General features: G+C 35.1%; 13 protein-coding genes, 2 non-coding genes and 1 pseudogene across 19 annotated transcripts; 11 read left to right on the forward strand and 5 right to left on the reverse strand.

Annotated features, from left to right (window-relative positions):
- The first annotated feature begins 2802 nt into the window (after positions 1 to 2802).
- On the forward strand, positions 2803 to 6235 carry LOC145598095 (stachyose synthase-like). The gene is made up of 4 exons (XM_081654401.1): positions 2803 to 4520; positions 4611 to 4788; positions 4974 to 5341; positions 5533 to 6235. Exons 1-4 carry the CDS (start codon positions 3024 to 3026, stop codon positions 6097 to 6099), a joined length of 2610 nt encoding a protein of 869 aa, XP_081510527.1. The 5' UTR covers positions 2803 to 3023; the 3' UTR covers positions 6100 to 6235.
- A 1906-nt stretch (positions 6236 to 8141) lies between these two features.
- TRNAN-GUU (transfer RNA asparagine (anticodon GUU)) lies at positions 8142 to 8215 on the forward strand. The gene has a single exon. It is a non-coding gene; the product is annotated as a tRNA-Asn (tRNA).
- Positions 8216 to 8268: 53 nt separating this feature from the next.
- Positions 8269 to 16896, forward strand: LOC145598755 (dihydroorotase, mitochondrial-like). 2 transcript variants are annotated; one of them, XM_081655146.1, is made up of 10 exons: positions 8269 to 8426; positions 8976 to 9038; positions 9713 to 9858; positions 9948 to 10129; positions 14086 to 14222; positions 14757 to 14922; positions 15058 to 15174; positions 15388 to 15548; positions 16360 to 16555; positions 16632 to 16896. In XM_081655146.1, the coding sequence occupies exons 2-9, from the start codon at positions 9009 to 9011 to the stop codon at positions 16549 to 16551; spliced, it is 1131 nt and encodes a 376-aa protein (XP_081511272.1). In that variant the 5' UTR covers positions 8269 to 8426; positions 8976 to 9008; the 3' UTR covers positions 16552 to 16555; positions 16632 to 16896. The 2 variants fall into 2 exon arrangements, with proteins under 2 accessions (XP_081511272.1, XP_081511271.1); XM_081655145.1 differs by having other exon boundaries at positions 16360 to 16896.
- A 2181-nt stretch (positions 16897 to 19077) lies between these two features.
- LOC145597274 (stachyose synthase-like) lies at positions 19078 to 22059 on the reverse strand (annotated as a pseudogene).
- Positions 22060 to 43304: 21245 nt separating this feature from the next.
- On the forward strand, positions 43305 to 45609 carry LOC145598199 (uncharacterized). Its single transcript, XM_081654519.1, has 3 exons — positions 43305 to 44056; positions 44463 to 44612; positions 44809 to 45609. The coding sequence occupies exons 1-3, from the start codon at positions 43488 to 43490 to the stop codon at positions 45299 to 45301; spliced, it is 1212 nt and encodes a 403-aa protein (XP_081510645.1). The 5' UTR covers positions 43305 to 43487; the 3' UTR covers positions 45302 to 45609.
- LOC145598198 (uncharacterized) lies at positions 43836 to 55522 on the reverse strand. Of its 2 annotated transcripts, XR_014103510.1 has the most exons (19): positions 55194 to 55522; positions 54796 to 54866; positions 53769 to 53847; positions 52795 to 52877; positions 52641 to 52692; positions 52261 to 52305; positions 52126 to 52164; positions 51918 to 52003; positions 51711 to 51777; positions 51025 to 51104; positions 50873 to 50937; positions 49905 to 49962; positions 49141 to 49416; positions 48853 to 49026; positions 48569 to 48766; positions 47852 to 47917; positions 46994 to 47078; positions 44918 to 45025; positions 43836 to 43989 (listed from the first exon to the last, which is right to left on the reverse strand). XR_014103510.1 is itself a non-coding variant. In XM_081654518.1 (16 exons), the coding sequence occupies exons 1-16, from the start codon at positions 55432 to 55434 to the stop codon at positions 47852 to 47854; spliced, it is 1680 nt and encodes a 559-aa protein (XP_081510644.1). In that variant the 5' UTR covers positions 55435 to 55521; the 3' UTR covers positions 47830 to 47851. The 2 variants fall into 2 exon arrangements, 1 of the variants encoding a protein (XP_081510644.1); XM_081654518.1 differs by lacking the exons at positions 43836 to 43989; positions 44918 to 45025; positions 46994 to 47078 and having other exon boundaries at positions 47830 to 47917; positions 55194 to 55521.
- A 119-nt stretch (positions 55523 to 55641) lies between these two features.
- Positions 55642 to 59507, reverse strand: LOC145598200 (transcription factor bHLH160-like). The gene is made up of 3 exons (XM_081654520.1): positions 58499 to 59507; positions 56911 to 57270; positions 55642 to 56564 (listed from the first exon to the last, which is right to left on the reverse strand). Exons 1-3 carry the CDS (start codon positions 59039 to 59041, stop codon positions 56493 to 56495), a joined length of 975 nt encoding a protein of 324 aa, XP_081510646.1. The 5' UTR covers positions 59042 to 59507; the 3' UTR covers positions 55642 to 56492.
- A 1431-nt stretch (positions 59508 to 60938) lies between these two features.
- Positions 60939 to 68408, forward strand: LOC145598202 (KH domain-containing protein At4g18375-like). The gene is made up of 8 exons (XM_081654523.1): positions 60939 to 61109; positions 61706 to 62304; positions 62881 to 63360; positions 65837 to 66082; positions 66165 to 66440; positions 66877 to 66926; positions 67031 to 67127; positions 67917 to 68408. Exons 2-8 carry the CDS (start codon positions 61720 to 61722, stop codon positions 68046 to 68048), a joined length of 1866 nt encoding a protein of 621 aa, XP_081510649.1. The 5' UTR covers positions 60939 to 61109; positions 61706 to 61719; the 3' UTR covers positions 68049 to 68408.
- Positions 68409 to 71753: 3345 nt separating this feature from the next.
- On the forward strand, positions 71754 to 71969 carry LOC145599990 (small nucleolar RNA U3). Its single transcript, XR_014104229.1, has one exon. It is a non-coding gene; the product is annotated as a small nucleolar RNA U3 (small nucleolar RNA).
- A 6367-nt stretch (positions 71970 to 78336) lies between these two features.
- Positions 78337 to 81881, forward strand: LOC145598934 (protein S-acyltransferase 18-like). Its single transcript, XM_081655336.1, has 10 exons — positions 78337 to 78413; positions 78664 to 78765; positions 78902 to 79043; positions 79176 to 79289; positions 79398 to 79844; positions 79931 to 80002; positions 80149 to 80280; positions 80362 to 80442; positions 81046 to 81207; positions 81324 to 81881. Exons 3-10 carry the CDS (start codon positions 78996 to 78998, stop codon positions 81801 to 81803), a joined length of 1536 nt encoding a protein of 511 aa, XP_081511462.1. The 5' UTR covers positions 78337 to 78413; positions 78664 to 78765; positions 78902 to 78995; the 3' UTR covers positions 81804 to 81881.
- Positions 81882 to 83499: 1618 nt separating this feature from the next.
- LOC145597884 (beta-ketoacyl-[acyl-carrier-protein] synthase III, chloroplastic-like) lies at positions 83500 to 89294 on the forward strand. Its single transcript, XM_081654156.1, has 9 exons — positions 83500 to 83654; positions 83751 to 83902; positions 85252 to 85400; positions 85742 to 85878; positions 86608 to 86713; positions 86798 to 86916; positions 87936 to 88000; positions 88209 to 88431; positions 88608 to 89294. The coding sequence occupies exons 1-9, from the start codon at positions 83652 to 83654 to the stop codon at positions 88827 to 88829; spliced, it is 1176 nt and encodes a 391-aa protein (XP_081510282.1). The 5' UTR covers positions 83500 to 83651; the 3' UTR covers positions 88830 to 89294.
- A 2943-nt stretch (positions 89295 to 92237) lies between these two features.
- On the forward strand, positions 92238 to 95694 carry LOC145598701 (uncharacterized). Of its 2 annotated transcripts, none has more exons than XM_081655081.1 (4): positions 92238 to 92457; positions 92691 to 93570; positions 94904 to 95060; positions 95146 to 95694. In XM_081655081.1, the coding sequence occupies exons 2-4, from the start codon at positions 93021 to 93023 to the stop codon at positions 95204 to 95206; spliced, it is 768 nt and encodes a 255-aa protein (XP_081511207.1). In that variant the 5' UTR covers positions 92238 to 92457; positions 92691 to 93020; the 3' UTR covers positions 95207 to 95694. The 2 variants fall into 2 exon arrangements, with proteins under 2 accessions (XP_081511207.1, XP_081511208.1); XM_081655082.1 differs by having other exon boundaries at positions 92256 to 92457; positions 94919 to 95060.
- A 4173-nt stretch (positions 95695 to 99867) lies between these two features.
- Positions 99868 to 102882, forward strand: LOC145598760 (putative glycerol-3-phosphate acyltransferase 3). The gene is made up of 2 exons (XM_081655151.1): positions 99868 to 100612; positions 101912 to 102882. Exons 1-2 carry the CDS (start codon positions 99869 to 99871, stop codon positions 102776 to 102778), a joined length of 1611 nt encoding a protein of 536 aa, XP_081511277.1. The 5' UTR covers position 99868; the 3' UTR covers positions 102779 to 102882.
- Positions 102883 to 104562: 1680 nt separating this feature from the next.
- LOC145598207 (putative pre-mRNA-splicing factor ATP-dependent RNA helicase DEAH2) lies at positions 104563 to 108993 on the forward strand. Its single transcript, XM_081654529.1, has 7 exons — positions 104563 to 105034; positions 105755 to 105957; positions 106050 to 107134; positions 107579 to 107704; positions 107802 to 108040; positions 108302 to 108420; positions 108540 to 108993. The coding sequence occupies exons 1-7, from the start codon at positions 104741 to 104743 to the stop codon at positions 108664 to 108666; spliced, it is 2193 nt and encodes a 730-aa protein (XP_081510655.1). The 5' UTR covers positions 104563 to 104740; the 3' UTR covers positions 108667 to 108993.
- Positions 108994 to 110037: 1044 nt separating this feature from the next.
- LOC145597275 (putative pentatricopeptide repeat-containing protein At2g01510) lies at positions 110038 to 111381 on the reverse strand. The gene has a single exon (XM_081653411.1). It carries the CDS (start codon positions 111379 to 111381, stop codon positions 110038 to 110040), a length of 1344 nt encoding a protein of 447 aa, XP_081509537.1.
- A 1112-nt stretch (positions 111382 to 112493) lies between these two features.
- Positions 112494 to 117567, reverse strand: LOC145598208 (long chain acyl-CoA synthetase 1-like). 2 transcript variants are annotated; one of them, XM_081654530.1, is made up of 20 exons: positions 117441 to 117567; positions 116744 to 116915; positions 116397 to 116460; positions 116192 to 116281; positions 116025 to 116081; positions 115869 to 115917; positions 115703 to 115779; positions 115554 to 115593; positions 115363 to 115457; positions 115078 to 115245; positions 114879 to 114989; positions 114635 to 114722; positions 114489 to 114555; positions 114317 to 114392; positions 113994 to 114111; positions 113627 to 113872; positions 113397 to 113536; positions 113079 to 113261; positions 112864 to 112983; positions 112494 to 112765 (listed from the first exon to the last, which is right to left on the reverse strand). In XM_081654530.1, the coding sequence occupies exons 2-20, from the start codon at positions 116893 to 116895 to the stop codon at positions 112718 to 112720; spliced, it is 1989 nt and encodes a 662-aa protein (XP_081510656.1). In that variant the 5' UTR covers positions 116896 to 116915; positions 117441 to 117567; the 3' UTR covers positions 112494 to 112717. The 2 variants fall into 2 exon arrangements, with proteins under 2 accessions (XP_081510656.1, XP_081510657.1); XM_081654531.1 differs by having other exon boundaries at positions 117395 to 117512.
- Between the last annotated feature and the right edge of the window lie 24753 nt (positions 117568 to 142320).

A 142320-nucleotide genomic window follows, 5' to 3' on the forward strand; every position in this document is an offset into this window, starting at 1 on the left:
CTACCACTTAACGTGCAGTGCATGCGGCTTCTGTCAAGATGAGGGGTAAGGGAAAACCCATAATTTCAGCGGGGCTAACAGAAAATGTTTAGTTTGGTAGGTAAATTATTGACCAAATTTGCCAAAATATTTGTTAAGATTATTGATGAAAGAATACATCATTAATTTTTGTCACATTTTAACTACTTTTTTCATAAGAAGAATAAACCCCCTTTTATTTTCTTGTTTTTGTTTTATGTTGTTTTCTTGCCGTCCTAATTAAGATTAGATTAGATACTTAAGAAAATAGTATTAAAACATACGTGTCTAGTAATTCAAGTGAGATGTGCTTTCTCAAAAAAAATAAAAAATAAAAAATAAATAATAATAATAATAATAATAATAATAATAATAATAATAATAATAATAAAATCAAGTGAGATGTGAGAACATTCATTCCCGTACATATGATAAAATATAATGTTACTTAAATTAATATTTCCAAACATTTTAGTACAATAAGTAGTATTTACATAGAGCACAATCACATGTATGGGATTGTAATTAGTGGTGACATTACTGTCTTGTAATTGTAGTAGTTGCTCCTCATCACATTTTCAATACTAAATGTTTTTGTTGCTCCTTATTATCACATTTTCAGTATGTACAATATTGTACATAGAGTCACAGATGAGGCATCCATTGTAATTATGACATTTATGGGTCAATACTCAATTGCATTGATTAAGTAATATATCTACTTGTTACTTTAAAAAAAGTTACTATATATAATTCTTTTGTGAGAGTGAGGAATATAATAGTCAAGTGCTTAGAATTCTCTTTCAATAGATTATGGGATCAATTGTCTTCATCTGTGCCCTTATGGCTCTCTAAATACCAAAAAAAAAAAAAAAAAAAAAAAAAAAAAAAAAAAAAAAAAAAAAAAAACTTCTATCGTTTTTATAAAAAAAAATTTATATTGATTTATTTAAATCTCTACAACACACATTATCTTGAAGGTAGGTGTCATCATCAATTGCATTGACATCTAATAAAATATCCACCATCCACTTTATATACTTTCACCATTTTCATAATTAATACTCCCGTTTTGCTTCATGCATCTTAATGGTCATTTTCAATCTTAAACTTTTATAAATATAATTTACAAGAGTAAACTTTAGTAAAATAATTAAAATTATGAGAGGAGTATATACCAAGATGAATTTTATAATACCCTACAAAAATTTGTAAAGTCATTGTAGTATTCAATGATCGAAAACACACCTCTTACCTTTGTATGATCAACTAATCAAACATAAATTTCTGTATTAGTCAATATAGTTAGCTACTAATTTGATCATAAATTATCGATGTACGTAGTTAACTACTAATTTTATCATAAATTGAACGATAGATGTATTGGATTTAAAGAAAAGATTGAAAACTCAAAACTCACAACAATAATGGATAAACATAAATCATATTACTATTGCCATTTTTATTATGAAAAGTTGTCTACATCGTACATTAAAAAGAAAACGTGTACAAAATCACTAACTAGCTTAGCCAATATTAGCATTATCGAAAACTATCTAACTCTTGGCGGCATGAATAGTTTTTTGTCTTCTCATGCAAGTAAGTTAATTATCCCTACGTATTTGAATCTTGGGAAGGTAATTTTAATTACTTGCTAATCTCTTTTAATTGTTTATATTATTAATTAGTTTATTACTATAATTTTTTCATTCATGCATGTCAATTGACAAGTGTCTTTCTTTCACATCAAAAGATCTAGTCTTCCGCATATTCTCATGTTTTTGCCTTATATTCCATATTGATAAGAAACCCAGAAATCTCAGAAGAAAACAGAGAGAATATTGAAGAGAAGAAGAAGTAGATTAAAGAGGAAATTTTATTATGAAAAACTCTGATGAAAAATAGATACAGGGGAAGCTATTAATACATAATTAATGAATGAAAGAATGAGCTGGCAGAACTCTAACTAACTGCCAGTGTGGCAAAACAAATCTGAGATCATGCATTTGTCATGATCTCAATACATATGTTGTAAACATCTATCCATGCATGGACACGATGATTGACATAGGCATACTTTCTCCAATTTCTTAAAATTGCAACAATTTGATATTTCATATTTACGTTATTAACGGATCACTTTGACCATTTTCATCAACATCTTGTTATCTATTAATAAAACAAATAAAAATTGTTAGTATGAAATTATAATTTGAGGATAATCTTGTGTCCAAAAAATAATGAGGATAATCAAGTAACATGCATACTCATAGTACGTATTTTATACTAAAAAAGAGTACGCCGTAATATGGAGTATATATAATAGGGAGCGACATACTTTATATCAGTATATACTTCGTTCATATATGATACATACGTCAAACTATATACTATTGCAATTCAAAGAAAAAAACTACAATCTTATATACTTCATAATTTCATATATGTCAGTCCAAATACATGATAACATCACAGTAGTATTACGAGTAAAGAAAAATATGAATTGTGAATTTGTGATGATGCCACAGTACCTTGCACCCCTGATTCATTTGAATCATGTCACATCTATAGAATTTTCCTACAAAAAAGAACCAATTAAAAACTAAAGTATTGAACCAATTTCTCTGAATAAATAAATATGATCTAGAATTTACTTATTCTTCGAATCCAATTAATTTGAGTTAAATATCCCATTATTTTCCAGAAATGGGTCCTACACAATATCACCTATTTATACATTGCATTAGCTTCTCACTTAATCAGCACAGAATTTCAATTCATTGTTTCTGTCTCTTCCAATTTTCCCTCTTATTTGTTACTTCACAAATTCTTGCTTACCAGCTCAAATTTTACAGTAATTGAATATAAATACAATTATACTTCAAATTAACCCATTTTCAAGCCTATTATTTCTCCGCATTATAAAAGAACGGATAATACATAATTCCCACAATTTTATATATTCCTCTGTTTTCCCCTGTTTTCCTCTGTTTTTCTCATCATTTATGGCTCCCCCAAATAACCCAATTGTACCAAAATTAAGCCTAACAAGAGCTGATTCTTTAGATCAATATTTCAGTTTATCTGATGATGGAAAATTCAGTGTAAAAGGTGTAACCTTGCTGTCTGAAATTCCTCACAATGTCTCCTTCACTGAGTTCAACTCAATCTGTAACTACTCTGAATCAGATGCTCCTTTTCCTCTCCTTCAACGTGTACAATCCACCTCTCATCGAGGCGGGTTCTTCGGGTTTGAAGTCGAAGAACCCGCCGATAGGGTGGTAAACTCCCTAGGAAAATTTCATGACAGAAGTTTCCTAAGCATATTTAGGTTCAAGACATGGTGGTCTACTCAATGGGTAGGAAAATGTGGGTCTGACTTACAAATGGAGACTCAATGGGTGTTACTCGAAGTACCCGAGGTTAAGGCATTTGCTCTCATTGTGCCCTTAATTGAGGGTGGTTTTAGGGCTGCCCTTAACCCTGGGGATGATGGTCATGTAATGCTTTGTGCCGAGAGCGGTTCGAGTAAGGTTAGGGAGTCAACCTTTAAGGCCATAGCTTATGTTCATGTTTGTGACAACCCTTATAATTTAATGAAAGAGGCTTTTAGTGCTATAAGGGTACACCTTAACACATTTAGGGTCTTAGAAGAGAAGGGTACCCCTAGTATTTTGGACAAGTTTGGTTGGTGTACTTGGGATGCTTTTTACTTGTCTGTTGAGCCTAAGGGTGTGTTTCATGGAGTGGATGAGTTTTCTAAAGCCGGGCTTTCGGTTCGGTTTTTGATCATTGATGATGGGTGGCAAAGTGTTAATTGTGATGAGGATGATGACTTACATGAAGATAGGAAGAGTCTTGTTCTTGGTGGGGAGCAAATGACTGCAAGACTTCATAGGTTTGAAGAAGGTGAAAAGTTTAGGAAATACAAAGGTGGTTTGTTGTTAGGGCCTAATTCTCCACCTTACAATCCTATGAAGCCTAAAATGATCATCTCGAAAGCTATCGAAATCGAGCACGCTGGGAAGGATCTTAAGAGGGCTATTCAATCAGGTGACACTGATTTGTCTACCCTTGAGGACAAGATTCAAATGTTGAAGCAAGAGCTAGATGAGTTGATGGGAGGAGAAAACGAAAACGAACACGAAAATGAAGCAAGTGATCATAATAGTAGTAGTGATGAAGTTGAGGAATATGGTATGAAGGCTTTTACTAAGGATCTTAGGACTAAGTTTAAGGGATTGGATGATATTTGGGTATGGCATGCTCTTTGTGGTGCTTGGGGTGGTGTTCGGCCTGAAACAACACATCTTAATGCAAGTGCAGTACCTTGTAAACTGTCACCTAGTTTAGCAGGAACAATGGATGATCTTGCTGTTGATAAAATTGTTGAAGGTGGAATTGGACTAGTTCATCCTGATCAAGCTGCTGAACTATATGATTCTATGCATTCCTACCTTGCTAGTGCTGGAATTACTGGTGTTAAAGTTGATGTTATTCAGGTAACTATTTTACTAATTATACCTCCGTTTCATAATGTTCTTAACATTTTACTTTTTAATGTTTGTTAATTTGCTTTGATATTTTTGTAGACACTTGAATATGTATGTGAGGAATTTGGAGGTAGAGTAGAGCTAGCAAAGAAATATTATGATGGACTGTCCAAATCTTTGGAGAAGAACTTCAATGGCACCAACCTTTTATCTAGCATGGAGCAATGCAATGACTTCCTATTGCTTGGAACCAAACAAATATCCATGGGAAGAGTCGGTATGAACATTATGGCTTCGTCTTTAATTTTCATCTAATTAAATCTCCTTATCCGACCTCAAATGAACTTATTAAAATTTATTTGAACTTATTGACGCTTATCATGAAATTATTATATTTCCTGAAACATATCCTAGTGATTCTTTTATTTGTACTAAGTTGGTTGTTGAAAACATCGAAAATAGGTGATGATTTTTGGTTCCAAGATCCAAATGGAGACCCAAATGGGGTGTTTTGGCTACAAGGTGTACATATGATTCATTGCTCATATAATAGCTTATGGATGGGTCAGATATTCCACCCTGATTGGGACATGTTCCAAAGTGATCACGTCTGTGCTAAGTTCCATGCTGGCTCTCGAGCCATCTGTGGTGGACCGATCTATGTTAGCGACTCACTAGGAGGTCATGACTTTGATCTCCTTAAGAAGTTGGTTCATCCTGATGGAACCATCCCCAAATGTCAACACTTTGCTCTGCCAACTAGGGATGTTCTGTTCAAGAACCCTCTCTTTGATCAAGAATCTATTCTTAAAATATGGAACTTCAATAAGGTATAACATGTTCTTTTTTCTTATATTTGGGTAATTCGGGTTGTACTGTGTAAGGTATGAGTCCGTTTTGTCAGGTCTAGTCACATAAAATCACACCAGTTTCATATTAAAGGTTACACTATTTTTTTTGTACGATTGACCTTAAGATTTTGGGCTAACTCGGGCGTGTTTTTAACTTTTTATGTATGAAGTATGGAGCTGTTATTGGAGCATTTAACTGCCAAGGAGCAGGGTGGGACAGGCAAGAAAGAAGGATAAAGGGGTACAAGGAATGTTACAAAACTATGGAAGGTTCAGTACATGTGAAGGATATAGAATGGGACCAAACATTGGAAGGTCTAGAAATGGGTTTTGCTGAAGAGTATGTTGTGTACCTCAACCAAGCAGATTCACTACACTTGGTGACACTCGAATCCGACCCAATCCATGTCGTGTTGGACCCATCATCTTTCGAAATTTTCAGCTTTGTCCCGGTTAAGGTGCTAGGACAAAATGTCAAGTTCGCGCCAATTGGTCTAACCAACATGTTCAATAGTGGAGGAACGATCCAAGAACTCGAGTTCATGGACTCGGGTGCTAGGATGAAGATCAAAGGAGGAGGGTGTTTGTTGGCCTATTCAAATGTGGAGCCAAAGAATTGCATTGTGAATGGTGAGGAAGTGGCATTTGAATGGTCTAATGATCAGAACAAGTTGGTGTTTGATTTGTCATGGATTGAAGAGACTGATGGTGTTTCTGAAGTCATTGTTCAATATTGAAAAAAAATGTATTAATAATTCTTTAAATTTTGCTTCTTTTTAGTTTTTGGAATTTGGTTTTACTACGTATTTATTAATGTTTCATGAGTGAATATTGTAAGTTTTGATATTTAATTTGTGAGAAAAAAAATATATGGAGACGGAATATTTGTATCATATATTTTGATATTGCAAATTTACCTATTATTGATTGATCTTAATACAAGTATCATGTTTTGATTTTGGTTTGAAACTTTATCCAATTTCAATTTGTATCACTCCAAAGTCCAAATAAACCCTTAAATGTTGAATGTCAATATAAAAAAACTATTACAACTTTCAAGGCCAAAATTATTTTTCCCTAAAATGCTTGAAATTTCCAAATGGATACGTGCGTGTAGCAATATTCTTCAAATAATAGTACTTCGTATTAATTAGGATTAGAACTTGCAATGAAAAGATTGTTTAGATGTTATATTGTGCTCTTCTACTTCCTATTTTCAAAATTGAATGTCAAGTCACGTCAATAATGTAATTTGAACTAGTAATGTGACACTAACATAAAATGTGAATTTGTGATCTAAATTATTTCCGAAAAGATAATACTTTAATAATTCTTGTCGAAATATACTTGTATGTTCCGAGAGGGATCTACCGCTAGAATCTTCAGGAACCCCAACAATCTTTTAAAAGCACTCAAAGAGTCAAAGCCTTAACTTGAGGATGCCATTGAACCATACTGCCATTAATATATAATGTCTTTGTGCTAAAGGGAGATCCATGATAGAAAGTGTATAAAAATGTTTAATGGACCATGGAGGGTCATATCATATGTTAACAGAAGAAGACTCTGGAACTTGCTAGCTTACAACCATTAGCCGTTTCCCATACTCTTTTAAGCCAACGCCAACAACTTTGATAAAAGTATGGTTATAAACTTTGTGCAAGTAATATATTGTTATTATATATGCAAGTTGTGGCATCCTATCCTTAGACCTCAACTTTAAGTATATTAACCGATATTTCAAGAAAGTTCAAAAGATTATAATATTATTTTATATTTCTATTCTATACCTGGTTTAATTATCTGTACACTTATTTAGATTAGATTATAAAAGAGTGTTTTTTTTAGAACCATATCCAAACCCATAACACCATAAAGCATAATTTCCGAATATACTAACCAATTTACTCTCAACTTCTCAAGTCCATTGTGATGAAAGCGACCTAATTAGCCAATACATAAGACGTACCTTTCTTGCATCCTCTCTTTAAGGCTTATTAGAAGATAACATGTGGATAAACCTTGTAACTACCATTTCAACATCTAATTAACTAAACAAGTACCTTGGATTCCTAGCTAAAAGGACATTAGGCATAGTTGTCAAATAGTAGATTAATCCAACACACTGACTTTTAAGAAGTGGTCATTTACATGAAGAAAAATTATAACGTGTTAATTTCCAATTAGCAAGCAATGGTTTCTATGATGCTTATACTAAATTTGACTTTTCTTTCAATTAACAAGATAATGGTCGGTTTAATATGGCCTACTACTACTCTTGCTAAATGACGTAAAGAAATGAACAAAATAAAGGTCTTGGACCGACCATATATCCACAACTTCTAACTAACTTAACCGTTTCACTAGAAGCAATATCTTAACTAACTAAACCTAAAATTTTGAAATAAATCGTTTTATTTGACTCAACAATTATTAATTAGTGTCAATATATATAGTCCTTTTCCAACTATATGATGCAAAATACTTGAATAAAAACCGTATTACATCATTATATTACAAATGTACACTTTATAACCCCGTATGAATATTGCATAGAGTATTTTAGGCTGCCTTATACAAATACTGAGCAATACGATGACGAGTACTGTATTAGACAACTATAACACACTTCTTTTTGTCATATAAAGTTTTCGATTTTTTCCCCTAATAAACCATACTATTTTTTGTAAAAATGTCACTGGATTATTTTTTTTGTATTTTAACTTTGATTAACATATAGTGAATTTATATACTTACCAGTGTACATGTATACCAATAAGCTGGAATAGCTCAGTTGGTTAGAGCGTGTGGCTGTTAACCACAAGGTCGGAGGTTCGACCCCTCCTTCTAGCGTTTCAAACTTTTTTTTTTATTCTTTTTTTTTTCCCCCTCAACCACATTAAACCCTTAATTTTGGCAGTGTTCTCTCTGGTTCTTCTCTCTAATTCAACCTACACTTATTACATTCTTCTTCAGGCTTTAATCGTTTTGGAGATTCCCCTGTTACAGAACACAGATTCAGCAACTAATAGCTATTCTCAATTACAATTTCAGCAACTAAAAGGTTAACTTTTTAATCCCCCCCCCCCCCCCCCCCCCCCCCCCTTTTTTTTTGTAATTATGATTTAATTTCATTTACAAACGAACAAATTTTGTATTTTTCTTGATTATAATTAGTAGAAACCTCAGTTTTCTTAGTTAGGGTACTGGGTTTTTTGGATAATTTAATTTCTGAAAAAAGTTGTCACCTTTACTGATTTTTACTTTATTTTTATTTTATTTTATCTAATTATGTCTGTATACATTGATAGTTGAATGTGTAATTTGAACAACAAATGTGACAACTAAATCCGGATGTAATTAGTGTTATGTTACATTGTTTTTGAGATGAAAGTGTTTGAAAAGAATTTGAGATAATGGAGGTTATTGTTATATCAGTCTTGAATTTACAAATGGCATTTACATTGGATTATCTTATACGAATTGCTAGTTAATTTTGCTTGATAAGTTCATTTGACCTTTAGATTTTATTCAGAATGTAATGAAATTTCTTACAGTAAAGATTCTGAACTTGTTTAGCTAATCTACTCTTTCTGGTGATGTGGGATTTTAGGTTGTATGCAGTGCTCTTTGCTGGCGTAACCAGATGATAAACGCGTCAACCTTATCATACAATGTAAGCATTATAGTTAAGTGAGTTCCTGTATTTTGTTTACTGTGTAATTGATGTTCTCGAGAAGAATACTGTGTACTTAAATGAAGTATTATAATTAACTTTGTAGAAACATTTTGTGCTGTTGATTGATTTACTTAGGAACTTAGCTGTTTTCCATTCAACAATATATTATCAATCTATCTGTCACCCTATACTGTATCGGGAATTAAACTGGATGGTTATACTATGCGTCTATCTTCTGGAATCTTGGTGTTGTTTGAAGACTAATTCAGAAAGTTGTGAAAGCTGGATGAACAAAACCTTTGATAATTTGCTATTCATCGGTCAGAGTGTCATAACTTTCATGTAATTGAAAGAAAGCATTCCAGCATTCCAAAACCAGTACTTAGGCTGTAATCATATAATAGAGTAAAAATTATTGGCAGGCCAGCTGCGAAAGCTCTTAAATTCATGTTCTTTTTCTTGTGTCATAATGTCAATGTCTAATGATCACTGCTGCTTCATATGTGGTAAAACATGTCAGTGCTTGTCTTAATTAAATTTGTCAAAGGGATGCATGTTCTTATTCATTGAGTCCTCACCTATCCAGCATCTTATTATTGATCTTGATAATCTTGTCCTCATTGGGTTCTAAATTTATTGCTGCCAAATCTTATAAATCTTTGTTCTGTTAGGTATCAAAATTGCCTATTCCCAGGGCTAAAAGGTTTAACAAAATAAATGTTAAAGCAGTAAAGATGGAACTGACTCTGACACGCCCTGATGATTGGCATCTTCATCTCCGTGATGGAGATCTTCTTGCCGCGGTTGCTCCGTATAGGTAAGTCTTAAGAAGAAGTATAATTTTTTTTGTATGTGTCATACTTCTGAGGATTGTTGTGAAGTGTGCTGTATCCTTTTGTAATTCAGTGCAAGACATTTTGGAAGGGCAATTGTTATGCCTAATCTAAGGCCTCCTGTTACTACTACAGCTGCTGCTGTTGCTTATCGAGAGTCTATTATGGATGTACTTCCCGCTGGCAGCGACTTCAATCCTCTCATGACACTGTATTTGACTGATAAAACCAGCCCTAATGAGATCAAGCTTGCCAGTAAGTCCAGATTTTTAATTTTGAGCTTTAAAATGTTGTTCAGATTGCAACTCCCCAAAATCCTATAGCTGATTGTGATTTGTATTTGTGTAGTGCAAAAGAAACTTGTGTCAGAAACTCAGAATATGCCTGTGTGTGTAGTTGCTTTACTTCATTTTTTTTTTGGGGGGGGGGGGGGGGACACCAGCTACAAATTTAATCAAAGTCTTTTAGCAGAACCTTTTTCTAGTTTGCATAAATGTTTTCCCCCTTATTCAGTGTCTTCACCACTGCGGCCATGCTGGCCTGATGTTGCGGGCGCTGGCATGCTGCTGCTGCTTCCCAAGCCATGCTGCCAATCAAGGCACGCCATGGCCTAACCAAGTGGCATGGACATAAGGCATGGGAGTGAGGACAAGGCATAAAAAAACACTTAATATTGGCAATTAAGGATAGCTTCTTGGCTAGCCTTTAGGGAAAGGCAATACAACACAAGGCCGAGGCAAGCAACACAAAGCCAAATCAAGGCAACACCTGGCATCTTAAGACATGATAACGAGGGGTGGACGAAGGCATGATGAGATGGTTCAAAGAACCAAGTAGGCCTCTAGGAAGTGACTCGATGCATAACCTTCTCAGGTCCAAAATTATTCTTACGAGGCCATATTTGAAGGCTAATACACAAAAATGAATTAGAGATTTTGGGACCTAGTGTTGAAAACACAATTGATGGTAGAGGCATTTGGGATCATATTATGTTGTATGGAACTATATAAAGCCACTAATCAGTTACATAAAGGCCCATTCATAGTTATCTTCAGTTAATGAAGAGAGGTGTGTACATCATTGGTAAAGTGGATGGTTCTAAACATTCAAATAGACTCCCAGGGTCTTGTGGGGTTTATGAGAAGCACCCCAGCCTGTTTTCTTTACGGGTCCAAAAAAGTTGAAAATTGTCAAAAAAAATGAAGGCTATAATTCACGCTTTTGGACCAATTTTGAGAACTTTTTCAAAATTAAACTGAAAGTGTGGGGTGTTCCCTAGAGTCATAAAAGTTGGTTTGAAACCATAAAAAACCCTACTAATAGGTCTTTAAAGTTCCAAAAATGAGTTTGCTCCAATTATATGGCAATTTTGGATATTTGTTGTGTTGTCAGTCAAGACCTGTAAGAAATGGTTCCAATCACCAACATGACATCCCAGGTCCTATTGAGTTGTCAGGAATTGTTCGATAGGTTAACAAACCCAAGGCTGCCCACCCATTCATACTTACTATTAGTTACTATTAAGCTGTAAATTTAATCAAAGAAGTGGTTTTGTGTATAGACGTTTTCTAGTTTGGCATAATATGTTTTTTCCCCTTGTTTACTTTCTTCGTCGCTGCCATGCACATGCTGAGCCAAGGCACACCTAGGCGAGTAGGAGCTCTAGCTGCCACACTAAGGCATGGGGAGTCAAGGCAGGCCATGGGCGTGGGGAGTCAAGGCACACCATGGCCTGTGCAAAGGGTATGGGAATGACGACAAGGCATAAAATATATCTATTTTTGGCAATTAAAGGTACCGTCTTAGTTTGCCTTAGGGCAAAGGGCAAACCAAGACAATGAAAGACATCTTAAGGCATGATAATGAGGGGTAGGGCAATGCATAATGAGATGGTTTTGGGCACCGAGAGGCCTTTTGGGAACCTCATAAAACATCTTGATGCATAAGCTTGTGCGGTCCAAAAATGTTATTTAGAGCAATACATGAAAACGAGCAATGTTTTAAGATTATAGGTTTCCAATGTCAAAAACTCAAGTGATGGTATGGGAGACATTCATGGTATTGATGGCAATATAAGGTTGTTTGAAATCATATGCGACCACTAGTAGGTCACATAAAAGCTCATGATATCCTTGAGTTAATAAAGGGAAGCATGTATGTAATTGGCTTATTTAACAATTTAAAGGCAAAGTGAATGGTTCCAACTTCCAACCACCGAAATGGCCTCCTTGGGTCTCGTGGGATCTCTGAAAAGCAACCCAAACCCTTTCCTTTTCGGACTCAAAAAAGTTGAAAATTGTCCAAAAATAAAGGCAATAAGAGGTGATTGCATGGAGTGTCCCCTGAATTTCTAAAAGTTGGTTTGAAACCACAAGAGATCTACTAATAGGGCTGTTATATGGCTATTTTAAAATTTGTTACATTTAGAAGTCAAAGAGCTAGGAGTAATGCTTCCAATAACCAACTTGGCAATATGGGGCCTTATTAAGGTGTCATGAATCCTTAGATTATCAAAACCTAAAGCCACCCATTCATTACCTATCATTATATAGTTGACTAGATCCTTTTTTTTTTTTTTTTTTTTTTTTTTTTTTTTTTTTTTTTGTATAATCTTTTTCTGGTTTGGCATAAATGATTTTCCCCCTTGTTTAGTATTTTCTTCGTGTAGCCTAGGCGATGCTGCTTCCTATGCCATAGCATGCAAAGGCATTGGGGTTTGGCTGTTTGGGTGTTGCTGCCAAGTTAAGGCACATCATGATCTAGGCAAAGGATATGAGCACAAGGACAAGGTATATAAAAAAAAAAAAGGAAATTTTGCAAAAAACCACTTTTTAAATCTTGTTTTTTGCAAATAACCACCTTTTAAAAATAATGTTGCAAAATACCACCAATTTTAAAAATTTTGTTGCAAATTACCACTTTTTTAGCCAAATATCAATTGTTTTACATTGAATTGGTGGTAAGTTGCAACAAAATTTTTAAAATTGGTGGTTTTTTGCAACATTTTTTTTAAAAGGTGGTTAAATGCAAAAAACAAGATTTAAAAGGTGGTTTTTTGCAAAATTTCCAAAAAAAAAACCACTTTTTGGCTATTGTGTATAACGTCTTGGCTTGGCAAGGCAAGACCGCAAGACAACACAAGGCCAAAGCAAGGTAAAAAAGACATTTTAGGACATGATAATTACAAGGATAGGCTGGATGAGATGGTTTCGGGCACTAAGTAGGCCTTCTGGAGCCCTTTGGGGCCCTAGGATGCATTATGTTGCATGTTCTTCAGAGACCAAATTTTAAGGGGTATACACGAAGCATGACTAATTTCAAAGATTTATCAAGTGATGGTAGGGGAGGAATATGGGGTCATATGATGTTATTTAGAACCATATAAAAGGCCCGTAGTAGACTAGTAGCCTTGAGTTAATGAAGGAAGGGGTGTACGTATTCGGCTAGATTAACAGTTTAAAGGCAAAGTGGATGATTCTGACACCCAAATAGCCTCATGGTGTCTCATGGGTTCCATGGAAAGCAACTCGGCTTCTGTCCTTGGCGGATTTTGAAAAGTAAAAAATTACCAAAATTGAAGGCTTTAATCCACACTTTTTGTCTATAGTTGGTGAATATTTTCCAAAATTGTAAGGGGTGTATGGGGTGCCTCATGAGGTTATAAAAGGTTGTTTGGAACTATAAAAGGCCTGCCAATAGGTTTATAAAATCCCAAAAACGAGTCTGCTTCAAATATATGGCTATGTTGAAAATTTGTTACACTGGTAGTCAAGAGTGGTGAAAGATGGTAACCTTGTCATATGGGGGTCTTAATTAGGTGTTGGGTTTCCTTCATTTGGTTATCAAACCTAAAGCCACCCGTTCATTACTTACCACTATGTTGTTGTTGCATGCATTACATGAGGTTATCTTGTTCACTCAGTACTCTCTATGGCTTTTCATTCCCTTGCCATATTGTCACGGTTTAAGTATTGATTGGAATCTAACACATATGCCATATATTCATTGTTCTCTCATTTCATTCACTGTTCTCATTTTATGATAGAGCATTGCTGGTTTACTGAATTGGGTTCTTGGTATAGAGTCATGGGAGTCTATGATTGTGTTTTTGCAATTACTGTTACTATCCTTAGCAAGAGTCTTCGACAAGATACTCTTATCTTTGAATGTAATTCTGTTTTTTGATTACCTGTGGCTGATTCCTTTAACAGGAGAAAGTGAGGTGGTTTATGCTGTAAAACTGTACCCTGCTGGCGCAACAACTAATTCACAGGATGGTGTCACTGATCTGTTTGGAAAGTGTTTGCCGGTGCTCCAAGAGATGGCTGAGCAAAATATGCCTCTGTTGGTAAGTTTTCTTTTATAAAATACAAAGTCTACTAAACTAATTTGGTGGAGAGAAACAAATTTCTCCATTCCATTGGAAATTTCTAATTTTGTCTTAATGAACTGGTAAGAGAAAAGAATTCTAATGTTAAAACTTATAAAACAAAAATACCTTTAAATTGTTTCCTCTCTCTTCATAATGCCACATCAAGCTATGGAGTCCATAATGACAAACAGATGAGATATGCTGGTAGTTTTTTGGTGGCTAAACTTGATTTCTCATTTGGACTTCAGTGACATCTAAGATTTTTCCCTTTTTTTTTTTTTTTTTTTTTGGTGTGGGGGGGGGGGGGGGGGTGGACTTGAATTGTAGGTGGGTGGCTTGGCATATCATTGACCATTAACCATCCTGGAACTTTCTGATGCTACTTGATTAACCAAATTATGCTTTAATGGTACAACAATGAATAACTCTATGACAGTTTATCATCTCTTTAACTTTGCTCATGTGAAAATGTAGAATCTGTCCTTTATTAACTATGGCAATTCGTATTAGGTCCATGGAGAGGTTACAGATCCTGACATAGATATATTTGACCGTGAAAAAGTTTTTATCGAGACGGTTTTAAGACCTTTAATTCAGAAACTACCGCATTTAAAAGTTGTAATGGAGCATATCACTACGGCAGATGCTGTGAAGTTTATTGAATCATGCAATACAGGTAGGAATATTGTTTTGTTTCTTTTAACAATGTCTATCTCTTAGGTATTTTTGTCAGTTTTTCAATTTAATTTAATTTAATTTTCTTTCAGCTGCAATTTGATTTGCCACTATCTTGTTCCATTATGCTAATCAGGAACTGTCGCAGCTACCGTGACCCCACAGCACATCATTCTGAATAGAAACTCCCTCTTCCAAGGAGGGTTGCAGCCGCATAACTATTGTCTTCCAGTGCTCAAAAGAGAAATCCATAGTATGTATTGTTTCATTTGCACTATAAACATCCATATTTCCTATATACTATGTATGTGAAAGAATTTAGGCTGATTATTTACCTTAATATGCTCCAACTATAGAAGAAGATACTGTGAAATGTGCTCAGTGGTGTCTTGACATGAGTTTTTGTCCTTTTTTTTTTTCTTTGCTATCTGCATGGTCTGATTGTACCTTGCAATTGCTAATGCAGGGCAGACAATTCTTTCAGCAGTAACCAGTGGGAGTAAGCAATATTTTCTTGGGACTGATAGTGCTCCTCATGAGAAGCAAAAGAAAGAGAGTTCCTGTGGATGTGCTGGAATATTTAATTCCCCTGTTGCTCTATCTCTATATGCCAAGGTCTTTGAAGAGGTATAGCTCATACCATAATTTATTCTATTTATCGCTTCAAGTTTTTTGTTTGTTTTTTTTACTTGATGGGCTTAAGCTAAATACTTCTATGATTTTAAGTTCAAATGTTTAGCTCGTCTTGTGCATGTGGAAAGTAATAAGGTGCATCCAACCTGAACTAACCTAATCTAAGCGTGTAGATTTTATATAACATAAACTCAGTACAGGTGCTTCAGTGCTTGAGAAAATGTTTAAGATGAGAGAAAAGAAGATTGAAGGCAAGGGGAAGTGGAGGCCTAGAGAGGATTTGATGGTCAACCTTAAGAGTATACTGCAATTAAGAATTTATATAACTGATTGTCCACTTTTTACCAATTTTCAAGCTCTATCGTCGGCTTAACAATGAATATTGAATACATTCTCTCTTCCGCTGGATTTCCTTTTCTTTCCAGCATAAGAGAAAAATAAAATGCCGGGCCTTAATTAAGAACTAATCCTACAGCATTCAGTATTGCAGTGTAATTTCAGATCAGGTCAATGTGTTTAGTACTTGTGGGCAAGTGTAATATGGTGGCGCAAAAGTTTATGATTTTCACTTGCCTTTAGCCTTTTTAGGTACACGTTATAGATGTATTATCCAAATATATCATCTTCCTCTAGCAAAGAATGCAAACAATCATTTAACACCTTATATAATCTATCGGTAATTGCGTGTCCATTCTGGGGTCATCTCGAACTGGAAGCACAATAATGTGGAAATTGTTTACTCTTTTGTATGTATTTTGATTAGCAATTGCTGGAAGTTAATTTGCTGCTTCATTTATCTTTTCAGGCAGGTGCCCTTGACAAATTAGAGGCATTTACAAGCTTCAATGGACCTGATTTTTACGGTCTTCCAAGGAATACATCGAAGATCAAGTTGAAAAAAGAACCATGGAAAGTCCCCGACCATATCCCTTTCTCTTCCGGAGAAATTATCCCTATGTTTGCCGGACAAATGCTTGACTGGAAGCCATCTTATTGACACAGTATGATCCCTCATCTATCTTAAACTTCTAGTACTTTTTGTTTCAATTTTCCCAGTCATAATATATGTTCGCTTAGTCCTTCAAAAACTTCAGGCTTCTGAATGTGTACTACGGCTGCTGTAATCTGATATGTATGGGCAGTCTTGTAAGAGTTCCCTTGCCCCTTTCATGAGAAATAAGAAATGACCCAAAATAGAGACTTCTCTGTTTTAGTCGATCTTAGGACAAAGATTACGAAGAACTTTAAAGTTTGATTCATATTTGTAATCTGAGAACAGTGTAACCTGATTTTATTCAAGCTATATTCATTTGAGAAGGGTGTTTTTCATCTTTCTTTCTCATTTTTTACCCTTCTATTTTACTGATAGCTTTATTTGTTGTTCTTGTACAGATCAAACTTGTGATTGTTTTCGTTTTTGCGTAAACTCTCCCATTTGTGGTTGTATTCATCCTGATGCATTGTTTGCTGCCTGAGATTTCCCTAAACTAGTTTATGTAGCTGAGTTTACATGAATTGTTTTACAACTTACTACTTGCATCCGACCGGGTTGCTCAATCATACCCAATTACCCACTCCATCTCAATGAGTAAATTGACTTAAATCAGTACTATTGTTCTATGATATATATATAAAAATATTTAAAAAATAATAAATAAATAAATAAATAAACTTTTATTTTCTTCTCTAATAACACTTCAAAGTTCAAACAGACGAAGAATGGCCTTAGCAAGCCATTTCAGCTTAAGCCCATGAATATCCGATGTTTATCTTCATTATATTCCATTTATTTTCTTATGGTCAAGATTATTTTTTTTTTTGTTTTGTTTATGTTCCACTTTAATCAAACACATTACCCAACTCGATTCGATATACCTTTTAAAAAATCAAGTAGTTACACTAATCTTAGTTAATTAAACACATTAATCAACTTGATTGATCTCATCCTACTTCCTAATGGTTTTTTTTTTTTTTTTTTTTTTTTTTTTTTGGGATTTTGGAATGGATAGAAAAGTTAGTTTTACTTTGATTCGAAAATTGAGATAGTAATTGTGATTTTGTGGGATTCTCAACAACCCTCGTAAGGAAAAATCTAAAATAAATACATATTTATCCTAATAAATACATACAAGTACATATTTTATCCTAAAATCCTAATTACATTCAAACTTGCAAAATAAATAACCAACCCCTCATAATTCTTCAATGCTTATATAAGAGTTAAGAATTTCCCATCTGATCAATACGAAAAAGCTCAGAATCTAACATACAAACTACCAAGAAACACAAGATGGAAGAAGAAGCAACAACAACAATGTTTCATAAAACATCAGAGATTACAGAGATCCTCGACTCCATTGATATAAAGTTCAACAGCTTCAAGAATTTCGACATCACTTCCGTCCCTCCCATTGATCACCGCTTCATCTTAAACTCGCGGCCGCCATTGGACCGACAATTCTTGTATGCTTCAAGAAGAGTAGTCAAAGAACACGTCCAACTAATGCGTAGGATTAAGCAAGAGCGAGACGTGCTCGAAAAAACCCTCTCGAAGTCGATCTTTGTAAGGTCTTATGAGAGTAGATTAGATTTGATGAGGGCAGTTATCCTCGGCTTACCGAGTAGTCCTTACGCCTACAGCTTGTTTATCTTCGATATATACTTCCCTAAAGATTACCCTTCGAAACCTCCGCAAATCTTTCAACACCATAATCCAAACCTCCTCGATTGGAACCCTACTTTGGTGTCTAACCATGATAGCAAAAACATTGGTTCGAAGCTTTTGTGGGACCCGGAAACGTCGAATATTTGCAATGTACTAGAGTGTATTCAAGGGTTTCAGTTAAGGTTCACCAAGATTTATGACAAAGACGACGAGAAAGATTTCATGTTAACACACAAGACCATGCTTAGCATCCTTAGGTCACCTCCTAAAGGGTTCGGAGATTTCGTAAAAGGGTATTTTCGGAAATACTCTCATGCAATCTCGATGAATTTGAAGCTGAAAGGAAATTTGAGTGAGTCTCAAATGAAGACTGACTTGTTCTTTGAGATGATCGAAGCATTTGAAGGTAATGGTTCGTACTGTAAACATCTTGTTTATAAGGTCGAAAGGGTAGTTTCACACGAATCGCAGGCTTCGTCTTCACAGCAAAAGATGATCAAAGGTGAAGCAGCTATGGGTGTATTGTTTAAACGTGCATTATCGAAGACTAATGGCTTGATTATGCATTGGTTGCACGACGATTATTCTGATGTACGTCTTGGTTAGGATCGTATTTTGTAATATTAGCGAATTAGATCTTAAATGCAGTGTGTATAGGATGAATTTTTTTGTTTTACTAGTAAACACCATGATTTTCAACTATGGAGCCTTGTTGCAAACTTGCAATGTTATATTCGTTATTATCATTTATGATTCGATCCCTTCTGTTTCCTTTTATCTTCGATCCTAAGGAAAATAAAGTATTTAATTTGCATTACATCAATCTTTTGATTAACAATGGCAAATAAGTTCACCTCGTACAAAATTGTATAAGCTGAAAGCACAATATTATTATCGTATACAAAATCATAAACTAAATCGAAAATTGAACAATCACAATAGAGACACCCCCAGTTTCATCCGCCCAAGGCACATCAAATTCAATCTTGATATGGTCAGTCCACATGAATGTCACTTCATCACCATTCACCATACATTTATTTGGAGACTTATTTGTATAGGCCAAGAAAGATCCTCTTCCTTTTATCTTCATCCAAACAACACCCTCTTCTTTGTATACCAATTCCTGAATTGTCCCTCCACTGTTGTACATATTAGTCAGACCAAAAGGGGCAAATTTGACATTTCCAATAATGTCCTTGATTGGTACAAAACTATAAAGCTCAAAAGAAGATGGTTTAAGGCCAAGATGAATGGGATCAGAGTCATGGTTCATTAAAATTATGGAGTTTCCTTGGTTAAGATAGACTGCATATTCTTTAGCATAGCCCATTTCTAGTGCTTCCAACTTTTGATTCCATTCTATTTCATTAACATGAACTGAACCTTCTATAGCCTTGTAATGTTGCTTGTAGCCCTTGAACCTTCGCTCTTTCCGATCCCAACCCGATCCTCGGCAATTGAATGCTCCAATCACTCCTCCATACTGTCTCAAAGCAAATTATGATTAGAAAGTATAAGGAAACAAATATATAAGGACTGTTTCTATTGTACACCCGGGTGCATGTACTTGCATATAGCATGTGGCATAAGGTAATAAAAATAATGGAACTGAAAAGTCTTAGTTACCTTGTTAAGGTTCCAAATTTTAAGGACAATATTGTCGTCGAAAAGAGGACTCTTGAACAAGCAATCTCTGGTGGGAAGGGCAAAATGCTGGCATATAGGGATAGTACCATCAAGGTGAGCAAGTTTCTTAAGGAGATCAAAGTCATGGCATCCAAGAGAATCGCTCACATATATGGGTCCTCCGCAAATGGCCCGTGAGACAGCATGAAAACTAGCACAAACATGATCACTCGTAAACATATCCCAATCAGGATGAATAATCTGACCCATCCATAAGCTGTTGTAGGAGCAATGGACCATATGTAACCCCTGTAACCATAGCTCTCCCTCTGGGTCGCCGTATGGATCTTTTCCCCAAAAGTCATCAGCTGAAAAAGAACATTTTGTGATGTTAATCTCAGACTGGAACACCAGGCCATAGCTAAAATATTCGAAATCAGGATGCGCCTAGGAAAAATAGGCCAGATTGATGTTAATCTCCCATAACAATAGTTATAAGCACAAGTTACTTTTCTGATGAAAGCTTACCAACTCTACCCATTGCTATCTGCTTAGTTCCAAGGAAAAAGAAGTCATTGCATTGTTGCATGCTTGAGAGTATGTTGATGCCACTGAAGTTCTTCTTCATTGATTCGTTAGCCCTTTATAGTAACGCTTAGCAAGCTCAACCCGACCTCCATAATCCTCACACAAGTATTCAAGGGTCTGTCTCCCATACATGAGTATAATGATTAGTAATGAGTTATATTCGATTCAACTAAATTCCAAAGTTGAGAGTTGATTTCATATCACATCAAGTCAAATTGCATCAGTTCATCATATTTTAGAAATATTATAACGTTGTCAAACATCACCTTTGTTTATAGTTCTTATACCCCAAGCACTAGTAAATTTAACAAAATTTTCAAATAATAATAGTAAAAAAAAAAAATGATATTGGTGGTCGATCTAATTATATGATATCTAAATTTTAGGAAACAAAAAAGAAAAAGTAAAATTCAGATCACATAAAATTTGAAACAGTTCAAATCAGATAAAAAAACAGCTCGCCTTGATAGAATGTAAAGAATATACGAGTACTAAATGGAAACATAGAAAGATTTTTACTTACATTAATAACATCCACTTTAACTCCTGAAATTCCTGCACTGGCTAAGTATGTGTGCATAGAATCAAAGAATGCAGTAGCTTGATCAGGATGGACAAGTCCAATTCCTCCTTTGGCTAGCTGAACTGAAGCAGCATCCTCCATCACCCCATCAAGCCCAGGGGAGATCCTAATTTGCATTACCTTGGAGTCAAGATGGGTAGCTTCTGGCCTAACACCGCCCCAAGCACCACAAAGTGCATGCCATACCCAAATGTCATCCAATTCCTTAAACGTAGTCCTAAGATCTTTAGTAAAAGCCTTCATACCATAATGTCCATCATGTATGCTGGTATTATCTTCCTCAGCTTTATCTTCGAGCATCTCCTGCAATTCCTGCTTCAGTTTCTCTATTTTAACATTCAGCCATGGTAAATCTGCAAGCATCATAGAATTAAAAGCCTTCTTCCTAGCTATCTCGGTCTCCCTGATCTCAATGCTTTTAGCGATTATCAACTTTGGTCTCATGGGATCAAAAGATGCAAAAGCATTGGTAGAAACTAAAGATCCGGCCTCTTGAAAGAAGATGATTTCACTAGGGTAGAACCACTCTCAGCACAGATCATGACATGCCCATGATCCCCTGAGTGAAGGGCGGATCTAAAGCTACCCTCAATTAAGGGCACAATGACAACATATGACTTAATCTCAGGAACTTCGAAGAGAACCCATTGAGTCTCCATTTCTAAATCTGACCCATTAGTTCCCACCCATTGGGAACACCACCATGCTTTGAACCTAAATATGCTAAGAAAATTCCTGTCAGTAAAACTACCTATTGAGTTCATCACTCTATCAGAAGGCTCCTTTACTTGAAAGCCCAAGAAACCTCCCCTGTAGGAAATGGACTCGACAAACCGAAGTAAGGCAGGAGGTGCATCAGAATCAGAGGGTTTACAGAGAGCTGAGTATTCAGTGAAAAAGACATTGGTTGGGATGTCTGAAAGCAAACTCACACCTTTCACTCTAAATTTCCTGTCATCTGATAAATCAAAAATATTTTCTGAACGATAGGGTGTAAGGACATCAGGATGTAGCAGGACATGATCATCTGGCTGGCTCATCATTACAAGAAAAAACTAAAAAGCACAGCTCAAAATTGTAGAAGCAAAATTATAAATTTCCACTTTTTTAACTCAGACAGAAGCAAGAATCCAGGAGTAAACAATAGCACCAAAATTAATTAGAACAAATACTGCAAACTATTATAACCAGTAACAAAACCTCTTAGAGCATGAAACTATTACAAAGTGCAATGAATCGTTTGAAACTTACGGTGTAAATCTTGTAGCTGGTTGAGGTGATGCAATATTAACATATGATAAAATTTACCGTGTACTTTGAATATAATTTATAGAAGATGAGGGGAGAGAGTTGGCGATCTTGGCAGCATAAACAAATTTTAAAATGACATGACCTACTCAACTGAACGTCTACTATTTTGTGGGAATAATACATTTCCCCCCTTGTCATTAGAGACATGGTTGGAGCTTGAAGGTCTAACTACTCTAATAAATCCTAAAACAAATGTCGTTGACATATAGAACGTGATAATCATGAAGAAAATACTTGTATATCCCCAAAAGATACTCATCACCGTGTAAGGCATGTAATTAAATATGCAACATTACAATTTGTTGGCTATATAAGGGCAATTGGGCAAAAGGCATCCAATACAATTAATAATTTAATTTCCTAATGAAGCATGATATGTTAACTTGGCCACTTCCAAGAGGAGGCCTGTTAAACTGGAGTAATTGGTCCTCCTGTAGGCTTTGCAAAATTTAATTGGGCACTTCCCTCCTCATCAGAAACCAAAAATAACAATTAAACATTTCATCATGCATAAGAATGATATGTTAACTTGGCCACTTCAGAGAAGAGGCCTATTAAACTGAGAAATGGCTCCTCCTATAAAACTAATTTGGGCACTAACCTCGTCAAAAGAAACGTGAAAGACAATTGATTAAGTCTTCCATCAAGCATATGTCACTTGACAAACAATTACATTTAGAGAGGAAGAAAATGTCCTACAGAAAGTCAATGTGACTAATCATAAATGAAGCATGAAGGAAATAGGCAAAGCAAAGTAGTTGCTAGATATAAAAATAAGTGTGGTTTGTTGCTGATATAAGCTCCACTAAATGATAATTTTCGAAGGTTAAAATGTGTGCTATTGCTACTAGGTGCTATACAACACAACCTAAAATAGTACTCCGTAACACTTAGTATGAATCCTGCTCTAATACTCCGTCTGTCCCTTACATTGTCCATGGTGCAAAAATTAAAGGGACAGAGGGAGGTAAAAACTAGACAAAAGAGTTCCTGACAATTGAATCACACAATCACACCCATAATCTTCAACCACAAGTTCATGTAAGATAATAACATACACATGATCAGGCTCAATCTAAAATTGCAAGGAATGCTTCAGACAAAGTCCATAATCTCAATTTGCTAAGAATTCACAACACAAAAGCCACATATAACCTGAATTTGCATATCACAATAACCACGATCTCAGTTTTTTAAGCACACACAACACAAAATCCACATATAATCTCTATATTCTAAGCATGCATAACACACTAGGATCATACACTCACACCTATATCTAAATGCAATCCTCACACCAAAATAGTAAATTTAGCGCATTAAGCTCGATCTCAACACACACCATGACTTCCAAAAATTAAAGGGCAATAAGCCAACATTAAAGACCATGGTTTTGGCAACATGTTCTAAAATCCCTACATTTTAAGCCCCTAAACATGCATCAAAAGGTAAAATGATACAAGGAAGAAATGACACGAACAATGAACAATTCGAAATATAACACACACAAAAGAAAAAAATGATCTTTACCCTAAACATATTTTGTAACCAAAATGAATTAAAGATCCAATTTTGTAAACAAAATTAATCTGGGAAAAATATAATTGAAATTAAAAGAGGGTCAATTAAACAAGATAAAGGAAAGAGGAGACAAATTGCGAGTTTGTGCGTGAATCTAACAATTAACAAAACCCTTAAAGAGATGATCTTCTCTGGTATTGAAATGTCAGATTCACGGACAAACATGAAATATGATTCCTCTGTTTCGCTGACCACCATCAATCGGGAATTTGGGAGGAGAGAGCAAATTTTGTGTGTTTTGCGGCTTGCGTGAGATAAACCCTATTTTCTGATTTTCCCGGTTTAATACTCCCAAACTTCAACTAAACTTTAAAAAATCCTTTCTTCTTTTTTAATTGTGGAGCAATTTTAGAGGGACGGAACACGGAAGGGTATATGTCTATGATAATTAACATATTATGGGTCTTTTGGCAAAAATTCTACCCTCTTCAATGACCAATCCCCTCGATTGATGAGCGGTCCCCAAAAAATAAGTTGGAAAAGGGAATGAGTGTTACCGGCTTCTGTCTAAAAACAATACACAAAAATAAAATCTAAAATTTTGAAAGAAAAATTTTGCATAAGTGGTTAGTAAACTCTTTTAAGGTCTTGAATAACGACATTAAATATTTTAAGCAATTTTGTAACATTAGGGTTTTAGCAAGTAGTGTGAAGATGGTTGAGTTGCAAAATATGTTGTTGCTAATTCACATGTTAATGTGTACATAAGTTTGTATTCGCGAGAAAAGTTTAAGTAAGAATATTTACTTTTTTTATTCCCTTGCATATTAGCCTATTAGGGTTTAGGATGTTTGGTGTCAAAAGATAAAACCTAAGCCCTTATTTGAATCCCGTGATGCCCACTAGGAGAAAGAAATAGATATTAACTCTATCAAATGTGTAGCACATAATTGAAGTTGAAAGTTGATGCATAATGATCACAAAGTGTGGGCAAAGCCAAATTGCCATGAATAATCCAAATTTTACAAATATATGATGCCAACTTGTCAAGCAAGTTGTCTTAATGATGTACAGAAGAGAAATATAATTAAAAGACGTTATTTTTAGTGCAGTGAAGAAATATCTGATGACATCTATTTTGCTTTCATGTATTTTAACTATGCACTTGCATTGTGTTGTTTTAGTTATCGTGCATGTACTGTGACGTAGTGTTACTAACGTGCATGTTCTTGGTCTGATTTGAAATTTTAAAAAATGATCTAATTCGAACAAAATACTTATATTTCCATTTTATTATTCTAATCTTGCAAATTAGAAAATTCATCGCCGATTTATTTAAATTATTGTACTTATTGAAATTTCTAATAATTGTAATAATAGTGAACACCCTTGATCATCCACTTATGTGAACCTACATGCATATTTCCGAAACCTCTTGCATCCTGAATGAAAAATAATGAATAAGGTCGTAAGCACATTATGACACTAATTCTTCCAAATATTTTGAAGGCGATAATATGCATTATATAATAATTTGCTTCCAACTCACAAATATAAATAATGTATGCATAGTGACACAGACTGACAGTCTAATAGTATATCATCTACATGTTAATGTCGAAAGATGAGCACATTTTGCTACTTTGTTACAATAAATATACGAAGTATAAACTAAAATAATTGCTGACACCATATTTGTGTTGGAGAGCATAAGCAAATTGCTGCATATATATATGTAACATTAATTAATAAAAGTGGTATAAACTATAAAGAAGTGCAAATTGCCATGCTTTGGATAAGATATTTATCCTAATTAATTAGATAGAAATGAGATCTATATAATAGCACATGAAAAAGGGATTCATTAGCTAGCTCTAATTAGCAATTAACGCAACCTTAGCATGCTAAAAAATGCTAATTAGCAAAAATCATTAGTGTCATGTGACCACCTCATTAACACATGAGACTCGCATACATAATCCAACTTAATTAGTAAACCAAACATATGCCACGTCTCATAGCTAAGATGTCCTCGTCACTCCACTTTGCTCCATAAAGTACCTTCTTGCATAATCATGCTTAAGGAATTCTCTAATTCAAGATACACTGTACAGTTTATAATTGTACATTAACTATAAAATTACATGCGAAGTATAAGTTTATGACTACTGGGATAGATGCATGGATCGGAGTTAGATTAAAGTGTAGCTAGTACGTGAAAAGCTACAATTTTGAAATCTCTACATTAAATAATATTTGAACTTGTGAAATCTCTTTTCAGTCGATGAAAAAAAATGGAAAAAAAAAAAAGAGGTGTGAAATGTGAGATTAATTGATTAGTTATTTTCCATAGATGAAGAGCATGTTTCAAATTGCAAAAAAAAGGATGAAAAAGAACATGGGTGACAACTTCTTGTTTGAGAATAATCACATGAAGAACATGGCTTTCCAACGATATACATATGATTTGATCATTCTTCTTTGGTCCACATTATTAATTAAAGATTTGATCTTTCAAGAAACTTCATCGAATCCCCCTTTTAAATTTTGCAATAATATTGTTTAATTTGTTGGTGTATTAATGTATTATCTTTTAATTTTGTCCCATAAACGGCTACCATTAAAAAACATTAACTTTTTGCCGCATAATTTGTGGAGCCCTCTTTGTTCATTCTATGTTTCATTTTCTTTATTTTTAATTAAAGGTGGTTGTGTTGTGTAATCCTTTCGCTTAGTTATCACTTAACACTTCGTCACCTTAATTAATAATTTAATTCTATTATGATGATCAGTAAAAAAAAGTGATGTCTATCTCAATTAATTCTCTTACTTTCAAAATATCGAACTAGCAAAAGATGCATGTATAAATTTTTAAGGCTTACAAAGCTAGCTTAGGGCAGTGTTGTAGGCCGCGATTACTAGCTAAATACTTATTTAGTTATTTATCAATTATGTTGAACTTAATGACACTGAGTCTTAGTACAATTACTACAATACAACTACATTATTACATTATATTACATAAATACATAATCTTTTAATTACGGTGAAGAATCTAAAAAACAATTGATAGATGAAGACAAATATTTCATATTTCTTTAATAGTCAAAAGGTCCATGCATATAACAACATTAGTCCAACCATGTTGCTAAAGAAAACATTCCTCCAAATATGGTACGTAACAATATGAGGCAAGACTTTTTATTTTCATGTTTGTTGGTGTTTTAACCTCAACTTACATATATTAAATAATTTTGGCATTATAATTTTACAACTAGCTAGTACGATGAAGATGAAATTATAGCACGCAAGCAGTATATATAACATGTGGTTCAAACATTTATTTATTTGAAGATTTTAGAACATATACCGAATTAATCCTTATTAGTATTTTATTTATAGATTTCGATCAAACTAAGGAAAAAGATTGATGATAGCACAGTGATGAAGCCGATGAGAAGATGACAAGAGCAACGACCTTAATATCGATCGACTTTGATTATCTAACAAACAAGATGTATGTAGAACAGTAGAACACTATATACTTCGTATATGCATGTCATATTATAAGGTATATACTCCCACATTTCGGGGTGATTAGTCATAATAATTAAGACATCAAATTAAAGAATTTATAAATAATTATTGGCTTCATAGTTAATACAACAAATTAAAGCACTAACTATGTGGCAAATTAAAACAATTGTATGCATGATATAAATAACAAAATCAAGCCTACCTTAAAAGAGGGATCCATGTGCACAGCCGTCATCCTATAGGTATCATGTTTTGGTTCATTCATATATAGCTTCCTAATTAATATCATATCTAAAATTAAACTACCAATTAACTTCAAACAAATTAATTAACTAAGATGTATATTGATAAATTACCAACCATGGGATGGTAGGCAGGGTGCATAGCACATTTCTAGCTAGTTCTACCCACTTTTTTTCCCTCCTAATTCGCCAATACAAATCTTATTATGGAATAATCTAGCTGTATATATATGAAACTCATATATAGCCGTTTGTTTCTAATGAAAGTATAGAATATGGACCATGCACATGAAATTTTTTACATTGGAGTAGTAGCTGTGAAGTTTGTTATTGTTTGCTCATATATATGAATAGTCGTATTCATATAATGTGCAACACTATAAGTCTATGTACAAGTGCCTCATCCATCATCCAATGAATTCAAAATCATGCCAGTACATTATTCGTTTTCTTAACTTTTACGAGTAATAATATAATTATACAAATGTGGCCTATAAAGACTAAAATTTTCTCTTTGATTTATATACTCTTGTTAAGTAAATTATTGTAGTCATTGTATACAATTATCTCGAAACCTATCTACCTGGTTACCATCGTACTAATAATAATTTTGCATGCTTATATTATAGATGAATATTATTATTATATTCATGCATGTGAATGCATGTTCTTCGGCTCAAAAACTTCAGAAGATGGAGGTCGAATGAATGAGACTTGAAGCAACATACTTGTACAACATACAGGTTCATAGTTTTGGAACAAAGATTCAAATACAAGTAATCTTCTTTATACTAAAAAACAAGCCGCTCAACAAAAGTCGGGATACTCAATATAATCACCTATGTTTTGACACGAATCTGCCAAATGTTTCACGTATTTTTAGCCTGAAATTAAGATTTAGATTCTCCATTATTTGTACTAGAGTTTTTTTAATTTTAATATTATTTTTTGAATCAACATACATGCATATGGAATTCTACTTTAATAGTACTATCATTATATGATTATTGTAAATTAATCTTAGTAATAACTTTACCAAATACGAAGTACTACGATGGGATATTACGAATTTCATATACAGTTGCATGAAGACATGAAGTATAAAGATTTCCAAGTTTTATGAAATCTAATGAATCAAACATGTGTTTTTCCTTCTTTATTAAAATTTCAATTCTTATGGATATAAATACTTGCTAGGTTTATCTATATAGATATTTAACGCTCTCTTAAATTTTCAGTGTATAAACCTCACAATTTTTAATATTGAATTTGAAATATGCATCGGAAAATCTATTATAAATTGCATTAACATGATATGTACTATGTAGTATTCATTACATGTTCAATTACTCCGTATAATGGTTATCATATTCATATCAATAAACATTTGTTACATTAACTAACGATAAATTTTGATTTCTTTTAAATAGAAAAATTAGTGGCTAATGGAATGCAACGAAGGCAGTTTAAGTAGGTATGAATTTATAATTATGAAAAAAAAAAATATTTTGGTGTATGTATGCGTGGAATACTCTGAACCAGACAGAAGAAACTAAAGAAAGACATGAATAATTGGGCATGGATTTTCGAAGAAACAAACATCTTAAAAAAATTATACCTAAGTACAACAGATTCATCAATACTTTTGTCAGAATATCATCTATCACCAAATCCCTCTTATCCAAACACAACCCAACAAAAATTAAATAATTTCAATTATAGAATTTGTATGACGTATGCATATTAAATATAATGGTTTAATCTTTGACAATTAAAAATTGTTTTAAGAGGTTTCCTGATTGGAAACATGCAAAGAATTGGTACAACCCATCACTAATACCAATTTTTTATGTAGTTTCATAAAGTATGGTGCCTAATTATATGCCATAACTTGTTGAGCTGGATAACGGATCTAAATTATACCTCTTTTATATTCTTTTTATTTGCATCGTTTTGACATTTGTACTATTCGTTTATTCATAAAATCTATTTTTCTTTATTATTTCTCTATATTTATTTTTCATTGAAATATATATACTAGTTATTACATGGGCTCATGAGATAGATTCGTCTCAATGTATACTTTCGTAATAATTACTTCCATAATATTAATGTTAAAAAGTAAAAAATTATTATTCCTGAATTTGCATTAAAAATTAAACAAAGTAGAAGTTTAAATTTCACAAGTTAATAATAATAATAATAATAATAATTTTATTATTATTATTATTATTATTTTCTTTTCTATAGATTTGAAGTTATTAAGATCCTAAAATGCAAAATACAATGAATTTGGAGAAGGGAAAAGGAATAATACAGGGTGTTTTGATGAGATTAGAGGTTACTAATTGCAAAAAACATTAAAAGGAAGAAAAGGTTAGGATTTGGGGGAGGCGTGGTGCATGGCTTAAGGATGGTTAGAGGCTTAAGAAGATAGTGGTGGTGCTGAATTCATATCATGTGGAACCATGTGCTTTAGAGTAGGAGAACATGCCCAAAAGCAAATCTTATAAATATAAGTAAAATAAAAAGTTCATTAATTTTATAAAAATAAATATAATTATCAAAAATATGTGTACACATGGCTTATTTTGATTGATTTATCCTATAGTGTTGGAGACGTACCAATGAAATTTGTCATTTTAGTAGGCCCCCCATACTTTTGGCTTAAGTTAATCAAATGATATAATCCCATGTTTATCCTTAATTGCCAAACAACTCATCTCCACCCCTTCAATTTCATGACTTATATAAAGGTCCCTTTGTTTGCTCACATTGTAATATATTAGCTTGCTCTCAAGAAACCCATCTATCAAAATACATTCTTCTCATCAATTTCTTAATCTCATATTATACACAATATTTTTTTTTAACCTATAGTTTATTACAAGCTACTAATTTTATCCATAATGGGAGCTCCTCCAAATCTTTTCTTTGATTCTTTAAAGTTTAAAACCATGGTTTTAGAGAATAAGGGAGGAGATCTAACAAGTAGAAATAATAACTCATCAAATAATGATAATGATGATGGGTTTTTGTGTACTACTACTACTCAAAGAGCAAATGTACAAAGGCAAACAAAAAGGAAACAAAGGCGTTCAAGGAAATTTGGAAGGGTATTGATGAAGAGAAGATCCAATTTCGACGAAAATGGGATTGAAAGAAAGGTTCAAACCCTACAAAGGTTGGTTCCTACCCACGAGCCGTCATCATGTGAACAAGGGTTGGATGGATTATTTAGAGATACAGCTTCATACATTATTTCCTTGCAAATGAGGGTTAGGGTCATGCAAGTTATGGTTGATGTTTTGGAAAATTCTCAAAATCATCATGAGTAAAGATTTCATATCATTATTATAAATTCTTTTTTGCTTGTAAAGCTTGACATACACATTCTTTACAACTTGGCTTTTTAATTATTTCTTCTTCTTCTTACTCTTTAAATTTCTCTTGTTAATTTCTTCTTATCCTAAACGTACAATCCTTGTTATAGAATCTGGCGTAGGATAAATTGAGGCCAGAGCTTTAATTAAGCTAGTTTATTATTCTGTATTAATGAACAGGAGGTCTTAATTAGGTACATTATTAGGAGATTATAGGTCATAATCTCAGTGTTTTTATCTTTTTTCTTCTTATTATTATTTTTTGGAAATATTATTGTGTGCAAGGTGACTTAAGAGATGGACCCAGTAAATGATTGATTACTGGAATTTGATACTGATGAATTCGTCTGATTCATATTTATAAAGATATGATTCAAATTTTATTGATTGATTGAAATTATTTCTTTATTTTGTAATTGATCTGCTGAGTTTTGCATGGTTTTATTTAATTGTCTTATTAGTTTGGTCTAACTCGGCCTCTCAGGTTGATGCATACCAGATCATACCATGTTGAAGTGTTGTTAAAAAAAAAAAAAAAAAGTCTAAATTTAATCCTTTGGAAGATTAATACTTGTATATAATTCTCGTAAAATTATTAGTGGGCAACATAATCACACAAGAAAGATGTAAATGAAGATTTACCAAATTTACATAACCTTCTTATAACCTGTAATTATATATATATAGGTCATATTCGGCACCAACTTTATTTATTTCTAACTACCATCTCTGACAACAACTTTTCAACTTCTTATCATATGGAGTAAATTCATATAGAGTTTTGAATCGAAATAAATTGTAAAAATAGAGCTCAGTAAAATAAAATCGTAGTTATCTCTTTTTTTTTTTTTTCTTCGCCAATCACTAAATTTTGGGTGACTAATTCAACCTATAAAAGTGGAGTAATCATATAGCTCAAGTGCTCAACTAGCTAAGCAAAACGGCAGTGCTCATCATGATCGAGTGCTTACATTTTACCAAATACTATGACAACTTTTATTTACAGCCATCAAGTAATATAACAACTTATTTTACCAAGTAGTCTTGGGTGTAGTAAAAAATTATGACCAAATTATCTTCGACCCCAAATTTAAAAATGAGCATTCAAAACTTTACATATTACAAATAAATATACAGACATACAATACTTCTGTTAAATACGGGTATGGGCCGCATCCGTCATGGGAGAGTGCAAGTCCACCACTTTACAAGACCAAGGAGGTTCCACCTCAAAACCATATGGCAATGAGGGGAGTAGCCCCTTAGCCTTATATTGTGGTGGTAACTCTTGAATTCTTTCAATGTGGGATTTCGTAACCACTACACTCCCCCTTTAGTGTTTAGTGTGGGACAAGAAGAATGCTCACATGTGGGTTGTTTATGGGCTCAACAACTTCATATGGTATAATAGGGTACATACATACGTACGCATGCATCTACTCGATCATCTAGTACAGTTGTACAAGTATACACTTAGACGCAAGAAATATCATGATAGCTAAAATTAGCATACTTTTTAACACTTTTATGAAATTACTACATATGCTACTATTTAGAAATTACATGAGATTTTTTATGGCAAATGAATAAAATGAGATAAATGGAATAAGAATTGAATATTTGAATTCAATGTTTTTCCGAGTGTATTACTGTAATAAGATCCTCCGCAAGGGAAAGATGTACTCCGTATCTCAAGTCTTGATTACCACTCATGTGACTTTAATTATGAAGCTCGTTTGGTTACACAACATATTATATGCCCCTAGTTAACTGCTGTACTATATACTCATGTCTATGTAGGTTTGTGTTGCAGATGATCAAAAAGTGGGCCGAACCAAACTTGTAAAGTTCTTCTCGTGATACTGGTCTGGCCCAATAATTAGGCCCAATAAATGCTGAGCAGCTAATGTATTGGGCCTTTCGGCCTGTGTTAGTGTGTTACTCGTACTCCATTTCTGTTATTAAGAAAATCAGGTCGGTAGTGATGGGTTGATGGGTGCATCATTGACTTAAGAAGTAAAGAATGATTATATATAATCCATAAACATCCTATTCCCAATGAAATTGATTTTGAATTCTAGTTTTGAATACACCACACCTACTCTTTAATACATTCACTTAGGCGTTGGACCGCAATATGGATGGATTCTTTAGACCGCCGTATGGATGGATTTAGATTTGTAGTTTTGCCGTTTATATATGTACTTTAAGACATAAATCTATCTCAATTTTTACGTACCACCCACTAACTTAGTTGACATTATTCACATAAAATTTGTTTTTTTAAACTAATCTTCTTAAGGCTTAATACGGAGAAGTTCGTTTTTACCTCTAACTAAGATCTCTATTACAGGCCCCAATTATAATCCGTTTGCTTAATACGATTGCGGTTCCTAGCATGCATTGTACGTACGTTCAATATAGTAATTTACTCGTAGTAATGGATTTTCAATTTTTCATCGAATCCGTAATTAAATTTGTCACAATGTGATGTGCAGTGCGTTAATTAAGCAAATGTGTATATATATTTTCCTAATTTAATAATCCACCTTGTCACAATATTATAAACTTATAATAATCGTGATCTCATCCTAAAGACAAAGGCATTTACATATTAACATATACATGGGTTTTTACTTGTTTTATTTAATTATTTATGTATAGATTTTTGTTCTTAGTTGTATATTAAAATTATGTCCCCATAACATCCGACTTGGATGTTAAAGAAATGTCTGGTGCATGTGCTACCAATTGTTATAACGAAATAAAGAAAGATCTAATTGATGACTCATTAACATTAATTAATGTTAATTAGTATAGAAAGGATCGTTTAACCAAGACCATATTGTACGTTAACTTTAACATTTATTGTATAGTCAAATATAAAACTAAGTCAATCTTCTAGAATACGAGAATTGTCATCTAGTCTTGTCGTATTGTTTTCGTTGTTATCTAATCTTTGATTAAGGATGATCCACCTTTAATCCTTACTTCATTGCCAAATTCAATGTATTTATCATACTCTTGATCTCTATTTAGATTGAATTGTAATATAATAAGTTTGAATTACATTAACAAATATCAATGAAATCCCATCAATTTTAACTATAGTACAGAGATAAAAAAATTTTAAAAAATGAACAAAAAGAAATGTTTTATCTCACCTTAAATTAGTCAAAAATGGTAGTATAAGAAAAATTAGTCTAGTTGTAGAGTTCAGTTCACAAAAAACACCTAAGAAAGATTTCATACTAAAATCATACTCCGTATCAATTGGTGATAGTAATTAGAATAATCCTTTAATTTTATAAAGTGATACCATCTCTTCTCTTTATGGGATTTCAATAAGTTAAGATCGACCATTAAAAAAAATGTAAAAAAAAGTTTAAGATACAACTAGCTACCACATATATTAATCTTCTATGAATTGAATTGTCCGAAATTTTAATTCTGTTTATAAAGCAACACGTTTTAACTCACAAATGAATTATTATCCTAATATAATGCCGTGAAAGATTATTACTTATTTTCCTAATATAATGTTGTGAAAGATTATTACGTAAAAACTAAGTTATTTGATATTTACAGTGGAGTTATGATATGTGACATAAGGGATGATAATGTTAGGCTATGTTATGTCCAAAAAAACGTAGCAGAAATAAAAAAAAGTGGGAAATGGCAATCAAATTATTGACGGGGCCGCTAATGGTGGAGGACTATCAGCTACATCTACTTCGATTAGACAGGTGTTGTGAACCCGCCTGCCCCACACAAAACCTAACTGATAGCTCCCTCTAATTTTTATTTTTATTTTTATTTTTTATTATTTTTTTTTTCAAACTGAATCATGAAACAACATAGAATAATGTCAATTTAGAGAAGAAGATTAGAGTGAATGATTTTTTATGTGTTGTATTACGATATTTACAGTATATGTATACAACCTAGGAGAAGAGATTCGGGCTTAATATCGGCCCATTAGCTATACATATAATATGGCCTAACAAATAATTAGTTATGATACGGAATTAATAGGTTGGTTCAATTGTAATTATAGGATGTTCAAGATGCACTACTATAATTTCCTTACAAAGTTGATTAATTATGCAAGCTAATCTGACCTATACATAATTTGCTGATTTGTGCACTCAAAGTTGGTTCAATTCTTTGCATGCACTAGGCCATGTATCTTTGTAATGAGCTCGTACTATGTACTGCAAGGGTCTCCTTCCATGCAAATGTGCAAGCAAAGCTTATGAAAAATTCTTATATGCATTCAATAATTCGGATGTATAGTTTACTAATAATGTTTGGTTATACATACAAGTATACAGTATATTGCCAAATGCAATAGGTCTTATGAACGATAAACTAGTTTTGTGTAGATATATATTGTACTATTCACATCATGATTTAAGAAAGAACTCAAATATAGACGCGTTGCATAAATTAAAAAAACAATTAAGATGAGTCATTTATCGTATTAACTATTTGTTTTTTCCTCTTGTCGTATTAAAATAATACGGTCAATTTCATTGGTATTGCAGCACTTATATATTATTTAAATAGTCCAATAAGTCAAATCGATATTAGTAGTTTGGATCCATTCTCAAAACTGAGTTATAATATTCATTTTTTTTATTCTATCTAATAATTATCTATCACCCCTTTTGCAATTTGCAACCAAAAAGAATCAATAATCGGGAGCTAAGACAAGGTTCATTAAATGACGATTGGTACAAGCAACCTACTTTGTTGCGTCTCAAATCAGTCGAGATAGACAAGCAATGACCATATATAATAGGCTAATAGCTAATAGTGTCAATAATTATTCATATACATCATATCATATAAAAGTATTGACATTACATGTATTTATTGTAGGTACGTGTAGGAAGTGTAGTATTTCGTGAAGAAAGTTATAAATTAAAGGTTGTGATGTAGTCAAGATTTAAATTCTTATTATATTATGAGTAGTATCTTCCGAAATTTTATCAAATACAAGTACATTATTATTTAATTGACCTACAGTATGATCATAACATAGAATAACATATTTAAATGTTTAAATTAAATACTCCATCCGTCCCTAAATTACATTCCTCTTTCTAGCATTTATTCCTCACATAATAGAGAGAAAGAGTAATGTAATTTAGGGACGGAGGGAGTACACTATAAGGTCATTAGCATTAATGATTGGATTATCCAAACTTCAATTACCTTTTTATTATATAAGAATTTAATGTTTTTAATGTTAATGTACTTCGTAATACGGTATATATATGTTGAGTACAAATAGATACAAAATCAATATGTCAAAATATTTTACAAGAATGATGAAAAAGTATTATTTTAATCGAAAACTATAGAGAGAAGACGACTCTTCACAAGAGAACAAAAGAGCTTTTAAATTTATTAATGTGAGCAGTGCAATTTGTGTCCCATTTGGTGCTCCCAAACGTAAACTAGAAGCAAATGCTTATCAATCCACTAGAGTGTTCCAGTCAAGCTAGTAATCTAAACACAATTAAATTATTTCAAGACTTCTATTACGTTGTATTCCCTCTATCCCATATTGCTTGTTTATACTCCGTATTATGTACAAATATTAGCATCTTATACAATCGATTGTTAGATGTACATTTTTTAATTTTATATCATTTTATATAGTGTATCTTAATACTTAAAAGAGTTAAAGCTATGCTTTATTATAAGTTTATAAGTATCAATATAATTTAATATGGGACGAAAAAGAAAAGGCATTGATTCAAACACAAATAATTGCCCTAGCTAACAATTTTCATCCTACTGATCAAAAGAAAAGGCTATCTATATAAGTTGACTTAACAATTGACATTTTAATCTATAGTACTCCACTACTTGCTACTCCGTTATAATAAAAGAGAAGCTCTGTTATAATAAAAGATTACAACCCAATGAAGTTAATTAGGATTAAAGGTCTCATAATACTCCTTCTGTCCCAAACTAATCTAACTACTGAGTATGTTTTATGTATTTGATAAAATTAGCTGATAATCTAAAATGGAAAATGTATACTAGGTTAGGGTACTATGGTTAGGGTAAAATTGGGATAGTATATATGGATGTAAGTTTTTAACTTGACAACTTGTCATAAGGTCATTTTCCAACTATTTAGATATTTGAAAATGAAACACAATAGATTCATTAAATTAGGTATTTCCAGCAAATAACCATAATAATGAATTTATAAAGTCAACCATCTAACTAGTCAACTCAACTCATATTTTTTTCCAAGCAAGACCTATGTCTTATGTCTTGCATTGCTTAGTCATCTCCTAGATTAGACGAGTCACCAATTTTAAATCAAGCAATTAATGATATTAGTAAATGTGACTTAATAATGCCATACAAGTAGGAGTGTAGGACTAATGTTAGACAATGAGAGATAATACAATGAGATGTTGTCACATAGAACAAGCTCATGTTAGAGAAGATCATTTTGCCCTACAAACAACTTAATTAAACAGCTTCTTCTTCCCACCACAAAAAAAAAAAAAAAAAAAAAAAAAAAAGTATGAAATACGCACGTGCCAGTTAGATGATAAAGAGGAATAAGAATCGTAGGATGAAACACGTGGAGGGACAAGATGGGTTTTGTGGGGCTCGAAGTAAAAAAGACACGTGGGAGATAATGAAGGGATAAAACAAGACCTGTTTTTTATTGAATTGGTATCGAATCGCGATGCGATGGCGACACGGCCCGTAGGTGAAGGGTGAAGGGTGGCGTGGCTCATTTCGTTTCACATAATCTTAAGTCATCAACGCATCATTCCTTATTCGCCTTCTCTTAGATACATCTACTTATTTTTAATTTACTTGCTAATCTATGATTATAAAATTTTAATTTGTCATATAGCTTTAAATAACTATAATCAACATCTAAAGGTGATATATATACTGATATTACATATTGATGTACTCCAAATTATACAAAATTCCAAATTAAATGGCAAACTATACTATATCATGTAGTTTTGGACGGTTTACGACTAATCCAAACTTAACACTATCTGTAACAAGTTTTTATATCTGACCAACAGATAGCACAACTATCATGATTCATGATATGTATATAACTTCTTCATATGTGTTTTTCTCTAATAATGTATTTTTTTCATATAATGATAGATAGGTTTGTGTAATAATATAGTTTTAGGTGATCCAAGTTCAGCACATTGGATACATTTCCCTGGCCTTCTAATAGTTTCCAATATTAAGCTAAAATTAGTCCGTGGCAGGTTCACTCCCTGAGTCCCTGAATAAGGTTATAATTATATAACACAACCCACGAAATATAACATCTCAACATTAGAATAATCTACCCTTTTTTGCTTTATAAAAAACCAATTACACTACAATAGATGTAAAATATTCTACTTTAGAGGAGTTTATTAGGTTCATATATAATAACTAACACAACTTTATTAATTCACAACTACTATAATAAGCTCAGATAAATCAAAATTAAGCTACACGCACCCTATTCATTAGTCATTAATCACAATCAATCGGTCCCTTTAACATTATATATATGATGCCTTCATTGGATAAAAATCCACCAAGAAAGTTACTCAAGGTGTTATTTGCTTTGATGAATACAATTCATCATGAAATCAACTTTATCATTACATAAATCTATTGATTAGTTTTACTTTAGTGGTACTCCGTATTATTATAACATATATTCCTTTTAATTGAGAGGAAATAATTAATACAATAATCCTGATCCTATCCATATTAAAGATAAAAAAGATTACCATTAATTACCATAGATTTGATGCTAATCCCAATAACTAATAAAATGCTAACCTAAAGTAATACGAAATTCTTTATCAAAAAAGCTAGCGATCCTCCACGGCTGGCCTGGCCCCCATGCCAATGCCATGCATTCGTCGGTTGATCATGCATGATATATTGCATGATAATTGCCACATGATTTATAAGTTGATATAAATTTAATTATTTAGTTGAATTGGGATCAATTAATTTGTACATTTTAATTAAAGACATTATCCCTTTAATTTACACATAAATAATTTCATGATAAGTATATTCCGTAATTATTAATAATAAGGTGATAAAAAGAAAACAATACAGAGTTTAACATTTCGTACATATTACAATATAAATAATTATCTTAATAAGGTGTACAAAAAGTTTCCTAGAGCACACACTAGCTAGCTAGCATTTATTATGCCAAAACAAAAGAATATGAATTAAATTAATTTTAGCTAGCATGGCCTTGTACTAGAAGTATCATTATACACGCAACATAATACTTCGTACCGAATTATGTAAAGATTTATATATATCGTGTTGTTGAATTATTTGAATAAATCAAATGATGCAATCAAATGCAACATTATTCATAAGGCTGGCAATCCCTGACCCGACCCGATAACCCGAACGAACCCGACCCGAAGTTACTGAGAGAAACCCGAACCCGACCCGATTCGAACACGAATGACCCGAATTCGACCCGATTTGACCAAAATTTCATATTTCGTAATAATATTAAGTTTTACACTATTTTTTTTATTGTTTCTAAGCAAAACCCAAAATCAACCCGAAATCTGACCCGAACCCGACCCACTGACCCGAATTGCCACCCCTAATTATTCATGTATCTACATTTTGCAAAGTGTATTTTATGTGTCATGGTTAATTTACAATTGATTGTTATAATTTTTCTAGTTTTTAAGTTGATCTTTAAACCTCATAAAATTTCACAAATATTACAAAAAAATTTGAAAAAATATCTATGCATGTATTTAATAATCACAAAATGTTATTTTATGTTTTGCTTAATCACAAAAATACCTTATCATTTAGATATAGGAAACTAGCCTGCATTCGAAGATGAATAAGGAGAAAGGGTTATAGTGAAAATAACTTATAATTATTCTCTTATACAGGAGCTTATAAAATAATCAATCTTGTTCTAATCAGTCTACGCTACTATGCATAAGAATGATTTTGTGACACAATGAAACGTCAACTAAATCATAGAATAATAATTAGAGGTACAATGTGATGACAATACTAAAATTTTAAAATCTCTGCCTTGAAAAAAGACGATCCTAATTCTCAAAGAATATATTACTCGATGATCGTACTTATATTATCTTCTTCTTATGTGATTCCGGTATACATTATGTGAATTGCCACTTGTCGGAATTAGAAATGTATGTACGTACTACGTAGTATAAAGTACAAAATTACATTATACTCCGTAGATAGATATAGAACATGCATGCTAAAGGAAGAAGATGGAATATAAGATGATGGAATAAAAAGGCAAAATTATAGGCGGAGAGAGAGGAGAACAACGAAAGATCTTTAAAAGAGGCACGTAAATTACCTCAGCACGTAATCATTTTCATCAGGCCTGAAATTTTTACACTATGTCACACGTGCAGAAGCTTTGCAAGAAATATATGTGAAATTAAAACCTTTGTAATTATTATTTTCTCTACTTTATTTTTCTTTTTGGGTAAAAAAGGTTGGATGTCCACAAAAGAAACACAGCTATCCTCCATTATTGTCATCTTCTTTTATGCATTTGCAAATTTAACCTTTCTTTTTGTTTTCCTACATAATTTAATTTCTCTTTTATGTAATATAATGTTTGTTTGCCATAATTTAATTTTAGGGTTAGGTTCAAAGCAATTGAGCCATTTATTATTGTCTCTATTTAGCATATGGCATCATTTTTTGTACAAAACCTTAGTTTTTCCACTTGGAATCTATTTTGATCCATTTGTCTCTTCTTTTTTTCCAACTAAAAACAGTAAGATAAGTTATTGAAGCTTATAAAAATTGGTATTGGAATGTATACACCAAAGATACTCCATTTTGTTGTTACACTTGCCTTTTAATTTTGCTACTCCGTAATATAAAACTTTCGATCATCACGTTTCTATATTTTGATTGCAAACAACTTTTCTCCATAATAATGGAAATACTTTCACTTTCTTCAGTCTCTCTGTTCATTTTTAGTTTTTTTTTATATATGTTATCTTTTTTATCATTCGTGTCAACCTCTTAGTTCAAAAAACTAAAGAATTGAACCGATACTAAATTTTCTTAGTGTTCGAATCAATTATGATAACGATATATATATATGATATATACCAGGTCACTTAATATGTACTTGTTATGAAATGACTAGCTCTTATTATCTTATACACGCTTCATTCAATTCATTGGTCTGGTTGAACATATAATAAGTTATCTAACACTAATTTAATTAATACATTATCAAATTTACCGTGCGTTTTCAATATTTTTGTTCAACATCCTAATTTATTGCATCCTTACAATATCAAATGTTTCTTTATGTAGAATACTTAATATGTATGTAAATTAACGTTAATCACCTATGAAAGTAGCTTATTTAATTTCTTGACGTGCATAAATTGTTAAAACCACCTACATTTTGAATAAGAGGGAACACCTTAAACAATTGATACTTTAACCTCACTTTATTGCAGAGTAATAATTTTGTTATGTAATTGGCCGAAATTCCCAATAACATATTTATTGAGCTATCAATTCATGAAAATCCACCCCCACTATTTTATTCTTTCCTAATGTCTTTCTAGGGATCGGTGAGAAAAGAATCTGGCCTTCTAGAAAAGCAAAGGGAGAAAAATAAAGCAAAGGATTTTGGAGGATCATGCATGTCATGCATATTGTCTAGCTATTTGTCTTAGTAAAGCCTTTATTTAATTTTTTGCATGGGTTTATGTATGTAAAATACTTTGGATTTTAAAGTGCTTTAATGCATTTTTGTGCTCGATCGATCGGTGCATAAAAGTGTACCTCTTGCCAATAAAGTTATAAAGCTAGTACTTGTTCTCACTCAAAGTTACGTAGCACATACTCCATAGTACAATAGAGTGAACCCGTACATTGACACAAGATACATTCAATTTACTTGTATAAATAAAGAAAGATAAATATGTTCGTAGAATGACATGACATGACTCGACAATATACAATAAACAAGTAAAACTTGTCTTTAGCAAGCAAGCACGATATATATATAGCTAATGGAGTAAACTATCCGTGAGTGAGTTAGGTCTAATTAAGTAGTCTTACATATCAGAACACATTCTATTCAATATCATTATTACACATAATCCAAAGAAACAATAATGTGTGTTATTAGTACAAGCTAAAGAAATCTAAGAGCGCATTGGGCATTTAAAAATTTGAAATTTGAAAAGAAAAGGGTAAACGAACACTAAACAAATTAAGTGGATAGCATAGCATAGCATAATTGGAGGATTCACATTGACATGCACACGAACGAAGCTTCTTCCTTTTCTTTCAAGCGGCGTATCCTCAATTCCATTATTCATGTCATGCCATTTGCCTTTCATCCCCCACATAGCTCAAATCCCAATTCACACTTTATTTTATTTATTTAATTACATTATTTTTATTTTTTTAAATAACAAATAAAAAAAAAGGGATGGTCAAACCTTAAACAGTATTAAAACGGCGACTTCGCCAGCATCTTCCTTCGACCAAACTCTCTTTGCATTTAATACCAACCAAGCCACGTCTTTGTCCGTACTCTACTTGACTGACACGTGTCCGTTTTTTAAATATCTTTTCTTCAAGATTTTTCACTAATCACAATACGTCATTCTACAAGTAATACAAGTATTATTTTCACCTTAATATATTATATTATAATTACATTAATAAGTTCAAGTGAAAATGTTGTAATTCATCACTCTTATAAACCAAAGTCTTTAATGTTTTTTACATACCAAAAAAAAGGAGGAAAAAAAATCTAAATTTTACCATAAATTTTGTTTAAACGGTCGAAAATCCTTTACAGTTTTAAAATTTTTTAGAAACGATATTAAATTATACTTATCGATTGATGCTTTGTATTCAGATTTCGAAAGTGAAGGTATTAAACTTATAAAAAAAAAACATAGCACTATATGTCTATATTATTATGTAGAGAATGGTTGTATATATATAAATGGTCCATGTATTAATTAATGTATGGGCTAATATAATTTCAAATTGGATATATTTAAGCCATACATTATAAAAATCTTTTAGCTAGCTACCTAGCTAGGGTGTCCTTCAAACCTAGCACCAATATATAGCCAATAAATATATAACCTACTTCTTACTAGAGTAATAGAACTAGTACACCATTTTTTTTTTTAACTTTTTTGTATATTTAATTTGATATTGATTTTGTACCCATTTTCACTTTTTCAATCCATCCTAAAACCAAAATCTCCCTACTCTTTTTTTCTCTCTCTTTTCCTCAATCCTCTTTGATTTTCACCTCTTTCTCTCTCTTCTCTAATTTAAGGTGGTAGCTAGAGAGAGAATCATTTTAGGTAAAAATTCAAAGCTACAAACTTTGAAAATTTTCTCTCTTTTTTTTTCAAAAAAATGGAGATGAAGAAAGCAGTAAAGATGGAAGCTTTGATGAACAACAACAATAATAGTAGTAGTAATTACCATTTAAGTGAAAATCATCATTCATCTTCATCAACAACAACATCATTAGCCAATTCAAGCTGTTTTGAGAGTTATGATTCACTTGATTATCATCATAATCATCAAAACAAGATGAGTTGTTCTTCTTCATCATCAACTACAACAGGGTTTATGGAATTGTTAGGTATGCAAGATATGATTCAAAATATAAACCCTTCTTCTTTGTATGATATGATGATGATCAATGGTTTTGATGGGACTTCACAAAATCAAGTCTTTTCTACTTCAATGGAACCTCCTGCACCTGATCCCACCCTTCCTTCTTCTACTACTACTGTTCCTCCTCCTACTTCTTCTTCCATTGTTGTTAATCCAGAATCTTCTGAGGTTGTCAATAATAATAGTAATAGTAATAATAATGTTCCGACGACTCCGAATTCGTCTTCGATTTCTTCTGCATCAAATGAAGAACACCAACAAGATGATGGTGAAGATGAACTTGAACAAAAGGCTAAGAAACAGTAAGTTTTTTTTTTTTTTTTTTTTTTTTTTTTTTTTTTTTTTTGAGATTTTTAGATAAACCCATTTGAAAGGAGTGTGAATGGAAAAATGGGTTCTTTTTATTTTATGATTTAAAGTGGATTTGAAGTTGTGGGTCATCAAATGTTTTTCTGATAAAATGTATAAAAGAGGTTTTTTTTTAGTGTGTTTTACTCTGATTTTAATTCTGATTTGTTGGTACCAAATCTGTAATGCTACTGTACATATTGCGCTTTGGTTTGTGCATATAGTTCATTAATCTAAGCAAAGCATATAATATATAGTTTAAATAATCAATTCATAAAATACCCCTTAATTAAAATAAATTTCATTCTTCGGGATTTCTCTAACCCTTATTATTGTGTGTATTTTGGGCGTTTAAAAAAGATCGACGACAAAGGCCAAAAAGACAAATCAGAAACGGCAGAGAGAGCCAAGATTTGCTTTCATGACAAAGAGTGAGGTTGATCATCTAGAAGATGGTTATCGATGGAGAAAGTACGGCCAAAAAGCTGTCAAAAACAGCCCTTTCCCAAGGTATATACTCTCTTTAATTTACTCCATTTTTATGTAAAAAAATATTCTTAAAACTTTATATTATACACTACACTATACCATATACTAAACCATCCAATCCAAATTCATCAATTTCAGTGTATAACAATTATTGTTGCACTGAAAAAATTGATAGTGTTATGTTTTTAATTTTTGGGGATTTGTTCTTGTATTGTAGGAGTTACTACCGTTGCACCAGTGCATCATGTAATGTAAAGAAAAGAGTGGAAAGATCTTTTACTGATCCATCCATTGTTGTTACCACTTATGAAGGTCAGCATACCCACCCTTGTACTGTCCTTCCACGTGGGGTTATGCCTAGCCCAAGTTACGCCTCTGGTTTCGGTGTCGGTGTTGGTGGTGGTTGTGGTGCTAGTGCAACCTCCCCTTTTGCCCTGCCAGTGCAAATGGTTAATAACCAACTTCAAATGAATTATGTTACTAGCTTGGTACCTCAACTTAATCATTTTGGTGATACTAATAATCTTATTACATTACCAAATAATATAAATAATAATAATGTTGGTAATAGTTGTTCAATATTAGCTTCACAAGAAAAGCGCTTTTGTGGTGGTGGTGCTGCAAATTCTACTCCAGTTAGTGCAGCTTTGCTTAGAGATCATGGACTTCTACAAGATATAATTCCTTCTATTATGAAAAAAGAAGAGTAAGATGATCATATAATATATAGTTTTTATTAGTATTTTTTTATGTGTATTTTTGTTTTCTGAAATTTTAAATTTATTTATTTTGCTGACTAGGTTTGTAATTTTAGTAGTATATGCTCTCACTACTGATCCTAGCTAGTGTAATTTGGTGTAAAAGATCCTTCATTATCATCATCATCATCATATAAATTAGTACTTAGCTTCTTCATATATGAGGAATTTATTTGTCATTGTATCAACTTTTGGTTATTGGGGTATGATATGGAAAAACTATTACTAGTACTTGTTAGTTCCCTTTATCTATCGATCTCTTTCATTTCTATATAGTTGGTTCCTTTAGTTAAAATTCTCATTTTACAAGCAATTGCGCGCACATATGACGATATCATGTAATAGACAATTACTGACGGTCGTTCATTCACAGTAAATTAGCTAGCGTGAGACAATAACAGTATCATCTAAACCGTGTTGCGTTCTAAACACGACCACATACAGGGATGACCGTAATCATTCTCAATTTCTCATTGATCTCATGATGAATACCCTTGATGTAGTATGTAGTACATGCATTTAATGAAGCTTGCCTGATCATTGCCTGTACTTTTGTCCACTCTATTGATGTATTATTTGTGTAAGTAAAAAAAAAAAAAAAGACTAAAAAGGGTAAAAAAGAAGAAGTGGGCAAGTATCTTTGTTGGGTTAAAAAGGAGGAAGGAGCATTGAATGAGTTGATAGGGAATGGAGGAAAATAAGAGGGGTATAGGCAAAAGAAGTGAAAGAAGAGTAGTAGGAGCTAGGGTTTACAACACAGAGTACGTATGATATGATACTGATATGGGTTGTTGGTATGTAATGACAGAAAAACTTTCGGTTTTGCATTGTTCATCTGGGGAATTGAGCTTTATATATAGACTACACTACTTTCAGCATTATTTTTTAAAGTTATTAAAGCAAGGGCCACCTTCATACACTCCTTTTCAGAATCTGTTTTTACCTTTTTTTTTTTTTTTTTTTTTTTTAATTTTGAAATGATCTGAATTTACATACTACTACTAATTTCATATTTGAATATCAAAAATATGTTTAATAAGATACAGTGATCCAGTTCTACTATTTTCTATTTTAGTTTCAACTCAACAGGAGCCTTATTATTGTTGAATAAATTGAGTTTATATCGATTTTTCATCACATGAATGAATTTTTTTCCAAAAAATCGTACTCATATAACATATAGAACTATCTTGGTCTGAAAATACTTGAGTACATTTTGAGCTATCCTTATAAAGGTTCAAGTAAATGTTGCGAGTTAAACAAAGTTTAACTGTGAAAGTATATACGGAGTACTCTGTATCATTGATAGTGATTCGTTTAGTAAAATTAAGTAAGCTACTTGGTATAATACATGTTAAATTAGTACAAATTGTATAATAACAAGACACTCAGAATAGTGAAGTTTCGACTTAATGTCAATTCGTAGATCATAATTAGTTGAAGTGTCAACATTCCATAGACCGTGAATTTTTGACAGAAAACATGGGAGTTGTAAAAACACAAAACAATGGATAGTCATTGATGAAAATATCCAAAAGAGGACGCACGGATGGACAACACAAAACAAAACAAGTAATGATATTAATAGAATAGGTTGAGGCAACAACAATAGTAACAGTAGTTAATACAAGTATATAAATATACCCCACTTTGATCACGCTGAATTTATGTTGCATTCTTTTAGCTACTTTCGTGCATGCTTTGCTGCTGCCTGCCTTTCTTCTACTGCCTTTTGTTTCATTGAACGTGTTCAAACACTTTTTTTATACATTACTTTGTATTTTGGTTCATAAACTGTGTGCATCACTTGTATATAAATGTATGCATGTTACTTCTGTCTTAATTGTTTCTACATTTTTATGTTTGGTTCTAGTGTTTATCAAATATTCTCAAGGTTAACAGCTATGTCATCGTTCCAAGTAAGATATGTTGTTGTTGAGGAGAATCTGGAAGTAGGGATATAATCACTGATATTACTTATAATCACTGATATTACTTGTTCATCTTAGGTGATGAGTCAAATCTCTACGTAGGAAAGGAATGAAATTAACATTATGTTAAGAATGTATGAGTATAAAGATGAACTAGTCTTATGTAAGACGGTCTCACATCAATTTATAATGATACTGAATCATGCAAGATTGATCAGATGTGGTGGAAGTAAGACCATAGATAGATCAGCATTTCAAAATATTATGCCACAATTAACAGCAGAACATTATTTTTTTTCCCCTACCTAAGGTTGCACGCCTTTTTATCATGAATTAAACAATGAACGATGCGTAACTCCGAATTAGCACATCATTGGTATACTTAAAGCTAAATGCAGAGCTAGCAGGAAGAAAGACCCACGAAAAAAAACTTCCCTTTTGATACAGATTCCTGGTCAGTTATATAGACAATATACAGATCTAATACCAAGTTGTTACAAGCAAAAGGAAAGGAAATAATACGAGTAATATTTCTTTAATGAAAAAAAGTGAAAAAAATTTGAGATGCTACCTATTGAACAAAAGATGGCCCACCAAGTGCACTGGTTTCTGCTTGTACTTGCTCATGACTATGTTCCTGCAGTATAAGAAAAACAACATAGATTTCAAAGCCAACTTTCATAGTAAAAATAGAAGTTGATTAGGCCTCATAAATTAAATAGGGTGCAAAAGTTTTAGTTACAAACCTAAGAAAAAGTATTTGCACCAAAGCATAACTTGCATAATTAATATAATGTGTTGCCAATGACATGCTAATTCTTTCTAGAATCTCAGTTGAACAATGGACACTGGGATAATGTTACTGTATGTTAAGCTATGTCAAAATCCCTCATAAGCTACCGAACAATGATGACCATCAAATCATCGATATGAGCAACTCTGGCACAGGTTATACTATCAATCAATGACTCAATCTGATCCATTATTCCTAGCACATATTATTAGAGGATTGGCACAGAAGATGAGTAAACGAGAGATGAGGAGTAACTTGCTAAAATGATATTCCTCTCGCTCCCGCTGGAACTAGTTGTTACACTGTCTCAATTCTTAATAAGGCATGATTGATTAAGAAACAATGCTATATTTAAGTCAGAGCATCATCAGAAAGTCCAATCACAAAACAGTACCACTAATTAGACAAATGTATAACCATTTCCAGACATTAAATATATAATATGCAACAAAAAGCGAGTAAGTAATAAATAAAGGGCACATAGGGAAGACTGACCACAGAGCACGACATTGCCAACTGGGGCTGTTCAAAATCACATGGTTCCTTCTGATCTTGTGCTTCTTGGATTTGACCTTCTTCTTCAACAGATGAAGCCTCCAAAGCTGAAGGATGGGGCTCTTGACAAGAATGCTTTTGTGCCTGCCTCCCCTTTAACTGTTGTTCATAAAGGGCAAACTCCTTGGGCTTTTCCCACTATCAATTAACAAAAGTTGAACCAAGAAGATAAGAACCAGAAGCGAGGAGACAGGGCAAAGCCAAGCAAGACATTGAAATGTTACCCTGCTTTCACACGTCACACAATTGAAGTAGTATTTGCATCCATCAGGGCAGATGTGTTCACTCCAGTCACAGTCTATAGGATTTTCTGACAAATCACTTCTAGATGGACACGAAGCAGGTTCAGAGATCAGCATAACTGAGTTTGAGCCAGTATCTCTGCAGGTCTGGGGTGACTGAATAAAAGACATAAAAATGAGAAACTAGATACACATGTGGCAAGAGCTCAGAGACAGAAAGTAATCCGTGAATATACGGCAAATTATGTGAAAACACAAGTTGAAGCAAACCTGATCATCATTTTGCTGCTCTATACTGTTATTTGATTTTTGGTTCGAATGCAATGGTGTTGAAAGTTGAGATTCAGTTTGTCTGGAGGGCTGAGGGCTCCCCTTCAAAGGCTGTGAGTGTTGTAATGACATCTGAGAAAACCGTGAAGGTGAAATTGGCTTGTGAAGAGTTTTCTGCATTTCATTAACAGGACACTCCAACCTGTTTCCCACTGTAGGAAAACTGCCACCTTGTATACCTGTGGTGTTTACTTGCATGGAATTTGATGGGTTACCCTGCAGAATGTTCAAACAATTTCTTAATATTTCTCATATTGTAAAAGCACAAAATCACAGACAAAATTGAAAAAATTTAATAGCGTATTACTGCGATTTGCCGATTCAAAAAATAGCCAATATGAGTTCTAATTAGAATTCGACCATTAGACTTAAACATTACTCCGTATATAATAACTAAAACGATAAAAAGAAAATTAAAGTCAATTCAATAGTTGAATCCAAGAAGATGACACACAAAATATATCAATGTAGTATAACAAATCTAAGGTCAGAACATTATTTGCAAAAGTAGATGTGCTGACAGCAACTGAGATTCAATTGAAAAAGAAAACTGAGATCATTGACATATTAGAGGTTGAGTTCAAGACATCCAACAAAATAAAGTAATTTAGTCATGTGCTTACATAATTTTTTTTTTTTTTTTTTTTATTTTTAATTAGAGAACGCATAATATCAATTTATCCAGCTTGGCAAGTTGTACTAACCAGATGTAGAGCATTGGACTTGTTACTTCCCCGCATATCCACAGGATTTGGAGTTGGCCTGCAGAAAGTACTGAGTGGTAGCAAAGCAAAAAAATATGTAGTATATAGATGCCATAGTGATATTTACATTTCTTATGCTTTTGTATGTTAATTTGCATCAATCTATCATTCATGGGGGCAAAAACATAGATCATTAACCAGCCCACATTAAGAAAAAGAGAGTTGCATTACTGATTTAGTTTAACATCCAACAAATATCCTGATATATAGCATTTGACAATATATAGAAGCCGCGTTTAATAGAAACAACAAATCAACAAGAGAGCAGAACCAAGATCCATCTGAAGACAGAACAATAACACTTCCCACCAACAGAATCCCTATTGCTAATCTTTCTAAATTAAATGACCTCCCTTAGTAACTGGGATATTGGAGAAAGTATATCCCCAGGCTATAACTTTAGAGTCCCGAGGCAACTTGATTACTAAACCATTCCATTATTATTATTATCTCCTTAATATGTATCATCCAAATAGCCATGCTAGATTTAGAGAGCAATTGGTTCTCCATTTGTTAACAGAGGAAAGAAAATAGCAAAAGCATCCCCGTCGAAAGCAACTCCGATTTGAATTTTAGAAGGATAAAATATAGACATCAATAAAGTCTAAAGGACAACATAGTGTTTACACAGGCAATGATTGCTCAAATGAATAAAAATATGGCCATCAGGAGTTAATCACTATTGTCATCATAATCATCAATGAAAATAGGTTCCAATATTAGACATCTATATTGCTGTTTGGGTGTGCTCCACAACTGAAGTGTGAAGATTTACTCAATACTAGCTCTTCTACCACTAAAATATAAAGCATCCCCAGATTATGCAGTAAGATTGCACCAAGTTTACAGATTGTAAAGGGCCTAAAGGAATTCTGAATTGAAAGACCAACTGATGGAAGGATAACTACCTGAGTTCTCCATTCTTTGGCTTCTTAGGTTCAGCAAAACGAACAACTAATGGACCGTCACACCCCTGAGGAAAATATGAGTACCAATTAAATTCAATCATCAAGATAGAGGACTTGGAAAGATGACAAAAAAAGTTAGGAAGCAAGTTTACTTTCATGACATAAGTTCCATTTAGCGCACTGATTGCTGCCTCAGCCATATGTCTTTGAGTAAAGCCCACAAAGCCACATCCTACATGGTTTGAACATGACCACTTGAATATTAATAAAGGAAAAAGAAAGTAAACTACATAGTGACCAAAGGAAGCAAGAGAAACATAACATTCATAGCAAAACCAAAATCCACCACCACCCAAAGAGGTTCCAGCTGAAGATGAGCCTGAGACACAGGAGTGACAAGACTAATTGATGGCACAAAAAGGTGGAAGCAAACATGGTAAATGAATACTGATCAAGTACACATAGTACCTCACTTAGCACTTACTACTTACAGCTAAGATGGTGACAAGAAGCAACAACAGACTTGAAAAAATGAGTCAATGGTATTGCACATGCATTGTGAAGTCTCACAACATAAAGAAAAGACTTCGAGCCAATAAAAAAAAAAAAAAAATAAATAAAAAATAAAAATAAAAAAATAAAAATAAAAATAAAAACTGTATCACAGTCACATCATATGAATATTAACCAAGGCCAAGGTAATTCTTAAAGGGTAAGATTTGACAATTATCAAAATAGGCAGGAGAACAATAGCAGACATAAGCCATTACATAATCACACACACTTGTATAAAAAAAACGCAAAGAGTGAGTGGAAAATTAAGGATACAAAAACAAACCACGGATTTGCTTAGATTCATCACGCAGTAGGTAAATATCAGCAACAACACCATATGCAGAAAATATCTGACAAAGGGAAAAATGATTAAAAAGCTATTCTATCCAAAGATGCCAACATCAAATTTAATTTGGAAACCACAAACGACATGTCTTCCAATTACAAAATTTGTGAAGTGATTGGCCAAGGATATAAAGAGTTAACATACTTCCTCAATCTCCCGTTTTGAAGCTTCTTTATTAAAGCCATTTACATACAGTTTGTGCAGAGTCTGTCCTACAATTGGTGTGACACCTAAACAAGAAAGATAAATTTTTCAAAAATATATATATAGGACAATATCTTCAAATTTTAGAGAGAAACAGGTAACACTATTCATAAACAAACATAAATCCATCTATTCAGAAAATAGATACCTGGTCCAGAAAAGGTTGTCGAATCATTTTGCATCAAGCCTATAGAGCAATTCAACAAAAAGGTAACATAGAAAGGAAAAAGTGAGCACCCAATCAGTACTAAGCAAAATACATTATCTTTCTTAAAGATAGTACCTGGTCTAGCAAGGCAGGAATCATGTTGCACTGGACGCTCCAAACCTAAGAAAGTGCCCCCACAAACAAGTCAGGGAAGGAAACAAAAGTAACCACATAGAAACCCTTATCAATTCCATTACATATTAAAATAATATGACAAACAGCACTAGAGGACAAGGCAAAAACCCAAATTATAAATGTAGCAGTTTTATAAAAAAGTTTTCACTTTAAACTATTGATTATATTAAAAGGCTTACTACACATATACAAGTGCAAACCCCCCTCCCCCTCTCCTCTCCCACACTAGTAACACGCCATGTCATCCATTATTTTTCATGAACATACAAAAAGGTTACTGAGAGAACATAACACAATACTTCGTACAATTAAGGAAATACCTTGTCGCTGTCTGGCTCCATCAGCATATCTTACTCTAATGGGAGCCATAGCCTGTGAATAAGAGGTTATATAAAAGGGGTTCATCCATGGTTCATACAGAAAGCGAATAAAGGAAATCTCAATAACAAGTTCTCTTGACTTCTAGTGACTTACTTCAGGAAAAGTGAATTGATTGTTCAAAGCAATTATTGCTCTGTCAGCCTCTTCAGTGAATGCATACTTCACAAAACAATATTCTGCAGACATTGAGTCATTAGCATTACAGTCATGGCAATTTGGAAATTTGACTTCAAATGATTTTCAAGGCACAATTTTGACCACTGACTCCTCTTGCATTTATTAGCTGATTAAGAGCAAATCAGAGAAGCAATTTATAAGCTGACCCAAATAATATTAAAAAGGGTTACTACTCTGGGATGGAGGGAGAATCTCTGCAGAAGATTAAGATTTGGAGCTAAGATAAATCTTTATGAGGATAATTCCTTGAATTGAACATCCAAAATGTGTAGTTGCAAATTTGTAAGGAAACTAGACCAATTACTAGAACGTCAAGAAAGGATAAACAAACTAAGGGTGACCATAGAGACAACCCAGCCTAAATCCTTTCGAGATGGCGTTTTGGAGAAGCAAAAATACACATCCTTACCTCTAAACAATACAAAATGAGAGCAACCACCAACAAGATAAACTTGTACACATAAAATCCACAAGCCAATATGATTCCCACTCCTGGGAATTTAGATATAATGGCAATTTAGATAATACACTATAAACTACCCTGTCTAAAGTAACAATTTTTGTCCCTTAATTTACAAATGAGACATCATGAAATGAGTCGCCAAATGCCAATATATCGTGGTATAAATATTTAATATGCTCAATATTAAACTCGATTAAGACACGTGCTTCCATAAAATGGTGCGACTAAAAGGTACATCATTCATTGCAAACTCATTTATTCTAGGGAAATCTGTAGAGCTTATTATGAAAATTAACATTTACAATTAGAAGGGGACAACATTTTTTGACGAAGAAAGGTTGAAAGGGGGACAAAATTTAGGACAGTAGGATTACATAGTTATCAAACATGCTAAATCATAAAGCAATTTCTTTGCATACGTGTATACCTTGCTGTTGACCAGTCCATTTATCAGGGAGAAGAACAACCTCCACGACATTTCCATGCTCTTGAAACAAGCAAAAAATCTACAAGTTTCAAGAACAAAAGGCCAGAATTATGTGAAACTTCAGATAGAACAGGTGTATTTGTAAAAGGGAAGACTTTCAGAGTAATGAAGTAATCTTCATTCATCAGCAAAAGATCATAAAACTCACATGTAAGCGAGAAAGAAGGGATGAACATAGTGAGTAAAAATATTTCTTAAATAATATATTTAAGCAGGTCATGCAAGCCAAAAAGTCCAAAACAATTCTATTCAAGTAGCACACTATGAAGTATGAATTTCATATTGATATAGGACAGAAATGACTATTTCAGGTAATTAAAGGGAGCAACATGCTTGATATGCAGCCTTGTGACTTGTAGTCTTGTGCACAAAGCTTACTTTCTTCCTCAATGGAGAGTGTCAAGGGGTGATTTTTTAGCATTCTAAAGCAGACAAGGCCCACAAGGGTGACCTTTACATAAGATGCATGAAGTAGTAATAGAGGCATGCTTATAGATTGATAAAGATTGGAAAGAATGGAAAGAAAAACCCATACACCGTATTAACAGCTGCAAAGATCCTGTAAACACAAATGATAAAAGCCTCTAAGATTCGCTTCTTCTTCTAACTATTGTTATTCATTTATTTAGTTGTTGTAGTGGTTTGGTTAGAGGGAACTTCTATCATAGTGAGTAATAATAGATTAATAGGGGCTTCTAGACCTATAACTTTTTGTATACTACCTCCGTACTATTAGACATTTTCTATTCACACTTTATGTCAAATCGTTGCAAATAATATGAAACGGAGGTAGTAACTAGGATTTTGCTTTTCTCCTCATTTGCAAAGTGCACTTGATTATGTTACAATGTATAAGAATTCATAATTTGATAAGCATCAAATCATCCTCTTTATAATGAAACACATTGAGGAACTTGACACAGCACATCAGATGAACAAATAGGTTCATAAAACCACAGTAACATACCTCATCTTGGGTCACAGTTCGAGGAATTCCACCAACATAAAGCTTCACAAAACTGCCATCATCAACTCTATCTATCAAAAAGAAAGCAACAACATCACCTAACAATCATATTTCACACCTTCAAAGAAACTACCTTTTTCTACCAAAATCTAAACATTCACAAGTATATCCAATTATAGCAAGTTACAGCCCAATCAGTGGACAGTATCAAGCTTTCCAAGTATCACAGCAAAATCACCAAAACCCTAATTCCAGTAAAGCTGATAGTTTTTTCCAGCACATAGTTCCAACTAGTAGTAATCAGTTCAATTAACATAAAAAATCAACAATTTATCAAACAATTAACAAAAACTGAAGTATTTCAACTAGTACCCATCAAAATTATTTGAAGAACTTACCAAATTTCCGCTTCCTTTGGAACTGGGGTTTCGGCTGCGGTTGCGGCTGAGGCGGCGGCGGCTGACAGAAACCACCACCGGCGGCGGCGAAGGAGTGATCTGGAGGAGGGTGAAAGGGTTGAAATTGAGGAAAACCGTCGCCGGGAAATCCGGGATTCCCCCATTGGAAGTTGGGAGGTGGTGGTGGTGGAGGAAGTGGGTCCCATGGGTTGGGGTTGAAAGGTGGAGGGTGTGACTCCATTTTTGTAAAACTGCTCGAGTTGATGATGATCACTTGACTATGTTGGTTTGTATTCTTGTAGGGTGCTATGAGTCTATGAGGTTGACCAAAAGTTTGTGGCTTTGTGCTATGTTACTAAGTTTTCTAGTGGACTTGTTTAGATTAAATTTTTGAGTTTGATGATTAGATTTTACTAAAGATAGTCATAGATGATTGAGATCAGGACATTCATACGGGCGTGCGTATCTGTTGGGTGTAAGCAGTGTGGCGTGTTTTAAGACTTGCATGAATCTTGTGTTGCGCAACACGTTTAAAAGTATTGTTTTAAAGATAATGGTATTACTATAAATCTTATACACGATGATAATCGTATCATGTTCAAAAGAAATGACTATGATGGAAGTATTCAAGAGATGCTCATTGAAATATTGAGTAGAATCCTACTAGTATATTTTTTTTTTTTTTTTTTTTTTTTTTGCTGTAGCTATTTTATAAAGTAATGGAAACTCAATAATGTGATAAGAACTTTGCATATATTTTGCTGGGATAGTACTATATTTTGTGGAGATAACTTTTTAATGTGCCGCGTTTGACTCTTGTTAGTCCCATGGAGCCATGTCTCAAAGGTTAGAAATTGATACTCAACAACAATCTTCATCTTGCACCGTTTCTTTAATTGTGCACATAAGGGTTTTGATACTCTACAACTTCACAGTAAGCAACTAATACAAGTAAAGAGAGAATACTAGTCCATAGAACTGTAGGTTGTTGGAAAAATCATCCTATTCTAATGATAAATTTTCACCTACAAAAAAAAAAAAACAATCCCTCAAAGTATACAATGAAATCCTAATTAAATGCTACAGTAGTAGTCTAGTATAATAATGAAGCATAAAATTGCACATTGTATAATGTATATACAAGTATGTAATTCTTCTTGAGATTTTCAAATGTCCTGTAATTTATCTTCTAAAAAATTGCATCATTTCTTCTCCTTTATGAAAAATAGGAGGCAGGCTTCAGTTTTGTAATTAGTGAATCATAAATCAGTCTTCATATGAAGCATATCTTTCTCTATACTAGGACAACCAGGAAATTATCTTCTTGTGTAAGACTGCAACATAATCGGCTTCAACTGGGCTTTCTCCCATCTGCACAAGAGTTCGTTGAACACAGTACAGTAAGTTGCATTTCATGTATCCTTAATCAGTTAATTACAATCTTAAAATTGATAAATTCAACAATAAGTTTAAATAAAAGCTATCCAAGGTCAAATGTTCAATATAAGGGCTAATAAGTCAGATAAAATGAATTCATATATCGAACCCTGAGTCCCTGACCTCAACCTCGGTTGAGGAATCACACTTCTAAATAGTTCTAATCACTAAAACCTCTTGAGTTTTTCATGCAGTTTGCAGCCCTAGATATGCACTTTCTCTACTTATTAGTGCTAATACTAGATTTAATGTATGTCTGTGATTGGCAAAGAAAACATACTTGAACATGAAGATGGAAGCAGGATCTGTCTTCACAAGCACGTTGCGAAGAGGCACCTAAGACACGGATATCTTGACCTTCTAATTTCTCAATCAAAGTGGACAAGATACCAACTTTGTTGTTCTGTTCACATATTTGGACTATCACTTCACCGCTTTTTACTTCATTCATCGAGACTGTTAGTGTCTTTTCATCTTTGTTGGCATCACGAACATCACTGCTACCTACAACAAGTTGCTGCTTCTTCCCTAGCACTGATAACATGTTGCTCTTTTCGAGTGTTAGCTTCTCTATCTCAGCTTGAAGCTGAGGGACATAGTCGAGGGCTCTATCAATTATATATGGTCCACTCCACCTCTTCTGCAAAGTTGTCCATTTATTAGAGTAAGTGTACGCCAATTAATTAATCAAGAGTTGTACACTGCACACAAGCATGTTGCAGTAGCAAGTATAATCTTCTGGGGTTAAGATAATAACTAGATATAGCACATTCTCAGAAGTCAGAACAAGAGTACACTGTACTGCAACACAAGCATGTTGCAGTAGCAAGTACGACTCTTTGGTGCTTGCCTGGCAGGGTTTAGAGAGGCTTAAGTTTACAATATTTCTTAAACAATCTCAATTATAATCTTTAAATAGTAGAATTGTAGAAAGTAAAGTGGTAAACTATGCTGGATGTTGTTGTATTATCACCCATCTCCTCTATTGTGAGTCATGTTTATTTGTAAGGTTCAGTTCACTTTGTGGCTTTGTGCTATCTTTGCTAATGAATATGAGTTCTCACTTATCAGCCTTGGCTCGAGCTAACTGTTTAAGAAATTGTTGTGTAGAAAGGGGCTAAGGGGGCACGTCGAAACAGTTTAGGCAGCCCTTAGCAGACATTTTGCCTTTTAATTTATCAGGAGTTTGTTCCTTTTTTAAAAAAAGAAAGCAAAGCATTGTTCAAGTTTTTGTTAGTTTGCCTTGTCTTTCTAGAGTTGAGGGTTAGTATTTCGGTTTGTTAGCTGTAATGAGCCTCAAAGAAGCAGGATATGTATTTGGCTGCAATCAAATCTATGTAATTACAGGACTTACATAAACAAGGCTCTAGTCTTTTAGATGGGAGTTCCATATCTTCTACAGTTGGCACTTGGCAATGTTGGCAATTGGAAGAAGATCAAGTGAGATTAAGAAGAGTATTATAGTGTATCGAATTGGGTGTACTTATTAGGCGCCTTTTCTCCTTACAAGGGCTCTATTTTCCTCTGGCTTATTTCTGCTAATCTTTACTTATTGGATTTAATAACTTGCTGTTTTTGCTAAAACTTGCTTATATATAAGCTTAGGAGAACATAGCCTAATTATCAAGCATTGCGTACACTTATAACTAACATATAAGTAATCTGAAGAACCAATAATTAAGGACAATCCAAAATCATCTAAGTGATCTAACATAAAAAATCTCCTTGTGAACTTTTAAGGGTGCATGAGGCAGAGATTCTTGTTTTAATCTTCGTATTAATTGAATTTATCAATCAAATGATAACTGCTTAGTTATTTATACAAGCAACAAAAACAATAATATAACATGTAAAAATGTTAAAAGTACCTTAGCTCTTCTAGAATCTGGGAGCAAAGAACGAAGTGCTAAAAATGTTTCATTAAGCTTCATCCTCCTTACTTTTTCCTTAGCATTGTGATCAAGTTTCTTACTAGACGATCCTTCTCTAACACCCCCATCTGCAGGGGCAGCAGTTTGATCATCAATTATCGTTGTCGTTGTCATCATCGTTGTTGTCGTGGTGGGACAGTAGTATTGCATCTCATGATGCCCCAGAGACGAGCCCTCTGCTGCTGTACCCTGCTGTACATGTTCAAGACCAACCTGTTCAATTGGACTAACCCAATTAATTGGGTCCTGTATGTTGGGACCATATTGTTCTATTAGTGTATAATCTTCTAAATGATCTTCACCAAGAAATATGCTTAAATCTTGGTACTCTGACATGGGTAATGATGATGTATTAGGCAAAGTATTTTGATCTTCAATAAGAGGTGGAAAATTAATGGGATCATCACTTGGTGGTTGATGTGGGAAAGAGAAGTCATCTTCCTCATTGTAGAGGGGATTTCCAAAAGGAGGGTTAGACATAAAAGTAAATAATACATATATAATCGATGTTTTTATATGATTGCGGTCAGGGATGACCAATGAATAAAAGGGATCAGAATCATCTAGACCGTGTTATAATAAATAGTTAGGAAGAAAACTCTATCAGAGTTAAGATAAAAGCATGATTCTTTCATGAATCTTGTATTCTTAAATAGAGACGAGTTGTTTTGAATACTATAGGTACAATCATTGTTTTGACTTTTAAGGTCGGATTCTTTTTTTAATGTGCGTCCTGTTAACTGTGACACGATAACTGTTTTTATCTTTAATTTAAAAATCGAAAAAGAAAGAATAACCAGATGGTTAGTTGACATCGATACAAAAAGTACAATGAATTCAAATAATTACATGTACTACCTAGTACCAGGCATGAAAACAACGTTTTAAAACTAGTTGCAAAGTTTATTTGATTTATAAATAAATACAAGTACTAGTAGTATCACAAATGACTTGTATAGCAATTACAATAGGTTAAAATAACATATATTATACATAAGTCACATAATCTAAGAGAATAAATCATGTTTAAGACAAGAAAGGAAGATGAACTAACCAATTAATCTTGGTTTAAGAGCTAATAAATCATCAAAATCACCTTCATTGACCAGTTGATTATAGAGCCAAAAACTAAGGATGAGGTAAATATTGTGGATGTACGTTCATTTGATAGGAAGAAGAGGGGAGTACTACGAGCTAATATGAGTAGTACAAGTGTACAACATACAAAGTGAATATAAAACAAAGAATAAAATAAAGTGAAAAACTTTATAAAAATGGGCAAACGATAAGATTAAGCTGGAATTAAGGAGTTAAAATGATTAAAATTGGAGGTTAGAGAGGGAGGAAGAGGAGAGAGAAAGTTGAAAGAGTTTATGGCTTTCATGAAGAATATTTAGACATGATTGAGTTATAGTAATATGTAAAGAGTACTATATGTTTGGAGGAGGTGGGATTTTTTTAATGCATATGTTGCTAGTACAAGTGCCTTAGCATGCAAGTACATATCTTTGCATAGGTGAAGTACGAGTCTTTGTAATAGTACTACCAAAAAAACCATAGACGTGAGCATTAGCTTGTTACTCCTTGGTAAATAGAAATTTCTATGGAAAGTTACTTTCTTCATTGCTAGCCAAACAAGTTTAGGTAGTTTTCATGAATTTTATGACGACATGTAATTCACATAAATTATAAATTCAAGGGCATTTGAGCATTTCTACTTCCTATATTGAATTTATGACCACTTAGACATAGGCCACGAGATTTTCATCTGGCTTTAGTGACTATTTATTCAACCTAGTTATTAGGATTCACTAAACAATTAAAAAGATTAAATATACCGAATAGTTAATAAAGCGCTGGTTTATAGAAATTTAATACTGAACTAGTTACAACCCGTTCCTAAATACATTATTAGAAAATGGAACTACTGGATCTAGTTTTGATTTATTTGTGGAAGACGAAAACTCATCTATCGAACTCGACGAAGGGAATCAAGTTTTGCTTATGGGCCATTTGGATTCTAATGTTATCGCCACTTATCTGTTGGATCATGAGCTAGATTTAATTTTGGTATGTCTAACTATGAATTAACAAAAAGATCTGATTTCAACTTTCCTACTTATAAAAATTAAAGACTTGTTTACGTGGCTACATGGCCACATGGGCGCTCGACAACAATGAAAACAAGTCAACACATACTTATAGGTTAAAGCAAGATTTAGCCATTCATAATTCTTTTCTTTCTTTTCTAACAAGCATTTAAAATTTTTAAGTCCAAACATTAATTGCTACCTGAAATGCTCTATCCGAACATGACAAAAGATAGGAATCTAGGCAATATGGCTATAACCAAAACACTATATGGGCCTAGGCAAGTAGAGCATAACCAATTACATAACCAAAAGAATTTCATAGTCCGACGAAGTAAAGAGAAATACGGAGTAATTGTATGTTAAATTGTTAATGGTCTTCAATTTTAATGTTTTGATTCATAGGATCCTTCGAGTTTAAGCCCTCGTGTTCTCTCTTCAAAGTTCCTCTCTTTCTGGTTAGTATCTCCTATCCTTTTTCCAGAATTCCTCTTTCTCGATTCTTTTCTTCTGTGTTAGATTTCTAGAATTCTAGTTTCTCTTTTTTTTTTACGATTTCTGGGGTATGAACAAAAGTTTTTATTTTTTATTGGAATTCTTGAAATAAGTTTCAATTTTATTAGTTTGGCAAAGGATGTTGTGGAATCTGGTTTTGCTTAATCATTTTTTTTTTTTTTTTGCTTATTGTTATTCTTTAAAATCCCTTTAACAATGGCTGATTATCATGAAATTGGTACTTATTCATTGGCTTCAATTTTCACAATGTGGGTTTCGACTGAATTATAAATAGAAATAAGATTTGATTGAAAGAATCGTTGGTCCTGAGGCAAAATATTGAAATTTTGGGTTAAAGTTTATGCTGAGAAAGAATTTAATATAATGTAAATTATCTGCATGAAATTATCGTTTCTGTGAATAAAATTGACTTATAAAATGTGCATGTGGTGAAGTAAATTGGCTACTCTGCACAATTCTAGGGTTGATATTTGTTATCAATTTCTCATGTTCTGTTAAAGGATTGTATTAAAATTGGAACCAACATTTTCCTTTGTAGATAATTGTTGATATATGGGTGAAACGGGCAAGCGATATCGAGGTCAGAGAGAAAACTATGGGGATAGTAAGAATCAGAGAAGACGGACTGATAAGGAAGAGAAGGGCGGTGATGAATTGATTGCATACAGGATTCTGTGTCCTGTCACGGTTATCGGTAGTGTGATCGGTAAAGCTGGAAAGGTGATAAATTCGATAAGACAGGAGACGAGAGCGAAGGTGAAGGTGGTGGATCCATTTCCTGGTGCCAAGGAAAGGGTGATTACTATCTATTGTTATGTAAAGGAGAAGGTAGATATTGAAGTTGATGAGGAGTATAACAATAATGCACCCCTTTGCCCTGCTCAAGATGCTCTTCTTAGAATGCATGCTGCCATTGCTAATGCATTGTCCAGCTTGGGTGATTCCGAGAGGAGGCAAAAGGATATAGAAGAGTGCAACATTCTCGTCCCAGCTAGTCAATCTGCTAATGTAATTGGCAAGTCGGGGAGCATGATAAAGAAATTGAGAAGCAATACAAGGGCTAATATTAGGGTCAGTCGTAAGGATGATACAGACCCGAGTCATTCATGTGCTATGGATTTTGACAATTTTGTTCAGGTCAGTCGCTCTTTGGAATAAGGCTATGTTATGTGTAGCTCTTAGCTTACATGTTCTTGCATGAGTTGCATCCCTTTGCATTAATCTTATCATTATGCAGCAGCATGTATACTTGTGAACTGTTTTCAAAATTTCTTATGCAGCTTCTTAGTTTGCCATCTATTGCAAGTTGTTTTTTTAGAGGTAAAATAAAGGAATGTAGTATTTGTAGTCTTTATGCACAGTAAGGATAACCTTGCCTTTTTACAGTGGTGAATTGGTGATTTTCATTGCAATACAACTTTGAGCAAGTTGTCCAAAGTTTGTTGAACTGGCTATATCAATGGTAATTTTAGTAGCCAATATGACATGTAGATTTAGTACTTATTGTTGAAAGTTTCATGCCAAGGATTGATTTTTAACGGCTCTGAAAGTTTGAATATCTCGGGCAGAGTGCTCACTATCCTTATTGCTCTTTCTACTGGATTTGATGTCTAAGGTGTTTTCCACTATTTTTTTTTCTTCACATTGAAAAACACATACTTCTGTAATTTGATGTCAATCTTGTGCTTTTGTTAAACCTCTCTCTTTAATCAGATTTCAGGAGATTCTGATGCTGTTAAGAGAGCACTGTTTGCTGTTTCTGCAATCATGTATAAGTTTGCTCCTAAAGAAGAAATTTCCCTTGAAACTAGTGTGCCCGAGGTTGCACCAAGCATCATTATTCCTGCTGACATGCCTGTTTATCCTGCCAGCGGATTTTATACTGATCCCATACCTCCTTCTAGGTCTGCTTCTCTAATTGATGCTCATGCACCAGAACTTTCTGTTCCAGGCTATGCCGATTCAGGAAGCATGTGGTCTGTTGTTGTCCCTGGTTATAATGGGGCCTCTCGGTCTGAGGAGCTGACAGTACGGGTGTTATGTCCTTCTGATAAGATTGGGCGTGTCATTGGGAGAGGAGGGTGTACTATCAAAAGTGTAAGACAGGCCAGTGGTACGCACATTGAGGTTGATGATACTAAAGCTACCCGAGATAAGTACAGTGAATGTCTGATTACTGTAACTTCAACTGAGGTATGACTTCTGTTTTATTACTACTACAACTGGGTCTTTCCTCTAATATTCTCTGTTACTACCTTGTTCCCACTATGATTTTTATTTAGCCCCTGTATTTTGGTTTCTTCCTCCTAGATTAGCATACTTGTTTATGCTGTTGCACTCTGACAGCACATGCTGTCTAGGAACTATATTACTTATGAATTTGTGTGTGTGTGTGTGTTTTTTTTTTGAAGAAACTAGATTAGTGCCCGTGCAATGCACTGTAGTAATAATCTTTTATTCTCATAATTAATTTGTGATACGAAGTATAATAAAAAAAAAGATGAGGTAACTCATGTTGAATAAAGTAATAAACAAATGTAATGCACATAAGAAAGATGAAATAATAAGGCAATAATTATTAAAACTACAATTATTTTTGATTAGTTGTAATTCTTAAAAAAATAGTATACATTATGTTATATTAATGATGTATGTTATTCCCAATAAAACTATACATGTAGATGTCGTATAGTTTTCTATTTATGAATTATTTTAGTTAAAAACAAAAATCTATACCATGTACGTCCAATAAATAAGCTAAGTAGAATAATTAAGGAAAAAAAAACTTAAATCTGACATCATACATAGTTAACAGATTTTTTGTAAGGAAAAAATAAAGTTATAAGTTGGTAAATTTATTACAAAAATATTATTATTATTATTATTATTAATCTCAAAAACAAAATCCATACAACCTACAATAAATTAGTGGGAAGCCGAGATACAATCTGGGCCCCCACTCCTCTAGCTATTGCAAATCCTACCCTAGTGAAGATATGAGCTGCAGCACGAGCCCCAATGTCTTGCGTCGTCGAGAACCTTTGAATCCGCTTCAGTAACGCAACAGCCTCTTTCTCTAATTCCCCAAGCGAAGAAAAGGAGAAGGGAATGAAACCATATCCAATCGCCTGACATCGAGCTTCATACTTAACCCGCTTCCGATGAGCTGCATCAGCCACAACCCGCCCAGAAAATATCTCCAGCAAAAACCCTCGAACAAGCTGAGCACAACGTCGAGATAGAGAACAATGGTACACCCAACCGATAGGATAACACACAGCGATAAGTCTTGGCGATCATCGTCTGACCCAACCCTGAAATAGGAACCGCCCGAAGCCAATCAGAGGTGTGATCACCTTGCTGTGATTTCCATAATGCTGATTGTCGAGGAGTTAAAGAATAAGCAGATTCTGCAGAAGCGGTAACCTTTGTGAAATATATATCTGCCAATTTCTTCATGAGTTTAGGGGCAGCGACCTCACTAGGATTACTCAAAATGTCAGACTCCACTGTTCCATTAAACAGACTCAACGCATCCTCAAAGGCTCGTCCAAGACCAACAATGCCAGCATGCATAGATATATAGATATTTTTTTCCATTAAACCCCACTATTGTACAACTATATAGGTAATTTACCCTTTTAAATTATAGCTTATTGCCTTATTCTCCCTTAAAAAGACCTCAAAATCTTGTGTAACTATTTTAAGTAGATAGAACACGGAATTTAAAGGAATACAATTACTATAAAGATAATATATATAATTATAGTTGTATTATACAAATATATAATTATAGTTGTATTATACAAATATTTCAAAAACAAAAGATTTTTGCTAAAAAGGAAGGGGGGAGTTTTGGAGGAAAAAACAGCACCGGGAAGTGACATGTGTCATTCCTAGTGTTTGTTTTAGTATTATGTTATTGATTATTGATTAACAATCAATTAGTTTGATTAGTAGTAATGAATGAATGAAAGGGATAATATCTGGTATATAAGCTTTTAAGCTTTTTGAATCATGATCATTGCATTTCTGAAATGTGGGTTTTTCTCCCCGCAAAGCAAAGCTCTTTAGTACTGTGTGGATAATTACCATTAATGCTTTTTTAGGCTCCTCCTTATCAAATCATGTTGAGTTCGTTAGCTGATATGTAGAAGGTATAAATGTAGAGTTGAATGGCTAGTTTTTATATCTTTTCCTAGGGTGCATATAAGTTCAGTGGTCTCTATTGAATTGATATGAAACTGTTATAATTTAACAGTTTTTTTCATCTTTCCACTTTGCAACGGTTATTCTAGTCTTGAAAGGCGAACTTAAAATTTGTGAAGTAGGTATGCTTTTCAAGTATTTGTATAAGGTAAAAAAAAATTACTGCGTATAACATAACGTTCCCCCTACTCCCCTAGTGAGTGTTTTATCCCACAACTCATGGTTGTGAGATTCAAAACCTTTCCACCATGCCAAGCCTTGCTTGGTCATTGCTGTAGTCCTTCTTAAAGATTATAGTTATCCTGTATTGGCTGACATGGCTGTATATGTTCTTTGTGTATACGGGAATTGTCAATTTTTACTTTAAGACTTCTTGCTAAATATTGGTTTAATTTTTATAATGTTTTTTTTACAATTTGTATTATGGAACTCTTGTGATAGAATTTCTGTTTCATGGCAGTCGTTGGATGATCTACAATCAAAGGCAATCGAAGCTGTTCTATTACTTCAAGAAAAGATCAATGAAGATGCTGAAAATGACCAAAACGTTACCATGAGCCTTCTTATTCCATCTAGAAATATTGGGTGCATTATAGGGAAGAGCGGCTCAATCATCAATGAGATTAGAAAAAGGACCAGGGCTGATATCCGGATTTCAAAAGGAGACATGCTCAAGTGTGCTGATGAAGGTGATGAATATGTTGAGGTACGAATCCTCTAATTCTTAAGCTGTTAATACTATTCCTTGTAGATGAGTTAATTTTTTGTTACTTCTTATATCATGTTAGGTGTCTGGAGAAGTTAAAAATGTCAGAGATGCACTTATACAAATTATTCTTAGGCTCCGTGATGATGGTCTGAAAGATAAGGCTGGTGCTAGCAATCCTTCTGTTGCTCCTGATTCTTTATACCCTGGTAGCAGTGGATTTTCACTGCCTCCTGTTTTACAAACTGTTCCTCCAGTCAACCCTTTGGGTTATGAACCAAGAACTGAGTCTGGGAATGGGGTTGGCAATCTTGGCTTGTATTCATCTAGTAGCCATTACAAATACGGATCATTGCCGGTATGTTAAATTCTCTCTTTAACTGTACCTGTACCTGTACCTTCCACTTAGCTGCAATGATCTGTGTTTGTTACTGATCTGATCTATGTTTAAAAGAGAACCTCCTTATTATGTTTGCTTGAAGCTTATGGGTTTGAATGTGGTTATATATGATTGTTGTGGCTATGGTGTAGCACAGATCCCATCTTTATGTTGGATTACGTTCTTCCTTCTAGAATTCTGGTTTGAATTCTCAGTATGGGGTTCACGCTGCACAATAGCTACTTCCTCATTTTGATGATCATTTTGACACAATAGTTTACAATTTTACTTTAACAGTCAAATTATATGTTGGCTGGAGGCTGGATTTAGGTCTCTGATTTTATTCTTCTATTTCGAATAATTTTGTTCTCCCATTGTGTATATTAATACAAATTTTTGTTTTTGTACATTCCAGATGGGAGATGATGTATATGGATCCTCATATTCATCCAAGCTTTATGGAGGGTATGATTATTATTAATCAGCTTCTCTTAAAAACCATTTTCTATTTCTAGCTAAATCTTTTGCCTGAGCTGATTCTTTTCTATGCTGGTTATGGCATGGAACAGATTGCTGCAATCCTCTACTCTGGAGATAATGATTCCCGCTAGTGCAGTTAGTAAAGTTATTGGAAAAAGCGGGGCTAATCTTTCCAATATTCGTCAGGTACATTCTGTTTTCCTGATTTGATGTGAGATTTTCCATTTTGGTTTTGTTCATGAGTCATTAGTGTTTACAGTGTTGAAACATATGCTTGGGTGGATAGCTGAGCTTTGAGAGTTTTCATTCCTATTGATAACCTTAACTTTACATAGCTGCTTATTACTAATGATGTGCTCAAAATGTGTCTTTATGGCTGATAATGACTGAGTCAAGCTATGTACTACTGATTTCTGCTTAAGATTCACTAGATTTATTACTTAACTTATGTCTATGATCGTAACTTCAGACAGTTGAAGCTTTAAGTCTTTAACTGATTTAGTACTGCTGAGCCCATGCTCACTCAAACATTTTTTATTCTCTTAATTTTCTTTTCTTGACTTGATTGTGTTATTAGTTTAGCACAAGACAAGCTTTATTTTCTGATAGGGCCAGATATAAGCTTAAGGGCCCGAGTACCTCATCTGCTCATCGATTAAACTCAGCTTATCTTATTTCTATAACGAATAGAAGAGTTATGGTTTTATTATGTCCACTAACTCATCAAATTGAAGCTTGAGTGAGATTTTTTAAAGGGATTAAATCAGCTCTCGGCATTTTTTACTTTCCAACATGAAACTGACCTTTGAATTTGGGGACTGAATGTTTGAGTGAGGGTTTTTTTTTGTAATCTGTGTTTGCTGCTCTTAAGCTCCTTCTCTTTTCTGTGAGTCCTCTCCTCTTTGTGTTGGTTCAAATGATGAGGCTTTAAGTATCTAACATTCTTTGAAATTTCTCTTGTTTTTGGTCTTCTAGATATCTGGAGCAGTAATAGAGATTTCTGATCCAAAGTCTTCTCGTGGAGACCGTGTGGCACATATATCTGGCACACCTGAGCAGAAGCGTTCAGCTGAAAATTTAATTCAGGCATTCATTATGGCTACTTAAGTGTTTTCTTTGTAGGAAAGTTGAAACTGGACTATAAGGGTGTTATTCTCTGTACACTTTCCCTAGGCTATTCCACCAGTTCTCCTTTTTAGAATATTCCACCAGTTTATCTCCATCAAAAATGCCAATCAAGATATTGTGCCAGAGGATTCGCACACAGATCTGTCTAGATGGAGCTTAGATCTCATGGCTACTTAGTCTACTCATCTTTTGCGGGCTGCCTTGCTTTAGTTAGGATCCTTCATTCCTTTCTTGACTTTGTGCTATCCATCTATATTCTTGCAGTTTCCATGAATAACATATTGTTTCTGACTGAAAGGTTTTTCTTCTACTGAACATAATAATCAAACCAGTGTTGCATGTTCTGGCATTCATATGCTTTTCCTCCATTCCTCCTACTATATAGCTTCACAGGTTATTTTTTGCTACAATATTCGTTCAAAAACTGCATCTGCTTTTCATGTCCTCTTATGCTCTTCCATGTCAATCAATGTCAGATTGTCAGCTTAAGATCTGAGATATAGGTCTCGGAATTTGAAGCCTGTAAATGACGTGGGGAATGTTTATATTCCCTGTTCTACTCATGTAGGCCTGATCTGTGTCATAATGCTTGATTCGAGATCATGTTGCTTTGAAAGTGTCAAGTTCCTGAGTTGTCCATTAGACACAATAGCTAGATCTCTGCCCTTTGGCGTCTGAAATTCAGTGTTTTGTATCTACCTGCCATTGAAGTTATTTGTTCAGAAATCTGAAAAGAGTTGTATCTACCTGGATTTGGGTTATCAACTCAGTTAACTTCTAGTACCAGCTTTTAGGGTACAAATCCATTACAAGAAGCATATTTTGCTGCAGTCTTTGGCAGCAAACTCAAATCCTAGGCTCCTAGCTCCCTTTATAGAAAAAAAATTCTGTTTGCTGTAGTGAAGTTATTTTGGTCATTGCATAGCGATTTTCCATTCTGTGAGGGTTGTCTCCACAGACCACAGTCTAAGATTCTAATCTTGACTCTTTTTTTTTAATATAAATCTATTCATGTCTTTTCTTTTGTTTATTAGCAATTACAAGTCCTCTCTTTGGAGTAACTCATTTTCTTCTGTGCTTTTTTGAAGTTGGATTTCCTTAGAGAAATGTTATGATGTCCAAAGTCTCTCTATAGTACTTGTGGTTTCCCGCTATCTTTGGCTCCTCTCTGCCTTCTGGTTCCTTTTTTTTTTTTTCCATCCAGACCATAACTTGGTGTGTGTTATCGAAGGAAAGAGAGTAAATTATGCACGTTCACTGTGCTATTGGGATTAAACTTGTTAATGTTTTTGCCAATGGGCTAACAGTTTTACTGCTTAGAGATGTTGCCTTTTCTTTTCCTTTTCAAATAGCTCATCAGATTAATAGAGGAAGATGTTCAGGACTCTTAAAAAACAAAATTATTATTATATGCAAGTAGGCCCTTTCCTCGTAAAGTATTTGGTATAAGCTTGGATTCAGAGGTAAAACAGAGTATTAAGAACTTATGAGGATCCTTTTTTAGTCATGAATTCCTATTCTTAATATGTTTATCTCTGGCTCTAGAAATTATGGTGTTAGATTTCTTAACCTTCAATTAGTGGAACATCTGTTGCTTCTTTTTAAACCCCAATGAACTTAGAAATATTTTTCCTTATGTTCTTGGTTTGGTTTTGGTACTAGGTCTCTTAGCTACTTGAAGAATAGTGGACGACAGAAGAAGCATGAAAAGAGTAGCTACTTAGACCCAAGTTTTTTTCTATCTTTTGTGATTGTGGGGTTTTCAGATTTCTTGATTAGCATTCTTTACATCCTTGCCCCTGCTGTGTGTCGATCTAGTTATGTCTTATATTTTGCTTGTGGTTTTCTCGCGAGCTGGGTTCACTTTGGGAGGTAGTTTTTGTTGGTGAGCCTGAAAACCAAAATAGGATGTCATTTTGTAGGCTATATAAAGCAAGCACATCCCACCTTCTGCTTTTATTATAGTCTGAAGGCAGTTGTAGAGTCTAGACCTTTTATTTAGGTAACTTGTACTTTCATTCTAGTTTATCACATTATCTTTGAGTGGTCTAGATATAGTTAGCTTGGTTGAATCTAGTGATTCTATAATGTATATGCACCACAAGCTTTTCAATTGCTATGAATCTTCTCATTTTCTAGGCAATTTAGAGAAGATGAACTAGTGGTAGCGAGGTAGGCATAGTTGTGTCCCAAAACTGACCATAAAAGGGTGCTTACATTTTGATCATACCTGTGCTGCTTTTTGAGGTATTATAACTCTGGGGAGTTGATTGAAAATGTCTCCTCGGCTGATTTTGGTGACTTTGTTGCAATGTGCTAGCTTGTGCTGGGTGCTTGATGTCTGTGCAGGTAGTCTTATAGACTTATAGTGTTGCTGTGACTTAACATAGCTTGTGCAGTTATTACAGCCATTTACAGGCTTACATTTTTGATGTGGTTTAAGCTGTGTAGGTTATTTGTTGGTTGCCTGTTTTACTCCTTCAATTTTTCTTGGTTTTATTTGGATTAGTAGTTGTTGCAGGTCTTGTAATAATACTTAGTAGACTAGTATTGTTGAGTTTTCATGTCGACTATTGGAGAATATTCTTGTGGATATGACCGCCTTATGACTCTTGATCAGTATGCATCTGAGAGTTGATTTTTGCTTATTAATTTTGTTATTATGTTGATACATTTAAGTTATACCTCTAGACAAATATTTGTTGAATATTTTCTTTTTTCCCCTAAGGGACAAATATTCCTTCAATGTTACTCCGTATTATGTATGAATAAATGCTCTTTGAATTTGACAAAAGCTCCAGCTTTTAACTTCATACTAGCATACTTTTTGCTACTATTACCACATTTCTGTTATTGATGCTTTGCCACATGCCTAATCTGGCCCTCAAATGTTAATGTACAGTTGTACACAAATGAAATGAGTACGTAAGGTGATGAGTTATATTGAATTGGTATCAGAGATTGTTAATTGTTGTGGTGCGGAATTGATTAAAAAGGAACATATGTAGAAAACCAGAAACGACTGAGCTGAACTGAACTGTTTATGAGAGAAAGAAATTGGGAGCTGAAAACATGCTCTTACTCAAGTCTAGATTAAAGTAGATGTATCGAATACTAAAAGCTTAATTAAATCTTCAGGAAATAAAGAAATATCATACCATACTTGTATAATGCAAGATTTTAATTATTTCTACAATTCAATAATCCAGATTCCCAACACGATAACTGGACAATTGTTACGCGAGCATTTTTGTTTTGGGTGTTCAGTTGCATACACCAAAATCTATACATGTAGTTGAGGCAAATATTAGTATATGTCTTGGGTTTATGAGGTTAAAGTGAAAAATTGTATTGTATTGTGTTATGATTTTCTTTTTTATTTTTTATTTTTTGAGGAAATGTTATGATTTTCTTTTAATGCACAAGCTACTCTCCTTGTAAAAACCTACTTGCTTATCAGTTCTGATTTTCAATACGACCCAAATATAATATATCATGTGATTGGAAAGATGACTTTCATCTATGCTTTGTCTATATGGTGTGTATAGGTTAGCTGTCAGCTTGCTTAATCTATGTATTAACAGGTAATTTAGGATTAGTAGTGGTGAACTCGTGATATGCGAATAATACAACGCATGTGTTACGGTTTGGATGTGAGTTCTATTAAGGGGTTTTTCACAGGATACGACCTTACTTGAACAGGATCTGTTCTATAGGATTGTACCTCTATATCCTTGAGCTCTAAGGAGACAGAAAACCAAGTCTGGTGGATGAATTATGACCGTGCTATCAGAGCGTGATTAATGGCTTCCATTGATCTTCGGATCACTGGTGCAGTCGAGGATCGTTCCTCAGTTTTTTCCTTGAGCTGGGGGTGATCTCACGGTTGTCTGACAGACTTCAGTACTTCACCATCCCTTTTTGTTCTTCACCTACTATAATTGTGAAAGTTACTATCTGTCCATCGGTAAACATGTTTAGTTGATTAACCAGTGATTAGAGAACACGGACACACGGGTATTAGCCACTTGGTCATTTCCTATGTTGTAGAGCACGTATGAGTAATTTTTTCTTCAGTGCACTGTATTTAACCTTCAGAATCATGTCACTTACTTCAGTGCGGTTAGTTGTAAAAACTAAAGTATTCTCCAACTTAATTTAGGTTGGAAATATGGAATCTGTAAAGTCATGGCACAAGTATATATGATTTACACCAAGATCTAAGGGGAAAAACGCCCCTGTTATATTTAACAAACTTTTGGGAACCAGCTGAATATTAATACCCAAGTTTTTACTCCTACTTTGAATAAACTACCTGTCAATTTCCAAGGCTAATCTAAACTCATTGAACAGATCTTGGACTGTCCACCTTCCACTTCCACTTCTAAACAATACACCGTATCAGTTATATATATTCACCATCTAATCACAAAATCATGTACTGGACTGTCTATATCCCATTCCAATATAGAAACCTTAGCTTCTCTAAATTGTATTTTTTAAAATGGCAGAGAAGTCAGTATACGGAGGTTTGATTGCGACCAAGGTAATAAAAACCGTGGATCAGCTCGATCAAAGTCTACAGGAATTGCTCAAGAGCATTAGCAGAGGTGCACGTGGCGATGGTTGTAAATGTGTTGTTGGGATGGGTGTTGAAAAAGAGTTTAGACCGTTCTCTAGTGCTGATGGTGTCAGAGGTAACCACCAAGTTTCTGAAAGAGTTGCAGTACTGAAGCTTTGTTATGGCTCAAGTTGTCTGATCATTCAGCTGTTACAACTGAAAGCAGCACCTTGTTCACTATCCAAATTCCTCCAACACCAAGGTTTATCCTTCGTGGGTGTTGGGATCAAGCACTGCCTCGAGGCGTTGGAGAGGGACTACGGGATCAAGTGTAGGAATGCTGTTGATTTAGGTGAGTTGGCAGCGAGTGTTCCTGAAAAAGAAAAACATAAAGGATATGGCCTGCTCGACTTAGCGGAGATTGAGGCTTTGTCAGAATTGAGGGTTCATCTGATAGATTGTTTTACTGCTACAGCACTGAGTAACTGGGGTGATACAACATTATCCCAAAAGCAGATTGAAGCTGCCTCTTTAGACGCTTTCATATGCTTTTATATAGGCAATGACTTGTTTGGGGGTCATTTTATACTAGGTAATTTTATGAATTGCTCTATTCAATAGTTTCTATGATTATGATCTATCAAGATTGTAGTATTTTCGCAAATTAAAAGCTCACCCTGTTACATGTAGTTTTGCATGCAACCCAGGTTAGTATTTAGTCTATAGTCATGATAATATTGCCCAGCTTTTGTATTGAATCTGAAAAAAAAGTGTGATTGTTTTAATTAATTTACTCATGGGGTCTATTCTACATTTTCCAACTGCATCACTTTCTCGTATGTGTTTTTGGGAACCAGCTGATGTTAATATTTCTACTACTGTTCAAATTTCCGAGAGTTAACTATCACAGTAGAAAATAAACTTGCTCCAATACCTGTGAGGAAGTTGAGGACTAATTGGTTTTCGCCTGTATATAATAATGTGTCAATGACCTTTGAAGTTAGAACCTTAGAACAGAAAGCAGAGTGGTGATCATAACCATAGAAATCAACAGTATCAACACTATAGCTCAGCTTGTTTAAAGCATGGACTTAATGCTGTCAATTTAGAACAGTTGGCAGCGGTTGTTCTGTAATCGGACGAGGATAGAGTGTATGGCCTGCTTGAGTTGGTGAAAGTGCTCTTTGATGCTGACAAAGTAGTTAATGCTTCTTTTCTGAAGTGTAAGTACATTATCTGAACAACAGATGAGAATGCTTCATTTGATGCTTTTGCATACTTCACATTAGGCACTAATCGAGAATATATAAGCTCAAAATTGATACATTACTTGATCGTATACAAGTTAGGCAGTTAGCTGTTCATTCAAGCCGATCTTGATTTCAATATCCATATAAAGTTTAGATGATATTTTATATCACAACCAACGTTTCACACGAGACAAGTGACAGCCGATGGAGCAGCCAAGTACTACCTTCAATGGATTTTTAAAATAACTAGTCTTAAACCCGTTCCATACACGGATGTTTATTATATTATAATTTTTTATTTTAAAAAATAGAAACATCAATAAAATTAATTTCCTTTGAGATAAAACACTAAATTTGCTTTAATATTCATAATTTTGAAATTTGAAGGTCAGAAAGGTAGAAGCAGTTGTTTGCAGTTATTTTTGCACAGGTTATGCATTACTAATGATATAAAAGTTGGTTACTTTCTAGTTAACTTGATACTTTTTACTCTCTTTCTCCTCCTGTTTTCTCTACATCTCTTTTTCCCTCTAATAACTTCTCAAATACTGGTTCTAGGAACAAAAATCACGGAACAAATACGTCGATAACCTGCAAGGTTGGACTAAGAGCAGAGTTGTAAAAACCACAGTGATAAAAACCATAGCTCAGCTTGATCAAAGTCTAAAGGAATTGCTCGTAAGCATAAGCCAAAATGTACACGGTAATACTTGTAAATGTGTTGTAGGTTTAGGTGTTGAGAAAGAGGTTAGACCATCCTCTAGTGCTGATGGTGTCGGATGTAGTCTTCGAGTCTTTGAAAGAAATGCAATACTAAAGCTTTGTTATGATGGCACCAGTTGTCTGATCATCCAACTGCTGCAACTAAAAACAGCGCCTTGCTCATTGTCCAACTTTCTCCAACTCCGACTCTCCGAGGGTTATCCTTTGTGGGTGTCAGGATCAGGCACTGTCTCGAGGCGTTGGAGAGGGATTACGGGATCAAGTGTAGAAACGCTGTTGGTCTTCCTTACAGTGAGACCATTCCTCAACTTCCCCTGAGACAAAATCCAGGTTATTACTAATTACTTTTTGTAGGTTTAATTGCATTATTATTTAGTTCTATGAAATATTAATGTTAGGCGTTATTTCGTAATTAAAGTGCATAATCCTCAAGTATTGGACCCATTTTTATTATTAGTGTGGCATAGTTTTTACCATTTGTTAAGTATTTACGGGAGTATATGTTACTTGGATTCGGATACTCATATCTGACACAAGTATATGTTTAAGTGTCTGAGTCAGCTATTTCGTAAAAAAAAAAAAAAAAAAAAAATCAAGATTTTGGCCCAAAATAAAGAGTTCAAGTGTTGTACCCGTGTTTGAGGGTCAAAAGTCCTACACAGGTACTTTAGACGTAAAGAAGAGTTCGAGTGACATATATTATGTATGTATAAAAGAAATGAGGGCTTGGGAGGGTTGATTACCTAATGTTATGTAACCAGATCAATGTAAAAATAAGGAAATTTTAGATTTTTAACACCGGACAAAAACACGAAATTGGTTTTTAACACCCCCATAAAAAAATTAACACCAGACAAATTTTAAAAAAATGGATATTATCACCACTTAACTTATTCCGTTTAGGAGAACGTTAAGTGGGGCCATGAAGCCACGTGTTGCTTTATTATTGGCCAAAATAAGAAAAAAAATAAAATAAAAAAAATCCTAAAACTACCTAGCCACCCCAGCCCCACCACCGTTATCTTCTTCCCACCTTGACCACAGCCGCTGGCGCATCACCTCCCCCTCCTTCACCGACCGACCTGAACCTATCCCCACCCTTTTCCCGTAGCCTTAAACCACCCCCAAACCATTAGACTACAGCTGTCGTTCCCCAAGAATGGCCACGAATTCTGTCATTGATGGTTGAAATCAGCCAGTTAAGGCCACTCAGCCCCAAAATCGGTCGATTTCAGCCATTTATGGCCGAATTCGTGGTTGTTTTGGGGATGGTTGCAGATTAGGGTTTCAGCCATTAGTGGTTGGACAGTGTTGGGGCGGATTAGGGCTGCGGAGGAGGAGGAGGAGGGGGGTTTAAGTACGTCGAGTAAGGGGGGGGGAGGTGATGCGCTGGCGTTTGGCCGGCGGGTGCGTTGGGTGAAGGTGGCTGGGGGGGGCGGTGGTGGGGCTGCGATGGCTGGGTAGATTTAGGATTTTTATTATTTTTTTATTTTCTCTTTTTTTAAAAAAAAATTATTTTTTGAAAACAAGTAAAATGGTGACATGTGTCACTATGGACCCGACTTAACGGAAATTTTGACGGAAACCGTTAAGTTGTGGTAAAATCCATTTTTTTAAAAAAAAATTCTGATGTTAAGTAAATTATTTTTTATGGGGGGTTAAAAACCATTTTCAGGTTTTTGTTTGGTGTTAAAATCTAAAATTTCCTAAAAATAACTAATAGGTTCATCACTACTACTTGTTCTTTATGGACTTCTATATCTGCTATTTTTGTTCTCCAAGCTGCCACCCATTATCCTAGTACCTTAAAATTAGGATATGACCTATTATAAGCCATAGAAAAAATTACTTTTCATTAAGTAATTATTTAAAATTGTATTAGTTAAGCTACTATGATATTGAGCTAACAATGTAAACATTTCAAACTAATACTTTATTTAGAAATGATTTTATTTGCTTAAACAGTATCATATGCTTTTACGGCAACAACCCATCATTTGGAATATGATATGAGAATTCGATGGGTTAAAGCAAAACCCCCTTCTAACTTGAACCACGTTGGTTTAATTTGTGGAAACCAATGAATCTTTAGAGCAAATTTTACATGAAGATCTTGAAAATCGAGATAGAGAAGATAGGGTAGGATGCCCCTATTCAGGGGCGGATCTAAAGTCAAAGTTATGGGGTCAATTGACCCCACTTATTTATATATGTGTCAATCATATACACAGTTTAATGTAATTTGTTAATTTATGAATAATTTCTATATAATTTGTTAAGTTATCTGAACTCACTTATAAAAAAAAATGCTAGATTCGCCATTGCCTTTATTTGCATGGCCTTATCCATGAAACACATTCAAGAGTAGTGATACCTTTTGAAAATATGAATATGGATGAAGTGAGGAAGATACTATCCTATCGAATTCCAATCATTGCTGTAATTGATGTTCAAAGTGGTTATCCAGAATATGCTTAAAAGCCGTGTTGGATGAATACGTTAATTCGAAACAAATGTTGTCCTTAAGAAGGGAGTACGGGTCGTGCCACTCATGCTGTAGTGCTGGTTGGGATTTGTGAAGCAGGAGTTGACAATTCATATAAACTTAAACCAGATAATTACTAGATTTACCAAAATGCACTCCCTAAGAAACCTCCTACTATGAATCTGAAAAAACCTAAGTTGTGTAGTATGTTGTTGATTTCCTGTTTTGCTATGCTTTCAATTATTTTTGCAGGTATTATTGTAATAATACTAATTAGTGAACTAGTAGTGTTGAATTTTCATATCTACATACTGTTGGAGAAAATTCTTTTGTGTACATGACCGCCTTATGGCGTTTTGATCTTAATCAATCTACAAATGCTCATATCAACTGTTTGGTTTATATGCATCTTTAGAGCTGAGAGCGTATTAGTAATTGATACATTTAAGTAACACCACCAGACAAATATTCCTTAAATTTTTCTTGTTTGTGAGATGAATATTTTTCTTAAATGTTACTCCATGTTATGTATGAATTGCTCTTTGAATTTAGCAAAAGCAGATATACTAGCATACTATTCGTTACTCTTAGCCCAATTCTGCTATTGATAACACTCAATCCGGCCTCAGTTGTAAAACAAAGCTTTATCAATTCCTTAAGAAAATGCGGAAATTTTCAAATCATTCAATAACCTATATTTTCCAAACATCATAACAGGACACTTTATGCGAGTACAATTGCATGTTTTTTAAGGCAAATCTTTCAGACGGACAGTTATTGAGCTTAACAGAGTAGATAAACTGGTATGGTACCTAAAGGTCATGTACACAAAACTGATAGAGGAGGTACTAATGTAGGTTTGATATGTATTTGCAAATACGTATCAAACCTTAAAATATTGAAAAGTATTGTAAATCACATGGGGTGAGAGAAAGGAGGAGAGAGATGGGCAAATGGGGACCGGTTTTAATGCGAAGTGTCTCAAATGTCCCTTGATATGTATATACAAGTACCTATCAAACCTCCATTTAGAAGGCCTTAAATTGATAAAAGAGTAGATAAAAAGAGGTTTGCTTGAGTAGGGCCTTGATTGGGTCATACACTCATACATTGTCTCATGCAAAGTCTTATTTGTTTGGAAAGTAAAATAAAAAAAAAAAACTGATTATTGGGCCATATTTGACAGACCCAATAAACAAATCTAATATCTTTCTCTTTTTTTCATTGTCTTCAATTTCGAATTGTTGAAAATAACGGGAACCCCGCTCAACTTTGCTTTCTTTTTCTCTCTCCTCTCTCCAACGCTTCAAACTCAATTTCACAAGGTAAAATGGCTCCCATTTTTAAAGCTTCCATTTTTATTCTTCATTTTTTCTTGCTGTACAAATTACAACTCGGTATTATTATAATTTCATTGGTTTATGTTGCTAAATCTGTAGAATCAAGTCTTACAATTGCTTCTTTTTTTTTTAAATTGCAAGATTCAGCTCAGAGAATAATGTATATGACAAGAATTCGAGAAATTTTGATTGATTTCATGTGTTGCTGACTGTTTTGTGCCATCTTCATCTTCAGATAAAATTAGGGATTCTAATTTAAGTTCAAGCTCAAACAAGAGAAAATCAAATTTGAATATCATTTACAAATTCTGGGTTTCTCTGTAATTTTTTGAGCCAGGTTAGTATATCATTCTGATTAAATTACATTTAGTTCATTTTGTGGGTCACAAAATTTATGCTCTTTGAATTAATTATCTAGACAGTAAGCTCAATTTATGATTATTCCTATTTCTTATGAAATTGCCTGGATTAAGATTTGTGGGGGTAATTTTTTACACCACAATTCTCCTTGAATAGAGAGGAATTTCCATCAGAAACCAGTGGCGGCGACAGCGGTAGCTACTAGGAATGTATGCCAGGCGCCATGGTTGGCAGCGCCCTTTCCACCCTTTACAGGTGACTTCATTTCTTTCCTTTTTATAAAAAAAAAGATTGAAATTTGTTAGTGAAACAATTCTATTTTAGTTCACTGTACTACTTTTCTGATGTTTTGGTCAAATTGCCTGGTTTATATGATCTTACTTACAGATGGTGGGAATGGCAGTATACAGTTTCCTAGTGGCTTCATTCTATTGCTTTCTAGGATTCTTTCTTGGCAATCGAATCGCTGAAATTGTAGTCATTTCAATATATTCTTCAGTGGTAAAACCCTTGAAAATTTGCATACTTCTAAATTGAAAGTTTTAATTTCGAGTTATTATTACATGTAATTGGTGATAATCATTTGTTAATTGTTTCGTTTCGTATCAGGCACTCTCGGTTATGGTGTTATTTATAAGGTGCACGGGGACTGATCCATCTGCGAAAAATAGACATAGTATTCAAAAGAAAAAGAAAGTGAAGAAGAGTAAAGCTAAGTCCTTGACAAAGTTGAATTATGGTTTTATATTAAGACAAATGGTTATGAGGTGTTTTAGGAGGTTTGAGAGAAAGATTCTTAAGACTTTTATAAGGAGGAAGTATTTAGTAGATCCGCGCATTGCTAATGGTCATGTTCACTTGGATCCCTTGCTTCCTTTTCCTTTGCCTCCCCTTGTTACCAAAGAAGATGATGACTCCGTTTCGCCTGATGTTGATCCTAATGATAAAGATGAGGATTTCTCCTTTTGCTCCTTGTGCAATTTCCATGTTAAAAAACATAGCAAACATTGTAGGACATGTAATCGATGTGTTGAAGGCTTTGATCACCATTGCCGGGTAAGAAAAGTACATGTTGTTTGCCTATATTGGCTGTATGTTTGTGTATGAATGTATCTATAACTCCATCTTATGCTCCCTTACAGTGGCTCAACAATTGTGTGGGAAAAAGGAATTATACAACATTCATCCTTCTTATGATATTTACCCTATTGATGGTGAGTTTTTTAGTTTCTAGTTTCAAATGTACTTCAATTATGTTCCCATCAATCATTTGTCCCATAATGAGTGTAGGAGTTCTTCTATTGACTGAAGAGAAATCATTGCAAGTACCTTTTGCCTAAATTCTTTCTGATGTTTGCAGCTTACAATTGAAGGAGGAACAGCTATTGCTGTATTTGTTCGGTGCTTTGCTTATAAGAAAAACATGGATCAGGAATTAGCAAGGGTATTTCACACCACCAAGTTTCCTAGGGGAGTTCTTGCTGCAATATCTGTAAGCTTTTCTGACTGCCCTTTGTATACTAGCATTTTGTATGCCTTTTTCGTTCATTGGTTGTTGCTGATGATTTTGTAGGCAGTGTTGGTTTTATTGACAGCTTATGGCTCAGCAGCACTTGGCCAACTCTTTTTCTTTCATGTTGTTCTCATTCGCAAGGTACTTCTGCTGACTACTTTGTGTAATTGATACTGATCTCTCAAGAATCACCATTTGTGATGCCTCCAATTAATTAGTAATTACAAGAAATAAAGTTTAAACTAAACAGGTATCCTTATTAATCTTGCAAGCAGAAACTTCAAACTGCCAGAGTCCATGTAGTGTTGTCACCATGTAGTTGGAACTTGCCTGGGATAAAAGTATAGGGTGTTTGCGTCTTCTAATTCTTTATCAATCTGACTATCTACATTGACAGATTATTTCCTTATAGACGCTATGGCCTGGTTACTTACCATTGTTTCCGCATATGAGCTGATTAATTAAGTATTCTAGATACAAGGAGCCAACAATGATCTGTGAATGAGTTGAAGTAATGTTAAATGACTTGAATGACTACAAGTTTCTTCTCCTAGAATAAAGCATAAGAAGTCTCATATTCACTAGTTATGCTGTCATGTTTTAAGGTTTAATGTTTGAACATTTCCTGTTTAAACTGCAGTCTGATCACTTATTTAAAATGTACCAAAAAGATGCCTATTGCTGCTACCTGACTGTGATATAGCCTGTTTGAAGTCTGAGTATGTCTTAAAAATATTGTTGCAGGGAATGAGAACATATGATTACATATTGGCTATGAGAGCGGAGCATCGATTTAGTGGATTGGAGTCATTGAATGATTCAGAATTTTCGTCAGATGATGGCAGTGAACCTTCTTCACCAAAAAGGATTGTCCTATCTCAGTTCATAGGACAGAAATCAAATCTGGTAAAGCTTTTGCAGCGTGCCTTTACATATACAAGCATTTACAGCATGTCTCTACATTATTGACTGTTTTAATATCTGCTATTCTTGACTTGCTAATTACCCTATGATACTTTCAGAGCACTGAACAACTATCTGTTAAAATCGATCCTCAATCTGGTACCTCCATCATTAACCAGAATCAACACTTCCGTGCTAGCATTGATCCATGGAAACTGATACAGATGAGTAAAGAAAAAGCTTTAAAAGCCGCTGAAAAGGCCAAAGAGAAGCAAATGGTTGAACACGAACAACTTAATCCACTTCCTTTTGAGGTGAAAAAAGGTCCATTGGAGAAGCCAGAAAGAGATCAGAACAAAATAACTCCTCTTGTTTCAATAGCAAGACATCCAGGCTCACCAGGAAGGTTCTCAAGTCCAAGAAGACGAATTTCTGGCTCGACTGCTACCCTGTCCAATACAGCTGCACAACCAAATCAAATATACAAAAGCAATTTCGACTTGAAACTAACAGGGGTGTCAAGGGAGCTAGAGGGGTATATATCAAAGCAAGTTCTGCGTTCCATTGTAAAAGACGGGGCTGAAGCATCCCCTGGATAATACTATCTGTGATACTTGTATTCTCAGTCTCTGAGAACTCATTTATAACTTCATAGCACCAATGATTCGTTTATTATATGCAATTCATACTAGGGATCAATGGTTTGGCCCCTTTTGTTTCTTGAATACATTATTCTCGTGTGATAGCTCATTGCTTTCTAAGCATACAAATAGAAAATAGAAAACTTTGTAGAAGTTATAATCTTTTTTGCAAAGCAGAAAAATACAAGTTAATATCCTAAATTAACAAAACTTGTTAATATAAGGGCTTTTTGTCATTTCAAGTTGTTTAATAGGGGTATTACTATAAAGTTTGTAAACGATGGAACAACTATGAGACGGAGTTAGCTGGCGGCCATTGATTCTTGCAATTGAAAATGCTTGTTGTTTGGATGATTGTCTTCCAACCCCAGAAAAAACAAGGTGTTGCCTTGAGCCAATGCAGACAAGTTATGGATAATGTACAGGAATGCTATTAAGTAGGTCACATGCATTAAATAATGTGACAAAAATTCTGTAATAAATGGATAATCTTGACTTCTTTTTTTTTTTTTTTTTTTTTTTTTGACAACAGCAATAATCTTGACTGTTAAAGTTGTTGATTTTGTTGATAGGAGTATGGATCTTTGTGAGTATATTATTTATAGCCTATAGACATGCATGCATAGAGTTCACTCAAGTTTGAGCTTAATTTGTTTTTTATATATTTTAAATTTTGTATTTTAGATGAATGAAGTTAGTTAGTTGTAATGTATGAAGTTCTAGGTATTTGTATTTTGGATGATATCTTTAGGAATTGGAGAAATTCTATAAGATTAGTATAGGCGAAGAACTGAAGATGAGATAAAAGGAGAGTAGGGGAGGGCCATGATAGATACAAATAAAGTTACATTTAAATGCGTTGGAATACTTCGTATTGTTTACTATGTATTACATGATCTTGCGTCATGCCTTGACCACTTAATCCATTAAATAAAGAGAGCAAATTATTGTATTTATTATTAGTAATGCTAGTTGCTAAACCTAATGGTAAAACTACCTGAAATTGACTTGTACTCGTCTTAATTCAATAAGGACTCAACCCAAAATTGTATTTGATAGGATTTATATCAAATTTGGTAGAGTTGGAAGTGGATCATGTTGAAAGGGTAAAACCCTACCAAATGGAATAGTGTTGTGCTCATGTGAGGAAAATAATTCAATATAAGGGCCTGTCTTGATTAACTGAACTAAACTTAACTGATTGGAGCTTAACTGAACTGAATAGAGCTGAATGAATTGTTTATGAGAGAAGGAAATTAAGAACTGAACTGAACTGATTGGAGCTGGACTGAACTGAGCTGAAATTAAGCTGAAGAGAACAGACCATAAGGGTGAGAATTGAACTGTTGCTCTCTACAATTACAGGTAATTCAAGTTGGTTCGATAAAGCTTAATGCTATTTAGAATTATTAATTACAATCTTTGAATTACACGTCCACATATATTAATTTTTTTTTATTATTATTATTAATTATATTTATACCCAACTACCAAAACATCTCTTGCCATTTTGGTTGATCCCACTTTTGGATCTCACCATTTTAGATTTGGATTTAAATAAATTCAGCATTAAAAAGACCTCAAAGCATACTTTTTTTCTCATCTCCCTCCACCTATTTTTCTCACCAAAAAAAAAAAGAAAAAAAAAAAAACACTTGTTTAAATTTATTTAATTTTATTTTGTCATAAATTTTCCCAATCACTTCACCAAACCAAACTCTTCCTTCTTTGGAGTCTCCACCAAAGAGAGAGAGAGAAAACAGCCACTTCTGAACTTCATTCTTAATCCCATCTGGAGATGCGAAAATGGTACGATCTCTTTCTTTCACTTCAAAGATCAAAACTTTATTAATTTGGGTTTTTTTTTTTTTTTTTTTAATAATTTGTTCTTAATTTCATCAACAGTCTTTGGTAGCCAACGTAGATTTCCAGCACGTTTTGCGTTTCTTGAATCCCAACGTTAATGAAAAGCAAAATATCATGCTTTCAATCAATGGATTTGGTCGCCGTTTCTCCAACATTTGTTGTAAGAAGTCCGACATTGATGTCAATTCAAGGTAATTTGTTGATTGTAATGTAATCTTTAGCTCTTTTGATGAATTCAAGTAAAAAAAAATTTATATTTTTATGTGAAGTGGATATTGCTGCTATTTTGTTGATTATAATGTTTTGGGTATAATTGATTTGTTGCAATTTTGCAAATTGTGGAAGGAATTTGTTATGAATTAAGTTTGGGTGATTTTTTGTGGAAACTTTGCAGGGTTTTGGAATTTTGTAATTTTTGATTGTTGGTTTAGATAATTTTGCAGCATTTTTGTTCGAAATATGGATAATTAGCTGTGTTTTTTTGTGGTGCTAAATTTAATTTGATTATGTGAGATGAAGGTTTAGTCTGGTGCTGGTTATCATTGAGCTGGTTTTGCTATCAATGCTGATTCTCACTAGGTTTTCAGCTTATTATAGAGTTCAAAAATATGAAACTAGTGAACAACTTTTCGTGTTGTACGTATGCTATGTTAGATTTTGAGTAGTGTTTTAGCTTTTAGGACTAGAGTAAACCAGCCAAAGTAAGAGAGTCAATGGACTGTGTTTCTTATGTTGCATTGTTAGTTTATTTGGCTATAAACCTGTATGGAGGTTAATTGGTATTAGATTTTTATTGTTGCAATAGTACTAGATCCGTCATGCAAGGGACATCATTTCTGAGTTATCACTTATCAGATAGTTGAGTATGAAGCTTGTCTTTGCTGAATTATATGTCCTATTGCATGGCTTGGCTCAGAATCCTGATACATGTAAGTAGTTCATGTTGCTTGAAGAATAAAAAATGAAATTCAGATCAAAATAGGATATATTGCGTATGGAATTCTATGTGATGGCTTGTTAGTCAGTACTCATTCTAATCTTAAGATTGCTGGGGTTGTTTAATTTGAATTCTTTAGATGTTTTTGTCTTGTCTTAGGATCTGTCTGTAATGAAAAACATTTATCCGGAATAGAATTTCATCAAAAACAATATTTAAGAAAAAAATTGTAAATATATTTTCCTTTGTATGTATCCTTACAAGAAAATTTTGATAACAAATGGAATATGGGAGTGAAAGGGAGAAAAGGGATGGGAGGAGTGGAAAGGTATGTTAGGAATAGGTAGGAAACTGTGGAAACTTTTTGAAAAACTATTACCTTTGGGAAGTTTGTTTTCTACTCTTTACAAACCAAACAATTGAAAAAGGGAAAATTACCGTCAAATCAAACGTAAAATTTCCTCCTATGCATCTTTTCTTCCCAGTACATGGAGCTTGGGCTTCTTATTCTCTTATCATTTTTTTTTATTCCTCCAAATAAACTTGGCTGGTTATTTACCAAGCTCTGATTGAATATGCTGTTATTGACGGTTCCTCATGCAGGCTAGTAAATAGGGGATGTAAGCTAGTTGGTTGTGGTTCTGCTGTACCAAAGCTGCAGATCTCCAATGATGACCTTTCTAAATTTGTTGAAACTTCGGATGAATGGATATCCACTCGAACTGGGATACGCAAGCGACGCGTCCTTTCAGGTTAGTGTGTCTGTCTTGTATATGGAACTTTAGAGAGGGTTGCTTGAGTCTATTGTTAATCCCTGTTACTTCAAACACTCATACTCTCATAGTGACCTTCCTCGTAGTCTGGTATGCATGTCCAATCTTAATGCCGGGCCAGCAAGACCCATGATCTAACAAAAATTGGCTATGTTGTTCAAGCAATAAATGTCTATCAAATTTAACATGTTATATCCTATAAATTAAACCAAATCAAGCAATAATGGATTCTGGTCTTCTGTAAGATATTTTCCTTATTTTTGACTGCATGCCTGTGTCTTACACAGATGTCGATCTCAGGTTTTGTTGCTCTATTACAGGTGATGATAGTTTGGTAGGCTTAGCCGCCGAAGCAGCTAGGAATGCTCTGCAGATGGCCAATGTTGGCCCAGATGATATTGACCTTATCTTGATGTGCACTTCTACACCCGAGGACCTCTTTGGCAGTGCTCCTCAGGTATGTTTCATCTTAATGTTGGCTACTCATGAGTTGAATTACAGCTTCTTGAATATGTTATTCCCTTCACCAGCTCACTCAGGCATGAATCTTCTGCTTAGTGTTTTTTTTTTCTTATCAAATATAAAATGGGGTATGTTAACTTTAAATATATGTCTGTCTATGCTGCTTGTTTATTTTGTAGATTCTCAAAAGGAACAGGTTTATGTGGACCATTTGCTTTTCTGGAAACAGCCTCACTATGAGGCTTGACCTAGGGACATGTGTGTATGACTATATTTATTTTATTAGCACACCTTCGATGTAATCAATATTGGTTATTGTGTCAAGAGCAGTTTTCTTACTGTCAGTTTCTTACAGCTTTAATCTGGCCATAGATTGGAGGCATTAGAAAGTTTAGTATGGATGCTTAGGAATTTAGAATATAAACAAATGTTTACTTATACATTCTACTTAGATGAGATCAACCAAATACAGTTGTGCCTGGTGCCTGTTGCTCATATAGTAGTGAGTGAAACTAAGCAGTCAATATTAAGGAAAGGAAATTACCCAATAAAAAAAAAGTTGAAAGGTGGAAAGTAGTGATGGTGAAATCTAGTACGGAGTAATAAGTAATGGTTGATTTGTCCACAGGGATGCAGATTTTGCATATACACTTGCGACCTTTTCTTTGTCCTTTCATATTTATATTAGCATACTGAACCATGTTATTAAGTTATTATTATACAGGTACAAAAAGCATTGGGATGCAGCCGAAGTCCCTTGTCTTATGATATTACTGCAGCTTGCAGTGGATTTTTGCTGGGTCTGGTGTCTGCTGCTTGTCACGTAAGGGGTAGTGACTTTGATTTCTTTTCTCTAGTAATTTTTTTATCCTTCGAACTTCAAAAATGCTAATCTTTTGCTTTGTAAATTCCAGGTGGTGGATTCAAGAATGTCCTAGTTATAGGTGCTGATGCTCTTTCTCGTTTTGTTGACTGGACTGATAGAGGAACCTGCATACTCTTTGGTGATGCTGCTGGAGCTGTAGTAGTGCAGGTGAGGTGTCAATTTCCTTTGGATTTTCTGTCTTATTTGTCGGCTCCTTTTGGCTCTCTCAAGTTTCAAATTTTTTATTTTTTTTGGGTGTGTGTTTACGGGTGGGGGGTTGCCTATATACCTCAATACTTACAAGCTAAAGATCAAGGGAAAGGTGCAGGGGTTGGGTGGTAGTTCCCCGTTTTTGTTGTTTAATCATGATGGACCTCTCCCACTAAACAAGTGCAGCTGCTTTTCTTAGTGACCCCTATATTAATATGATTATGTACAAGTGGGCTGTTCATAACATTCTTCTTTAGTTGAGAGATTCTACGCTGTTATCTGTACTCTAAGTGAAGATATACATCAAATTCTGCAGAATTATTATTTATGATTGATTCTAAGCAGTACTCTCTTAGTATCAACTTTTCCATTTGGCACATATTTATTTTCAGCACACACACATGATAGTGATGGTACCATTAAACTCTGGGCTTCATATGTGGCTTATTCGTTTACCAGACTTAACTTCTTGGATTATGTGAAGAAAAACACGAATCTGCTGTGATTAAGCCAACACTTTACTTATGGTGTGTGTGAAGTAAAAATAATGTGTTCCTTATGGAATAGTCGACAGTAGAAGGGTACTATGAAGAATATCTATTAATGTTTTCACAGATGTATTGAACCATGTATTGACATGTACGTTGTATTAATTAGCCATGATGCCCTTAAATTATGCTACACAACTTTTGAAGAATCCACTACCCTTATCCACATACCACTGTACAAGCTATCTCATTCTCTTTGTCTCTGGTAGGGTATAGCATTGACTTTGAGCTGTATGTCCTACATACGCTCAATATTGTCCTATAATTCAAAAGGAGGGGAAGGGGAAAAAAAACAGGCATCTGTATAAGAAAATAGGGTATTTGATATATTTGCATATGACCTGGCTTTTGAGTGGCATTTATTGCTTATCCTTTTATTACGTAGAGATGTAGATGCACAAATTCATTTGGTGTTTTTAATTGGACCAGGCTTGTGACAGTGAAGAAGATGGCATGTTTGCTTTTGACCTGCATAGTGATGGTGAGGGTGCAAGGTATGCATTCGAGTTTCATTGAACTAGAGGTGATTTATCTTTGAGTCTTTGGGACGGGCAGACAGCCTCTTTAATTAGTTTTATTCTGGATAGAAGTAAGGCTATGTGCAGATGGGCATTTCTGGACCCTGCCAACAGCGTTGTTACGGTTGGACTATATGTGATGTCTCCGCAAATCATATTTCTTATGTACTTCTCTTACATGTAGGCATTTAAATGCATCCCTGAGACATGATGAAGCTGATGCAACAATAAGTAGCAATTGTGCCGTGGCAGGTTTCCCCCCAAGTCGCCCATCCTATTCATGTATTAATATGAATGGAAAAGAGGTCTTTCGCTTTGCTGTAAGATGTGTGCCCCAGTCAATTGAGGCTGCACTTCAAAAGGCTGGTCTAAATGGTTCCAATATTGATTGGTTATTATTGCATCAGGTATCGTGCTTAATCAACATCTTTTACTTCTGTTAGTTTCTGAAATAAGCTATGAAGTAGTGCATTTTAAAGTATGAAGTTAGGAATAATCTGCTCTCTTTTTCAGTTCCTAATTTTCAAGTACATCTTGGTGCTTTATATAGCTGTACATTAAAGATCTAAAATTGTGAGTGCAGGCAAACCAGAGGATTATTGATTCTGTTGCAACACGTTTGGAAATTCCTACAGAACGCGTCTTGTCTAATTTAGCAAATTATGGTAACACCAGTGCCGCATCAATCCCCTTGGCATTGGATGAAGCTGTTCGGAGTGGAAAAGTTCAGCCAGGACATATCATTGCAACATCCGGATTTGGTGCTGGTCTTACATGGGGATCTTCCATTATCAGATGGGGATAAAGAAAGAAAAGATTGTGCGTCATCATCCTCCTGTTTGTGACATCATCTTATTGTTGGTGAAAGAGGAGGGCGTTGGGGGAAGTGTGTTTAACACTTGCAGTTCATTCTTGAAGAATCTCACTTCCCCTGGTTACAGATGATTCAGGAGCAACACTTCTCATAATTCACTGAAGCTCCATCAGATTGGCCCCTTCGCGTGTTATATCTTTCCCTTTATTGCCTGAATAAGTTCTATTTATTCAAATCAGGTGAATTTATTCACACCTAGTTTAAAAAAAATAAAAAAATCTCCGAGCTGTTATTCATAGTTTTTTTTGCAGTCAGTACGCAGAACTAGGAATTTTTTCAGGTGAGTGATTCAAACAGCTTCTCTAGGCTTGTTCATCCTGTCTGCTAGACCGTTTATGTTGATGTGTATTGTTTAGTACTTTCATCTTTATTGATTTACTGAAGAGGTTATCGCCATTACAGATTTATGTAGAAAACTGTTAATTCGAAAGGGAGAAATAATCAATTTTTTTACTGAATTGTTGTTATGAAGAATATGATAAGGGTGTCTTAGCTGAGATGGGTATATGTTGCAAATGTAGGCGTCAGTCATTTGGCTTCACTTAAATTTTTGAGTATGATTTTTATTGAATGTGTTTTTTGCTAATATGATCTGAGACTATGTGCAATGCAGCCGTCTCCTGCTGTTAAACCAGTGACCTATTTTGGATGATAATAGCACAATATATTTTAGAGATCATGTGACTGTGACATTTTGCCGTCCTTTGTTATTAGGTTCATCGCCGTCTATTTTTTTATTTTTATTATGATAAGGAGGTCTTTTAAATTGGTACTTTCTAGTTTAGTCGGTCCATTTATATAGGTCAACGCATAAGAGTAGGAAGAATTGATAAGGGAATCTCTACTTTCAAATACAAATAGATGGTGATATTCGAACTTGTTACAAAGTGAGTTTTACATCATCTCTACCATGCTTGTTTGGTTCCAATTAATGTATAAAGTTACTAATCTCATGCATTTTGTTGATGTGATGATCCATGTTGATGCGAGAGTTATATTAATCACGATACTAGCTAGTCACTAATTAAATAAGTACGGCTTATGTGGACTTAAACATGCATGTACAAAGATTATGCCTAGATGCATGATCATGATTAGAAAATAATACATCACATAACGACCGAAACTGGTCCATTAGTCCACTAGTTAAGCTATTTATTTTGCTATGGAAGAAAATATAATTTGATAATTAAGCTGATCAAGTGCTGTTGGCCGGCAAGAAAAGTCAAGTTTAAGCGCATATTCTTTCGAGATTGTATTGTTCTTCGGTTAATTACCGTTCTATACCGACTAATTTATATTTTAATGTTATAAGTTTCTTCTATAACGCGTTGTATATTAACAGTAGCTAATGAAAAACGTTGTATGAAGTATATTATACTATTGACCTATTGTGTATATCTCGGAACATTGTATAATATGGAGTAATAATGATAAAGAAATAATAAATTATCCTTTTTAATAAAAAATTTTAACTCTCATTGGCTTAATATTATTTCAGTTTAGTTCAGTTCTGTAAATAAGAACATGCCCTATATAATGGAAAATGATCTCATTCTAGCCATTTTTTTTTAAAAAAAAAAAAAAAAAAAAGCAAAGTAACTTAAATTTCAATGATTTTCATTCTAGACAAAAAGGTCGAAGAAATTCTTTGTCAAAATCAAAAAATTAAAACAAGCCATCTCTTTGTACGAGTACCGACTTGCATTCTCAAAACCACTAAACTCTCCAACCTCAAATTATAATCAACTACTCTAAATTCACACTAATCTAAAAGATTAACAAAAAATAACTTTAAAAGAAATTAACAAAAAATTACCCAACCCCTTTGTCCAACCAACACTTCTTGACTCTTTATAGTTTGTTAAACTTATATTAGCTCATATTCTAAAAATTGAACATGCCAACTTTATGTATTTGAACTAAAGAAGAGTGAGGGGATGGAGGGATGGTTAGTCCCACCCCCCAATGTGACGGCGGTTCGACTCCTCACAGCCCCATTTCTGTGATAGGGTGGAGGCGTAATGTACCGTTTAAAAAAATGTTGTTTGAACTAAATTTATACTCCGTAAACCTAATAACATAGCATATGATATTGATAGCTACATATTTAGGAGTGTTAAAAATTAATTCGAAAATCTCAAACAAAGCTCGATTTAAATTTCGACTTATATAAACATAGACATACGAGTAATAATTTAACCCGATTCAATTTTAAAATAACTCAATTCAATCCACGAAACTCAACTCAAATACCCGAATTTACACCTCTAATTCATGTCCATAATTTAAAATCCAATCAATCAATAACTATATACTAAAAGACACACCAGCCATGACACGTGTCATCTCCTGGTGTGTCCATAGTATATTTTATTTTTAAAAAAATAAAAATTTATTTAAAGAAATAAATAATATGACAAAGAAACAATAATGACAAAAATATGAATATATATTCCCACCATGAATTATCTCACAGAATTAAGGAAACAATAATAATCACCAAGATAATATTTACTAAATATACCATGATTATCCTAACATATATACAGTGATATATAATTATGCAATTTTTTCCTTAAGAAAATCTTTGATTTAACAAAAATAAGGAAAATTCAATTTTAAATTTGCAGACTTAAGAAGGATACCCTTCATTAAAATAGTTAACAAAGATAAAAAATAATAATAATAATAATAATAAAAGGTCAATAGACACACTAGCAATGACACATGTCAATTTCTGGTGTGTCCTTAGTATATTATTTTTTAATAATTAATTACTACGAATCATAGTTTATTTAAGGAAAATATTTTAAAAAAGATGTTTGTTTTTGTCAACTATATAAATGAGCAATAATATTTACCATTCTTATTCAATTTTGTTCTAGTTATTTTAAACAATTTTTATATTTTATGCTATAAATAAATTAATTTGTCAAAAAAAAATATGGTGTAATTAAAATAATCGTGCATGGCACGGGAACTATCCTAGTCCGTATATAGACGGTAGACATGTCTCATGGGTAGCCGTTGACACGTCAGCCAATATACAACGTATAAAAAATGTACTTTTTTGGCCGTCAGCGAAGTTATGCCCACCCTGACACGTTTATCTCAAAGTCCGATAAGACATTCACACCAAAAACACCATTACTCTATTTTACTCTCTTTTCTTTTTTCTTTTTTTTTTTCTTTTTTCTTTTTTCTTTTTTTTGTGTGAGGTTGTTGTCGTCGTCCTCTCGTTATTATCCAAATCCATTTTATTATTAATTCTATTTCAGTCAAAAAATATTTTGTCTTCTTATTATGTCCCCATTTTATCTATTTCATTTCACAATTTTTGATTTTTTGATTTTATTCCTTTAATTTTGGTATCTGGGATTTCATTCATTTTTAGAAAATGGGTTTGAGCTAAATTTTTGGGAGACCTTAATTTGATGTCCAATAATTTGACCCTTAATTTTCGCCTTTCTTTTTTATTTTATAAAGATCTTTCATTTTTCTCTCTCTGCTCCTTTCGCCTGTGATCTAGGGTTTTTATTCCCTGCTTCTCTATCAGGTTCCTACATTCTTTTATTTTAATTCTTCATATTATTAATTATTGGATGCATTTTATTAAATGTTTATTATGTCATTTTTCTGGGTTTTTTTAATTGATTTCTGGGTGTCATTTTGATTTTGAGCAATTATATAATGTTCTGGGTTTGATTATCTATGATTTTATATTGTTTTTTTAGCAGAAAGATCAAATCTTTTGGTGTTAATTGATTGTTAATGTGAATAATGATGCAGGTAAATTGGGTAGTTAGAGGTGCAGGGTTCTCTTTCCCAATCATCAGCCAAAGTTTGAGGTGGATCTCTCAAAATTCTTTGTTTTTATTTTATTTAATTTATTGGAAAAAAAATAATAATTTAAAGGTAGTTAGGCTTGAACATCAAGTGAGAGGATTACCACTCTTTCAAGTTATTTGGCTGTAAATATAATTGACCAATTCACGTTTTTATTGGAATTATAAGCCTTTAATTTTGTAGTATTTTTGTAGATTTTTATGATAAATAAGAGGAAGATTGTAGGTGGTAAACAACATTATACTATATACTATAATTATAATATAGCGCTTTATGGCTTCTCGAGAAGGAGAGTTTTTGCTTGATCTTGAATGTGGTGGTACTACCTCTGAGGAAGAAAGTGGGGATGATGGTTCTGGGAATGGAAGAGGGAGAAAACCGTTGAGTCGAGGGGGCCGTAATGGGGGTTTAAGCTATAATGGATTGGCAAATGGTGCCATTGATATTGATTCGAGTGATGGTTTTCCAAAGTCGAATGATGTTGCTAGTCAAGGAGTTGATTTACTCATTGAAAAAAGCTCAGGAAGTGAAGATGGTAGAGACCTTGCTGCTGTTTTTGAGAAGAGGAATTCAAATGAGTCACGAAAAAAGCTGGGCTCGAAAAAGGCCTCAAAACCACCCCGGCCCCCTAATGGTCCGTTGTTGACTGCATCGGACCTGAAATTGGTGAAGGAGCTTTCTGAGCTAGCTGCTAGGAAGAGGGCAAGAGTTGAACGGATTAAAGCCTTTAGGAAGATGAAAGATGCTAAGCGGTCGTCTTCAAGCAGCAGCGTAACTGCAATGGTGATAACTGTTCTGTTCTTCCTTATTATAGTGTTTCAAGGTATGGACATAGTTCCGATCAGAGTTTGAGCCTTCTATTTTCCCAGTTATGCAGCATGCTCTCCTATATTCTTGCTAACAAATGCATTAGTTCTGTTGGCTCAATCATACTAACTATTTGCTTCCTGGTAGAGGAGACTTGCGTCTGGAAGCTTGTTTTTAGAATACCAATTTTTGACAAATGTATTATATTGATTGACTGACTAATTTGAGAGATTGAACTAGGATGTGAAAAGAGGTTTGAACTATAAAGTGCCAAACCCATGTTTACAAATTTTTAAGTTAGATTGAGAAGATTATGAAGGTCCTTAAATGGCTTGTAGTGATTACCTGGAGTCACTTCCTTGCTTGTTGTCTGTATGTTGCATCAGAAACTGAGCATGGAAATAGTACTCATCTTTAAGAGAACCCACACGCTTCATCTTCAGACCATATGTAGATTGTAGAGTCACATATACTTCGTATATGTTACCTGAACAAATTTCTGTAATATTTTTTTTCCCCAAATTATTTATATTTAGAAAAGAAATATGTTGAAGCTTCAATGATTTACCAGTAGATATTGGGAAATGGTGAACTTTGTCATATGTCAAGTCATGATAACATCATACGTGCATCTTGATGTTTGTTTAGAGAATGTATCATGAATTCATGATGCATTATTCTAATTTTACTTAGGAAAACTTGGTTTTTAACTGATATTTTTATTTGTGCAAAGAAAGTAATAGTGCAGTTGTCAAAAGTTCTTGCATGTGTTATTGTAATTGCCCATTAAATTTTGTTTTTGTTATGCCTCTATTATTTCCAATCATACCACTCTTATGTTTTGTTTGATTTAAAAGTAACCTCATCTAGTATACTGGTTCAATTATTTGCATTAAAATGCATGTGTTTAGCTTTAAGACGTGTAATTTCTTTTAATTTTCAGGTTATTTAAGTTCTCATATATGATTCCACAGGCACATCTATGTGACAGATGATCCTGTGTTTCCTCACCAACTCTAACTTCCAGCTTCTTCTACCTCCTATGTCATCCTCGTTCTTGTATTTGAGAGTTTCTCTTCATTATTTGGCTGATGTATCATGTATTATATTGGTTCTGCCACTAACCCCCCCAATTACGAACGATTAAGCTATGTATAGCTGTTAAATTATAAAAATTTATTTTATTCCATTTATTATCTGCTGTTCTTGTTTATCCTTAACTGGATTGCTTTTGGGCTGCTTTGTTTATTCCCTAATATAGCAACTTTATAACTTGTAGAAATCTTTTGATGACTACAACAATGTTTAGTCACTTGAGGCAACTCATAACTGTTCTTAAACATCATTAGGATTTGATCTTGCAGGCATATACTCCGGAAATAGCTTTACTAGGAAATTTCAGGGGTCTCCTGCACCAGCTACAGCAGGTGAAGGTTTGATTTCGATCCAATTCTTCAACAATGCACCCACATATGAAACGAATCAGCCCATTTCTCTGTCTCCTAAGTGAGTAGTCAATTCTGTTATTTTCACAATTTATACTCCGTACGTTAGATAATGCTGATTTTAGGAATTTCAACTCTTTATGTAGTTCTTTGGATGCGACTTCCAGTTCAAGTCCCCAAGAGCAAGAAGGCAGGGATGCCCGGTAAATTTTTTTTGATAGAACCATCTGGATAACCCAACACTTCACTTAAATGGATTTTTCAACTTCTGATCAATTTTTCTATGAGAGAAATCCAATTTCCAAACGGCTGTTTGTTTGTAAATATTCATAGAGCCTCATCTATGGGAGATTGTATAGATATTTGCATCTCTCAAATAGCACCTTGTCCTGACTCTGATTCACGGAACGAGGAGCAAAATTTTTGGTTCTTTGGTTCAAACTTCAAGTTGTGTTTTCCACCTAGTAGTTTAGTATGCAGTTAGATCTAAATTAAATTTTTCTAAGACATTACTAGCTTATTGACATCTTAGGATTATCAAGTCCTCATATGTAGTATGTACTCTTTATTAATTTTCAATCGTTCGCTCTTTGTGGCTATGCTCTTGTTGGCCCAGGGGTGACGCATTTTATTTAGCTAATGCAAGAATGCAAGACAATGGTGGTGTTTGCTAATTAGTCATGCTGATTCACAAATTCTGTCAAACGCTCTTTCTTTCCGTGACCTGAAATAAGCATTATATGATGTAGTTGTGTGTACGACGTATATTTTAAAGTCCGTACAGAGCCTGAACTTGCTACCCAAATGGCGTAATTGTTGTGCGTTTAGCTTGTCAGACAAGTACCAGCAAAGAGGCTGTTGCTGCGTATGTTTTTCTACATCTTGTGTGCTGTACTTTGCCTTACAAGTACTCCAAATCTTCCTCACCCCTCGCGCTATTCTTAAAAAAAAGGTAAATAGGTTCCATATACTTCACGAGTTCACGGTATCTTCACCTTTAAAACATATTCGATACTTGGTACTCATAATAACCAATAGTACAAAGTATTTGGGTCCAAGATACCGTATCAGTTCATGAGACTCTTCTAGCCTAAAAGTCCAATACAAGCCCAAAGTCCAAAGCATGTCCCTTGCACATGAGGCCAAGGCCAGCCCATCTATTGTGGGGCTAACAATATTTACTACAAGTAGTATTATTTACTACCTCATGTCCTCATGGGTGACAAATTTGCACCTTACTGAGGTATCGACAAACACATTTACATACATTTGTAACACTTGCATGTATTATTGAATTCTCTCATTACACGTAATGATTTAGGTATTAGAGAGGTTTTCTGAGACACACTTTGAGGTCAATTAACGTGCTCTCTCAGAAAAAAAAAAAAAAAAAAAAAAAAAAACGTGCTCTTCAGTGCACGCGACTTAACTCTATATTCAAAGGTCAAAGTCCTGACCACAATACTTTATCCGAAACTAAAATATTACTCAAAAATTAACAATTTAACTTAAAATAATTAACGTCTTTCACTGTGATACAGAGTATTCAAATTTACAAGATTGAATGTGCATATTCTTAAACGCCTTTGGAGGCTGAGGGCAGAACAACGTGAAGGCAATAAGCAATGTCAAATAAGTCTTGTACGTAAACCATATAAGCGGGACCTGGTAGTCCATATCACATTAAGGATAGCTAGTACGTGTTGACTTTATGAATGTATAACTGATAAAACAGACATATCCATGAATGAATGCATGATACTTTATAAGTACAACTGTATATGTACTTCCTAGAATGATACGAGTATGTCCATTTCTTGATCGTCGATGAGACGATGACCGTCTTTATTTATTTCATCTTCTGGCCCATTTCTCTTTAGTCTCTTTATCCAAATATAGGAGCTCCTTTACCTCTTTATTTCTCCACTTTTGGTCACTATCATTATTTATGACCTGTAACCTAGGGATGGCTCAAATTCAATTGTGTCTCATATGCATATGCATGTTGTTGTCGTTTGAACAAGTCAAATAGGCTTGCTTGCTATAGGTTAGATAGATTGGTACGTTATGTGACGAAAAAAAAAAAAAAAAAATTACCTTCACCAAACATACATCCAAATATATTTTTACCTAACTTGTATTCTCAAATTTTTTTTGGACAAAACACTGTACCCACTTTATTTCAATTTCGACATAGAAAACTAAGTTTTCTACCTTCACTTAATTATCGTACAACCATGAGTCTGTTTGTGTTATACAAGTAGTATATTTATCAATAATATTCATGTCTCTAAAGTCAAGCTGAGCTCGGGGGTTTAGTCTTTTAGGCCCCGTTGCTTTCACTAGTTTTGGAAAACTTACAAGTGACAGTTGATGAACAATGTTGAGCTTACTATTTGAATAGAACATTCATCTCAATTTCTCAACTTCCCTAGGTTGAGAGCGCATATTGACAATATATAGTTGCTAAAAATAAACAAGTAAAATCAATGGAAACGTAAGGAAGTGTAACTATCCAAAACATTAGATGTTAACTCAATGAAGGATTATTTCAATTATAAAATTAGTATAATCCAAGTTTCTTTTATTTAATACAAAGTACAAAACATTGGATTTGATACTCTATTAAGAATTATTTCAATTGTGGTCGAAAATATGTGTATATATCAAAGTTAATTTGACTTGCTTGGTACTTAAACTACCAAATTATTCCTGGAAAGTACAGCGAATGGGGCAGGAAGGATAGAACGAGTAAAATAACGTTTACAAGAGGAAAAGCCCCAATAGGGTATGGGAATATTATGGGAATGAAGGAATTTAATGCATTTCATAAGATGCATTGCTTCAAGCTGTACACTCTTTCTTGTCTTGATTATTTTTAGAAACTCAATATACTATATTCAACTTATTAAGTTAGCCATCCATCATGATTCATGAACATGCATTACCAGAGACAAGCCATTAAAATAGCTAGTACAACTCCATGGACTAGTTAGGAGCACATGGATATATAATTGCACAAGTGTGCTTCAATTCAAATTTACCTATTTTATTATTTCTCTCACAGAATTAGAGTTTAGAGATTTTAGTAATCAAACATTCAATTATTCCTATTCAGATCATAAAATTCGAGAGGTACATGTTATCACTCTATAAGTTTTTTTTTTTTAAAAAAAAATTTACTTGTATAACAAGAATTAACAGAGGAGTATTACAATAAGTCTATAAAGATACAAAATTATAAAGTAATACTTGATCATATAGAATTTCTAGATTTTTTCCATTATATTGCATATACATACAACCAATCCTATCTCTAGCAATGTTTCTTAAGGCATAAAATGCTTTAATAACCCATTAATCCTCCACCCACATTCAATATTAAAAAAAAAAAGAGAGAGAGAGAGGTCTGCAACATGTATGTATATTGTCAATAACTCAATATACTAGTACAAGTTTGTCTGGGGTTACATTGACCAATTGACCTTAATAATCGATATCATGTATCGTCCAATAAAATGAATTATCCTAAATGACTAAATTAATTATTATAAGAGTAGTAATTAATTGATTGATAGATCGAGTACTAAATTTGTGGCATAACTGACTAGTGACTACGTACATAGCCGACATCGGAAATTGATGGATGATGCAAAAATGCAAAATGATGTACGCGAATCCCTTCATTCTCCACATAATGCGGGTTATAATTCTTCTAAGAATGATAGAGAAGTGCATTACTTTTTTGACGGGAAAGTGCATTATTAATTAGACTAACGGTTTTGTGATTGTGACATTAGACTATGGGCGATGCACAGTTCTATAATCTATACTACATTATATGTTGTGGACCCGTGTCGCATAGAAGGGTACCTTTTAAGCGGGCATGTGTAGTTTAAGCTCTGAATTAGAACGCAATGGGAGATTATTTCCTCTGTTTTATAAGGATTTGCATTATAATATTTGATTGATTCTTTTTTGCTAATGTATAGTCGAGAATATTTTTGTTATATAGTCGCATTTGCTCATCTATTGGTGTCATTTTTCTTTTAGTTTTTTTGAAGTCTTCCAAATAGGTAACAAACCATAGTCATGTCGGAATCAAGCTTGGATTGCTCAATCTCAAGTTGGTATATATACTTGTATTCGAACTCAACTACTCAAGTCAAATCTCAAGCTTAGATAAATTTATCACCAACATTACTTTACTTTCTTTTTTTTTTGAAACAACACATTACTTTACTTTTAATTTACTAAAATCACAGTCTTACAACATGATAGAATAAATAAGATAAACACAATATTTCATATTGACGAGCTTCCTTAGTCAAACTTTGTTATGTATAATATATTAATATGTGTATAATTCATCATGATAATTTCAAGCCAAACTAGAATAATTGGATGAACTAGCGTAGCTAGCTAGACTTATTAACACTTCTACATATTGGTTACCGTAGTGTCATGCACTTAAAAAACATATTACTTTATAAGTGTACCCGAGAATACCTAAGATTTGGTAGTGGTATTGCCGTACTGGGATTGGCTTCCCACTTGTAAGGTGTCGCTGAAATTGAAAGAGCAAGATACTCGGAAGCCTTGAGCAAAGCATTGACCAAATCAACCTAGTGGTATTTCAAAACAGAGCACCTTAAGGAATTTAACCGAGTAAATTTAATAACAACTCTGACCAAAACAATTCTATTCTTCTTCAAATTTATTGGCACACCGCCATACAGCTGGACCTAATCCCATTTTCGTAAATAACTTCAATAAATACACTACTAAGGCCCAATATCTCCAACCCTATAAATACTAGGACAATACATTATAATTCTGACAAACAAAAACACAAGTTATTAAAACAATATGGTGAAGTATACATCCTTTTTTAGAGCCATTATTTTCTTCTTTTCTAGAATTCTTCATGAACATTACAAAACCCCTAAGTATCTTCATAGAAAAGTAATCAATGTTCTTAATAATTCTCAAATCCAGCTTCAAAAATACCCTTCTTTTATTGGATCAAATGAGCTATTATCAAGTGATAGTGAAGATGATCAAACTTTGATCTTCAATGTGGAAGAAACTTTGTTAAAATCATCTTCTATGTTCCCTTACTTCATGCTTGTCGCGTTTGAGGCCGGGAGTCTCATAAGGGCATTGCTCCTCCTTATCTTGTACCCTTTCATTTGCATGTTTAGCAAGGAAATGGGGTTAAAGATGATGGTTATGGTTAGCTTTTGTGGGATCAAGAAAGATGGTTTTGTCGTCGGAAGGGCGGTTTTGCCTAAGTTTTTCCTTGAAGATGTAGGGTTAGAAGGGTTTGAAGTGGTGAAAAAGTGTAAGAGGAAAATGGGTGTAAGTAACTTGCCTCATGTGATGGTTGAGAGTTTTGTGAAAGAGTATTTAGAGGTTGACTATGTTGTTGGAAAAGAGCTAAAAGTTTATAATGGATATTTTATTGGTTTAATGGAAGATAATAACAAGAAGATAGATAATGTGCATGATCTTAAGCACATGTTAGGAGAAGGCGAAATTAAGGGTTCTAAGGTTTTTGGTATTAGTGGCACCAAAGCATCCCTAACTCATCCATTTTTCCGCTTTTGCAAGGTAACTTTCTAACATTATTATATGCTTGTTTTCTTAACCTTAGTTTTCCTGTCAATAATTAATATTATCGTTTCATATATACTTTAGTATTTCTTGTTTCAATATGAGTAGTAATTAAGTAATACGAGTACATGCAACATATATATATACTTAGTTCTTATACATATGATGTGTGATATTTATTACAAAGTAATAAATACACTTTAAACTTACTTAGAGAAATCACTTATTATCAATATGTAATAATGTAAATATCAAGTAACAATTACGCTACTTGTATTATTTAAAGTTCAATATTTACTCGGATTTACCATTGTCACGATATGAAAATGCTTTTTGTATGTTGTTGCTCGATCTTTCTCTTAGTTGGCTTGTGTTGACTACCCTCGTGGTCAATTGAGGAAGTACATGACCAAAGTGACCATGCATGCATTTTGCCATTTTGGACACAAGAGACCCCTATTGGTATTATATTTATATATTATCTTAACTAGTAAAAAAAACTCAAGCGTCAAAGCCAAATCAATTAAATACCGACAAAGAATTGTATTGGTATTTTTATAGGTACCAAATAAGCACGATATTAATAAGTGCTAAAAACGACAACAAGAATGGACGCAAGTCATAACTGACTAAGGATTAATTATTTTTGTTACTCGATTAGAAAACTAACCCTGTAAAAAAAAAGGTTTCTAGGATCCCCGGTGCCCATTCCTTTATTCCCAGTATAATGCTAAGAATGGAATATATTATTGTCATGTACATTTATGGATTTACCGTTTTCAAGCTAGGAGGATACATTTGCTATTGTCATACAATATAAATTGTATATTTCCATGTACGCTGATCAAATTATCGGTTTAACATAACTAACATCATTTCCAAGAGTTCAGGTATGACCTAAGGGCTACGATTTTTTAAGATGTCACTTTGATAGAAAGTTGAGCAATTTGTTATAGCTAGCTTTGGCCGCAAATTTATAGACCTGCACTTACGTATACACTGATACCGGGCATGAAATGTGAGACCGATTGAAGAGGCAGCATCCTAAAACGGTCCAGCTTAAATCCCGTAGACATACATACTAAGTAATAAATTTACAACCAACTTAAACCGCTAAAAATATATTGAGATCTTTTTTAGTGTACTGAGTTCCGGCTTTTATTGACTTTTATTTAATCTTTTTTCCTTAAATTTATGTAATTATAATATCAATTATTTAAAGATTTATAGCCTCGAAATTAACAAGATACGTATGTAAAATTAGATGTTTAACATCTTGCTTTCAATAATTTGCAGGAAATTTATCTAACGAATGAAGAAATGAAGAGGAAATGGCAAGCACTACCAAGTGAAAACTACCCAAAACAATTGATATTTCATGATGGAAGATTGGCCCTTAGACCAACACCAACATCCACTTTAGCCCTATTTATGTGGCTACCTTTTGGAATAATCCTTGCCATATTTAGAGGTGTCATTGCTTTAACCCTTCCACAAAAAGTAGCTGCTCCAATCCTAACATTCACTGGCATAAGACTCTTAACAAGTGCAGCAACCTCGAACTCGAATTCATCTTCCGAAGGTGGAAAGGGTCAGCTCTATGTTTGCAACCATAAAACATTGTTAGACCCACTTTTTCTTTCCTATGCACTTAGCAAACCACTAACCGCGGTTACTTACAGCCTAAGTAGGGTATCGGAGATCCTAGCACCAATCAAAACCGTTCGGTTGACTCGTGATCGTGATCAAGACGGGAACATGATGGAGAAGCTCCTAAATGAAGGGGATTTAGTTGTTTGCCCTGAAGGGACAACATGTAGAGAACCTTTTCTCTTAAGGTTTAGTCCCTTGTTTGCTGAAATGAATGACAAAATTGCCCCTGTTGCAATGGATTGTCATGTGACCATGTTTTATGGAACAACTGCTAGTGGTCTCAAATGTTTGGACCCTATTTTCTTCCTAATGAACCCACGTCCTAGCTACACCGTCCAGTTGCTTGAGGCCGTTTCCGGCTTGTCTACGTGTCAAGATCGTAGCCAATCGAGGTTCGACGTGGCCAATCATGTGCAAAGGGAGATTGGAGAGTCTCTCAATTTCCAGTGCACTAAACTTACGAGGAAGGACAAGTACTTGATTTTGGCCGGTAACAACGGAGTTGTATAATTAGAGAGTAGTTTTATTTGTATATTGTTAATTACTTATAAGTTTATTTATTTATTAATTTTGATAGTATTAGTATGTTACTTACAAGCTACAAGCAAAGCTTATACTAGCTAGGATTAGTTTTTCTACTTATCAAGATCACATTAGTTTATTTACAACTACGTATGGACTAAATGCAATTAGTGATAAATAAATAATTGTATGCATATTATCATTCTCGTACTAACACCTCAAATTGAAACCTTACTTATTACAGTTTTACCCATATTATTCTAAAGCAATACTAGCTCAGTAGCTAGCATTTTTTGATAATCTTACCCACCTTGGTTTTGAGGGAAATCACATAGAAGTAGCTAGACTATATATGTTCTCCTGACTTCATAATCACTTATTTGAGTAATTTTAGATCTAATATGTTCAAATATAATAAAATTAAAGACTTATCATATGTTCAATATAAAAAGTTAAAGAAAAAAGGGTACGTTATTCAAATAATTAAGATAAAATAAGGTTATTGAGAAAATCTAATGTCCTTCCGTTCTTGAAAATTCAACTGATCACAAGACTGTTACACAGTCTCCCATTTGCATCATTTGACCATTTTTGTCTTCAATTATGTATAATGAAATTATAAAAAGCTAAAATCTTGAAGAAATATGTTAATATGTTGCAATGAATTTAACAAAATTCAACAATTAAGCTAATACTCCCTCCGTGTTTTAATAGTGTTACACTTTAACTAGCACATAGTTTTAGGTAATTTAATTGACTTAAATAAAATAAGAGGTTTGTGGGGCACTTGGAGTATTAAAAAAAAAAATACTGTATACAAGTAAAAGAAAAATATTAGAGTTAATAATTTATTGTAAAGTAATGAATGTGAGAGAAAAGAAATAATAAAAAAAAGTAGTAATGGGTATAGATGGGGACCATGAGAGGGAAATATATAATATTAAGGAGTTTGCTAACGAACGCCCATGAAGCGTTGGATAAGCGTTTAAAACATTACCTAAAGCGGTACTAATTTGGGAAAGCATGACAAAATCACACGTCGATTAGTGTAATTAATGTTAATTTTATATTAATCTTTCGACTTTTAGCTAGCTTATCCAATGTCCTCGGGGCGTTTGATAGCTTTTTCCTAATATTAAATTGAAGCTTTTTGCCAAAAAAGAAAGTGAAACACTTATTAAACACGGTCGGATTCGATAAGTGTAGCACTTATTGAAACACGAAAGGAGTATACAATACTTAATCCATAAATAGTTTTTATGTTTTAATTTGATCACATAAATAGTAAATGAATTGAAATTTTAAGAATAAAAATAATATATTATTGACAAAGTTTTCAATAAATAGGGAGTACAATAAATATTGTACGTCGTCTGTAAAGTCAACCTGTAAAAGGATTAAAAATTACCCTAATATATAAATGAAAGTTAAAGCGTGAAAGGAATTGTAATATGGAGTATATCCATATAAAACTTATCAAATAATCTAACCTTACAACAGAGCTTCCAACACAATACAAAACAAAACAAAACAAAACAAAACAAAAAAACAAATTTCAGCAAAAGCAAAGCAACTCAAAAGAACGGGGCCTTAAAGTTACTCCATAGAAGAGATTAGAAACCTAAATTAACACCTCCATCCAATTGCGAAGGAGGGGTAAAGAAAGTTTAATAACCGACGTATACAAAATACAAGGACGAAACTAGAAGAAGCGAATATTCATATTTCTACTCCACCCTTTTTCACCCCACATATATATATCAACGGCTGCAGACTCTCCCTTTTCCTTCTTTCTTCCTCACTTTCTCTCTCCTAGGGTTTCCCCAACACCATAACACACTGTAAACCCTCCTTTCTTTCTCCCCCAAATTCAATTAATTGGGAGGTTTCGGATCCGATAATCCGGGCCTTATTGCGGGTGATAAAGTTAGGGTTTTGTAAATTGAATTGATGGGGACTGAGAGAAAGAGGAAGGTTAGCTTGTTCGACGTTGTTGACGACAACTCCATTAACAAGCTTCCCAAAGCAAACGGTGCTGCTGCTCCGATGATGATGAACAATGGAATCGCTAATCTTTCGATTAATCGATGGAATGGAAGACCCTATTCTCAGCGATTTTTCGACATTCTGGAGAAGCGTAAATCTCTCCCTGTTTGGCAGCAGAAAGAGGAGTTTTTGAAGGTTCTTCATACTAATCAGACTATTGTTTTAGTCGGTGAAACTGGTAGTGGTAAAACTACCCAGGTTAGTTTTTTTTGTTTTTTTGTTTCTTCAATTATTTTTTATTCAAAATTGGGTCTTTTTATGTCGAAAACCCTAGATAGTTTGATTGTTTATAATTGTTTTTTCGTTTGCTTTTTTTGGGTATTTTTCCTATGTTCTTTATGTGTAGAAATTAGGGTTTGATTTGTTTGTGTTTATGTTCGTATTGATTGATTTGAGCTTGATATATTGGTAATCATAGCTTGAGTTATTTTTTGGGATTAAATTTCTGTAAACCATCGTTTTGCTTACATTAGGTTCTAGGCTATGTAATTTCTAATTGCGTATTTAGTTTATCTATGTTGTTTTACATGATTCACCTTCACTGTCAATAAATTCAGATTTGTTACGTATTTTGGGACTCAAATTTGCCTGGAATTACAAAAGGGGTTAGAGATATCGTAAGATTGTGGGTTTTGTTTAGAATTATATAATCTGAAGATGGTTAAGTGTGGAGTAGCTGTAAAAGGGAGGTATTTGTTAGTAGACATTTTGATGGAGTAATACAGTCTAGGATGTCGAAGATTTGTCTGTATTATGATCTAGGTGTGTTGTATAGGAATTTTAGCTTGCAGAGGGCTGGTTATATTGTCGTTGCTTTTTTTGGCATGAATTGTTGAGAATAATGTTAACATATATCTTGTGTATGGGAAATTAAATGTGAGAAGTTTTCTTCTGACTTGCAATATATGTCTTGATCAGATTCCGCAATTTGTTTTGGAGGCTGTGGAATTAGAGTCTCCTGATAAACGAAAAAAGATGATGGTTGGTTGTACTCAGCCACGTAGGGTGGCAGCAATGTCAGTCTCACGTAGAGTTGCGGAGGAAATGGATGTGACTTTGGGAGAAGAAGTTGGTTACAGCATTCGTTTTGAAGACTGTAGTAATTCAAGAACGGTTTTGAAGTACGCATGTCCTTTCTATAATCTGTGCCTTTTCTCTAAAAGGATTACTTACTATTACATGGTTACTAAGTTCCATGTATTCTGTATTGCAGGTATCTGACAGATGGTATGTTGTTGAGAGAAGCAATGACAGATCCTCTTTTGGAGAGGTATAAAGTTATAATTCTTGATGAAGCTCATGAAAGGACATTGGCAACAGATGTGCTATTTGGGCTTTTGAAGGAAGTGTTAAGAAACAGGCCGGACTTAAAGTTAGTTGTTATGAGTGCTACTCTTGAGGCTGAGAAATTTCAGGATTATTTTAATGGTGCTCCTCTTATGAAAGTTCCTGGAAGGCTGCATCCTGTGGAAATTTTTTACACCCAGGATCCTGAAAGAGACTACCTTGAGGCAGCTATTCGAACTGTTGTACAAATACACATGTGTGAACCTCCTGGGGATATACTTGTTTTCCTCACTGGAGAGGAAGAGATTGAGGATGCTTGTCGTAAAATTAATAAAGAAGTGGGAAATTTAGGTGACCAAGTTGGACCTGTGAAAGTTGTTCCATTGTATTCTACTCTTCCTCCTGCTATGCAGCAGAAGATATTTGAAACTGCTCCTCCACCAACAAAGGAGGGAGGTCCTCCTGGGAGGAAAATTGTGGTGTCTACTAACATTGCTGAAACATCTTTGACAATTGATGGTATAGTATTTGTGATTGATCCAGGATTTGCTAAACAAAAAGTCTATAATCCCCGAGTTCGTGTTGAATCACTATTGGTTTCTCCTATATCAAAGGCAAGTGCACACCAGAGGGCTGGTCGTGCTGGAAGAACACAACCTGGTAAATGCTTTAGGCTATACACAGAGAAAAGTTTCCATAATGATCTCCAGCCGCAGACTTATCCAGAAATTCTGCGGTCTAATCTAGCAAATACTGTACTCACACTGAAGAAGCTTGGCATTGATGATCTGGTACATTTTGACTTTATGGACCCCCCAGCTCCAGAGACTCTGATGCGAGCTTTAGAGGTGTTGAATTATCTTGGTGCATTGGATGATGAAGGTAATTTGACCAGGCTTGGAGAAATTATGAGTGAATTTCCTCTGGATCCCCAAATGGGAAAGATGCTTGTCGTGAGCCCTGAGTTCAACTGTTCAAATGAAATCCTTTCAATATCAGCAATGCTTTCAGGTAATCTTTTGTCCCTTGTCTAATTGCATGTTTGTTTAATTATTGAGTCTCATGTCACATTTTAAAAACTTGTTTTGGTTGTCTGTGAGGGGCAAGAATTGTCCCTGACAGCATCCTTGTCAATTTTTCCAAGTCGTCTATACATGCATAGGCTACGTCTATGCATGTGTCAATTGTTTTCAAGTCGTCTATACATGCATAGACGTCACGTCTATGCATAAATTGCATTGCATGTCTGTGAGTCGGTATAGGTCACCATCAGCAACTATCTAGTCTGGGTTCCATGCCCCTGGTTGGCATGTGCCATAGATTTTATAAGTAAGTGCTGATGCAGATAGATCCAATTTCTCAGTTTTTTCTCATCAAGCAAATGGTCTGGTCTCGCCTCTATGCATCTGCTGACCTTCCGTGGGCCTCGTCTGTGATAACAATTACTTTATCTAGTTCCCAATTGCTTTGTGAGGCCTAGGGAGGCCCAGAAAGCTGCAGATGAAGCAAAAGCTAGGTTTGGACACATTGATGGAGATCACCTTACGCTGTTGAACGTCTATCATGCCTACAAGCAGAATCGTGAGTGCTATTTCCCGCATTTCTTGTCCTTTCGGCTTTTGGTTTTTATTTTTTTCTTGGATGGTCCTGCTAACCTTTTCTTTCCTGCACTTCACAGAAGAGGACCCAAACTGGTGTTATGAAAATTTTATCAACCAGAGGACATTAAAGGCTGCAGATAATGTGAGACAGCAACTTGTGCGCATTATGGCAAGGTTCAACCTGAAGTTATGCAGTACTGATTTCAACAGCAGGGATTACTATGTCAACATACGGAAGGCAATGCTGTCAGGATACTTCATGCAAGTGGCTCATCTGGAAAAAACAGGACACTATTTGACAGTGAAAGATAACCAAGTGAGTACATAATTTTTTTGCTCTCCACTCTGTACTAGTGTCTCAGAAGTTTGATTATGACATTGAAGCTAGCAAAATAATAGAATTCAAATGCTCATGTTTATTTTTTTCATGCACTCCAACTGTTCATGATTAATGGATATTTGGATCCCTTCTCCCCATTCCCCTCTCAAATAATGACACTATTAATACTTGATGCTCAAACATATGTTCAATTGTAAGTTTTTAACTAATATACAATGCTATGGTGTCTCCCTATAGGTGGTTCACTTGCATCCTTCAAATTGCTTGGATCATAAACCAGAGTGGGTTATTTACAATGAATATGTGTTGACCAGCCGGAATTTCATTCGTACTGTTACTGATGTCCGTGGAGAATGGTTAGATCATCCTGTCCTTGAATACCATAGCTTGGGCTATTGTCAATGATCTTGTGCTATAAAGCCGTATTTTTTTTTAATATTTATTTATTTTTTTTTAATTTTTTGTTTTTAAACAGGCTTGTTGATATTGCACCACACTACTATGACCTTGAAAACTTCCCTAATTGTGAAGCAAAGCGGGTTCTGGAGAAGCTTTACAAGAAGCGTGAGAGGGATGGGGAAGAGAGCAAGAACAGGAGGTAGTAGGTATATTATTCACTTCATAGCTCTTCCTTTACTTCTGGGACATGGAGAGCTTTGGAAGTGCAGCTTGTTGAGGAGTTTTTGTTTCTTGCTATTACATCATTTCAAGGTGGGATTCGTGACACTCCCAAAGGCTGCAGTCATGTCCTGTTCTCTGATTAAATTTCTAGTGGTTGACCTTGTGTAATGGAAGTTGCTTTTACTTGGAGTGTAACTTAGTTATAATTACAATTTCATGCAAATTGTAACCTTATGTCATCTTTTATTTATTTAAATTAATACCATCTTGGTTTAAAAAATTGTTTGTAGTATTTTCTCTGTTGATACTTGCTGCAATATTTTTAAATTCTTCCATGAATTCATCTTTGAATTTTGGAAGGTAAAGAAGTACAGGTAGGCCTGTAGAAAAACTATATGAGTATTCTGCCGCGTCCAATTTTTTGGATATCAACAAAAGCGGTTAGAAAAGAAATGGCAAACAAACGTGTCTAATAGTTGATATGGACTCCACTGATGTAAACAAATAATGGCTTTCTGGCCTTGGAGTTTATTCCTTGGGGAATTTTGGAATCAGTAAACATGGTGTGAAATTGTGAATATATAGGTTATTCATATTGTGATTCCTCATTACTCATTCGAGCATGGGAGTTGAAGACTTCAAAATTCGGATAGATATATCGTTGCCCTTCTAGATTCAGGCTTCACTTGCGTCCTTCGTGCGAGCTCCCAAAACTGACCCCCTGAACCTTTTGAATATTGGTTTTTTTATCCACCTCCGTGGCCTTGTGGTAATGCCTTAGATACGGTGTTATAATGGATATGAAGTACCAAAGTTCACTTCTAGTAAGTCATTCTGATCAGGTAAGTCGTGCCTACAAGACAACTGGGGGCTGGAGGCTACGTGCAGAAGAAACTGGAAAGAAGCCATCTTAGCCAGCCAGATGGTGGCATAGCATTCAATTCTGTATGACCATAGCAGAGCCCCAAGTTTCTTTCTGGTTTCATTGTGAAAGAATCAGTACTTCCATGAAGCGATTTTCTGTCTCCTTGACATCCACAGGGGACTGAAAACTCCAATCTCCAGCTGCTTTCAGATGTACAAACCAAATTACATGGATTTTTGACTTTAAGCTATCTTAGAGAGAGCAATTATCAACTTGGATCTCTTAATGACTGGTATTTGATGATTCTGTGCCTGAAAGATCAATGGATGACAAATAGTGCATGCTTGTCTAAATGAAATTACTTGATTTTGACACAGAATGCTCTCCAGGCATTATTCTATCGTCTTGATATTGGGTTGTGCAATAAAGATATGGTCATACCAAGTATGATGTCTACTTCAGAATTCAGACCGGTTTCCAGCTCTATTTAACCAATCCAACTACCAGCCTTTTGCTTTTTCATGTGTTCGTATTCCATCTGTTTAATATCTGTCAAAGAGCTCCACATTCCTCTTTCACCAAAGATCTTTGAAAGCACCATATATGCGGCAGGGTGATTTCCTTCCAAGTTGTGGAGTGCATCTGCAGCATTACTTCCAAATTCAAAATCTGAATGCAAGCCACACGCCGCAAGCAATGCACCCCATACAACAGTATCCGGTTTGAATGGCATGTGGTCAATTAAGCTCTTTGCCTTGTCAAGGTGACCTGCTCTTCCATAGAGATCTACCATGCAAGCATAATGCTCTTTTTCTGGCTGTATGCCATAAATTTTTTCCATGCAAGAAAATACATTTTCCCCTTCTTCAACTAGACCTCCATGGGCACAAGCAGATAAAATGTTGGTAAATGTTATGTCATTAGGCCTTACCCCACTGTTAATCATTTTCTCAAATTCATCCAATGCTGTTTTTGCTCGGCCATGCCGAGCATGACAGCCTAATATTGTATTCCAAGACGCCAAATTCTTGCCAGGCATTTGCTCAAATATACAATATGCTGCTTCAATGTCTCCACATTTGGCATACATACTGATAAAAGCAGTCACCAAGACATTATCAATAAGTATACCCTGCTTCACTATGGTTGCATGAATTTGCTGTCCAGTACGAAGTTCAGAATGCTTACCACAGGCAGTTAAAATGCTTGCAAATGTATGCTGATTTGGCCGAGGGCCCGATTTCATCATCAGAATAAACAACTCCAAAGCATCCAAACACTTTTCTACTCCCACATACCCAGAGATCATAGCAGTCCATGAAACGACATTCTTTTCGTTCATCTTATCAAAAACATACCTAGCTCTTTCAACCTCATTATTCTTCAAGTACCCATCAACTATGGTAGTCCAAGAAACCACATCTTTCTGAGGCATCTTGTTGAAAGCTCTCTGAGCTTCATCAGCTAAACCCAAGTCCATATAACCCAAAATCAACGCGTTCCATACACTGTTATCTTTGTCTAATATATCATCAAACACCCCACATAAAGCAGAATGATCCTCCAAATCTGTATAACCCCTCATCAATGCTGATCCAACATAAACACTAGAATAATAACCAAACAATATAATCTGAGCGTGAAGCTGAGGAATCAAAACATTGGATACACTACCCAAAAGCGAACTTATCACTATCGAAAAAGTGTAAGGAGTTGGTCGCAAACCAGAACTCTGAATCTGGAGATAACACTGGTAAGTATTCTTGTGATCTTTGTTCTTCTGAAGACCAGAAATCCAGGTATTCCAAGAGACAATATCTCTTTGAGGCATTTCATCGAACATTTGGCGGGCAACATCAATATGATTCTTTTTAATATTTTAATATAACCTGCAATCATCATATTCCATGAAACAACATCTCGAGAACTGGGATTGTCATCAAAGAGCATCCGAGCATCGTTAAGTTGGGAATTTTGAAGGGAAATTTTTATCATTTGGTTCAAAGTAGCCGGTTGAAGGGTAGTTATTTGGCGGCAAAATTTGAGTGAATATTTTCTGTTTGCTCTGCTTAACAACATTATAACTTTATTTTTTTTGGTGCAACGAAACATAATTATAAAGTTTTTAAGTTGTGATTGTGACCTAAGTTGGGGACTTGGGGGTGTTAATGAGCTAAAGTCCTAAGGAGACCCTGTTCAACCCAAATAGGCATATAGCCAATCTCTATCTTATTGGAGTTTGAGCTTTCGATTGCTTTTTAAGAAAGGATCTTGCTAACGAACGCCTCCGGGGTGTTGGATAAGCATTTAAAATATTACCTAAGTGGTAGTATTAATTTGGGAAAGCATGACAAAATCACACGTCGATCTGTATAATTAATGTTAATTTTAATTTAATCTTTCTACTTTTACTCTTTTAACTAGTTTATTTAACGCTCTCGGGGCGTTCATTAGCTTTTGCCTTTAAAAAATAGGATATTTGAGTTTAAATCGCTCTTTAAATTAATAAAATTGAGGATAGTTTCGAAATCATTTTGTCTTTTAAGTACTCTGTAGGAGTATTTTTTTTGATATGATTGGCTGTCTTGTTTCAAGAATTTTTACAATTGTAAGGTTTATGATTTAACATAGCAAATTCTCTCTTATAAGATTGTAAATAGGCAAAGGCTAACAAGCATCCTTGGATATCAAGCTTGTAATATTGGTGGTTGTTCTTAATGATCAAAGTTTGGCTTATTAAGTTTAATCTATAGCAGTCTAACTGTTTAAGGTGGATTCTATCAAAACTTTCTAATTGAAAATCAATCAACAGATTTGATTTATGTTATTATCTTGTATTAATTAAGTTGTGTTATTATATTATCTTGTATTAATTAAGTTGTGTTATTATCCAACTTCAATTCTTAATTTTAAGCCAAGTATCATTACTGAGTAGAATTGAAGTACTAGCAGTAGCAATATGCAGCATCATGAAACTTTACATAACTAAGACATCAAACTAATTGATGATGAAACTGCAACTTTCCATTTTTTCAAACTCTGGCCTCAAATACAAACTTTATACAGTAAGTTAGAAAATGCTCCTAGCCTTCTTCACAAATCCCTCAATTTATTCTTCTTAAAAAGCTGCACACATAAAGTCATTATATTGAATTTGCATTTGATGTTCAGCACTTCCCTTTTGCCAAAGTGTTGTACAAGTGATCAATTTCGGCCTGTACAATTGTGCATTGTTTGAAAAATACATCAGGACATATCGCATGAAATCAAAGTTACTTGTGGAATGAATTGAAGAGAGTGTAAAGTTTGTTACCTGATAATGTTTTAACATATTATTTCTCCTCTTCTTCATAGTTGGTGTCATCAAGCCTGGTAGCAATTCAAACGTCTGAGGCTCTATAACGACTCCCTTGACATGCTCGAAACCTCTAAGCTGTTACAAGAATGATTGACATGTTCAGAGATCTTTTTGTGTTATATAAGTTAAGGTTTTATAAGAAGGTTGTATAGTTGTATACTTGTATGCACCTTGTTTCTTTCTGCAGCTACTGTAAGCTCAGAGAGGACATAATTTCTGAACTCCGTAAGGGAGCAAAAGTCAGTGAATGTGCCTTTACATCCATTTTGAGCTGCCCATTTCTTCGTATTATCTTCATTTGGCACCACAACAGCAACCAACATCGACTTAAAGCTATCTCCATAGACCCAAATCTTCAAAAGGACACCAAAAAATTAGTTCCTAGAGTAAGGAGGACCTTAGACTTAACTGTAATGAGATTAAAATACAAGTATCAAATTGATAAGCACAGGGGCAGAGGTTATAAGTTATCTTAGAAGAGGCTTTACATCTTCAACAATGGGAGCAATGCTGTATACTTTCTCTAAGTACTCAAGCGCGACATACTCTCCTTGTGAGAGTTTTATCAGATTCTTCTTTCTATCAATGATCTTTATTGTTCCATTAGGAAGCATCTCTCCTATGTCACCTACAATTTATAAAGAAAGAATCTAAGTATGTATAAATATATCTAGGGAAAAAATCTTTGACATAAGCAAGAACCAGACAGAGGCTTAACCTGAATGAAACCACCCATCTCTGATAGACTCTGTAGTTAACTCAGGGTTTTTGTAGTATTCGGAAAACAGTGTTTTGCCCCTCAAGCATATCTCCCCGCGTGGAGGATCAGCCAGTGGGTGGTACCCCATCTCCGGAACCTCTTCAAGGCGCATTTCTGTGTATACAGATGGAGCACCAACAGCTCCTAGCATCGACATTTCATCAGGGTAGCATACTGTGGACAATCCACAGGTTTCTGTCAAACCTGCACAAAAACCAGAAATTTGATTCAATGCAATGTCTGTCTGAAACAAAAACTTAATGTGAAGTTTACAAGTCAATCCATTTACAGTTGAAGAAATAAGCAGGCCAAAGTTATTCTTTACCATAGCCTTGAAGTACAAAACAACAGCAAGTAACCCGCAAAAACTCCTCCACTTCTTCGCTCCAAGGTGCAGCTCCACATACCATAAGCCGAACCCTACCACCTAGCTTGTTCTTCACCTAAATATGGTGCAGACCAATGATTAAGGCATTGCAGCATAATAATAAGTAATAAGAGTCACAATCAATTAAAATTATATTTGTTCAGCTGAAAAAACACATGAAGACCAAAATCAGTTAATAGAAGAGCTGATAAAGCTTCTTAACATGGAGAGTTTTCTGAAGAATAAATGAATAATTGATATTAGGGATCAGAGGCAGTAACCTTTCTGAAAGCTAATAAATCTGCTAAAGGAGATGCATGCTTGTGCTTGTAACCTCGATTCATCCAGTATAATTTACTGCATTACAACAAAAAGAGACTATTACTGATATATTCTGCATATTATCACTTATCATAAGGGAATTAAAATGTAAAAAGAACATGAGCAGCTTACTATTTGTAAAGAAGATGAAAAATCTTCCTCCTCCTCGGTATAAGATCTTCAATCGCCTTCTGTATACCTGGTGAACACACAATTAATTAGTAAATTCCATCAGTACAAGCTAGATCAAAGAGGGAGGCTGAGTAATAAGCACATGCCTTCATATACACGGTCAAAGACTCTAGGTACACCAGCAAAAAAGGTTGGCTTTAACTCCATGAGATCGTCACTGATTTCTTTTATATTCTGCATTGCACAAGTCAACTAACACTCAGAAAACTCGATATCAGCTGAGGAAACTTTTGTAGCAGAGTATTCTGTTTCTTGGTGCCTTGGTGGGGTAAAAAAAACTTTGCGTGTTATAAGATATGATAGAATAGAGTAACAAGAGTGCAAGAATACCCCATGAAAGAAGCCAACAGAAGCACCCTTGTGAAAGAAAGATTCTTCTATAACGCGGTCTAATATGTGAGCCAGGGGAAGGAATGATAGATACACATCATTTACAGTCATCTGTTCAAGAGTACATAATTAATCATACCATTGCATGATAAAGAGCCAAAGATAACATGAGTAAAAATGTATGCATGAGGTTAGTTACCTTGTCGTCAAATTGTTCCAAGAAAAGATCCAACCCGCTTAAAAACATAGCCATACATTCATGTGTTAGCACAACACCTTTTGGATCTCCACTGGTGCCACTCGTGTACATTATGGTACAAATATTGATTGATTGTGGTGGAACCGGCTCTGATGGATTCTCCTTCCCCTATTCGAACATGATCAGATAACTTGTGAACACGTAAATACTGATTAAATATAAGCTTAACTGCTACAACTTAGAGCACAAAGTTAAAAACAAGCATAACCAAGCACACAGTCTGACCATTTGAAGAAACTGATTCCATGAGTATGCCTCAATTCCTGCATTACGAGCCTTGAGATTTTCTTCCTCAGTGAACGACGTAAAACAAACAATTGCTACAATATCATACAAAAATCCAGCTTGTTAATTAGAATACGCACTGAATTCAGTCTAAACAAACCAACTCACAGTTAAAAGTACATTAATCTTACATTTTAGCCGTGTAGTGGAGGAACAATCAGGGTTAAGTAGCTGTACATAAAACACAAGCACAACAGCAAATCAGGCCATACGAAATCAAACCTCTAAACGAAGCACAAACACATACGAGTATAGGAACATAGAGTTGTTGTACACATACTTCGTTAACCTTTAGGGAATGGACGAACACATGATCAATCTCAGCATGATCAATTATGTAATTTATAGCACCAGGACCTGGTTAGACAACAATAATAACAGTAATTTAGATGAATTATCTTTTAATAAACTAGTTTAGAATTTAGAATTAATTAATTAATTCTTACCTAAGGTATCATATAGAGGCACACATATCAAACTGTGAGCATTACAAGCCTATACACAAAATTCATGAAATTTTTTAGTTATAATTATAATATACTTATTAATTAATAATCATAGTATATTTATAAATGATTTTATTTTGTATGAAGCAAACTAACCTCCATTGCCATAATCCATTGAGGACAATTAACACCATATATTCCAATCTTTGCACCCTATATTAAATTATGGTCAGCAAGAATATCGGTCATGTAAAAATATAAAACCAACAAAATATTATAAAAAATAAAGTACATGATAGTCAAAATATTATAAATTTACTTACAGGTTGAGCCCCACATGCTCGTAATGCTGAACCAATGTTTAGAACTTCTTCATAAACTTCCTTGTAAGTTTTCCAGACATAAGGCCCCCACTATTTTACATTTTCACCCAAAACTAATTAGCTACATATAATTAATTTACTATGATCAAAATTTGAGAAATTAAAATTAACCCTTTTTACTCGTATAACTTTTGTAAGTTATTACCTTGCCATTAACCATTTCACGCCAACCCAACATATTATTTCCTGCATACTTTTCAGCTGAGAGCCTACAAAATTAGAGACATATTCGAACATGAGACGGAAAATGTCACATCATTTCTCAATAAGAAAAAATATGTCTCATAATCAGTGTACTACGAAGGTCCAACCTTAGCTAAGTTATTACCATGAAAGGAACAAAAATTCACTCGTTTTACCGAACAATCGATTTAAACAATACTATACTCCTATTACAAAATTAACGTACAATCACAAAATTCTACCCTAGAGAAATTTTAAAAGGTAAAAAAAGTGAATTATTACGAAGAAAAAAAAACAAACAAAATTTACCTGAAAGAATCCCAAGCAGTAGAAACATCAGGAAGAGGTGGTGGGAATTCATTCTTGGCGAGAAGATTCCGATAAATTGGACCGACGGCTGGGCGGCCGTCTTGTCCATCTCTTCCATCACCTAATTGTACTGAGAATTTCTTGGTCGTCATAGCTTATTATATATCATTCACTGTGGTTCACCAACCTTAATTATGTTAATATTTGACCTCAAAAGAAGCATAGAATGTAGAATCAAAGATATAGCCACATATTCGTACGTACAATATTAACCATGATAGGTCAATTTTGTTTTGGTTGATTTATTACTTCTTTACAACATATACGTTAAAGATAAAGTTGATGAGGCCTGGTGGTAATAAATAAGTGGTGAATTCAAGCTTACTTTTTTAAGATCATTTAATAAAGTGGGTGAAAAATAAAGTTAGTAAATGTGAGTGCTTCAACTTTATAACAATGCAAGTTTGATCGATCACACAAATTTTGCTCAACCCTCCTCTTTTCTTGGTTATTTGCCTTAAGAGTTTTTTGCCATATAATTATATGATCAAAACTAACACGGAAAAAGAAAGAATAGGAAATGAAAATAGAACACTTAATTATAAACAATAAAGCAAGACAATAAAAGATTATGGAACAAAGATTATTTACAAGAAGAACTGAAGAAGAGTGTAATGTGTTGGAGTAAAGAAATTACGCGTAATGTATAATGTGTTGAACGTTGCAAAAACCCGAATTATGAAATAATGATGAGTATAGGAGAGGGATATATATATGATAATATATAAGATGATGAATATATATGAATTTGATGACACAAACACAATGGGGTGTTTGGAATTAGATGGATGAAATTAGGAAGTTGAGGAAGAAAAGGACAGGTTTGTTGAGAAGGCATTTAAAGTGCTTTGTGTAATTAATAAAGAAGAGGATATGTACACCATCTCCTAAGACTTCTCAATAAGTTCTCATCAATGTGACGTTCCTTTTTTTTTTTTTTTTTTTTTTTTTCTTATTTTTGTTGTTAGTTGCATTTTTTACGTTGATCATTTTTTGTTTGAAACCAAGCTTCCAAATACAGCGTATATTAATTTTTATAATATCAATTAAAGTACGTACGTACGATAAATTTTTCTTTCATGTTTATAGTAATGTACTACAAGTATAGGTTTTTAATTGTGTATCTATAAAAGGCTAGAAGTTTGGTTCAACCATGTTGATCCAAATAACATTGTTTGATTGTTCGTCATAATGCACAAATCCAATCCTACTCTTAGTCCGTCTTAAATTAGCTGTCGCATTTTGTAGTGTTATATTATCAACGTGATATTAATTCTTGAAATTTTAAAAATGCGAGGATATAAATGTTTGGTGAAATGTCATGCACTTAGTAATTGCATTATAACTTGACAATGCAAAGTACCTACCTTGTGCTAATTAAGCTAATATTAAGCTACACAAATTAATAGTGAGTAGGATTAGGGCACATCAATAGACTTGCATTATGTACATTTCGATCACCTAAAATCTTTTATGATCAAACAATCAACCACATTAATAAATGGTGTAGGAACAGATTGAGCAATGCCTTTCACATACATATGATTATTTGATAGAAAATTATTGATTATATTATTGCTGATTCGATAGGTATGCTGTTATATATGGCCTAAGAAGCTAAGGGGTTTAAATTGGTAGATATGATATAGTTAAGAAATGGGCTACTGATGTTGATTTGGATCAACATTTTGCTGTGTTTTGTTAGATTGCTATTCAATGTTGATTGTAATATCTATCTATCTTAGCTTTCACGTTGGCTGGTTGAAGCCCTTTAAGGGCCCTTCTTGGATTAGCTTCCATTCAATTCGTCGCTAATTTTCAAATTAAAGTTATAATTACTCAACTCTAATGGAATAAATTTGATGATAATAAGTCACACTCACACAAGATGACATGAGTTATTTGTGCTCCGCATAGGATGCTGCCACACAGAAAATGTGTGAAAGATGAATTCCCAATTGTAAGCACAAAATTAGGCCAGTTAACAAGCCTAATACAGTTAGCATTCTTAGCAATATATATACGTAGTAGTATGAGTCGTTGAATAATTATATTCTCTGTAACGAAACATGATGAATGAAGTATTTTATTTACGTATGAATTAATAGACCCTGACCAGGCCTTGATCCCTTGTTCCTCTGTCACTCTAGCCATCTTTTCTCCTTTGCTCCATCTTCTATTGCTTGCGTTTCTGCTTCTTTATTATAGATTAGATGCATGTAAGAATTGTCAAGATAATTTAAGGTAGTTTATATGCTTTTAGCAGGGTCACTTATTAGTATACAGTGTTGTCCGCAAGACTTTAATCAACTAATTTAATTGACATCTGCCAAGGGTTATATGTCTCATACCCCATACGTGTTTCAAGTCAACAAATATGTGTTATTAGCGTGAAGTTTTCATCTTTCAATCAACAAATATTGCAATGTCTACTTTTCAAAGATTAATTGCACCAAAAATAGCAGTATAGTGGAAGATGAGGGACCATTAAGGGTTTTAGTAGGATAGTAGGTTGCTTATTAATTTTGTATTAAATTATTACACCAAAAAAAAGTGTATTAAATTAAATATGGTTTTTATTGTAGATGCATGATTTTTTAGTAATAATAATGAAATATCCTTTGTTAAACATCTACAAAAAAAAAAAAAAAAAAAAAAAAAAAAAAAAAAAAAAAAAAAAAAAAAAAGAAAGAAAAGGTAGTTAGTTGCACTTTCTCATTCCTCAAATTTATATATTGTCTTGCTAAATTAAGGTATGCATATTAAGATCAAGAATTAAGGAGCGTAAGTATTTAGGGTAGATAGTGTAAGGAATTTTTAAAACCTATCGATAATGGAAGAGATAATATAAGGGAGATAACCTGTAAAAAGGATCCACATCACATAATAAATTAATATGATATACAAACATGGTAATTAATTATTTGAGAATGTAAGAAGTATTAATCTTGATTTCAAAATAGCAAATTCGACAATTATACGAACTATTATGTGTTGTGTTTTCCAAGGGATTGTGTGAACCATTATCTTCCACGTACTAACTCATCGTCATCTCGTACAATATATATGATATGATTTGAAGGATTAAATTCTTTTTATGCTATATTTGAACTCTTTCCATCAAAGGTTATATTTGGCCTACGTACTACCTTGGCTTCTTTTAATGTGTCCTTACTTTGGATCGGTACAAGCACCTACTAATAAGTAAATGGATTGGATACATGTTGCTTTCAATGATATTAAGAACTTTAACGTGTCTAAAGGGCATATGTTGTGAACTACATCAAAAGAAAAAACACTTTTTCACTTTTGAGCTTGATACTCTGGTTCCATCATTGCTACTATACACCATGGACAAGATGATCCAATTCCCCCACATAGTCTCTTACGATTAGATCGATTAGTTCAATTCATTTTTAGTTACTAGCTCTTTTAGCTTGGGGCTTGCCCCTCGTCTCCACCAAAAAAACTTTATATTCCAAATAATCAACACTTGATTAGTTGTTCTACGTATAAACTTACTGGGTCTTCACATCATCTGTTTTTAAATAGTGTTTTGATTGCTCTATCGTATTTTGTCACACTAACAAAAAATAAGGTTGTGTTCATTAAAATCATGAGTTAAAGATCTATGTATACATTCAATATAATGTGAAATTGCGATAGACAAGGATTTAATGGTCTCTTCCTCGTCAAGTCCCTAAATGAGGTCCATCGAATACACTAAATATGAAAGATACCTTTGGCATTAATCTTCGACTAATTTAATTTAATACGAATAAATTGAATGGAGCACATATTACCTTCCCATTTGACGCCCCTTTTAATCACAGGGTTATTATGACTCATCTTTTTCATATATATATATACTCAAAAGATTTTCAATAATTATGAATACCATCATCACACATCCCTATAAATAGATTGAAAGGCAATCTCATTTTTAAGTATCTAATTATACTCATGACTATACACAAAATTATATTATTTCTCCACATTATGCTTAAGTCGGAGGTAATTCTCGAGAACACTTCAATTCTAGGGCAGCTCACTTTTAATTGGATCATTTGCAAGTCACATAGGCAACTTTTGGTAAGACAATTCCTAAACTTTTCTTTGTTAATTTCTTCACAAAAATCAGGATAAAATATATGTAGAATAGTGTAATTCTCCTTAGGTGGAGTATTCTCATTAATCAATATATATAGGTGTACAACCTAATTAAGAGAAAACCTAATTACACAAGATATGTCATTTACAAAATATTAACAAGATAATATATAAATATATTATCTAACACACCCCCGCAGTCGAAGCGGGAGGAGGACGGACGCTAAGACTGTCTCTGAAATCTAAGAAGAGCTGGCGAGGTAATCCTTTAGTGAAAATATCTGCGTACTGCGAGGAAGAAGGAACATGCAAGACCTTAACCTCACCAAGGGCAACCTTGTCACGGACAAAGTGGATGTCTATCTCAATGTGCTTGGTACGGTGGTGTTGTACCGGGTTGCAAGACAAGTAAACGGCAGAAATGTTATCACAATAAACCAAGGATGCCCGTCGAATAGGGCAATGTAACTCGAGAAGTAGATTCCGTAGCCAACATAACTCAGACACAACATTAGCGACACCTCTATATTCTGCTTCGGCACTTGATTTGGACAATGTAGCCTGTCGTTTTGCGGACCATGAGACCAGATTATCACCCAAATAAACACAATATCCGGAAGTGGAGCGCCGAGTGTCCGGGCAGCCGGCCCAATCGGCATCGGTGTAAGAAGTGAGGCTCGTAGGTGCAGAACGATGCAAATGTAAACCATGATCAAAAGTGCCTTTGACATATCTGATAATACGCTTTAGAGCGTTATAATGAGGTTCCCTAGGAGCATGCATGAAGAGACAAACCTGCTGAACTGCATAAGCAATGTCGGGTCTTGTGAAAGTGAGGTACTGAAAGGCACCTGCAAGGCTCCTATAGAGAGAGGGATCCTGCATAGGCTCACCATCATGAGCGCTAAGCTTCGACTAAGTGTCGACGGGCGTAACAACCGGTTTGTAATTATCCATCTTAGCCCTGTGAATAATTTCCTTTGTGTACTTACTCTGACAAAGAACCATGGAATCCTTCGTGCGTGTCACAGAAATACCCAGAAAATAACTCAACTTCCCTAAATCAGTCATGGAGAATTCAGACTTAAGAAGAGAAATAATATCACCCTTGAGCTGTTCTGAGGAAGTTGTAAGGACAATGTCATCAACATAGAGCAATAGATATGCAGCATTAGCACCATGTCGCAAAATAAATAGGGAATTATCACATTTGCTGCAGACAAAGCCAATCTGCAAGAGAAAATTAGCAAACCGTTGGTACCAAGCCCTTGGGGCTTGTTTAAGACCATAAAGAGACTTATTCAGTCGACAAACATGAGTGGGAGCTTCAGGATTGACAAATCCCGGTGGTTGATGCATATAAACTGTTTCTTTGAGATCACCATGAAGAAACGCATTTTTCACATCCAACTGATGAATGGGCCAATCTCTACCCAGAGCAATACTCAAAACAGTACGAATAGTCGCCGGTTTGACCACGGGACTAAAAGTCTCATCACAATCCACACCAACCTGTTGTGACTTGCTATTTACAACAAGTCTCGCCTTATGTCTCTCCAAATCACCATTTTCCCTGTATTTGTGCTTCAATAACCACATACAACGAATAATATTGACCCCATCCGGTCTAGGCACAAGATCCCAAGTACGCTGTTTAGTAAGAGCATTAAATTCCTCATTCATGGCAGTATTCCAATTATGATCAAGCATAGCTAGTTTCGGATTTTTTGGTAAAGGTGAAATAGCTGGAACCGTAGTATGAGCTTGATATTTGGGGTTCGGCTTGAAGATACCACTTTGAGCACGAGTGGTCATGGAATGAGATGGTGGAGGAATAGGCCGGCCTTGAAGACTAGAAGTGACCGGGCTTGGGTGTGGCAAAGAGCCGAATTGAATGGTAGGTGAGTTTGGGCTCGTGGGAGAAGAAGGAGAGGAAGGCAGGGGGGTCCGCGGCCCAGGTGCGGCTGGTGAGGCCTGACCGCGGCCCAGTTGCGGACTACTCTGCATCTGGGTTGTGGCGTGGGAATTTGGAGGAGATAAGGGTGGGGTGTTGGGCCTTGCATTTGCTTGACTATTGGGTTGTCCAAATTGGGCCTGATGGGCGTGAGATTGCATCAGAAATGGGGTAATATGGCTGGAGGGTGATTCAAGAAATTCATAATCAGTGGGTTTGAATTTTTGAATATTAGCAAATGGGAATTGTTCTTCAACAAAGGTGACATGACGGGAAATGATAGTTTTGTTTGAAGACAAATCATAGCACAAATACCCCCTATGGTTGGACGGAAAACCCAAAAAGACACAAGGTGTTGACCTTGGAGCAAGCTTATGAGAAGCAACGACACTAAGGTTAGGATAGCATAAACAACCAAAAATACGAAGATGGTTGTATGTAGGCACTCTACGAAAAAGAATTTCGGTTGGAGTTTTGTTTTGTATGGTTGTTGAGGGAAGAATGTTAAGAATATATGCTACCATGTGAACCGAATAAACCCAAAAAGAGGGAGGGAGAGAGGCATGAAAAAGAATAGTTCGAGACATATTATTGATGGTGCGTATAATTCTTTCAGCTTTCCCATTTTGAGAGGAAGTGTTTGGACAAGATGAGCGAAAGACCATGCCATTAGACGCACAAAACTTTCGAAAAGGGGAATTGTCAAACTCGCGGCCATTATCACTTTGAAAGGTTTTAATGTCCTTTTCGAATTGAGTTTTAATATATGCTCGAAAATTGACTAGAATATCATAGACTTGAGATTTATATTTGAGAGGAAACACCCATAAAAAATGAGAGAAATCATCAAGCAAAACTAAGTAGTATTTGTGACCCAATTTACTACAAATAGGAGATATCCATAAATCCATATGAATAATATCAAATGGTGAAAACGTAACAGAAGTAGAGGACTTAAAAGGAAGTCGTACATGTTTTCCTAATAGAAAAGAATAGCAAAATTGAGAACTATTTCTCTTATTACAACGAATTAAATTGTTTTTCATAAGAAAATCAAAAACTGGTTCGCCGGGGTGTCCAAGTCTATGGTGCCAAGTTGAAGGAGAAAGAGCGGCTAGGGATAGATGGCTATTGCCAATTGTTGCGGAAGCTGAAGAAAAAGGATAGAGGTCCCCCACACTATTGCATCTCGCTAGAGTTGTCCCCGAGAGAAGGTCCTTCACAGAAAAACCAAAAGGGTCAAACTCGACAGAAACAGAATTGTCACTAGCAAATTTTCTAACATAAATTAAGTTTTTAATAATGTTAGGAACATATAAGACATTTCCGAGAGTGAAAGGAGGATTAGGTGGGGGAGTAGTGGAATTGCCATAACCATAAATTGGAATACGTTTGCCATCACCAACCAAAATATATTGAGGAAAGCTCAAATTAGACAGTTTAGAGAGTTTACCCAAATCACGAGTCATGTGAGAAGTCGCCCCCGTATCCATGTACCATCCATTGTCAGGAGGTTAAAAGCTCATGGAGTTGTAGGCCTGTCCCAAGTCCGTGGGAGACATAAGGGGTCCATAACCCTGTGGCCCAGCATAGTAAGCCTACTGCTGTGTTGGGCGTGGGCCCAGAACTGAAGGTGGGCCACGGTGCTGCTGTTGGGCCGGTGCAGTGGGGTATGGGCAGGGTGGTGAAGCCCACTACCCATACCCGTATTGCTGATTTGGGTTCCACGCGGGCTGGGCTCCCCACTGAGGGGCAGCCTGCTGCTGTTGGGCCGAAAAATTGGGCCCGTTCTGCTGGGTTGAGGATTGGCTTTGAGAATTGTTGTTCTTCCTATTTCCACGACCCTTGCCTTTAGCATTATTTCCCTTACCCTTCCCAGAATTACCACGACCACGGCCACCCCCTCGAGATTGCTCCGCCGACTGCTGTAGCGGCGCCTGGTTGTTTGCGAAGGCGGAGGATTGAGCCACGAGAGCAAGTTGTCCACTTTCCTTTTGCTTGGTCTTTCGGGTTTCTTCCAATAAAAACATTGAACGAGCCTTGTTAAAACTCGGGGTCGGTTCGGATTGAGAAATAATAGCAGCCACGATGTCATATTCACCCTCGAGGAGTCCCGCAATTAGTTGCATCACCATCTTGCGGTCGGAAACCGGGCAGTCAACGTTTGATAGTTGATCGGCAAGTAATTTGAGTTCTTTGCAATAGTCAACCATGTTTGCAAAGTGTTCAAGTTTCGTGTTTGAGAATTGCTCCTCCAAGTAGACGGCCCTCGTATGCTTGTTATCGTGAAAAAGTTCCTTAAGACGGTTCCATAATTCAAGAGTCGTAGCACCCGGCTTCATGATCGTTTGAACAAGGTCTTTAGAAATTGACCCGTAGATCCAATTCTTCACAATTGCATCAAGCCTTTTCCATGTGTCATCATCAATTCCCGTCGGTCGAGATACCGTTGAATCAATATGATCTTGTACGTTGTAAGCACAAGAATGAATTTGAAAAAGCTCCGCCCACGTAGCATATTGAGCCTCTTCTTGATCAAGGAGGTTTTTGATGTTGGGTACGGCAAAGGCCGGATGGTAGGGCATTGGATTTGGAGGAGGGGGAGGAGGGGTCGGGATTGCATCATCTCCGGCCATAGGTGAAGGAGGCAGCGGCTAGGATGTAGCGGTGATTGGCTATAGTACGGTTAGGGTCCAAGAGATCGGTTTAGGGTTTGCGAGAGAGAGAGAAAAAAAGAAAAACCCTAATTAGAATCTGATACCATGTAGAATAGTGTAATTCTCCTTAGGTGGAGTATTCTCATTAATCAATATATATAGGTGTACAACCTAATTAAGAGAAAACCTAATTACACAAGATATGTCATTTACAAAATATTAACAAGATAATATATAAATATATTATCTAACAATATATACTTATGAGGACCGCTTTTTTTTAGTATTTTTACTTGGAATTTAAGAGTTACAACAATGAATTACTTCGTACTTCATTTCTGACATATTACAAGTTACTTGTTCTTATACGAGGTGGGGATTCTGTATAACTTGAGGTTGGTGGCTTCAATTACTGAGCTCAGTTATATCGCCAACGACTCACAACATGCATGTGTATGTATGGCCAATCAAATTCTGAATAATGTGTAAAAAAAAATACAAGTGTAATTTGGCCCCCAATATAGAAAGTTTGAAACCAAAATATAACTAAGATCTGTCTAATCTCTTCACTTAAATTTTACTGAGCATTTAATGTAATGATCAAAATTACATGTTTTTTTATAAAAAGGAAAATGAAATACTATATTATTACTAAATTAGCTAAATTAATTTTTATTAATTAAAACTTAACTTTATTAATTTAATATTATTTAAAGCTTATTTTTACTAAACTTAGCTTATTTTCCAACCACTTAGGTCTACTTCTTAACTGTCCAAATTGTTGCATGGTTACTAACTTGATGTCATTCATGTCAACACGGCCACGCAAGTCAGGATTTTATGTGGTCCACAAATGGGTGCATATGTTTTAAACAACTTTTTATGAATCGGGTAGTATATTCATCCGGGTTGAGATGTTTCTCATAAACTCCTCCAAACTCTGAGAGGCCATATGGGTAGTTGAAACTATGTTCACTTATACTCTTAATCATCAATTTAATTGAGTATAAACATGCATCCCATGCATCATTGATATGATTCAATAAGTGTTGAGCAATTAGGTTTTGATGATTATAAACTAATGATGATTATCTATCTAACGTGTATGTTAAGTTGTGCATAGAAAGAGCAAGTTATGTTTGGAACAGGATACAAGGAACCTGAGCAATGACAAGTATATATACAAGGAACTTGAGCAATATAGGATAAGCAATAGAGGAACAAGAACAATGATAAGTGTTACGGTTGTTAAGCATGATGATGGCTAAGGAACCATGAAGGTAACTATGTAAATAGGTGTTTACATATGTTAGCTTCACGAGGTAAGTATCCTATACATATATATGTCATGTATGTGTAGAAGTCTTTTAATTTAGTTTAGTTTTCTTTACTGTTTTTATAAATGAAAAAACTAACCTTCTGAGTTGCTTTGTTATCCTCAGAAGTTTGCTCAGTTTGTCATCATTAAAAGGGGAAACTTGTTGACCCTTATGAGGTTTTGATGATGATGTTAAGAATTGAGCAAACTTCCATTTAATAAGGATTTTCTAGTGTTGTGATGTTTGCAGGTTCAGTAAGCGTTGAGGGCTGAAGTAGGAACTGAAACAGAGGAACTTTAGAAGATCCATGAGGATACAAGTAAAGTTAGAAGAAGAGTTCCAGAAATGGAACTTCCCGAAGTTTCTCAACAGGAACTTCAAACGGGTGTAACGACCTGGTTCTGGTGTAATGCTGGGGCAAACCCTAAGATCCAGAATATATCAAGACTACAGGATTCCAGAACAAGAGTTTCAGAGAAGCAACATGAAGACAGAGAAATAGAAGTATATTGCTCTAGGATTCATGTAAGTATGTTCGACATAAAAGTCGGTCTGGAACAAGTCTATATAGAACCTAGGTGAACTCCAAACAGTCAATGAAATTAGAGTAACTGACTTGTCAGGAACTCGGAGACTGTCAGAGTTCAGGAACCTAATAGGAACTTAAGTGTGCACGTTGTTAAAAGTCGGTTTTAATGATATATATATTTACCTTATATATGCATATCTTTTAGGGATTTGGTTTTACTGAATAAAGATATTTATCTTCTAATAAATCCCTTTTGGAAAAAGATAAATTTTGTTTAAAAAGTATTTTTAAACTAAAAGATAAGATTGGAATTAAATCTGATTTTATGTTAAGTTTATCTTATTATTATTGACAGATTTTATTCTTAACAAAAAGATATATTTTCGGAAAACTTGTTTTTAGAAAATATCTTTTAAACTTATCTTTTCAGAAAATCTATCTTTTTCAAGATGAAATGAATAATTCGAGTGTACTATAAATATGCTCATATGTATTCATTCAAAGTTGAGGCTGACGAAGTGTAGTGGTCGTGCTTAATGGTTTTAGCCTTCACCACGAAGCTAAGTCAGTTCTCCTGGTCAAAGTTCCTATCAGGTTTTGGTTACAGTATGTCCAGTGAGTTCCAGACAGGTCTCGAGTGTTCAACATATTAGTTTTATCTCTTTATTCATAGATATGTATTTAGGGATATTCAATGAGATCTTGTAATGGGAAAAAGGGTTTTTGAGTGTTTTGTATTTTGGGGTGAGATTGTGAATTCTCTTAAATTCACACAAGTGATGAGTTTGAAATCTCGTAAAATTCGAGTGGTAGTTAGTCACCCCGAGTGTGTCTTGGGTTGCAAGTGGGAAAAAGGAACCTGAGTGTGTCTTAGGTCGAGAAAGGAACCTGAGTGTGTCTTGGGTCGAAAAAGGTGCCTGAGTTTGTCTTAGGTCTGATAGGATAGGTTCCTGTCAATCAGCAAGTGTCTTAAGAGGAACTTGCGAAGCAAAGGTCTGTGTAATAGGTTGTACTAGGAGAGTTGCCTATTATAGTGGAATTTGTTTATAAGTCCCAATAGGGCCGAGGTTTTACTTCCAGTTAGGCACTGGATGGTTTCCTCGTAAAACTTGCTGTGTGCTTTAAGTTCCTTTACGCATTAATTGTTTATTTCCGCTTAAGTTCCGCGATTGGAACCTACTACCATTCACCCCCCCCCTCTTGTAGTAGTTCATCTAAACTAATAATAAGGCTACCAGAGGTCTTTATGTGACCAACTAGTTGAATTGAAGAATGTGGTGCAAACAATCTTTTATATTATTGGAACCAAAAGAAATAAATAAATAATAAATAAAGGGTTGAGATATTTCAAATGGGCTCTCGAAACCCTAGGAGGCCACCAAGGTGATTGGAACCATTCACTTTTTGCCTCTAAACCGATCAATTTATTTGATTTAATTACAACATCTTCCAAGGTTATATTAGGGGCCTTTATGTAACCAAATGATGCATCCCTCATTCACATCACTTGAGTTGTTAGCACTAGGTTATGAAATTTCTGAAAATGGTCTAAAATTGTGGATTATAGGCTACAACTTTTGATAATTATTAGTGTTTGAGATGATTCTCATGGTCCCCACGAGACTTATTGAGAGACCAAATTAGTGGGTGGAATAATTCATTTTGCATATAGACTATCAGTTTATCTTATTATTACAAAGGTGTCGCCGCTAACTCGTTATTGATTCTAACTCTTGTCATTAAAAAATAAGAGTATAACTAAATGTCAGCGCGACCGGAAGTATAATGCTACTATCTGTGCATAGCTTAAGTGATTATATCTAATGCCCACACTATCACAAAACTGTATTAGATTTAAGCATGCATTAAATTAATTCAAGTAAAGACATTCAATCATAAACTATTACGGAGTAGTATTTTAAGTTTTTACTGAATATTCTTACATTACACTTGTATTGACGACCACCATGCCACTTTTAATTGCTTCATATTTCAAGTGGAGTGCATTAATTGAGGAATGTTCAATTAGCCCTTCTACTATTGCGTGGGAAGGAGGGGAAGAAGTGCAATTCAATAAAAACAATTGAATAGTATGATTTTTTAGGTACTTCAGTTGGTTGAATTGGTTGCTGACATATATAAACACGCATATACGATATTAGTCATATTACTATGCATGTAAGAAAAGTCAAAATGCTTGAGGGTTAAAAGATATTAAGACAAGAATTAACTAATAGCTTAGCCTTATCATAAAGTACTTCATGTGCTCCAATTATGTATTAACACGTGTCACCTTTGCAATGTGGTTTAGTGGTTAGGCACTGTACGTAGCTAGCTCCATGTTAATTGGACCATTGTAATTAAGACAATCCATATTGCCGTCTACATTCTCCGACTTCTTGCCTTTTTGGTTGGCAACGGTGGTTCAATTTCTTTCTTATTATATGCATTTATTTTATACCACACTAATTGTAACTATTTTGTCGTAAAAGTCAAATTATTATAAGTGGAGTAATATCACTCTTTTCATTTAGGAAATTAGTTTTATACTTCATATACAATAATAAAAATTGATAAAAGGTCAATCATATAAATACCCTCAAAATTGTAGTTATGTCGAGAGCGTTGTGCTCATTTGGTACGTCCAATCAATCAGTTAGGGCAATCAAAGTGTTAAGTGAGTTGAGTTATCTGGATTGATATAATGTACTACATACGCAAGATTAAATGAAAAAGTACCATGTCAAAACTTCCATAAGCATGGGTGTAACAATTTCATTGCGCAAAAATTGCGTACAACTCTATTCTTCTTCAAGTTACAGCTTGTCTCTGATCTCTTTCAATCAACAATCGATATCCATTGCAATCAACTATTAATTCATTAACTAGTACAATGATTGTAAGTTACTACGGAGCAGTATACACTAGTCCTAATAGCTTACTTCTCTAAGTTGCATTCCACATGAACTTGATAATTAATCAAACTCAAGCCTACCACGGACATTTATGACAACATATAATGGTCATATATGGTTTCAAACGGCATTATATGACCCTAAGATATATCCCCTAGGGTATCATGACTTTTCGCTACCAGGCATGTAACCTCCAAATTTTCTCAAAAAGCGTGGATAATAGCCTTCAATTTTGGAATTTTTTAAACTTTTCTCGTCCGGAAATAAAAGTTGCCGAGATGTATGTTTACCATGATCCCTAATACCCTCCGGGAGTCTAATTGGGTGGGTAATACGATCCAATTTGCCTTAAAACGGTCAACTTACCCATTTTCGTACACGCCTCTAGTATTGGCTATAAGTTTTAATGGATCATGTACGTAGCCGAATAGTGGTCATATATAGGTCAAAACAATATTATATGTCATGAACTAAAACCTACCACCGACATTTATGACAACATAAATTGGTCATATATGGTTCAAAACGGCATTATATGACCCTAACATGTATCCCCTAGAGTCTCAAGACTTTTCCCCACCGGGCTCTGTAACCTCCAAAATTCCTCAAAAAGCGTGGATAATAGCTTACAATTTTGAAGTTTTTTGACCTTTTTTCACCCGGAAATAAAAATTTCCGAGATGTTTACCATGATCCCTAATACCCTCTGAGAGTCCAATTGGGTGGGTAAAAACATCCAATTTGCCTTAAAACGGTCAATTTACCCGTTTTGCACTGATTTCATGAACTCAAGCCTACCACATACATTTATGACAACATATAAATGACATAAATGGTTCTAAACGACAATATATGACTCTAAGATGTATCCCCTAGAGTCTCAAGACTTTTCGCCACCGGGCTCCGTAACCTCCAAAATTCCTCAAACAGCGTGCATAATAGCCTTCAATTTTCGAATTTATTGACCTTTTTCTCTTGGAAATAAAAATTGTCGAGATGTTTACCACGATCCCTAATACTCTCCGGGATTCCAATTGGGTTGGTGGAACCATCCAATTAACCTTAAAACGACCAATTTACACGTTTTCGTAACTTGCGATGATTTCATGAACTCAAGCCTACCACAGAAAATTATGACAACATAAAATGATCATATATGGTTCAAAACGGCATTATATGACCCTAACATGTATCCCCTAAAGTCTTAAGACTTTTCGCCACCGAGCTTAGTAACCTCCAAAATTTCTCATAAAGCGTGGATAATAGCCTTAAATTTTGGAATTTCTGACCTTTTTCGCCCGGAAATAAAAATTTCCGAGATGTTTACCATGATCCCTAATACCCTCTGGGAGGCAAATCGGGAGTATGGAACCATCCAATTTGCCTTTGAACGACCAATTTACCCGTTTTCGTTACTTGCACTGATTTCATGAACTCAAACCTACCACGGACATTTATGACAACATAAAATGGTCATATATTGTTCAAAAAGGCAGTATATGACCATAACATGTATCCCCTAGAGTCTCAAGACTTTTCGCCACCGGGCTCCGGAACCTCCAAAATTCCTTAAAAAGCGTGGACAATAGCCTTTAATTTTGGAATTTTTTGACCTTTTTTCGCTTGGAAATAAAAATGGCCGAGATGTTTACCATGATCCCTAATACCCACTGGGAGTCCAATCGGGTGGGTGAAACCAACCAATTTAACTTAAAATAGTCAATTTACCTGTTTTCGTAACTTGCACCGATTTCATGAACTCAAGCCTACCACGGACATTTATGGCAACATATAATGGTTGTATATGGTTCCAAATGGCATTATATAACCTCCAGATGTATCCCCTAGAGTCTTAAGACTTTTCAACACCGGGCTTCGTAACCTCCAAAATTCCTCAAAAAGCGTGGATAATAGTCTTCAATTTTGAATTTTTGAACCTTTTTTCGTCTGGAAAAAAAAATTTCCGAGATGTTTACCATGATCCCTAATACTCTCTGGGAGTCCAATTGGGTGGGTGGAACCATCCAATCTGCTTTAAAATGGTCAATTTACCCGTTTTCGTAACTTATTGTACCGATTTTATGAACTCAAGCCTACACAACGGACATTTATCACAACATATAATGGTCATATATGGTTCGAAACGGAATTATATGACCCTAAGATGTATCCCCTTGAGTCTCAAGACTTTTCGCTACCGGACTCCGTAACCTCCAAAATTCCTCAGAAAGCGTGGATAATAGCCTTCAATATTGGAATTCTTTGACCTTTTTTCGCTCAGAAAAAAAAATGACCGAGATGTTTACCATGATCCCTAATACCCTCTAGAAGTCCAATTGGGTGGGTGGAACCATCCAATTTACCTTAAAATAGTCAATTTACCCGTTTTTGTAACTTGCACCGATTTTATGAACTAAAGCCTACAACGGACATCTATCACAACATATATATATATGGTTCCAAACGACATTATATGACCCTAAGATGTATCCCCTAGAATCTCAAGACTTTTAGCCACCAGACTCCGTAACCTCCAAAATTCCTCTAAAAGCGTGGATAATAGCCTTCAATTTTGGAATTTTTTGACTTTTTTTCGCCCGTAAATAAAAACTGCCGAGATGTTTACCATGATCCCTAATACCCTCTAGGAGTCCAATTGGGAGCCATCCAATTTGCCTTAAAATGGTCAATTTACCCGTTTTCGTAACTTGTATCGATTTTATGAACTCAAGCCTACAACGAACATTTATCACAACATATATTGGTCATATATGGTTCAAAACGACATTATATGACCCTAAGATGTATCCCTTATAGTATCAAGACTTTTCGCCATCGGGCTCCGTAACCTCCAAAATTCTTCAAAAAGAATGGATAATAGCCTTCAATTTTCAAATTTTTTGACCTTTTTTCACTCGACAATAAAAATTTTGAGATGTTTACCATGGTCCCTAATACCCTATGGGAGTCCGATTAGGTGGGTGACACCATCTAATTTGCTTTAAAACGGTCAATATACCCGTATTCGTAACTTGCACCGGTTTTATGAACTTAAGCCGATAATGGACATTTATCACAACATATAATGGTCATATATGGTTCCAAACGGCAATATATGAACCTAAGATGTATCCCTAAGAGTGTAAAGACTTTTTGCCATTGGGCTCCGTAACCTCTTAATAAATTTCTCAAAAAGCGTGGATAATTAATAGCCTTCAATTTTGGAATTTTTTAAACTTTTTTGGCTCGGAAATACAAATGGCCGAGATGTTTACCATGATCCCTAGCTAAAACCCTCTGGGAGTCCAATTTGGTGGGTGGAACCATCCAATTTGAAATAAAACGGTCAATTAACTCATTTTCGTATCTTGCACTGATTTTATGAACTCAAGCCTACAACGGACATTTATCACAACATATAATGGTCATATATGGTTCCAAACGGCATTATATGACCTTAAGATATATCCCCTAGAGTCTCAAGACTTTTCGCCACCGGACTCCGTAACCTCCAAAATTCTTCAAAAAGCGTGGATATTAGCCTTCAATTTTGAATTTTTTTGACCTTTTTTCGCTCGGAAAGAAAAATTTCCGAGTTTACCATGATCCCTAATACCCTTTGGGAGTCCAATTGGGTGGGTGGAACCATCCAATTTGCCTTAGAATTGTCAATTTACCCGTTTTGGTAACTTGCACCGATTTCATGAACTCAATCCTACAACGGACATTTTTCACAACATATAATGGTCATATATGGTTCCAAAGGCCATTATATAACCCTTAGATGTACTCCCTAGAATATCAAGACTTTTCGCCAATGGACTCCATAACTTCAAAAAATCCTCATAAAGGATGGATAATAGGCTTTAATTTTGGAATTTTTTGACCTATTTTCGCTTGGAAATAAAAATGGCCGAAATGTTTACCATGATCCCTAATACCCTCTGGGAGTCCAATCGGGTGGGTGGAACCATCCAATTTGCTTTAAAACGGTCATTTTACCCGTTTTCGCAACTTGCACCGATTTTATTAATTCAAGCCGACAACGGACATTTACCACAACATAAAATGGTCATATATGGTTCCAAACGGCATTGTATGACCCTTAGATGTGTCCCCTAGAATCTCAAGACTTTTCGCAACCGAACTCCGTAACCTCCAAAATTCCTTAAAAATCGTGGATAATAGCCTTCAATTTTGAAATTTTTTGACCTTTTTTCGCCCAGAAATAAAATTACCGAGATGTTTACCATGATCCCTAATACCCTCTGGGAGTCTAATTGGGGGGGTGGAGCCATTCAATTTCCCTTAAAATGTTCAATTTACCCGTTTTCGTAACTTGCACCTATTTTATAATTTGAGCCTACAACGGACATTTATCATAACATATAATGGTCATATATGGTTCAAAACGACATTATTTGACCCTAAGATGTATCCCTTAGAGTATCAAGACTTTTCACTACCAGGCTCCGTAACCTCCAAAATTCCTCAAAAAGCGTGGATAATAGCCTTCAATTTTGAAATTTTTTGACCTTTTTTCGCCCGGAAACAAAAATTGCCAATATGTTTACCATGATCCCTACTACCCTCTGGGAGTCCAATTGGGTGGGTGAAACCATCCAATTTGCTATAAAACGATCAACATACCCGTTTTTGTAACTTGCACCGATTTTATGAACTTAAGCCTACAAAGGACATTTATCACAACATATATTGGTCATATTTGGTTTCAAACGGCATTATATGATCCTATGATGTATCCCTTAGAGTATCAAGACTTTTCGCCACCGGGCTCCGTAACCTCCAAAATTCCTCATAAAGCGTGGATAATAGCCTTCAATTTTGGAATTTTTTGACCTTTTTTCGCTCGACAATAAAAATTTCGAGATGTTTTCCATGATCCCTAATACCCTCTGAGAGTCCAATTGGGTGGGTGGAACCATCCAATTTGCTTTAAAACGGTCAATATAACCGTTTTCGTAACTTACACCGATTTTATGAACTCAAGCGTACAACGGACATTTATCACAACATATATTGGTCATATATGGTTCCAAACGACATTTTATGACCCTAAGATGTTTCCCCTGTAGTGTCAAGACTTTTCGCCACCGGGCTCCGTAACCTCCAAAATTTCTCAAAAACCGTGGATAATAGCCTTCAATTTTGGAATTTTTTGACCTTTTTTCGCCTGGAAATAAAAATTTCCGAGAGGTTTTCCATGATCCCTAATACCCTCTATGAGTCCAATTGGGTGGGTGGAACCATCCAATATTCCTTAAAATGGTCAATTTACCCGTTTTAGTAACTTGTACCGATTTCATGAACTAAAGCCCACAACGAACATTGATCACCACATTTAATGGTCATATATGGTTCCAAACAGCATTATATGACCCTTAAATATATCCCCTAGAATCTCAAGGCCTTTCACCACCGAATTCCGTGAACTCCAAAATTCCTCAAAAAGCGTGGATAATAGCCTTCAATTTTGGAATTCTTTGACCTTTTTTCGCTCAGAAATAAAAATGGCCGAGATGTTTACCATGATCTCTAATACCCTCAAGGATTCCAATTGGGTGGGTGAAACCATCCAATTTGCCTTAAAAAGGTTAATTTACCTGTTTTCGTAACTTGCTCCGATTTCATGAACTAAAGCCTACAATTGTCATTTATCACAACATATAATGGTCATATATGGTTCGAAACGGAATTATATGACCCTAGGATGTATTCTCTAGAATCTTAAGACTTTTCGCCACCAGACTCCGTAACCGCCAAAATTCCTCTAAAAGCGTGGATAATAGCCTTCAATTTTGGAATTTTTAGACTTTTTTACGCCCGGAAATAAAAATTGTTGTGATGTTTACCATGATCTCTTATACCCTCTAGGAGTCCAATTGGGTGGGTGGAGCCATCCAATTTGCCTTAAAATGGTCAATTTACCCGTTTTCGTAACTTGCACCGATTTTATGAACTCAAGCCTACAACAAAGATTTATCACAACATATATTGGTCATATATGCTTCAAAACAGCATTATATGATCTTAAGATGTATCCCTTAGAGTATCAAGACTTTTTGCCACCTGGCTCCGTAACCTCCAAAATTCTTCAAAAAGATTAGATAATAGCCTTCATATTTGAAAATTTTTGACCTTTTTTACTCGACAATAAAAATTCTGAGATGTTTACCATGATCCCTAATACCCTATGGGAGTCCAATTGGGTTGGTGGTACCATCCAATTTGCTTTAAAACGGTCAATATACCAGGTTTCGTAACTTGCACCGATTTTATGAACTCAAGCAGATAACGGACATTTATCACAACATATATTGGTCATATATGGTTCCAAACGGCAATATATGACCCTTAGATGTATCGCCTAGAATCTCTAGACTTTTCGCCATCGGGCTCCGTAACATCCAAAATTCCTCAAAAATTGTGGATAATATAGCCTTCAATTTTGAAATTTTTTGTCCTTTTTTCAACCGGAAATAAAAATTGCCGAGAGGTTTACCATGATCCCTAATACCCTCTACGAATCCAATTGGGTGGGTGGTGTTTTGGGTAAAAATACCCTAGGCCAGTTGGCCCAATCAGAGTCCGCCACGTGTCACTGGAAGGGGCGCCACCTTGGACCTCCCAGGGAACGACACGTGGCAGATGGATAAAAGGACCTGGGATTGGCGGCTTTCAGGCCCAAATCCCGAGATCTGCAAAAGCTGCGTGAATATTCCCTAGGGCACGAAACCCTAGGGAATGCACGCTTTTTGAGAAGCCTATAAATAGGAGATGACCTCCTCATTTATGGCTACATTCAAAACGTCTTTACGCACAACAAAACCTTTTACACTCCTTACGAGGAATATTCAGTGATTACTAATCATTGTCAGAACTGTCGCTCTCAAGAGAACAGTACACCCGAGCTCGGAATCCGAGCATATAACCTTTTCATTCCGCACCTTATTCTTCGGACTTAGACTAACTTAAGCTTCGGAGGCGGACCACCAACCATTCGGTGCTCCGTTGTTTTGCAGGTACAGGCATCCAAGCGAGCATCCAGTCTTAGTGTTGTAACTCTCCCAAGGGACTCAAAAAACCCCGAAACATTTGGCGCCGTCTGTGGGGAGAGTACCTCTAAGATGGCCTCTTTGGAAACTGTACCAATTTCTGTAACCAATCGGCCTCCGGAAACCAATCGGCCACCGGAGACCAGACAGCCACCAGAGACCAATCGGTCCCTGGAAGAAGTATTGGTCCAGTCGGACCATAACTCAGGTGACGACGGTGACGTTGAAACCTATACTGCCAGAGATGGGTCCCTCATCTCCAGGCGCATCCGCAGCAAGGAAAAGCGGGAGCGTCCTCATTCTCAGAATGTTCCGAGCGAACCAGCCGGACATCCAAAGAAACCGGCTGATTCTACCCAGGCGGAAGGGTCAGACCCGGTAACCAGAGACGAGCTCATGAAGCTTGTGAGCACTCTTCGTGGGGAGATAAAACAACTCACCAACAAGAAGTCGGCTACTCCTGCCAAGGAGTAGTCGGCCAAGAAGTCAGCCCAGACGGGCAAGCACAAATCGGTCAGGGACCGTCCGCCGACTCCTCATCCTAAGGGAACGGCTCGGCCTCAGCCGGATGGTAACAAGAAAACATTCTCTGATGCTCGACATTACATCGAGCAAAAGAGGAATGAGCTTTCAGAGTCGGCCTCAACGTCGACTTATCACGACAGCTTCCAGAATACCTCCTTGAGGTATTCACAATCTGTGCATGAGACTCTAATAAGCAGCCCCCGGGTTCAAGTTGGACCTCATGTAATTCAGTCGGCTCCGTACATGGCTCAGCCATTGTACCAAACGCCTGCTCAACCTTACATCCAGCCTACCTTCCTTGGAGGACAGGCGGCATGCGGCTATCAGCCCATGGATTGGCAGCTTAGGCTGCAGCACCTTGGAGATCAACCCTCTGCCTTCTCTAAGGAAATAACCGACGCCGAACAGCTGGCTAAGGTTAAAAATGTGTTGGTTGGAACCTATGATGGGACCACCAACCCCGAAGACCACCTGCTAGCATACACCCACCTCATGTATTTACAAGGGTTGGATGATGCCGCATGGTGCCGCTGCTTTCCAGCCACCCTGAAGGGCATAGCCCAGCAGTGGTTCGGCAATTTGCCGGCTGGTTGCATCAATAGCTTCAAGACGCTTGCGTTCTTGTTTGCTTCCAACTTCTCTATGAACATCCCTGCCAAGAAAACAAGCCTTGGTCTTGGCAATGTGCAGCAGGGAGATAGAGAAGGCTTGCGTTCCTATGTCAAGCGGTTCAATCTGGTGCGAATCCAGATCCATGGGCTGTCTGATGAGGTCGCCTTCACAGACTTTTTCAAGGGTCTGAAGGACGGTTCTACTTTCAAGTATGAACTTGTCCGAAAACAAATTTTCACCCTGCAAGGAGCGTTGCGAGAGGCGGAAGCCTATATACAGGCGACCGAGCTCTACTCCTCCAACAGGCAGTCGGACTCTAAGAGGTACGACCGACAGAAGGAGAGTCGGCCTGCTCAGCCGGCTCCTAAGCCAGAAGAGAGCAAAAAGAAAAAGCAAGTCTGGGCCGTTGATAACTCTGATCAGCCGGCTCAGAAAAAGAAGAAAGAGTGGAAACCGTACGTCCCAAGGTACGAGTTCCACAAGGACTGCTGCTCCATCTTGATGGAAATAAAGGATCGGCTGACCCTTGAGAATCCGACTCCAATGAGAGGTTCCGTTGAAAATCGGAACAAAAATAAACATTGCCATTTCCATGAAGACATCGGCCATGACACCAACGGCTGTTTCAGCCTCAAACGAGAGCTTGACAGTCTGGCCGACAAAGGACAGCTGAAGTCCTATGTGAAGTCTTAAGTGACTTCAAAGGCGAATCAGGGGCAGCCCAAAAAGAAGGCTCCCCAGCCGACTGTTAGTACTGACACCGATGAAGAGCCGGTATATACCATAGCAGGCGGATTCGCCGGGGGTGGCCCGACCATTCGGGGCACCAAGGATCATCTGAAAAAGATGATCCATTCTGTTGAAGAGGGAGAGGCGGCAGGCACATCCGCCTTCCCCGAAGTCATCATCACCGAAAAGGACAGAGGCAAAGTCCGTCGGCCGCATGATGACCCTGTGGTCATTGAATGCAAAGTGGCCAACCAACTGGTTGGTCGAATCTTGATCGACACAGGCAGCTCCTCTGATCTCATCAGCCTCAAATGCTTGTCCAACCTCAAGTACAAGCCAGACAGCATGATGGAGGTCTCCCACACCCTTGTAGGGTTTGGGGGAGGACTTGTGCACCCAGTCGGACGGATAGATCTGCCCATCCGTCTGGGGCAAAAGGGAAACGGTCGGCATATGACCATTCGTTTCCTCGTGGTTGAAGAGCTTACTGCCTACAACCTCATCTTTGGTCGACCCACTCTGAACGAGTGCAAGGCCGTTATCATTCCTGCTCTCATGCTTGTTAAGTATAAGAGGGATGATGGCACAGTTGGTTCCCTTAACGGGGACCAAAAGACAGTTCGGGAGTGCTACCTCTCGGATGTCAAGCCCGCGGTTGCAGCAACCTTCCGGGGCAAACAAAAAGTCGACCTTGATGACAACAGGGAAGACCAGGCGGCCCCACCAGCCGAGAAAAAGAGAAAAGTTGATCAACTGGTGGTGGTCAAAAAAGAGAAGCAATAGCAATCACTGACCGGGGAACGGTCAGACGATCTCCGTCCCCAGCCGACTGGTGAACACATTGATATCCCTCTGGACGACACTCGGCTAGAGCGGACTGTTAAGGTGGGGACGGTTGCATTTGCTAAGCTAAGTGACAGCTTACACCAGCTTCTGAAAGAATTCAAAGACATATTTGCCTTTGAAGTGGAAGAGATGCCTGGCATCTGCCCGGATCTCGCTGTCCACAAACTCGCCGTGGATCCCAAAAAGAAGCCCATTCGGCAAAAGAAGAGAAATCATGGTGAAGAAAGAAGTCAGGCGGCAGCAGCTAAAGTTAAAAAGCTGTTGGACGCCAAGTTCATTCGGCCGTGTAACTTCCCTGACTTGGTAGCTAACATTGTGTTAGTAAAAAAGCCGAATGGAACTTGGCGGATGTGTGTTGACTACACCGACCTGAACAAGGCATGTCCGAAGGATAGTTATCCATTGCCAAAGATCGACAGTCTGGTCGATTCAACAGCTGGACATGCCCTGATGAGTTTTATGGACGCCTATTCAGGCTTCCACCAGATCCCCTTGTGGAAAAAAGATCAAGAAAAGACAGCATTTGTCACTGATCAGGGGTTGTTCTGTTATACTGTGATGCCGTTTGGTTTGAAGAATGTGCCTGCTACTTTCCAACGAATGATTAATACGGTCTTCATTAATCAGATTGGGAGGAATGTAGAAGCATACATTGATGACATGATAGTCAAATCCAAACAACAAGCGGATAATCTTGCTGATCTCCGAGAAACATTCGCCACACTCAGGCGGCACAAGGTCATGCTAAATCCAAAAAAGTGTGTCTTTGGTGTTGAGTCTGGGAAGTTTCTCGGATTCCTGATTGATCAAAGGGGAATAGAGGCCAACCCTGAGAAAATACAGGCGGTCATCGACATGCAGTCGCCCCGTACTGTGAAAGAGGTTCAAAAACTTACAGGTTGTCTGGCGGCCTTGGGGAGATTCCTCAATCGGTCAGGCGATAAGTGTCTCTACTTCTTCCAGTCAATTAGGAAGAAGACTAATTTTGAATGGGGAGATGACGCAGAGGCGGCCTTTCAAAAGTTAAAAACTCATTTGCACTCTTTGCCGAGGCTTGTTAGCCCTTTGCCCAAAGAGACGCTCTTCATGTATCTGGCCGTCTCCGATCATGCCCTCAGCGCTGTTCTCTTAGCTGAAAGAGACGACACTCAGCTCTCGGTCTATTTCATCAGCCATGTTCTCAGGAACGCTGAGCTTCGGTACCCCATGGTTGAAAAATTTGGCGTCGCTCTTTACATGGCCATCAAGAAATTGAAACCCTACTTCTTGGCACATGCGGTAGTGGTCTATACTGACCAGCCGATCAAGCGGCCTCTGACAACCTTGGAGTCTTCTGGACGAATGCTCAAATGGGCGATTGAAATGCAAGGATTGGAAATCACTTACGAACCCAGGAAAGCAATAAAGGGGCAAGCATTCGCCGACTTTATTGTGGAAATGACAAGGCCGGTTGTTCCGGATGATACTAGTCAGGTTTGGAAAGTGTATGTGGATGGGAGCTCCACTGCGAACGGTTGTGGTGCAGGGATTATCTGTCAGTCTTCTGAAGGGGACAAATATGAATATGCACTACGGTTCAAATTCCAGGTCTCTAATAATGAGGCCGAATATGAAGCCCTGCTTGCTGGCATTCGGTACTGTAAGGCAGCAGGGGCAAAGAAAATTGACGCCTGCTCGGACTCACAATTGGTCGTACTCCAAGTCAATGGGACGTACGAGGCCACTCATCCGGCCATGATAAAATATTTGCAGGCGGTCAAAGCTGAAGTTGGGACACTTGAAGAATTCACTCTAAGTCAAGTGCCCAGGTCTTCCAACAATCAGGCGGATGCCTTGTCCAAACTGGCATCATACGCCTCCTGTGAGACGCCTCGGTCAATCTTCTGGGAGGTCATGGAAAAAAGAAGTATATCTGGGGAAGACCCCATTGGAGTTCTTGACCGAATTTCAACCTGGATGGACAGCATCCGGGCCTATCTCACATACGGCACGCTCCTTGACTCACCACAGGAGGCGGCTGTTTTGAAAAAGCGAGCGGCTAACTTCGAGTTGCGACAAGGAGAACTCTTCAGGGCTGGTTTTCTGAAACCCATGTTGAAGTGTGTTACCCCCGAAAAGGGTAAGGAATTCCTCGAAGAGTTGCATTTGGGATTCTGCGCCTCCCATATAGGCGGCAGATCTCTCGCTGCCAAGGCCAGGCGGCTTTACTTCTGGCCAACCCTGGAGTCGGATGCAATGGAATTGG

This window comes from Chenopodium album, chromosome 20 (assembly GCF_948465745.1).
Source record: "Chenopodium album chromosome 20, dcCheAlbu1.1, whole genome shotgun sequence".
NCBI classification, from domain to species: Eukaryota; Viridiplantae; Streptophyta; class Magnoliopsida; order Caryophyllales; family Amaranthaceae; genus Chenopodium; species Chenopodium album.

Bases quoted from the DNA above. Each gene is read 5' to 3' on its own strand.
- LOC145598095 (XM_081654401.1), top strand. From the start codon at position 3,024: ATGGCTCCCCCAAATAACCCAATTGTACCAAAATTAAGCCTAACAAGA. The intron at 4,789-4,973 runs GTATGAACATTA...CATCGAAAATAG, and splicing joins AATATCCATGGGAAGAGTCG to GTGATGATTTTTGGTTCCAA. The intron at 5,342-5,532 runs GTATAACATGTT...TTATGTATGAAG, and splicing joins AAATATGGAACTTCAATAAG to TATGGAGCTGTTATTGGAGC.
- LOC145598755 (XM_081655145.1), top strand. From the start codon at position 9,009: ATGATAAACGCGTCAACCTTATCATACAAT. The intron at 9,859-9,947 runs GTAAGTCTTAAG...TTTGTAATTCAG, and splicing joins GCCGCGGTTGCTCCGTATAG to TGCAAGACATTTTGGAAGGG. The intron at 15,549-16,359 runs GTATAGCTCATA...TTATCTTTTCAG, and splicing joins ATGCCAAGGTCTTTGAAGAG to GCAGGTGCCCTTGACAAATT.
- LOC145598199 (XM_081654519.1), top strand. From the start codon at position 43,488: ATGGAGATGAAGAAAGCAGTAAAGATGGAAGCTTTGATGAACAACAAC. The intron at 44,057-44,462 runs GTAAGTTTTTTT...CGTTTAAAAAAG, and splicing joins GAACAAAAGGCTAAGAAACA to ATCGACGACAAAGGCCAAAA. The intron at 44,613-44,808 runs GTATATACTCTC...CTTGTATTGTAG, and splicing joins AAAAACAGCCCTTTCCCAAG to GAGTTACTACCGTTGCACCA.
- LOC145598198 (XM_081654518.1), bottom strand. From the start codon at position 55,434: ATGGAGTCACACCCTCCACCTTTCAACCCCAACCCATGGGACCCACTT. The intron at 51,778-51,917 runs GTATGTTAACTC...TCCCTTTGTCAG, and splicing joins CAAAACGGGAGATTGAGGAA to ATATTTTCTGCATATGGTGT. The intron at 47,918-48,568 runs GTCAGTCTTCCC...CTTATACTGCAG, and splicing joins TGGCAATGTCGTGCTCTGTG to GAACATAGTCATGAGCAAGT.
- LOC145598200 (XM_081654520.1), bottom strand. From the start codon at position 59,041: ATGTCTAACCCTCCTTTTGGAAATCCCCTCTACAATGAGGAAGATGAC. The intron at 57,271-58,498 runs GTACTTTTAACA...ACAACTTTGCAG, and splicing joins CAGATTCTAGAAGAGCTAAG to AAGAGGTGGAGTGGACCATA. The intron at 56,565-56,910 runs GTATGTTTTCTT...ACTCTTGTGCAG, and splicing joins GCTTCCATCTTCATGTTCAA to ATGGGAGAAAGCCCAGTTGA.
- LOC145598202 (XM_081654523.1), top strand. From the start codon at position 61,720: ATGGGTGAAACGGGCAAGCGATATCGAGGTCAGAGAGAAAACTATGGG. The intron at 62,305-62,880 runs GTCAGTCGCTCT...CTCTTTAATCAG, and splicing joins ATTTTGACAATTTTGTTCAG to ATTTCAGGAGATTCTGATGC. The intron at 63,361-65,836 runs GTATGACTTCTG...GTTTCATGGCAG, and splicing joins TTACTGTAACTTCAACTGAG to TCGTTGGATGATCTACAATC.
- LOC145598934 (XM_081655336.1), top strand. From the start codon at position 78,996: ATGTATGCCAGGCGCCATGGTTGGCAGCGCCCTTTCCACCCTTTACAG. The intron at 79,290-79,397 runs GTAAAACCCTTG...GTTTCGTATCAG, and splicing joins TTTCAATATATTCTTCAGTG to GCACTCTCGGTTATGGTGTT. The intron at 81,208-81,323 runs GTAAAGCTTTTG...TGATACTTTCAG, and splicing joins TAGGACAGAAATCAAATCTG to AGCACTGAACAACTATCTGT.
- LOC145597884 (XM_081654156.1), top strand. The intron at 85,401-85,741 runs GTTAGTGTGTCT...GCTCTATTACAG, and splicing joins CAAGCGACGCGTCCTTTCAG to GTGATGATAGTTTGGTAGGC. The intron at 88,001-88,208 runs GTATGCATTCGA...TCTTACATGTAG, and splicing joins AGTGATGGTGAGGGTGCAAG to GCATTTAAATGCATCCCTGA.
- LOC145598701 (XM_081655081.1), top strand. From the start codon at position 93,021: ATGGCTTCTCGAGAAGGAGAGTTTTTGCTTGATCTTGAATGTGGTGGT. The intron at 93,571-94,903 runs GTATGGACATAG...AAACATCATTAG, and splicing joins CCTTATTATAGTGTTTCAAG to GATTTGATCTTGCAGGCATA. The intron at 95,061-95,145 runs GTGAGTAGTCAA...CTCTTTATGTAG, and splicing joins CCCATTTCTCTGTCTCCTAA to TTCTTTGGATGCGACTTCCA.
- LOC145598760 (XM_081655151.1), top strand. From the start codon at position 99,869: ATGGTGAAGTATACATCCTTTTTTAGAGCCATTATTTTCTTCTTTTCT. The intron at 100,613-101,911 runs GTAACTTTCTAA...AATAATTTGCAG, and splicing joins CATTTTTCCGCTTTTGCAAG to GAAATTTATCTAACGAATGA.
- LOC145598207 (XM_081654529.1), top strand. From the start codon at position 104,741: ATGGGGACTGAGAGAAAGAGGAAGGTTAGCTTGTTCGACGTTGTTGAC. The intron at 107,135-107,578 runs GTAATCTTTTGT...TACTTTATCTAG, and splicing joins AATATCAGCAATGCTTTCAG to TTCCCAATTGCTTTGTGAGG. The intron at 108,041-108,301 runs GTGAGTACATAA...GTCTCCCTATAG, and splicing joins TGACAGTGAAAGATAACCAA to GTGGTTCACTTGCATCCTTC.
- LOC145597275 (XM_081653411.1), bottom strand. From the start codon at position 111,381: ATGCCTCAAAGAGATATTGTCTCTTGGAATACCTGGATTTCTGGTCTT.
- LOC145598208 (XM_081654530.1), bottom strand. From the start codon at position 116,895: ATGACGACCAAGAAATTCTCAGTACAATTAGGTGATGGAAGAGATGGA. The intron at 115,918-116,024 runs GTTAGTTTGCTT...TTTTGTGTATAG, and splicing joins AATGGATTATGGCAATGGAG to GCTTGTAATGCTCACAGTTT. The intron at 113,262-113,396 runs GTAAAGCCTCTT...GTCCTTTTGAAG, and splicing joins TTGCTCCCATTGTTGAAGAT to ATTTGGGTCTATGGAGATAG.